A 136,481-nucleotide genomic window follows, 5' to 3' on the forward strand; every position below is an offset into this window, starting at 1 on the left:
CTGCTTTAAGGCCATCTGCTTTTAATTTTTAATGCCGTTAGCAGAGATTTATGAAGGAGAATTGCTGATAGACACCATCAGATAATCTCAGGCTGTTGGAGCTGGGGCCTGCCCAGAGAGGGAAGAACAACATCTCTTACTGGAAAAGTAAAAGAATAAGGCCTGAGGCTTGAGGCATTGCAGTCAGAGTGGAGTGTATGTAGTAAGGATATTGTTAACATAGCTGCAGCTCATACAGAAGTGGGGAAGGGCCCTTCTGGGTCACTGAACCTTGCCAACTGAGGCACCAGACCTTCTGTCATGGTCATAGTGGTATTGATACCTGCACTAGTACCCTGAGGCTCACTAAGATGCATCTCCAAGTGCAGTATTCAGTGCTGGCTGAAGTGCAGTCCATGAGTAGCTCTTGCACCCAGAAACACCCAGGAACATCAGCAGCTGCAGATCTACCCTATCTCAATCTTCTGAGAAATTGCCAGTTTACAAACACAAAGAAGCATTTGTAGCCTTTTAAAAACTTCCTCTAATGTCTTTTATTTTTGCTGATGATGACTTCTGCAACAGCCAGAGCACACCTGAACTCTTCTCCCCATTACTTTGCACGAATGTTAGATTTTGCTCATTTCCTTGAATGATTTTGTAATGCATGCATCCCAAGAAGTTCTACAGCTCTGCAAGATGCTATTCATAATGGAAAAAAAGATCTTGTAGACTGTTTTCCACAAGTATACAATATGTAGGAGACATAGTAAGTGAATTTACTAACCATTTCTGGAAGGTTATTTGCGCTCTTAAACAGTTACATATTGGTGCCTAAGCTCTTGTGGATCTAGACTTCTTCACATGCTTTTAGCTGCACTTTCTATGGGGATATTTGGGCTTGAAACCACTTAAGCCAACCTTTTCAAACTCCAATGCAAAATTAGGCATTCTCTTTCCACTTAATGCAAACGCCAGAAGTCCCTTCTATTCCAACAGCAGAAGAGCAAGGTCTAAAGCTAACAGCTGTCTCAGTAGCTCTGACTCCACAGGTGCCGAAGCAAGCACGTTCCCCTACCTGCCCAGATGACTATCATGTTAATGGCTTACTGCCTGCCTGTGGGCAGCCTTTCTGCATGCACCTGTCAGTGTTTAACCTGTTGGGTCTGTTCGAAGTTGTGGGTCTCTACGTGCTCCTAATAGTGAACTTCAGCCGTGCTCAAATCCACCCTTGTCTCTCCGTCTGGATAACTTGCACGCCTGGTTCCTGAAAGCGGCCTTGAGCTGCCTGTAGCAGCAGGCAGGGCAAGCAGCCTGGGCAGGGCCAAAGTCTCAAGTTGTGCAAGACGAAACCTCAAGCAGTCGCGTGGTTCTGAGCTGCTTGTACTACACCTGCCCCCACCAAAGCTCCTCCCAACCTCAAGTTCACCTCCCACCTTACTCACACGTCCTTCCCCTCCCGCAACTGCAGGGGCAGGCAGAGGCTTCCACAGGCCGTGTATTGCAAGGGACGACCACTCCGTAACCATATGCTCTTGTGCGAGGATTTGGTTTGCATGTACTTCGTCTGCGATGAGTGGTTTTGTTTAAATTTTTGAGGCCCGGACAAAATCCTGTACTAAGATCAGGGACCTGGGTAGTGGCCGTTTCGGGACGAGCCACCAACGCTGTGCTGTGGGCTGCGCTCCCCCTCCTAATGCTTTCTCCATAGCACAAACTGGTCTTCCCTGGGCACCATCGCCGCCTCCCCCTGGTACCGAGGTGCCCCAGCCCGCCGCCGTACACCAGAGCGCACAGACAACGGCGGAGCAAGGCTGCTCTGCCCCGAGCCCCCAAGGAAACGCCACTCGCCGCCAAGGTGAGATGGGAACAGGACCTTCCCCAGCTCCGGGCACAGCTCCCGTTCCGCACCGCCACCCCGCCCCTGCCCGCCCCTTCCGCCGGAGCTCCCGCCCCTGCTCCCGGCAGCCCGAGCCCGGCATGGCGGCGCCCAGCGCGTAGGGCCGCACGTGTGGGACTCGCTGTGGGGCCCCCGCCGCCGCCGCCATGAAGAGCAAGCCCTCGGCCCACAAGTCGGGGAACACGCACCGGGTGAGCGCCCGCCCGGACGCGGCCGCTGGCCGGGGAAAGGGACCTTAGGCTTCCGCTGTTAGTTTTAGTTCAGCGGTCGTGCCCGGCTGCCGAAGCGGCACCGGGGCAGGAGGCGTGAGGGCGGGCGGCGTGGCAGGGTCTCCTCAGCGCTGCCAGGGTTCCGGCCGAGACAGCGGGGCCGGAGTGCGGCTTCTGCCCCGTAGCCGGCAGCTCCATCCGCCGGGTCACCGTCCCTGACCCGCAGCTGGCGCACCACCGCCCTAGTGTACAAAACCGACATGATTAAATGAAAAAGTAATACCCTGTAAGGGTATTTACCAGGGCGTTGTTTCAGGAAGGCTGAGAGCGGGACAGATAGTTGAAATCTGGGTAGATTCCTCTGCATCTCCTTCAGTGTGTTGTGCAGACGTGTGGGCTGCGAGCCTGGGTTTTGCAGGTCAGGGGGGTAGAGGGTCTGTCCCCCTCCTGGGGGTTTTAAGCACGTTTTGCCTTAATCTTCTTGTAGGGCTGTTATTGAGGGGTTTTATCTGGCAGCCCGTCTTTAGAAGTGGGGTGTCTGTTTGCAGTATGTATGCTGTCGAGAGGGATTTAGAAGGGCTGTGCTCAAAACTAAGCAAGAAATGTGTGGTTTTGTTTTTCAGTTTCTTACCTTTTCGGAGCGCCTAAGCAATATTAATATCGATATTATTCATCGGATTGACCGAACTGGGAGCTATGCTGAGGTGAGAGCAGCACTTGTGATTGTTTTCTGAAATCGCATCACAAGTAGATATACTCCATGAAAGAGTCACTTAAGAAATTTATTCAGGAGGAAATTGGAAAGAAGCTCCTGCAAGAACTGCTTTTCTTGGATACTCATTTCATGCTTTGTTCCCTTTTACTTTTTTACCTGGTTTGCAGTATTGCCATAGAGACACTTTGACAGTACCACCATGTTGTTTTCCATGTGGCTGGTGGGCCTGTTTCTGAACATGAAAGATGCTGCTGTGTCACTTAGCAGTCCTAGGACCAGACCTGGACTGGAAAGGCTTGCAGGTGCTGAGTAGTTGCAATAGAATCAGAAGTTTGAAAATCATAAGTTGGAAAATACTTCAAAGATTATTGAGTCCAGCTGTTAACCTAACTCTGCCAAGGTCATCATTAAACCATGTCCCTAAGTGCTACATCTGCACATCTTTTAAATATTTCCAGGGATGATTACTCAACCAGTTCTCTGGGCAGCCTGTTCCAATGCCTGACCACCCTTTCAGTGAAGAAATTTTCCCTAATATCCAGTCTAAACCTCCTCTAGCACAGCTTCAGGCCATTTCCTCTTATCACTTATTACCTGGGAGAAGAGATTGACACCCACATACTGGCAGCATGTGTATAAAGCATGAGCATATGTCTTTATTGATCACAAGGATCATTTATATGGGTCATATAAATCATCGTTATGATTATAGGGATTTGCAGGTTACTGCCACCTGGCCTACTGGATTGTTCTTCTGAACTTCCCACTCAATAGCTATGAGGATGCCAAAAGAAATTCCAAGGCCTTGTGCTGGCTGAGCTATGGCTCAGCATCTTAGATTATCAAGGCCACTCAACACAGGTATAAAAAGCAATTATGTAAACAAGTCCTGTCACCAGAAAATATTTTCAAATGTGTTTTGAATATTGAAAGAAAGACTTATTTTCAAGGAAACTCCATAGTACCTGTTGAAATTAGTCATTGAGGTTTGTTAGAATATTTTTTAAATGCTTAAGGCACTTGATAGTTGTCTGCATTTGAACCTCTCATCTTTATAGGACACATTCATTAGGGTTGGTAGCTACTCTTCATCTTTGTTTTGACAGGAGGTTGAAACCTACTTTTTCGAAGGACTGCGGAAATGGAAGGAACTGAACCTCACTCAGCATTTTGGTATGTCGTTTATATTCACATTTCCTGCTTTCCTTAAACTGATAAAATGCATTTCTTCTTCATCCAGAGCCCAGGGGGAGATTATTGACTGTTTTTTGGACTGGGCTCTGGAGCCCTATTATTCTTGAACACGCTACATGTTTACCAGGGACTGGACTAGTTTTCAGGGCTTCTCTTTTGTTGTTTGAACAGTGGAATTCTACAATGAAGTGGCCAACAAATGCCAGTCCTTCAACCAGCTGGTTTATTACCAGAGTGCTGTTGTGCAGAGCTTGAAGACACATTTGCAAGTCGAAGGCAGTCTTGCTTACCAACCCCTATTAAAGTAAGTGTATGGCCACAAGGGTAGTCAGAGGCCTTGATGATATTTTAAGTAAACATGAGTCCTGTTGTAAGTGTTCTTTATCTTTATTGTACCTGAGGAAAATACAGCAATGAGATGCCCAAAGCAGTCATGTTTCCCTGGTAGAGCTCTATGGTTCTAAGTCTTCAAAAAAATGTAGCTGTGACAAGGCAAACAAATTAGCTGGAGTGCTTACTGAATGTCAGACAGTATATTAAGGTGCTTTGTTTGATGTTAAAGCACTTGTTTTCTTGTTTACTGCTGGCTGCTTGATGGTTTGAAAATCTTAAGATTCTTGCCATCCACAGCTGCCTAATAGGTGACATGTTTTAAAAAGTGAAAAGTAAAAGTGATGCTACCTTTCTTTCCAAAGAGACTGTGCTGGATTATGCAGTGTTTAACTAGGTTTTTATTGGTTTGTTTTTGAAATGCACTAACACTGGTGTGTTTTCTGAAACACAGTCTGGTGGTGCAGCTGGCTCGAGATCTTCAGGCTGACTTCTATCCTCACTTTCATGACTTCTTCCTGGCCATCACCAAATTACTGGATACACAGGACACAGAGCTGCTAGAATGGGCTTTTACCTCTCTTTCCTATCTCTACAAGTATTTGTGGAGATTGATGGTGAAGGACATACACAACATATACAGGTAAAAACCATGTTTAATGTCTGTCTTGATCAGCAGTTAGTAGATGCTGTAGAAGTGTAAATGCCACATGAATACGTGGCTTAGTGCTTCAGTGTACTTGTTAGCATGCTTTCTCAGCTTTTCTCATAGAGAAACTGGCCAAGCTCCAAGGAGTTACCAAATGCAAGGACTTCTGGGCGTGGGGAGTTTCTGAACTGCAGGTGCTTGAAGGCTGACTTTGTATGTGCTTGTTGTGCTTTTAAACCTTTCCCAGGTATCTGCTTTTGGCAGCTGCTGTAGACTGAGCGTGTGGCCTGACCCAGTGTGACCACTTGTTCAGTCTTAAATTGCTGATGCAGCAGGGCTCTTCTTTTTGACATAGACAGTGGTTCCATGTTTCTTCCTCCTAATTTCAGTTTGGAACAGATGGAGCAAAAAACTGGTTACAAACTTCCTCCCCAGCCCAGGCTAAGATGTTGAACATATTGAAAAATGATCTGCTCAATTTTAGAGAATCTGAGGCACCACTCCCTCTGCAATGAGCATGTGATGAGCCACCTGCCACTGTTACTGATACCAGCAAACTGCAAATATTTATCAGCTGTGCAAACTGAATCTTTCAAAACTTTGAAGTGTACAGGAGAGCCTGTTGGCTCAACTAAAATACAAATCTGGCATATACATCAACTTTGGATTCACTTATTGCTACTAAACATGTATCTTAAAAATCTTGATGCTGCAGTTGAATCTAGAGATCCACAGATTTTAAAAGTATTTCTGATTGTGACTTAATTTGTCTGGCACTGTCATTTGACCTTCTTTGCGAAACTCCTGATCTTTATCCAGGGAGAGTGGAAGGGAATCTAGATGAGGAAGGTATTGGCCCCCTCTAGGAGGACAGGTTCTTAGTGCTTATAAAAAGTGGTAATGTAAACTGGAAACAATTTTTTTAACCAGCTGGTGGCAATTCTTGCATTGCCCCTAAGACAATGGATTATTTTGTGTCTTTGTAGCCTGTACAGCACCCTGCTGGCTCACCACAAACTCCACATCAGAAATTTTGCTGCTGAAAGTTTTGTCTTTCTGATGAGAAAGGTAAGTGGGATGTTTGTACTTTGGTGCTATCTTCATTTTGAAGTGGTTTTTGGATTCAATGTGTAGTATTAGGTTTTCTCCAGAGAAGGGTTAACAAGGCCTGAACTGGCATACAGCATGTCCTGAGTTGTAATTTTTAATAAGTATTTTACTAAGAATGTCATGCATTCCATGTCAGTAGTGGCAAGTAGAGGCCTTAGCACTCTCTGTTTATCTAAAATGACTAGAAATAGTAAGGTGATCCTGCAGAAGGGAGGCTTGAATTTGTATATGCACATTTGCCCACTGGCTTTTTCACAAATACTTGAAGGCGTTTGTAGAACTGAAATTCTTGTGACAATGTTTTTGCATTCCTGAAGATCACAGTATGTAACATTCCCAGGCAGATCAACCAAGATCAGAGAGCAATCTTTCATGGAGTGAGGAAAGGGAGTGGTAGTTGTTGGTTTTTCTTTAGTCAAAATATACGAAAGGCAGGACTCCTTAGACTGGCTAGCTCATTTAAGTATCCTCATTTTTGTCCTAAGTTGAGAGACCTTAATAAAGCATGTTCATTTGATTGGTTGTTTTTGGAAATTTCTGAACTTTAAGTCAAATCCTCAGAAACTGAGGTATTTCAAATATTGGGGCAGAAGTCCCTGCAGTATTCTCAAGTGTGGTTCTGGTTTTGGATGACTGGATTCTGTGGTCAGCTGATACACGTCTCTTTCTCATCAGGGCAGTGACTTTTGTGTTGCAGTTGTGACCAGTTTAATAGTGCATTTATGCAGATATTTAAAATCATGAGAAGAATCAAACCCACATATTTCAGCTGCAGTGACCTCAGCAGACCTGGGGCTGTGGGAGCTGTAGTGACTGAATAGCTGGTCATATTTCTTCTTTGAATTTCCTTGTGTGCTCACAGAACTAGTGAGTTTGAGCTGTTGTGGGAGGGCAGGACTAGGAGAATAACATGGTGCTGTGGAGCCATTTGGTTGCCTCAATCCATTTGGCAGCTCTGAATGGAAGATAACATTTTTTTCTCCTTATGTTTTGTAGGTTTCTGATAAAAATGCACTCTTCAATTTAATGCTCTGTGACCTGGGAGAGCACCCCGAAAAGGTGGAAGGTGTAGGACAGCTGCTTTTTGAGATGTGCAAGGGTGTTCGAAACATGTTCCACTCCTGTGCAGAGACGGTAAAGACAAGATTGCTGCTTAAGCTGTTGCTGTAACAGGCCTTAGGCAGTGCTCACTGAAACCATTGAGTGTTTTCTCATCCACCTCAGTGGATCAGTGGCGATAAGCATGGTGTTAATTACTTGGTAGGATCTGAAAGCCTTCTAAGAATATTTTTTGAGATAGGAAGGTTGTTTAAATACTTCTTGTGCATTATTGCTATGTGTTAAAATTGTACTTCTTGCTGATATTTCAGATTTTATTTCAGATAGCCTTTTTTTTTTTTTTTTCCCTGTAGTCATTCGAGAAAGAATTGAGATCACTGGAATATTTTAGCAGTACATTGCAGTAATTAGTTTTCGGATTGCTAGATTTATTTTCTAAGTATAAGAACATGATATGCTCTTTTCCTGTGCAGGCTATGAAGTTAGTTCTGTTGAAGCTGGGACCTATTACTGAAGAAGAAATTGAACTACCATGGGTAGCTGTTGGAGAAGCCTTTGAGCAAATGATCAGATCAGCTGCAGTGCATATCCATAAAGAGCATTTTGACATTGTCTTCAAGTGTCTGGAGGTACACTGATAATTTTTCTTCTTACTGTTGTTTTTTTATTCATGAGTGACTGAGAAAAAATTCTGCACTCACTTAGAAAAGTATTTATGTTTTATTGGACCAGAACTAGGTTTTTTTGGTTTTTTTCTGCTTTGGAAACATAAAATACAGGGTCATATGCATGGGAAAAATTATACCCTTCTTTTCTAAGTTCAGTTACCCTGGTGGCTGTTTTGTGAGTGAGAAAGGAACTACTGTAGGTGAGACTTGGAACTCAGTCCTATGGCTGGGCGAGGATGGTTTGTACGAGCTGCCTTTGCACTCATTGCAGAGCCCTTGCTGGAATGTAGTGCTTGTTTTATGTTGCTGAACTATATATTGGTGGTTCAAAACCACTTTGTGACAGTAAAGGGGAAGCTTTTTGCCTTACAGATCTTTTTAAAGTGAAGACTTGGATTAAACCTGGAAATCCAAGTTGGAGCCTTTCAGCCAAGTACTGAAAATAAAAATGTTTTCAGTCTGGATGTTCCTGTGTTGCTGCTTGGGGGTTACACTCTGGTTTGAAGGAGCGCAACTGAGTGCTGTGGGCTGGGCTGTGTTAGACCAGGGTGATGTGGAATAATCAGCAATCACACAGCCTGGCAGTGTGTTTTACTTACTTGACCAATATTTAAAAGTTGAAAAACATCTGGGAGAGGGATTTGCTAAGGGGGATTGAAACCTCTTGCAACTGACAGCATAGACTGTGTCAGGTGTGCTCCTTGGAGGGATGAAATGGGAAACTGGAGGAAATGGTTCATATGAGCTTTTTTAGGGTAGTCCTTTCAGCATGGGTAAATAATTCCTATGGGTTCCTTCTTGAGACTCCTTCCCTGTGACTAACTATTTTCCTAGAAAATCCCATCCTGTTCCTCTGTCCTCACCCAATATGATAAGCAGTTACTACCTGACTGTCATTAGCTACATATTTGTTTACCACTGAATGGTTTGTATCCCTGAGGTTTCTTTGACTCAGCATCTGCAGTTGTTAGGAAATCTTAGAAATTTGTTACATTCTTCCTTTTATTTTTAATGAGGCTTTTTCTTTTACCCTGGGAACTGGTGGATGCATGGGGATATCTTGCTCAGAGGGAAACATTTGTGTAGTCTGTGATAGCTGTCTAAATTGGGTTCAATTTCTTGGATCAAGGGTAGGAGTTTATACCTTCTGGACAGAAAGAGACACTAATGTAGAATGTACATTAAATGAGTAAGCTCTCAGCATCCACATTAGCATAATGATGGTGTAAAAGTACCTAAATTCTGATAATTCCAGTGAAAGCTGGGTGCTTCTATACCTTTGTGGGTCTGGAGCTCAATATTTCTCTTTCCTATTTCTTATGTCAAGTGTTGGCCTTTCTGGAGACCCTCATTTTAGGAGTTACTGTGTTTCTGTCCAAGGAATCTGGGATGCGTTTTTACCTAAGGGAAATTTCCCAGTGTTTCTGCAAGGTTTAATTTGTGGAACATGTATGAGAGAGCTAAAAATAGTTTGTTAGGCAGCTGAGATGATTGACTGTTTAGAATGTCCTCCAAATAGCAGTAAGTGAAGCCATTTATCTGAAACATTTCATTTCCCTATTTTATTTAAACAGGAGTCACTCTTAGATTTGCAGAGGAAAATAACTAAGGTCAACTGCTCTGTGGCTTCAGAGCAGATGGAAAGGATTCTGCAGGCTTATCTGATCTTAGTGGAACATGCAAATGGATCCAAAATCTCCCTGCCTGGAGATGTCTGTCAGGTAGGTCAGACTGTCACTTGGATGTATCAGAGAAGTATCAGTTGAATATGGAAGAGGTGTGGTGAGCTGAAGCATTCGTACACATTTCTGATGCATCACTGGGCTTAGGATTTGAGATGAGTGAACAAATGCATATATTTTGAGCATTGCTACCTCTCTGATCCTGTGAGATTTTACCTCTGTATTGTAATGCTAGTGCAGCCCAGCTTTAAATGAGCAATGGGGAAAATGGGCTAACTGCTTCTAGAGTCTGTTCCTGCCGCTGTGGAGGAGACCCCACCATATCAGTTGTGTGGACCAGTTCTACCAGATTCACATACATTTGACCCCATTAGGGTAGATTTAGGGCCTTCAAACTTCAGTGGGACTATTAGGATTAGTTTCTGTGGGCTGAAGCTTAGAACTCCATGCCCTCCTGGTGCAGGGGCTGTCCAGACCATTCAGACCAGATAATCATTGTCTTCGTGGACAAATATGAGTTCTCTCTTTCTCATTTCAGGTTTTAATAAAAATGTTACAAACACCCTATCTCTCATCATCTTGCTGCAAGATGCTGCTGAACACCATTTCTGCGTTCCTGTTGGCTGAGAATGTTTTGTTGCCAGATTCTTTGACCAAGGAAGCTATTCAGAAGGTAAGAAGGATTGCTGCTTATGCCAGAAATTCCAGACTTCAAATTCCCTGGAGCAGGGTGATTTCTGGACATTCTATTTCAGGCTGGGAAATACGCCAAAATGTTCCCTTTAGCCTTTTTGCACAGACAGTGAAGAAGCTGCCCAATGCCTTAAGTAAAGTCTGATGAGGTCTTGGGATTACTTGACAGTCTTGCACAGGCTGTCAGTATAGCAATGCCACCATGGCAGACATCATTGCAGTGAAATCCAGACTGAGGCAAACACCTACAGCCTCTCTAGAGAAAGGAAGGATAACAGAGAAGGAATATGTCCTGCCTAAGATCATAAAGCAGATCATTGAGTCAAACTTAATGAAAAAAATACATTTTTAATTAAGTTTCCAAGCATTTAATGAGCATGCTTTAGCCTTGTGAGCAAGGTTCATACAAGTGCAGTTTTGATTTAGAAAGTACAGGAGTAAGCATATTTCGGTACTACCTTTGCTCCTGGAGCATTGACAGGATTAGCTGCATGCATTCCTATCAAATGTAGTGTTGCAAAGATTAATAGGAGATTATACTATGGAGTCTGATCCTTTAGTTTTGCAATTAACAGTGTGGACCATAGTTGTAATGTGTGTGTGTGAAACATATTTGAAATAAAAATGCCATGCAATTTACAATGGGAAAGCAAGACTCGAAATTGTTTAAAAAAGATCAAATTTCATTTGGTCTTCAGTGTTGACTTGTTCTGAAGTAAGATTGGTTCTACCTGTGGCATGAGGCCAGTTTTGCTCAGGAGACTTCTTCAAACATTTGAGGATATTTGTGTGAGCTTCTGTTAAACTGGAGGAGGCTTAAAGCTGTCCTGATGTTCTGAAGGGAAAGAGAGATCTGGGTGTGTATTTTATCTTAGCATTGAGTAGCACTGATCCTGGGTATCTCAAAGGACTCTTCCTATTTTGGGTCCTTCAAAGGCACAGAGATTGGCTCTGCCCGTGAGGTAGTAAACTTTTTGCAACCTGCTACACAGAAAAAATGCCGAGTTGAAATATATTTTGAGCCTCAACTTTTTCCCGACAGTTGGTGTGTCTGTGCTGCAGTCGTAGAACTTTCGACTTACATTTTCCACATCACACTGAAGAGATAGCTCAGTTGTCTGCACAGAGGCAGTAGGATCCAGCAGTGTTTTTGAAAAAAAGCATGTCAGTAGGGTTTCTTAAAAAGGACTGTGCATTTTTGTATCTGAATTGTCACTTGGAAACGCTGCTGCTCTGTGTGCTGGGATTAGCAAGTGAGCCAGGCTGGCTATCTCAGAGTTCAAAGCATGCTTGATTTGTATACCAGAAAAAATGTCCTATGGGTAGTAAAGAGGTGACTGTGAAATGTCTCTTGTTCCTGTCAACTTTTCACTTGCATCTTGCAGGTATTTGCAAGTGGGTTTGAACGGCATTTTCTTTTGGACTTCTCTGAAGCAATGTTCACAATGAAGCAATTTGAGAGGGTAGGTTAAAATGTTTGTGCATTATGTTTATTTTTGTTGCCAAAGGGAACAACTGGAGAATCCACAGTATATTTACGTGCCTTGTATGCTGAAGGATTGTTGTGTATTGACATGATGTTTATTTAAACTTCTGGCATGATCTGATAAGAAGGAAAGTGGTTACTTGAGTTAGTGTTCTGTAAATGTTCTCAGAGTTGGAGAAGGTGATAGGTATCTGTTCACAAAAAGAAGCTTGTCTGTGGGGAATTAAGAGGGTGAGTGTGTTATGGATGGGAGGAATAGAAGGAGTTCTGGAGAAACTAAGTGGAAATGAAGAATAAGCCCTATAACTGGTGATACGTGAGGAATCAAATTAATTAAATGGAGTGGGAGGTGAAAGCCAAGTCAAGGATCTGGAATGTCCTGATAAGACTGGATTTGGTGCAAAATGAGTTTTTGCAGCAAATTACTGTCCCTTCTGGGATAAGAAAATGTCTGTGTGCTGCTGTCTAGGGCCACCAGAATTGATAAGTGCAATGCTTTGCTGGCTTATTTGTGAGCATTTGGATTTCTCTGTGGTTGGTGTCATGGGTTTTTTTGTGGATGTGATGATGATTAAAGAGGCTTGCCAATCTTTGACTTATGTGGGGTTTTTTTGTCTCTTCAGCATTTTCTCCCATGCTTTCTAGAATACACTGAACATTGCTTCTCTGGCACAGATGCCATCACAAAGGACGAAGCTGTGGCAATTCTGGCTAAACTCATTTTGGTGAAAGCAGAGCCTCCTACCATTGGTTCAATGGCATTTGAAAAGTATCCTCTTGTTTTCACTGAAGCATCTGTCAGGTGAGACTTCTCAAGTTTAGCAAATACTAGATGTGTCTGTGTGGCTCTAGGCCTGAAGGCAGGGCAGAGCACATAAAAGTTGACCTCCTGTATTTGTTGGAGTTGTGTAAATGGCAGCAATGTAAACCAAGTGATATAGCAGGATATCATTTTCCTTTCTGAAATTTTATGAGAAGAAATGCTGCTCTGGAAAGGTGATCACTGATATGAGCAGTGTTGTGGTGTGTGTACGATGAGGATCTGTTACACCATCATGCAAACTGCATCCCTTGGCAGTTAATCTTTGTAGTGAGTGCAGCAGTTCAGGTTCTCATCGTTACTGACCTCCTGCCTGTGCCCCAGCTTTTTTCCCTGTATGCATATGTCTTGTCCAGGAGCTTTCTTGGCAGCAGTATTGTAGTCTTGCCATGGAGCACAGCTGGATACCAAAGGACATATAATTAACCCAGAAGCAGCACTGTGCTGGCACAGCTTGACTGCTTTTAGTTGCAAAACTAGCTTGGTTGCAATGGAGTGGTTGCTTTTCCCCGAGCCTCTTTGGAAAAATTAGGGGCAACCACTGAAGCACAGAATGACCATTGCTAATCTAATGATAGTGATTTTTCTAGTAATTCTAACTCAGCTAATTCGAAACTTCTGACTTTGTATTGCCTTTTATGTAAGGTTTTATCTTTTCTTAAAGCAGTCTACTCTGTGTGGGTTTTTCCTATTTTTATTTAATAAGAGTAGAAGCACTGAGGAACAGAAGGTTGAGTCAAAATGATTAAATTTGGTTTTCTTCCCTTATTTCCTTTGTTTCTTGGTCTCTCTGTTTTTTCCATGGTTTGGAGTACATAGCTGCGAGGACCTTGGTCCTAGTTGGACTTTCTTGTGCTCTTGCAATGTCAGTGGTGTAAATTACAGCCAGGAGGCATCTCAAGAGTTGCATACCCCGTCTCCTATCTAGTTACTAAAGAGTCCAGTTTTGGAGATTTTTGAGCTGCCTCTGGCAGTCTCTGCCAGTACTTTGATATCTTTATGGTTAACAGGTGTTTTTTGATTTATTTGGGCTTTTTGGATTTTGGGTTTTTTGTTGGGTTGTTAGGGATTTTTTCCCCAGTCCTCAGTGTATAACTTAAACCTTCTTTACGGCAGTTTAAGTCCCTTGCTGCTTATCTTATCTGCTGGAGACATAAAGAGCAGAATATTTCTTACTCTTTGCATCAAGCTTTTGCAAATAGCAGGCTTTCATCATCAGATATGTCTGAGATCTTCTTTCTCTGCACCAACAATCCTAATTCTTTGAGGTTTATCTCATAATTTTTTTTTTTGAGCCTCTAATGATTCGTACTGTTGGCTTTCTATTATCTTCTGTATTTCTTGAAGGGTGAAGCCCATGCAGTCTTCTGACTGTGATCTTGCAAGCACTGTGTGGAATGGAAGGGTTGCTGCACACAGAGTGTGAAGGACTCCTGTTCATATGTTCCAGTATGGTGTCAGCCCCTTCTGCCTGCAAATAGGCTTGTTGATTTGGGCTCACCTTGTGAGTCCATTTAAGTCCCAAAACTTTTACCTCACTGACTGTTTTCTGTCATCCATCTATGTCAACATTATCATGATTAATAACAGCAGTCATAGAGATGACTCTCCGGTGCTCCTAGACTCTGTATGTCCTAGTTGTAAGGGTGTCCAACTGAGAACTATTGTCTTTTCTTTTAGAAATATTATTTGAACTTGAAATAAAGACCTGACATTTCTCGTGGTCCGTGCTTTGTACTCTTCAGCATGACTAGATGATATTTTGTGCTGTAGAGGACATAGAGAAGGAAAAAATCCCTTGTGTTGTGCAAGTCCTTTTTGCTAGAAGTAGACAACATAATTTTGAATATCATAGGAGCAAAAGGAACAATCTCTGATATGCAGTGGTGGATTACTAAAACGTTTGGGTTTATTTTTAGCTCTAATACAAGGCAACAAACAAGTAAAAGAAGAGGAGAAAAGGCAGAAGTACCAGTGTTGGATCATGTACTGTCTTTAATTCATTTACCAGAGAAGGAAGACATCACTGACCTTTCACAGTCTTGGGTTGCCTTGGTTGTACTGCCACATATTAGGTAAGGGATATTCTAAGGTACTATTGTCATGTATTTCTGTAATACTGTCTACTTTCTTACTGTCTGCTAGTTCTCTTTCTGTAGGAAATCACTTTACTAAGGAAAGGACAATAATTGCTTGTGGCTAGGCTCAGGAATCTGGGGTTAGAAGTCAAAAACAAGTGTTGCATGGAACTACCATGAGTCAACAGTAAAGACAGGAAGAGTTTCTTGATTGCCTACTCACTAAATTTGGCACTTTAGTATATAGAGATGTTCTTGCCTCATTTCAGTTTGTGTGTTTTAAGCACTGTCCTCTCTCAACAGTGTTTTTTCAGTAATTACTGAAGGACTAGTTGGAGACAAGATGCAGAGAATGCTACAACTTAAATTGTGACTCAGAAATAGCAAAAACGTTTCAATGCTGGTTTCAAACTTGGAATGAGCTACCTGTAATTTAATAGAGATAAATGTGATAGAAAGCTTTCATATGTAGGTGTCAGTGTAACAGAAATAAAAGTCTTCCCATTTATTTTGGACAGACCAATGAACAAAGACCACATTCTGCCTCATGTGACAAGTTTTATAGACTCTCTCTTCACAGCCATTGACAAAGGAAGCCTCTGCAAAGGTCAGTTACAGTTACTTCCTGTTTATTTGCTTTTTGTTGATATATAAAAAAATAAAAGCAGTTTTTCTGATTACACAGAGCATGAAAATGAATAGTGGTAGTATTGTATCCAAAATTATTTACCAGCTTGACTAAGAAGAGCAAAGCTTGGGAGGAAACAACCTTGGGAAACAATTCTGCATTTGCTGTTCGTAATAATGATGGGGTGACAGATGTCCTGCATAGTGGAAGACAGGGGTAGTTGGGAAGGAAAAGAAGAAAGTGAGAAAAAAAGAGGAAGGAAATCTATCTAAACCAAATCCAGGCTGAAGATATCAAGTGAAGGAGAGACTATTGACTCACAAGTTCCAATTCAAATCTATAGTGCAAAGTTTAGGATGTTGCCATCTGTCAGTTAATAGCTACACATCGATAACAACTATAAACTCAATCCAGCACGCTCCAGTCACATGTCATTATCTTGAACCCTTTGAGCTCTGTGTTGGGTGCCAAAAAGACTTGTGGTTTAACCCCAGCTGGCAGCTAAGCCCCACGCAGCTGCTCACCTGCTCATACTTGCCCAGTGGGATGGGGCAGAGAATTGGAATAGTAAAAGTGAGAAAGTTTGTGGACTGAGATGAAGGCAGCTTAATAAGTAAAGCAAAAGCCACACATAGAAGCAAAGCAAAACGAGGAATTCATTTACCACTTCCAATGGGTGGCAGGAAATCTCCAGGAGAGTAGGGCTTTGCCGTTTGTAGTGGCTACTTGGGAAGACAAACACCATCACTCTGAACGTTCCCCACTTTATCTGCGGAGCATGACCATATGGTCTGGAATATCCCTTTGGTCAGTTGGGGTCAGCTGTCCTGGATGTGTTCCCTCCCAGCTCCTTGTGCACCCCCAGCCCACTCACTGGTGTGAAAAACAGAGAAGGCCTTGATGCTTTGTGAGTGCTGCATACTGATAAGAAAAACATCCTTCTGTTGTCAACACCATTTTCAGCACAAATCCAAGCCAGAGCCTCATACCAGCTACTATGCAGAAAATCAGCTCTATTCCAGCCAAGACCAGCACATTCTCTGCCTGTTACTCAATACCATTTACGTCATGCTTGGGTACCACACTATCCAATACAATCTCATTATCCACGCCTTCCCCTCCCATCCTTTGATAATCATTCCCTTGGTCTGTGGACCACCCCTGTAAAATGTTCATGAAATATCCACTGAGTTCATTTAATCCATGAATTTGGGCTCCATCTGTTATAGTGGTCACTCAGGACAGGAGAGTTGGTGTCTTGTGTGGAATTGTTTGCCACCAAAGTCAGCTCATGTTGGTTCACTGCTGCACTTGCACTGCTTCTTTTAAAGCTTGTCCTCCACTGGTTTGGATCATTCCTGCTACAGTAATTCCTACAACATGCAACTTAAACCACAAGTTACAGCAATTTAAAGTTATATGCATTGTAGTCTCCACCCCAGTCCCTTTGGGCCAGGCCACAGGGCTTAACATTGCAATAAACTCCTCCCCTTGCTTGGGTTTGGATTTATCCACAGACTGCATCCTCGTTAGGGGAGTAGTTGCTCCAAGTGGAATCTTACCTATGAGTCTCAGTTTCTCCTGGGGTATACCCACTGTGGTGTAGACTTATCCATCACCACAGGTGCTTTGGGGTGCACCTGTTCCAAGACAGCCTTACCCATGAGCCACAATGCCTTCAGAGGTATCCCACTCCAACTGTGGCATTACCATGGCTGCTTTCCCTCAGGAGTGTACTTCCTCTGCCATGGGCTTATCTGTGGCCACACACTTTGAGGTGCTCCAGCATGATCTCATCCCCAGCCGATGAGGCTTGAAGGTGTACCTTCTGCAGCATGGACTTACTCACAGGCACAGATGCTTCAGAAGTACTTTCTCCAGCGTGAACTTACCCTTGGGTCGCAATTCCTTCAGAGGTACACCTGCTGCAGCACAGACATAACTAAAGCCACAGATGCTTTCAGATAGACTTGCTTTGGCATGGACTTAACCATGGCCACAGATGCTTTGGGGTGTCCTTCTGTGTGGATTCGTCCACAGCTCACAGTCCAATTGACTCAAGTTCACACTGGAGTTCCAGCCTGTGTGGTACTGCAGAACAAAACCAGCAGCACTGCCCTGGCCACCTGCCCACCTGCATGCATTGCCATGGCTGTTATCAAAATGTTCCCAGGTACAGCAGAGAAGGGTGATAAGCAGTACAGCACTACAGCTGTGAAAGCAAAGAGCAGTCACTAATGATTAGTGGCTGCTAATATGCAGTAAGACAAGCAAGCCCTATGGCAAGCACAGAAACTTGCCAATTAATAGCTAAACAGCAGTAACTGCTATCAATCAGGGCTCAATCTAGCACATTGCAATCAAATCTGTCATTATCTCTAACCTTGGAAGCCACATGTTGGGTGCCAGAAAGGACTGCTGTATCTTAACCTCAGCCAGCGACTAAGCTCCGCACAGCTGCTTGCTTATTCAGCAGGGATGAGGGGAGAGCATCAGAAGGCTAAAAGTGAGAAAGCTCGTGGGCTGAGATAAAGACAGGTTAACAGGTAAAGCAAAAGCCATGCATGCGAGTGAAGCAAAACAAGGAATTAATTTGCCGCTTCCCAAGGGCAGGCACATGTCCAGCTATCCCCAGGAAAGCAGGGCTCCATCACTCAGTTACTTGGGCAGACAAATGCCATGCCTTCTTCCCCACGTGTTACATGCTGAGCATGGTGCCATATGGCAGGGGATATCTCTTTGGTCAGCTGTCCCAGCTGTGTTCCCCTGGTGTTGGCTAGGGTAGAGTTAGTTTTCATCACAGTGGCTGGTATGGGGCTGTGTTCTGGGTTTGTGCTGAACACAGGGTTGGTAACACAGTGATGTTTTGTTACTGCTGAGCAGCTCACGCAGAGCCAAGGCCTTTTCTGCTTTTCATGCTGCCACACTGGCAAGGAGGCTAAGGGTGCACGGCAGGCTGGGAGAAAGCATAGTCAGGACAGGTGACCCCAACTGACCAAAGGGATATTCCAGATCATATCACACCATGCTCAGTATATAAAGTGTGGGGAAGAAGGGGTAAGGGAGGGGATGTTGAAGTGATGGCATTTATCTTCCCAAGTCACCACTACATGTGATGGGGCCCTGCTTTCCTGGAGATTTATGAACACCTGCCTGCCCATGGGAAGCAGGTCCTGGTTCTGTTTTGCTTGTGTGCATGGCTTTTTTGCTTTCTCTCAACCCACAAGTTTTCTAGCTTTTACCCTTCTGATTCTCTCCCTGATCCTGCTGGTGGGGGAGTGAGCAAGTTGACTGTAGGGGGTTTGGTGGCTGGCTGGGGTTAAATGACAACACCCCTCCCAAGGCCTCGTGTACCCCCAGCCTCCCCACTGGTGGAGTAGGGTGAGAAGCAGGAAAGGAGCAGGAAAGGCCTTGGTGCTGTGTGAGTAACAGTTCAGCAGTAACAGAAGCATCCTTCTGTTATCAACAGTTTTCAGCACAAATCCAAAACAGAGCTCCTTACTAGCTACTATGAAGAAAGTTGCCTCTATCCCAGCCAAAACCAGCACACCATCTCTGACCCAAATGACACCACTGATTCTAAAATGCTGCATCTTTTTTCTCATCTTTTCCTGGTTGTCTTCCCTCTCTGGCCAGTAAAAAAAAAAATTAACTGAGCTTGCACAGAGCAGGGCAGTTGTTACTCAGGGGGGTGGAAAGTGTCTGGACCTGTAACAAACTATAAACAAGTTATGGAATGCCCCAGGTTGAGTGTTCATCGTTCCTTTGTTTTTAAGGGCTGTTTGTCATTTTCCATTTATAATACCTTTGTTAATATTCCTAAATGTATTTGCCAATCAGCTCTGTTGCTTCTTCTTTAGAGAAGCTTTGTCAAGCATAGCCCTTTTTGATTTAGGTCTTTCTTTTATCATATTTGCAGGTTTTGCATGCTGTCATTACTGTTTTATTGGCAATGTACTTAGCCTAAAAAAGGAGTATCTAAAATTTCTTGGGTCTCAGCTGGCAGTAGTAGCAGCTCTGCACAAGCTCTGTGTGCATGCCAGAGGCACATTGCTGTTTCTTCCTTTGTCAATAAGGGAAAAGAAAACAAATGCAGTCTCAGTCCTGTGCTCATGCCTCCTATTGTCCCATCTTTCGCTTACTTGCTTAGTTTTCTTCAACCTTCTCCCAGACTAGGGTTCCTGGATGCTTTTTTTAATCCTCTGGCATTCTTTCCACCACCATGATTTCTGCAATTCCTTCACCTTCTGCTAGGACTCCAGTCTTCTCTCACTGCCTGTGCAAGGCTCCCAGTCCTGTGCTACATTTGACCTGCCTGGCCTCTGAGCCCTGAGGCAAAGTGCAAGTTCCAGAACTGGGTGCTTTTGGTGTTCTGGTTGCTGTGGAGTGCAAAGCACTGGCTTGAAAACTGGGACAGAGCAACAGCAAGTTATTGCTGGCAGCTCTTCAGGGCCAGTATGGAAGTGCTCCCCTTAGTAATCACACAGGTGTGTCTCTAGTGAGGTAGAAGCTGCTATCTTTGTTCAGCATGGGCACACTGCTACCAAAGGGCATGCAGATTGCAATTTGGGAACTGTCCTTACACTTGAGATGCAGAAAGTTTCCTCCTGTCATTACCTGATGTTTCTTCTCTCTTTGAGGAGCTCCTTATAAAGGTTAATGGTTAGCAGGATCTGGCACACACCTGGGGAATTAAGCAACTTAGAATAGAGGAATGTTTTCAGAAGAATAAATAGGAAATGAATGTTCACTTCCCCTTCTTTTCCATTGGCAGCATGTAAGACAGTTATATCTTTTAAAAACTTTCTTTAATTTGCCTGGTTTAGGAACAGTATTTTTTCTGCCTGGGAAGAGATGAAGGAAGGGATTTTTTTTTTTTTTTTTTTTTTTTTTTTTTTTTTTTAAAGCAACCTCTTTGCTGACTTAGCAGTGTGAAAGGAAAGGAATTGCCCTTTCTTGCCTGGCAGGGCTTTGGCTATCCTGTGCTTCTGGAAAACCATCCCTAAAGGAGTCTGAGAGGTTTAGGAAGGAGGCAGCATTCAGCAAACCCACCTGCCATTCACTAATAAATACTCAGTCTTTAAGTATGTGGGACAGCTTTGAAGATCTTACACAGTAGTGCATTGCCGAAGTTCCAGAGTTTATAGGCACCAGTATCAGTATGTATTTTTGCTTTGGTTTTGCTACATTCATACCAATTTGGCATCATTTCTTCCTTTTTAGCAGAGTGCTGTCTGAGACTCCTGCCACAGTGCTTAACTCCAGATCCCTGCTTTCTGCACATGTGGATGTGATGGAAACATGCAAACTGGGAGCTGTCACAGCTTTCAGTGCTGGCTTGCTGGAGGAGGCACTTATTTTGATAGCTAGAGAAGCATTTCTTTTATGTGTTACGATTATGTGGTATGGTTAAAAAGTACACATGCTAGTTCTGGGATCCATATGCTACCTTATTTCTCTGACTCCAGCCTTTTCAGGATGGGCAAGCACCATACAAGCACAAGTCACTGAGAGCTGAGTAAATTTACAAGATGTTCTTGTTCTTTCTCTGCTCCAGGAAGCCTGTTTGTGGCCTGCCAAGCTGTAAGTACTCTACTTAGTTTGGTGGAGTCTGCTGAAGTACTCCATTTGTTACCTGTGGAGCGTGTCAAGAGCTTGGTGACGTAAGTAAACTGTGCCGGTTCTGTGGTGCTTTATGGTTTTCCTTGGTAGAGAAAGAGATGACTTTGCCTTTATGTAGGAGCTGGTTAAATGCTTGTGTGCTGCCCATTCTGTTATGCTGGTGCATTGCTTCAGTATTGTGGTTATGGAATGGAACAAAGTTCTAGACGCTGTGTTAGGAGAACCAGGTAGATGTAGTTCCTGTTCAATGATATTTTCTCTGCAAACTGGTGCTTTCTTAGACAGCTGCAGGGTAGTGTGTCAAATAAGGTGGCTCTAGTTTTGCATTGCAGTGCTACATTGGTTCTAGTTTTACTTTGGAATGCTATGCTTAGTAATTCTGTGTTACATTATGATAAAAGAGACAGGAACAGCACTTTCTGAGCTATGTCAAAAGCCTGAGTTTGCTGGCGGTGTTGGGATTCGACTATGTCCTTACCTGTCCGTGTTTGTGCTTGCTTCACAATGGGAGGAGATTTTGTATACTCCATTTTATTTATTTTGACTCAATTTTACTTATAATTAGCACAGAAAACTGGCTGTCTGGAGGGATTTAAGGAGACCGTTAATCTCTCTCTAGCATCTCCAAGTCTTTGGTGGCTTGAGCTTCAAAATATCCTGTTCATTTAGGAAGTTATGGTGACCGTGTCTGAGGCATGATGGAGATCAAACAGCTTGCCCAGATCAGGCAGGAATTATTGGCAGTGAGCTTTAGCCTAATGCTTTACTGCCTGCTCTGGGCTGGGGATGTGAAACCTGCTCGGAGCAAGAGATGTAAGGTAGCAGAAGGAGGTTTCTCTGTGAACAGGCAGGATTCCTGGGATCTCACCTAAGCTTGGATTATTTCTTTTCTGTTGAAGTTGATCAGTGACAGAACACCTGGGCAGTAGCAGAAGCCCTTGTGTGACCTATGCAGGTTTATTTTCTGCAGCTGTGTGTATGTGGGTCCAGCATGCAAGTCCCAGTTTGACAAGCCTGATTAATCAAAGGAGGAATCTCATGCCTCTTGGGCTGTCATGGGTTTTGCAGCTGCAAGCCATTGTTCTGGTGAAGTCTGACTTCACTGGTCTGCTGGTGCAAGCAGAGTCTGAAATAGTGGAATTTTCCCTTAATGTTGTAGTTATCACTACTGCCTTATTTTCAAATACCAGTCTTGTTGCAGTGCTTTCTGTATGCTAATAAAATAATCCATTGTTTTAGCACTTTCCCTTCAGACCCCTCTGCGTTGCTGTTGGCTGATCTCTATTACACGAGGCTGGCATTGTGTGGCTGCCAGGAACCCCTTTCCCAAGGGAACCTAATGGACTTGTTTGAGAAGTTGCATCCTAATATTTCCACTGGTGTTTCCAAGGTAATCTGCTCTTTTGAGCACCTGCAAAGTAATTTGTATTTTAACAATAAAATGTAAGTAAACATAGATAAATAATAAAGTCTGAAAGGAGAAGCATGAGACTGTGTAAAGCTATTATTTCCATAGTGTCTGCTTAGACCTGTGTCACTGGGGCGTGAGTTAACAGAGATTAACTGTTAGCCCTGTCAGCCTTGCCTCTTCCCTAGAGGTAAATCAGGGCAGGAGCATAATGCATTCACTTCTAATTGCCTTCTAGACTGCGCGAGTTCCTCTGTTTCTCAGCTCTAAGATGAACCTGGTGAAATCAGTCTCCTGTAGCAGACATTAACCTCTCTGTAGGTGTATACATGTCAGTATGTATTGCCTGCATGCTTCTGACATACACTTCTGCTTGGAATAGGTCCGGCTGTTGACTGTTCGAATTCTAAACCATTTTGATAATCCACCTTCTACGCAGATTGAGGTAGGGCCAAAACTTTTCATTTAACGTTTCAAAGCGCTATCTGTGTTCCATGTTCTGTGTGAACTGTTTTTCACTTTGCAGAAACAAAATGTATCTGGTAGAGGTAGTCCTCTGCTTTTGTGCTTTCACATTCCGCTTTTATTTCTTTGTCCTCCTGCCTCCTGGTGTTTTCAGATGTGTGCCTAAATGATGGGAACCAGAGCAAGTCCCTTGACTTTGTTCTTTAGTCCAGAATGGCTGTGAGTCTGTATACTTTTGTTGAAGTACTTTTCAATGAGATAAAGGTACTCTGACAGAATTCATGTCACTTGCTTGTTCAGGGTGAAGGCACAGGGGAATTCCAGCCAGTATTTGCCATATTGCTCCAAGCAGAACTTGTGCCAGCAACAGTGAATGATTACAGAGAGAAACTTCTCCATTTGAGGAAACTAAGATGTGACATAGTGCAGCCTGCAATACCAAGTGGATCTTTGCAGGAGGTAAGGATTTATTGTCAAAAAGCAGTTGTCACATTCCTTTATTCCAAGAGAATGTTCTTATTCCATCACATGGATTGCAGAGTTTTTAATGAGAGTGCATCAAAAAATCAGTTAACCCCCAGATTAGGTTTTAGAAAACTTAATTGTTAGTAGGGATCACAGCTCCCATTGTCCTCAGGAGTACTGCGTTGAGTGGAACAACAGTGGTATCTAGATAAATGGCCCACAGTCAGATTAATTTGGGTTTGATGTCATGGAAAGGATGGCAAATGATTCCAGGGAGAAGCATTCCAGGCAAATTATTCCAGAGTTGTGAGCAAATTTAAAATCATGACCTTGCCATGTCCTCAGTGTGGTTGAACATTGGTAGGACTCCCGCTGGCCATTGGTGACCTCACTTCTGGGTCTTGCTTCAGCACGAAAATCTTTCATGCCTGTGACCTGTTGAATCTCCTCCGTTGCTGAGCTAAAGGGGGCCTCAGCTCCATGAGGAAGGATTGTAGGTCATCCCTTCTCCATGTACCTCAGCAAGGAGCCAGTCCAGAGGACATGCTTTTAGGCCTAGTGCAGTGAATACTTCTGTGGGCAAACTTTCTTCTTTCTGAGGTCCCTAATGCTGCTGTGGCAGCGCTGAAGTTGGAGAGAAAGACAGACAGCCCAAATCATCTGTGCTGAACTGGTTTTTCCATGTTTACATTATTTTGGTATAGTTATGAGATCTCAGTGCAGCTTACAGTAAATGGGTTTCGGATTTCCTCATGAAGCTATGAGACAAGGAATGATGATGTGTGTGACTTCCTTCATCACTTGTAGCACTCTAGAGAACTTCTTTGATCAAAGTTTCCTCTTTGAGAGGAAGAAAGGTTAGAGGAGCTTGGTTGGTCTCTAACTACTGTTGTTTGCATCTCAACAAGATGGTGTTGTATGTCATTCTAGGTGCCTCTTCGGTATTTACTGGGAATGCTTTATGTTAACTTCAGCCCTCTCTGGGATCCTGTAACTGAACTCATAACGTGAGTATATGCAGTTTGATGCTGCAGTCTGTGGTTGTCTCACGGGACATTCCTCTCATTCCTCTGTGCACAAAAGCTGAGGTAAAAAATGTCCAATTTGGAGAGATTTGTGCATGAGAACATGTGTGAAATCTTCTCAAATTAATTTGAACTCTCAAATCTCAACTCTTTAACTTAGTTCCTGATTTTTGTTACTTTCAAGGGAACAAATACAGTCAAATTGCATCAGAGCTTTTAGTCAGAGGTAGCAGGATTTGATTTGTGTTTTACAAATGGTTAAAGGAACAAGAACTTTCTCTCAGTCTTTCCATCTGCCAACTTCTCTGTCCTTACTGAAAAAACCTCTAAATCCTACTAAAGAGTAGGGAAGTCTTACCATGGTGAAAAAATAAGTGACTTCTTTCAGCATGACTTCGTCTTCTTTTTTGTTCCCCTCTGTTGTACGATTAAAAAGGATGGGATTTTCCTCTTCCAAGCAGTGAATTAATTAAAAAAAAATTAAACCAGCTCTTCAAAAGATATGTCCATGGTAATTCTGCCTTTGATTCTGTATGATTTGCTGTACAGAAATCGGTAGAAAGCTTGAGAACATTTTTACTCAATTTGAGTCCATTTGAAGTCTTGGAATACAACCAGATTATTTTAATAACAGTTGACATTTGGGATCTGTGAGAAAAGGCAAGGAAGTGCTACAGCTGTATTGTGCAGATGTCCTGCCTCCGGACAGCCACATGAAAGCAGTGATTAAAGCCTTTGATTGTGTTAGTTGTTAAGTAGCTGAGTGACGCTTGCCTTTTCTTATCTTCCTTTTAATTTCATGCTGTATTATGCTTTGTTAGTTCTCATGCAAAGGAAATGGAGAATAAACAGTTCTGGAAGGTCCTGTATGAACATTTGGAGAGGGCTGCAACCTATGCTGGTAAGTCACCTCTCCTGAGCATGGTTATCATAGTAACTCAGCTAATAGTAAATTATGTGACTGTTTTTCATGTGCCCCAAATTTGTGTGCGATGGGGGAATTCAGAACCAGTACTACTGTCGTGTCCAGGGCAGGCGTGGAGAGGCTTGGGAGGAAGCTGTGTCTCCTGTCCTAAACACCGGATGGAAAAGGCCAGCTGCATTACAGGAGGGAGTTGCAGGTTGTGGGAACCATGCAGCAGCTTCATCTTCGCTTAAGGCTGGCACTGCTCAGACTGGTCAGGAACAGTGACAAAACCTGTATAATGGTGCAAACCATCTTCCTACTCCATGGATTCGGTGGAATTTCTGCAGACAGTCCTTGTTGTGTGTGCTCTTGGGGTTTACCTATGGGCCTAAGGAACCTAATATTTCAAGACAGAGTCAGGAGTGTGCAGCCGTTTGGGAACTTCCCTGTTATTCAAGGGAACTGAGCCCAATTGACATGTGCCAGGGTTGCAAGGCATCCTAGAACGCTTTCTAAGCAATGTGTGTCTTTCAGGTCAGTGTTAAATACAGCTGTGTCTAAACAGGTGCATGTCACCAAATGTATTACTTTTGTAATGGGGGATGGATTCCTTGCTACTGGTAATTATGAAGTAACCTGAAAAGATTTTCTTATCTCTTCTGTAGAAATGGAGCTACAAAATGAACTAGATGAACAGGAGGAGAGCACTGCTGAAACAGAAAGTGAGAAGATACCAGAAGGACAGGTGGGGACTGTCTTTCTGGAGCAGCTGAGGAGTAGAACAAATTGCTGTGAACGGCTGGACCACACAAATTACCGTTTCCTACTGTGGAAAGCACTGGATAAGTTTCCAGACAGAGTGGAGCCTCGGTCAAGGGAACTTTCCCCACTTCTTTTGAGATTCATTCGGTAAGTAAGATTTACTTTTCAGTTGAGAGGACACAGCTTTCAATGTGTTGCTGAGCTTTAAGATTGGCTATCCCATTAGAGACTTTATTTCTTGAATGCATTGGCTGATGACATGTCTGTTTCCAGTTAAAATAACCTTTTAATTGGAATGTGGATTGTGTTAGAAACTAAGCAGGCTGAAATGAAATTTACAGTAGGTCTCTGCTGCTCAGTCTCTTGTTCATTGACTTGCCATTGTCACAGCCTCATTACTCAGTTACGGAGTGATTTCGGTGGAAATAAAGTTCCTCTTTTCCTTAATAAAAATATGTTTTAATTTGGAATCCCAGAATACCAAAGTGTTTTCCCCCAAGGTGGGGAAAATACTGATTTTGGCAGAGGCTGATTCAAATTCCTGCCCCTGAGGGGAGAGCAGTGGTGTGCTCATGTATGTGTGCACATATCAGACAGTATGATGGACATGGGGTAGATGTTATAATAAGAATGGTGAGGTTTTTAGTTGTTGTTGTTGCCCTGGAACCTTGAAAAAGTCTTAATTTTCTTAATTCCTTCCTTCTTTTTTTAAACACAGAAATGAGTACTACCCAGCAGATTCCCTAGTGGCTCCATCTCAGGATCTCAGAAGGAAAACTAGTGGTACCATAGCAGCAAAACAAATGCCTGCTGAAGAGGTGAATGATGTTGCTATGGAGGAAGAGGAGGAGGAGGAGGAAGAAAAGGAAGAAGGGGAACCAATTAGTGTAGGACTACCAAAAAAGAAAACAAGAAGAGCTGCTGCTAAGTAAGTATTTTTAGCTTTCCCTTTTGCTTGTGCTTTCATGGAAAGGCAGATTCAGCAGCTCACTTTGATATATAAGCTGTGTTTTGTATATATTATTTTTTCTTCTTTTGCTTGAGCTTCATCATTTCTCAGTGGATTACAAGTCAGAAGTTCTGCCTGCACAGTACTAAAAATCCAAATACACTGCCCAAGTTTTATCAACATCTCATTACCTGCTGACCAGTCTGTGGTGTGTTTACTTGAAGCAAAAAATGTGTAGTATTGTGGAGCCATTCTGAAGTTTTCAGAGACTCTTGTACCTGAATTCCCTGGCTTCTCTGTGTATGTCTGTTAGTCTTTGAAAACTGTGGGCATTGCCAAACACTTCAAAAAATGAGACTATTTGTTTAGGTATTCTAATATTGGGATTCTGCCATTTCCTGCCCGTTTATAAATCTTATCTTCTTAGGGACCAAGGTTTTTATTTAGTAGATTGAAGCTGCATGTTGCTGTAATGTCATTATTGCAGTACTGAATACATGGAGAAAGCGGCTCTTTGTATGAATTCTCCCCAGTGATGGCCTCTGTCAAATATCCCTTACAAATACATCACAAAGATTTCTATTCTGACACTTTTGCAAAGTATGGCCCTTGTAATGACAGAGAACTTCAAAGTGTCACCTTGTATGTTGGAACAAGACAAGTATTTGATATGTGACCTAAAGTGTCATTTCATCCCAAGTGTCCTACGGCTTTTTCATTTTTTTCCCAGATTCTGGCTTGTATGTGCAAATTATCAGCAATTAAAATACAGTGACAGTCCAAGATATTTTGTATTTTTCCCAACCTCCATCTCAAAACATCCATGCAGTGAAGTGGAAACATTAGCTCCTGGTAGCCGTAACAAAGATATAAAAGATTTACCAGGGGCGTGTTAATGAGTTGTGGAGTGACCTCCCTTCCCTGAGTCAGGCCTGTGCCAGGGAGGACTCCCTCGTGGGGCTGCACCTGTGTCCCAGGAGGCCTGGCTCTGAGGCAGGGAGGACACGCACCTGCCCCGAGCTCCCTGTGGGGTTCTTGGAAGGCGTTGTACTCGTCCCTTGACTGTGCCCAGCCACGGAGGAGGATGGCCCAGCTCAAGAGTTCAGTGTAAATTAGCAGGGGGAACAGCTGAATGAGGACAGCATCTACCAGTTCCACAGCACACATGGTAGAGGAGATCTCTGCCTTCCTTATCCTGGTCTTCTGTGTCCCTTCCCGCGAAGAGCAGATGGGGCAGATGTGACACTACCACTTATACAGCCCTTCACACTGGTAGGAGCAACATGGGCACCATTTATGGACAAGTGAATAAACAGAGAGATAAATACAGAATTTTGGTGTTCCAGGCTGAGCTGGCAGAGAGAAGTAAGCAGCATCCTGACTGTACTCCTTTCTCATGAAAAAAACTGAGCCTACTCAGGGATACTGAAGAAAGGGCGTTCTCTGTGCAGTGAAGTGACAGCTGGAAGGAGCTGTTTAGGAGAGGGAACAGGACACCTCTTGCTGTGTCTGAAATAGTGCTGAAGACTTGCGATCTTCTTGTGTTGTTCTTTGTTTTCTTTCTTGCTAATGAATTTTAATTAAAGTTCCCTGTTTGTTTGTCTCCTGGACATTTTAAAAAATAATTGTTTTGTTTTACAGGCAACTAATAGCCCACTTACAAGTTTTCTCAAAATTCTCAAATCCTCGTGCATTGTATCTGGAGCCTAAGTTGAATGCCTTGTATACCCAGGTAAGGCTATTTGCTTACTTTTAGAATTGCTACTAATAAATAAACTCTTTCATATTTGAATGCAGTGTCTGATACTGCAGAAACCTGTCATTTTCTGAACTCGGCTGTGATAGCTGAGAAAGGAGCTGTCCTTGAGAGGACTTTCTAACAGACTTCACTTGAAATGAGCCCCTTTAGCAAAGACCCGCTTAAGATACCCGGCTTAGTTTGCCAGGAGTGGCACATGCAAACAGATCTGACAGCAGACAAGTAGTAGTCTTTGGCAAGGTGGAGGAGTGGCTGTAGAGGAAATCTGTTCCACTTCGTGCGGGATCTGGAAGAGGATTTAGAACCCAGAGCTTGGGGAAGATCCAAGGAGATTCGTCTTTGTCATGTAGTGTTTTGTGTACTAAGAGTATGGTCAGTATGTACAAGAGATCATCAAGCATCAAAAAAGAAAAAGGAATTTCTTCTTGAAGAATATTCAATTTGCTTGATTCTTTTTTGAGGGATTTCCCTGAAGGAATTGTCAAAAGTATGACTTTGAAGAGGGATTCTAAGTCTTTATCTTACAATCCTTAAAACGGTTTTGTTTTTTAATTTTTTTAATTTTATAGGCTTGTGTTGGTTCCCAGTTGGTGGATTTTTTCAGGTTATTGGAGTTTGCTCTCACTGTTCCCAGTTTGTGTTTTCTGAGGCTGTGGATGTTGAAAGCTCCATTCCTTAGTCCCTGAATTAGAGAATCTCTAGTAGACATCCCCTAATAGACACTCTGTTTCAGTCTATCTCAAAGTATTGCTTAGAAAAAGAGTTGATCCATGTGTTTGCTTCCCCATGTTCTTAGCAAAATATTGGACAGTCATGTAAAGGTCAAATCACTGTGGGAAGAACAGGCTGGCACAAGAAGAAAGATACTTCATCACTTACCATTTGCATTTCTGTGTCTTAGTATGTGCATTGTCACAGCTGGTGTGTCCATCTAGCACAGGGACATCATGGCAAAGTGACCTTAGATGGCACTTGCCTGTGCTGTTTGGTAGGAGACTGAAGAACTGATAAAGATGCTGCTTGGAGAAATGATCTGTATTTCTTAAATTCTCTTCCCTGTCCTAATGAATCTTATGAGAATATGCTGAGTTGGAAGGGACCCATCAGGATCATAGAGTCCAATTCCTGGTCCTGCACAGGACACCCCAAGAATCAAACCATGTGCCTGAGTGCATTATGCAAACACTTCTTTAACTCAGATAGTCTTGGTGCTGTGTGTTGTTTGGTGCCTAGGTTATGAAGAGTCATCTTCAAGAGAGGACAAATCTCAGTGAGACTTTGCATACCAAGTCTTCCGGGTAGTTAGTTTGTCACAGGAAAGAAATACAGCTATCTTGGAATGGCTTGGGTAGCCTGCTTTTTAATCCAGTCTTCTTAGATACACAGCTGGTAACTGGTCTTGATGATAAATACAAACTGATAGTGGTCCAAAAAAAACCTATGAAAAAGCAAATATTATGACTATCCTATGTAGATAGGAAGGAAAAGTATATATGAACTATCAGCAACCATGCCCACTTTTTATGAGTGGCAGTTGTGCATGTACGTCTTGGCTTTACACTGGCAACACATACATTCTGTTTCCATTTGAATAAATTAGTCCAAATCGTGCTTAAGCTTGTAGCCTTTGAGTTGTTTCACTATTTTCAGTAAGCATTTCTGCCTCCTAGATAGGGACTTTCTTTCTTTCTTTTGTTATTTGCAGTTACTGTCTCATCAAGACCAGAATGTTCAGAGAATAGCTCTTGACTGTATAATGACATACAAGCATCCTCATCTACTACCATACAGGTAAAAGCTTTTATACTGTTTTAGCATCGGTGAATGAGCCTGCTGTCATACCAGAAGCTTGCTTCAGGGTCAGTTGTATTTGGGGTCCTGTATTTGTTGAAGACACATATGTAAAGTTTCATTGTAGCCAGCTGTATGTTTCGTAACTAAGGCAGGAAATAAAGTCTTGAGGTTGATCAGTGTCTCTTTTTTGTTTAGAGAAAAATAGCAACACTTCCATTCTGTCCCAGAATAGTGTCAGTAGTGTTAGTAGTTCCATCATTTTCAAAGATGTCTTTTGTACTGATGGTTTATAACCACCCAAAGAAAGTGACAGCACAAAACTGTAGTTTGTGGCAAAGTAATCGATTTGGAATATGCCCAGGACTTACTTGTCTACATAATTAGCTTGAACTTGCTGGTTCTTAAAAAAAATTTTTTTAGGAGGGTGAGAAAATAGTACTTTAATATTTTGTATACAGCAAGGATAGATAGGTAGGTAATTAAATATAGATGCATCTGTGTGTCTATCTGTCTATTTTTATAACCCTACCTGCCCTCAAATAATGTTTATTACTCTCAGGGAGAACCTGCAAAGGCTACTGGAGGACAAGAGCTTTAAAGAAGAGATAGTCCATTTCAGTATTTCTGAGGAGACCGCAGTAGTAAAAGGAGAGCATCGACCAGATCTCATCCCTGTTCTTATGAGGTATGTTCTGAAGTGTGAGTTCAAAAGCTTCACGGCAGAGTACCATGAGCTGAGATGTAATGCTGCTTCTCATTTTAAACAATTGAGATAAACCCATGGTTAATGGTATAGTTTGATGACTTAGTTTGTGATATTCTGTATGGTTTCCTTATTAACACATTTATGTAATGTGTTATGCAAATGGTGTTTTCTTTAAAAACAGCAATTTGGTACATGTTGTTTCTACAACGGATTACAGAGAGCTGTGAGGATGTTTCAGTTCACTGAGTATTGCCAGCTATTTGCAGTGATGTGAATTGTCCTGCAGGTAACCAGTTTTATACCTGAAGTTTCCAGCAGGGCTTCCATTGTAGTAGCAGAGGCTGATCTTTCACTAAGCTGATCTTTCACTAAGTAGTTCAGTGGAGACCCTGAAGGGAGAACTTTCACTAGAGAATATTTTTAAATGGAGTTTCTCCTACAGAATAAGATGCTGGAAAACAGATGGCTTGCTGAAAGCTAATGCAACCTCTTTTTGGTTCTTGAAGAATTCTCTATGGCAGAATGAGAAACAAAACAGGGAGCAAAACACAGGGCAAGTCTTCAGCGAGCACTCGCATGTCAATTGTTCTGCGATTTCTGGCCGGCTCACTGCCAGAAGAGATACGGATGTTCTTGGATCTACTCTTTGAAGCTGTGAAGCAATTCAGTAATGGTAGGTAGGCCATAGAAACTGGGGGTGTGGAATTTCCTGACCTGTAGAGATGTGGGAGGATAAATATGCTTAGTACTGTTACGTGCTTCAGTTTGTCTCTTAACCATACCTTGAAAGGATGAAAGTAAACCCTTGGTAAGGACTAGGTTTCCACTGAGTTTCTCCTTACAAAGCACGATTGCTGTGTTTTATGTGTCCAAGGTCAGAAGAGCTGAACAACTTGCCAGAGCTGTGCAGGTAAGCTGTTGCAGGCCAGGAATGAGCAGTGGCTGGCATCATAGGCTAGCCTGGGTATCATGGCAGTAAACAGAGCTTGTAAAGTGCTCTGATTCTGTAGCAGTGGGAGACATCTGAGTGTCACAGAGATGGAGACACAGAGCTGTTCTTATTTAAAAAGCTGACTGTGAGGATCTGTAATTTAGGGCAAAATTACACTATTTTTCATGTGTCTTCATGGTGCCTCCCTAGATAATTTGCTGTCCCTTTGCCTGTCACAGGGCCTTGCCAGACTGCAGTCCTTCAAAGTATGTCAGACCTGGATTTAGCTAAAGTCCTGCCTCTTGGGCGTCAGCATAGCCTCTTCAATGGTCTTGAAGTTGTGTTGAAAAACATGGGACATTTGATCCAGCAATATCTGCCTGAAATTCTACAGATTCTGCTCTGCATGACTGCTGTGGTATCCTGCATCCTCCAGCAAAGAGAGAAGGTACAGTATATGCAAACAATATACAAACATGTAAATGAAATTTCTTGTCTCCTCCTCCTCTTAGCTCACACATATAAACAGAGCTTTACTGGTAAAAGTAAGTGGAATGTCATTGTGGAGTGAAGCTCAGCAATTAGATGTCTGTCAAAATAGAGGCCAGTGATGCTTGTCTGAAAGTGCTACAGGGCTCAAGCCCTGGTAAAGTTAATGTGTTTAGAAAACTGATTTGGACTGTGTTTTTGTTTAAGTTACTGAAGAGAGAGTTGGAGGTGATCTCTGTGCAGTTCCTGACTCTTTTGTGGAGACGTGGGCATGAGAGAGAGAGATAAATGTTCTGTTGTAAAGATGTAACAAGGTTTTATGGCTGGAAGTTAAAATTTGCCTTAAAGTGGAGTTTCTTGGCTGCAAGGATAAAACATTTGAGCCGGGGAAGGAGAGGTTTAAAGTTCCTTGCCTGAAGACATTAGAGCAAAACTTGTCCATGAGGTGTTTTGTTGCAGTGCTAGACCTTGGGGAGCTCAGCATTGTGGATGATCACAGGGATTGTCTACCCTGAGTGTCTCCTGTCATGGGACACAGGAAGGACATGGATACCAGCTGTGCTTTCAGCACACTAGAAGCATCTTCAGCTCTGTATCAGGAGAAGTCATACTAATCCAGTGTCGCAATTTGGGTCTTAGCCAGAGCACTGCAAATGTTTTTTCCCTTGCTGAGCAATGGCTGTTCATGCAGAAGGGGCCAGGTGAGGAAAACATCCTGTTAAAGATTGGTTGCACCTAAAGGTGGGCCATGGTTGCTTATTGTGGCCCTGTATGCAGGGGAGCAGTGCAGAGATCCCTGAGCTCTATTCCAGCTACTTGGGGTCTCTTGCCAGCTGCTCAGAAACTGTAACACTGAGCCAGGCTTTTCTATCTTCCTGGTGCAGAGCCTGTTCATATATTAGGTGGGAAACAAGCAAACTGCACAGTCATCATTATCATCACTGTTGTTGTGGTGTTGAAAGGAATTATGAGATGATGGACTGAACAAGTGGGAATGAGTGTTTTGTCACCCATGGGCATGTTCTTGCCAAGACCCAGCTGTGAGCATTTGAGGTTAGAACTTGCTTTGAAAAAATCCATCAAACAAAGCAACTGAACAGAACCTTATAACTGTCCTAATTTATGAAGAGGATTAGCAAATTTGAGGACATCAGCATACCACAGTCTGACTTAAGCATGCCTACGTGTTTTCAGTGAGGACAGGAGTTCTAAAAGCTGCTTCATTAACTGCTAGGAAAGCCACATTTTGCCAGAGTTGCTACAGTAATCCTGTCATGATTGTGTAATGTCAGGAGCGACAGTCTGTTGTTTGCCTGAACTTAATTTAACACTTCATTAGCCCAGGGGCTGTTAAGAGCTCAAGGAAGAGTGTGAGAAATCTGTTTATCTTGAGTAATAATTAGAAGACATTCTTGGAGTTTGAGAGTAATTTATTGCCTGGAGAGTTAAACATCAACTCTGACCACTTTAAGACAAGTTATTAATTTACCATTTCCTACTGATTGTGTTCAGTATTGAGTTTCTTTATCCTCTCAAAGGCTTGATCTCAGAGAACTCTTATGATGATTGAACAGTGGGAAACTCAAAATTACTTCACTTGGAAGCCACCATTGGCAATAGTATCCTGGTTTGTGCTTTCTTTGGGCTTTCAAACAGTTCATTTACCACCTGGAAGCTGATTGCACTCCATTAGTACACATGCAGCATAGCTTGGGAGGTCCTGTTGCAAGAGCTTGGTCGGTTCCTTTTCCACCGTCTCCGCTTTGTCTTTTTTACCTGTGATTTTGGATTCTGCGTGGTGGATCATGATATAAACTGGAGACCCAAAGGAGCTTCAGTATCCGACGGTGGCTTTTATTTGCTCTGATGTGGCTTTATTATTTCTGAGGCTGAAGTTCATTACCTCTGCACTGTGGAGCTACTTCATGTGCTTGTGCTGTGAGCTGTATTGCACAGTACGGAAATAATTCAGGTTACTCAGGTCAAGACTCCTCTGAGGGAGACGAGTCAGAATGCAGAAGTGTATGAATTTCCTTACTGGAATGTTTTTCTCAAGAAAGGCTATGGAACATAACCTCTAACTGGGTACAGGAAGCACCTTCCTGTAACCAAACGCTATAGTCCCCACCTCACTCTGCTGGAAGACATGATTCACATTCTTCTCTGTTCCTCCCCCTTTCTCTTCATCTGTTGATTTCTTTTCTTCCCAGAAGATCTCAGTGTGCAAAGTACAACTTCACTTTGGAGAGCTGATTTGGGTCCTTTCAAGTGTAAAACAGAATTGTTTAAGTGTCAAGGCTGGAAATGTAATTTACTGCGGTGTAGCTTTCTGCATTGTGTTCAAAAGGGGCAGATGCTACTGTCTTAAGCCTGTCAGCATGGATTTTTTTATGAACTGAAGGAGTCCTGTGTAACTCACTCAATGCAGGAACAGTGGGCCCCTTTTAGAAAAATTTAGGTCAACTCTGAGATGTAGATTGCTACTGTGAACAAGTTACAAGAGAAAACAGAAGTTTCTGCAAAGGATATATCCATGGTCAATGAAATGCTGCATTTAATTTCAGGGCAAGTAGTTAGTAGTTGTTCTGCAAAGGTCTTACTGGGTTGGGGTTTTTGTTTGGTTTTTTTACAGGTCCAACCTAGGTTGATTAATCCACTGAAGAATTTGAGACGTCTTGGTCTCAAGCTTGTGGCAGAGTTTTTTTCTGATTATGAGACCTACAGCTTTAGTGTGGAAGAGATTGATGCAGTTTTCCATGCTGTGGTATGGCCTCAGGTAAGTATGTTTTGTTTTTCCAAATAACTTATGTGAAACATGCCCCATGCAGAAAACTCCAACTGCACTGGAGTCTGTCATGTCAACTATGTCCATCGCTAGGTTGGATGTGGCCTTAGACAGATTGTGGCATCCCAGTGTGTCTGTGCAAGACCAGTTTCTTGGCTCATGTCTGATTAGTCCTGAAATAATCAAGTCACAGATTAAAGTACAAATTAATTCATCTGAATAAAATGGATGTCATTTCTTTGTTCTTTAACCACAGAAGCAGACTTCTTCCCTAGATGCTTCAGCGAAGCTAAGTAATACAAGTCATTTCTGGGTGCTGCTTTTCTGTGTGACAGTTGTTGGGCCTGTGGTAGGGGACTGCAGTAGCAAATGCTGCTGCAGGAAAGGAAGGACCCAGCAGGGTCTGTCAGTGGGCTGTGTGGTCTTGTGCCTGCCTGCCAAGAGTTCCATGTGAGCACAGTGACAAAGCACAGGCTTGTGGCTTTTATCAGAGAAATTCAGATCATCTCTGAGCTTGGAAAATGCACTGCTGTGAGATGGAGAGAGAACACAGTATTTAAAATTAAATTGTGCTGTCTTTGTCTGTGCAGTGGCTCTGGGGTTGGCAGGGAGTGCCTGTACCAGCTGCTGGGTTGTCTCTGCTCTAAAAGCAGTTATCTCCATGCAAAGGTTAACTGAGTAAGAGGGGCTGACTCCAAGAGTGCTCTTCTACAGAGGGTTTTGAGGTATCCAAGTGTTCAGCTTCCTTGCGGCAGAAAAGCCTGTTAAAGAGCACTGGTATGGTCTGTGAAACCACAGAGCTGCTTCTCTAGACATTGTGTTTGTTTACTCCTACACTGTTTCTCTGCTCTACCAGTAACAATATGTGATGTGTAGTAGGTGTATATGGACAAACAGTAGATAAAATAGTAGCAGGCAGTGCATATAGCTCTGTATTGCTATGGGTTGAGGAACAGGGAGGTGTATGCTCCTGGTTTGTCCATGGAGTCTTCTTACAGCCAGGGTGCTACGTGGGAAAAGCAGTGAACATTTATTGCAGTTCCAGAGCAGTTCAGGCTTTTAGTCAACGAAGCACTTTAAAGCTTTCAGGGAGCACTGTATTTGCAAATGCTGAGTAACTCTGAGCAAGATGTACTGTTGTTACTAAATAGTTAGAAGGCCTCTTGTCCTTACTTACGTCTAGAAGACGGCTGGTTTTGAAGCTTGGATGGTAGTACGATCCAGAAGCTCCCTCTAGAGCCTTTTTTGGTGAACTCCATGAAGGTTTTGGCAAAAGAATCATTTTGCTTTGCGTGTTTTCCTTTCTTAAAACTATAGAACTGAGGTGTGTAAAAACTCGTGGAGAGGACAAATTGTTTTAAGCCTGTTGAACCTGGAATTGGAGTTTGCTGTTCTACATAGCCCAGGATTTTGCTGCAGAGGCTCAATATTGCTAGCCTGCACAGCAGCATTCCTGCAGGATTGGATTAATGGTTTACTCTTCATTGTACATCATTCAGGAAATCTCTGTTTTATGCAGGGCAATAGTATTACCAACCTTTGGGACAGGAGAAGATGATTTCTAAGATGTTGGCTATGATGGTCAGACCTACCTTCTTTTCTGTTATGCTCAGGTCTTGAGCAAACTGAGCTAGTCCAAACCCCACATGCACCATCCTGGCTGCCACCCCTGGATGCACTGGAGTCTGCTCTGCCTGTGTGTTCACTAATGGTGCCTTGCCAACAGTCCAACAGTGGTCAGGGTGGAAACCCAGCTCTGTGACTTGGTTGGAGCCTGTTGGGTTTCGGAATCGCAGAGAGGAGGGTGCACTGGGTCACTTTAGCCTGTGTCCAGTCATGAAAGAGCGGCAGCTCTTGTGTGTGGCTTAGGCTGGGCACCTCTTAGGTGGGGTTGTTTTGGATACAGGACCCTGTTAGGAGATTCCATTCATGGGATGCAGTACAGTGTTCCAGCCTCCCCAGTGAGGCCATGGAGATACAGACCAGGTGCTGCAGTCAGGGCATAGGAAATGTGGGAGAAGTGAGTTCTGGGTGCTGTGCTTGAGATTTCAGAGGTGTGTCCAGGACAGGTTGCTAAGTCTCTGGCAAATGTGAGGCTTCATGGGAATCTAGTTTCAAGGGAGGGCAAAAATGGTAGCTGGAATACTGTATAAATAGGAGTGAGATGATCTGAGTCATTTGACAAATATTGAGGAAGTTGGGAAAACAAGGTTGAAATTACTTCATAAAAAAGATTAACTATAGAATGTGAGGTCTTTGTTAGAGATGAGGTTTTTAAGTTGCTTTACTTACTTGTGTTGCATTGCTATCTGATTTTTCCCTCCTTTAGGTCTGCAGATTGGCTTCAGAGAGTCAGTATTCTCCAACTTTCCTGCTCAAACTCATTCACACCTGGAGTAAGAACCCCAGGTAAGTGTTCTGGCAAACAAGCCTAAGTACTTCTGAATACATTAAATACAAGGAAAAAATAGCACACTAACAGTCTGTGAATAATTGTGTCGAAAACCGTATTTTCTTTTTCCATTAGACTGTTATTCTTTTGATAGCAGTCAAAGCAGCTGGGAAGTTTTCCAGTTTATGCAAGTACTCACTTTTTAATAGGCTGGTTTTCCCATACTGTTTTTCCCATACTAAGCACATATGCAGCCCAAACCCAACTCACAGGTGAGGAGGAGGCCTGACTTCTTAGGATATGTCCATCTTGACCAATGATGACTTAGTCTTGCAAGGTGGGAAGTCAGTTTTACAATATATAATACCATTCATGGTTTTGTGAGTCTCTATTTCTTTCCATTTTATGAAAGAGTATGGGCAAATTCAGCATAGAATCTGTGACTGAGGGTCTGTCACTGAAAGTTGTAAAAGAGTTTTTTTTGATTCAGACACTGTGAGAAGTTCTAGTTCAACTGTCTTGAGAGATTTTTGCTTCTTCCACAGACTCACTGCTTTTCCTTTGCTAAGGTCCCTGGTATTTCTTATAAGACACCTCATTTGCAGGCATGAAGACCTTACGTACAAACTTCTGTTAAAAATGGTATTGGATCACTAGGTTAGGAGCAGACTAAGAGTAGACTCGGGCTGTGGAGAAAGGATTAGGTTTAGATGATGCTATCTTGAAGCAAGAAAAGGGACTTGATAATCTCTCAATTTCCATTCACTGCATTTTTCATTACACTTGTTCTGGGTTTTTTTGCACTTTTTTATTGGTTGAAGTGGAAGACAGTCATTTTTTTTGTGTGACTTCTTGCACAAAAGAATTATATTTAATTCTTTTATATATATATATATATATATATGTAATTATAAAATTTTGAACCTGATTTTCAGTGAACCTTTTTATAATCTTTCTCTCAGATATTTCCCTTTACTGGCCAAGCAGCAGCCAGATCACCCAGAGAGTGATATACTGTCAAATGTATTTGCTGTGCTGTCAGCCAAGAATCTGTCTGAGGCCACATCCAGTCTTGTGATGGACATCGCTGATAGCCTTCTCAACAGCCCAGATTTTGAACCCACGGAGCAGGTTTCCAGTTTGAGTGTGACTGGCTGTGTTGTCGTGGTCACTGGAGAGGTGACAGAAGGTATGCCTGCCTGAGAAGTCTGAGAGACCTGGTGGGTGCTTTGGATGGAGGTGTTAGATTATGGTGAGGTTGTCTACGCTGGCTGAGAATACTGGGGAAGAGGATCTCCCAGCAGAGATGGAAACATCAATGTATAAATTTGTCTTGTTGTGCTCAAGAATGGTAAAGTCCTACTTGTTTCATGATTGATGAGATCTGCATTTGAGTGTCAGGGTTCTGAGCATGGAGAGATTCCTTATGAAGAGGGAAATGTTGACCTGTTCTGTCTGTGAAGTTTTGACTGATACAAGTTCAAGAACTGCATTGCTGACTTGGCTCTGTGCCTAACACCACATTTTATATAAAGGCCTCCTTCGTGTATGCACATGATCATATATCACTTTGATGTTTAGTCTGTGCTCTCTGACAAGGAAGACCTGGCATCTTTGAGAGTTAGGCAGGAACAGTAGTGTGCTGTGTTTGATGCTGTGGAGACATCATTCACTGCAACACTCAAAGCTAGTGGAAAGGAGCATGTGCCCTTGTTATGGCAGCTTTGATTTTACAAAGAGGTCAGTGGTAGAATAAAGAAAACCACATCTACAAATGCTCCAGTCATTTTAGGAGCTGTTACTACTATTGAGGAGTGTCCTTGGTACCTTCTGATAAGCCTACACTTCAGAGGGCTGTTACTGAAATCTGTGAGGAGAGTGGTGTGTGCTTTCTTTGATCCCATCTCAGACACATTAGACTTGGTCTCAGCAAGTGCTGGTGCTTGTTCCCAGCCACCAGCTGCCCTGCACATTCATAGCTCCCATTTATTTATTCTTCCACTGATGAAGCCTCCTTTGTCCTAATTTCCCCTTTGTGTAGGGTTGAATCTCCCTTCTGTTTCTTGCAGCAGTGTTTCTTGGGTGTTGCTAACTGTTGTATCCCTCACAGAGCCCCTCAGTCTAGGTTGCCGGTTGGTCCTGCCTCATGTTCCTGCCATACTTCAGTACTTCAGCAAAACAATGTTAAGTGTGGAAAAGGTGAAAAAGAAGAAGTATAGAGCTCAAGTCAGCAAAGAGCTGAGTATACTTTCCAAGTAAGTGATTCTTAGAGCTCTGTCTTGGGGTGAACAAAAAATTGGAAGGAGGCAGGAAGAAAGCGGCTTATTGTAATAGGTTCCAAATTAAAAAATGCTGTGTCTCAAACTATTTAAATTTACAACAGTTGTAAATACCTGGATCTATCACTGACCTTGCAAGTTGCTGGTGACAAGTGATAAGTTTTCACAAGTTGATTGGAGCAGATTTTGTTGCTGGTACTCAAACCTAATGTCTCTTGAGGGTAGAAAAAGGTGCAGAAATGCCTGCAGTCATGTGGAACTGAATGCTTGGGCTGGTACTGTGAATTTGGTAGGTACACTCCATTAACTTGGATAGGCTGACAAAGCCCTGTGAAATGAACTAGTGCTGACAGAGTTTTTCTTTGCTCTATACTGGTGATTGAAATTATATAAAAGAGTACATTACCTTGTCCAATTGTACAGGATCAGCAAATTTATACAAGAGAAGAGTCAGAATTCAGTGCTTGTGAGCCTTCTCCTCCCTTTCCTTTATCAGAGTAACATGGAGCAGGTAGGTAAAAATTATTTCCCCCCCCAATTAAACATATGTTTTTCTTTTAATAAAGTATATTTGTTTCTTTAAGGTACAGTTAAAAGTTTTACTGATGATATGCCATTTCTCATTATTAGCCTGATGTCAAGTTTTCATGTGTTTGTAGTCTGCTCAGAGTACCATGCCACTGCATGTTGATGGTCACTACTCACCCAGAGATGCCAGTGCCCAGACTGATTCTGTTCCCCCTTTTCATGGGAAAGGTCTACAGAAGTTATAATGCAGTCTTTACCTTCTCCATCACTGTAGTCAATCCACCAAATTGCTTGCAGAGTTTGAAATAATTGCTCTTCTTCGCTGTGGATTTTATGCACCCCAAATCCAAGGCCACAGCATCTGGACAGCAATGTGAATATATATGGTTGAGTATGTAGTACATGTGGTATACTGGGCAGTGCTGCATTAGTCTGCTGCAGGATGAAAGGCAAAGGCAAACTGTGTACAGTACTCTTTTGGGGTTTTAAATCTGTGAACCATTAAGGGACCACATGTGATATCTGTCGAGGGAGATCATACAAGAGCTTCTTTACTGTGTGGTGACTGGGCATGGAACAGATTGCCCAGAGTCTGTGGAGTCTCCCTCATTGGAGATACTCAAGAACTGTCTGGATGCAATCCTGTGCCATGTGCCCTGGGATAACCCTGCTTGAGCAGGGAGCTTGGACCAGATGACCCCCCATGGTCCTTTCCAACCTGACCCATTCTGTGATTCAGTGAAGTATATGGTGCTGTTAATGTTCATCTCACATATTCAAGAAAGACTACTTTTTAAAGCTCTATTAGTTCTCCTGACCTTTGAGTCGTGAGGAAAGACACATAAAAGAAGTCTTTACCGTGCTGACAGTCGTCTCTTGTGTTGTTTCTAATTGAAAGGTTGCAAGTACTTCTGAGAGATTTGATGATTGCATTGTGTCCTTCTAATTCTTTGTTCTCGTTCAGTATCTCTGATCTGAATAAAGTACAGCAATGTTCACTTCATGTCTTGAAATATGTCCCAAGGAAATGAAATAATCTTGTGAGGTTTCAGTATTTGTTATCTGTCTCTTTCAGGGTACACAAATTGACATCCTGGAGACAGTGCAGAACTTGCTGAGGCATTGCTCAAACCCTACAAGCTTTCTCAAACCACTGGCAAAGCTTTTTTCTGTCATCCAGAACAAACTGTCTCGAAATAAGTTGTGCTTGGTATTTCAGGTATTGCATTTCTACGTTTCTGTGCTTTTTTTTTTTAACTTGTTCCAAGAGATCAAGAACAAAATAATAGCAGTATTTATCTTTGTGCATGACTTTAAAAACCTTTTTAATCTACTTCTTGTGTTAAGTGAAAGTAACAGAATTCTATGTGATAGAAATTAATGAGCTGCACAAAGATTTGTAAAAGTTTTGGCTTACAGCCTGGCTGATGTGAACCTCACCAGGGATCTTTAGTGTAAGAGAAGCCAAATAAAGCACTTAAATTGTAACAAATCCTGTATGTTGGTAAAATAAGAATGGATTTCAGTATCCTGAAGATGATTTTTGTTTGTATTCTTCTCTCACAGTTTATAGTAAGCTGTTTTGTATTACTTTGAAGTGACTTACATAACTTCTTCTTAGCAGGAAAACACAGGAAACATTCAGTGTAGATGTTTAGAAACTTAGGAACTTAAAACAGATATCCTCCAACTTACAGAAGAAAGGTTCTTATGAAGGTTCTAACAGGAGAAAGACTAATGCTGTTGCTTTATTTATTTTTTGTCTTAGGTGGTAAAATCTTGAGTTATCCACATTTTTAACAACTATAAGAGTTAACTGGGTTTTTTATGTTTCTTTTTAGACTTTATCTGACTTGGACAGTAAGTTGAAGTATATTACTGATGTTGTTAAGGTATGTACAGTTTCTTTGCTCCCTTTTTATCCCAGTAGTATATGATCATGTTTCTGTCATTTTTCGTTACCCACTTGTTGCTCTGTCTTAGCTGAATGCCTTTGATCAGCGACATCTGGATGATATCGACTTCGATGTGCGTCTGGCAGCATTTCAGTCAATCACAGCCCACATCAAGGAAATGCAAGCAGTGGATACTGACTTCCTCATTGCTGTTATGCACAACTGCTTCTATACCATCCAGGTTGGCTGAATATTCCTTCTCTTGCTTTGTGCACCATGTGTCCGTGATGAATCTTCCAACTTACTTCCACTGGCTGTTTTTTGGCACCATGTAACATTCAGAAAGTATATTTAGGTATTCTTACAAACATCTTTTTGAAGTTTTGTCTGTTTACCTTTTCAACTGTGTGTCCCAAAACAAAAATACAGTGCAGCAAAAATTTCTGTCAGTGAGCCCTGGAACACTTGTGCTGTATAGAAGGCACATTGCAGGATTGAAAGGCTGATTTTCTATTTGTTGCAACATGTTCTGGTTGTGTGGGCCTGCCAGTAAATCTAAAAGGATTTTTCCTGATGGGTAGGGTGAGCATTAATTTGGAAGTGGAACTTCTATAGGAAAGCTCTCAAGAGTTTCTGAGTCTCTACAGGCCTCTTTATGTTTTATCCAGTGGTACTGTTCTGTCCAGGCTTTTGGGGAGATAAAGGTGTCATAGCCAGACTCATGGTGCCATTTCTTCATCCACTCAGCTTGGAGATATGGCTCTTAGTGACAACGCAAGCCTTTGCTTGACCAGTTTCATCCACCGACTGGCAGAAATCAGCCACACAGAAGATGAGTACAAGGAGCTAATCCAGCACACTCTCCTGGAGTCTGTGAGAAGGGGTCTGAAGAGTAAGACTGAGGTAATGTGTCTGATCACTTATCTCCAGCTATCTTCAGGGTAATAAGACATTTTTTGGGTGAGTTCTCAAAGTCCCCTGCTGGGACAAGAAGTGCAGGTACCCACTGTAAACTTACTTGTCATTTGAAACCTTATAAAAATTTTAAAATTACAGAACGTAGCTGTGTTTCTTTGCTGTTCAGCTTTCTTAGCTGTAACTCATTCTTTGGAGGGGAGGCTTTTAATTTATATGCAGTCCATAATAGGTGCATTTTTTGTTACCAAAAATTAGGACATGTTTGACTGAAACACTTGTAAATGATGGCACTGCTGTTCTGTGGAGTGTGTAGCAGCCTCTCCAAGGGGTACTTAAAATTTACTGCTTGCTATTTGTAGAGCATCCAGCAGGACTACACGTCGCTGCTTTCCTGCCTCATTCAGACATTCCCAGCAAATCCCGAATTCCAGGATTTGGTCCAGCTGACCAACCGCCATGATCCTGACATGGACTTCTTTGAGAACATGAAACACATGCAGGTAAAAGACAGCAGGCATTTCTTGGTGCCTCTCTCCCCCTGCCAAGTAAAAGCATCTTACTGTGAGGGTATGTTTTGCAAAGCATCTGTGTGATGACTGCAGAGAAATTGAACCTGTTTTGTTAGATACCGTTACAAAAAAGAGGGGTGTGGACATCATCAGGAGTGATTGAGAATCAAAGTCATGTTTCTATGTAGAAATTTCTTGGTTTTATGATAGCCCACAGTCAGCAATATCCTGAAGATCCCTCTGACGTAGGCAGGGGATGGGTCTCTGTTTTTTCTGGCCTGTTGCCTGCTACTCTCAGTCTGGAGGCTCTGCAGCCCCTTCCCATTCACAAACCTTTGCAATATAAGTGTTACACAAAGCCTGGTCTCCTGGTTTTTCTTGCAGTGTTTCTTCTGCTTTCAGAGATGTAATCTGAGAGAGTCTTTGCTGTATCTGCAGTTATATGCAAAGTCTTAGGTTTTTAACCTGTAATTTGCTCTGGTCTTTGCATCTCATTGCAGCAGCTGCTGTTTGCAATTGCCTCCCTTGTCTAATACCTGAAGATAGCACAGTCTTAAGACTGGGAATTCACAATGCCATTGAGTAGGAATATCTGTTGAGGCAAAAGGCTAGTGAAAGCCTAGAGATTTAAGGAAAAAGGCATGGCTTGGAAACGACCATAATATGTTTATGCCGTTATTTAAAACTGGGACATTTTCAGAACTGCTGGATGTAGGTGCTCTCTCGTGCTAGCTATGACTCAAGCTTCACCTCATTCACTGTCTCCCATGTTTGATGCAGATCCACAGGAGGGCACGAGCTCTGAGGAAACTGGCAAAGGAACTCACTGAAGAAAAGCTTGTGCTGTCTTCTAAATCCCTCCAGAACTATATCATGCCTTATGCTACAACTGCCATTTTTAGTGAAAAAATGCTTAAGGTAGGCTCTTTTAACTGAATGCATCCACTTGAATATTTTCACCTTTCTTAGATACCATTTGCCTTAAAAACCTAACTACTTTAGAAGGCTGATATGTTTGTGGAGTGAGTGTTTCCTTTGCAGACAAAAGTGCTGTGCTGGTTTTGGTGACAGAAAGAGGGTTTGGAAAGTGCAGATGTAGTCTGGACCCAATCCTGTATCTGCTAAACTTGTCCTGCTTCTCAAAGGTTGATCTCTTAACTGTGTGGGTTTAGGTTTTTTGTTTTGTTTTAGTTTTTTACTTGGGATTTTATTTGTCTTCATTTTTTGTAATCAGCTTCTTATTTTTTCCCCTCTGCCTCCAAACTGCTGTCTTCCTGTTTAGTTGTGAGATTAGTTACTCTTTGACAGTAGACTCTGGGAATATAGGCTGTGCCTAGTAATAGAGGTGGGAATAAATACAGTTTTCTCTGGATTTAAAGGGAAACTGCAGGACTTGGCTGAAAACATCTGAGATTAATAGCAGCTTTATTATTAAAATTTGAAGGGTGACATTCTGTTTGTCAATTTCCATACATTTTATTGAAAATATATGCAGTGAAATTACTTGCCGTTGGTGCTTGGCTCCTAACCAGCGTCAAACCGCAACAGTCAGTGTGGATAGACTTTCCACCTGTTGCTTTGAAAAGCAAGGTTTCAGACTTCTGTAGTTCCCTGCACTCCTATCAGGAGGACAGCAGACCTGCTTCTATCAAGCCAAGTAAATGTCTAGTTTGCTTACTGTCAGAAATACTCCTCTGAAGCTGAAACAATTGGAGCTCAGGCAGAGGACCAGTCCCTGCAGCAGTGCAGACTGTGCCCCTCAGTAGAGTGAATGAGTCGCTCTTCAACCAGAGGGCAGTAAAATGAGTTGATTGAAACTTTGGTGAAGAAACAGACACATTTTATTTCACATCTAAATAGGTTTATAGTTGATCAGCATAGCCCAGCAATGTGCCATGTGTCCGTGGTTGCGTGCCTTGACTGGTTCTTAGTTCTTAACAAATGTGAGCCCATAGGTTTAAGTATGTGAGAAAAGTAAAATGTGTGCAGAAATATTTGGAGGAAGTGGGTCTGGAGATCTGCTTGTTGGACTGTGATTTTTCTTTTTCTAACTTGGTGTTCAGGAGCAGATCTAAAAACACTGAATCCCAAGCATCCCCACTAGACAGACGATACTTCTGTCTCTTGTTGCTTTGAGTAAAGGATGCTTTAGGCACATGGCCATTGTGAATGCTAACAGCAACTGAATTTCTCTCTTTTGAGCAGCATGAAAATATGGTAACAGCCTCAGTTGAAGTTGTTGGAGCTGTCTGCAGACATCTTTCATGGTCAGCATATTTGTACCACTTAAAGCATTTCATCCATGTCTTGCAAACAGGACAGATCGGTACGAAGCTGGGAGTCAGGTGGGTACTGTGAGCCATGCTGCTCTGGGTTTCTCCAAAGACTGCTAAGGCAAAATTCAGTATTTTTAGAAGCATCACATGGATTTTAGCCTCTTCCCTGAGATGAGAGATTGCTGACTTTGAGGTGGACTTAGGCAAGTGAAGGTGGGCATGGCTTTGCTGCTTGCAGCTGTGAATTTTTAACAGGTCATTACTTTCTTACACCATGTCTCACTGTGTACATGGCAGCAGTAGCAGCTTCTGCTTCTGTCAGGCTGTCCCTGCTCCTGGGACACCTCCATTGCTCCAGTACCACTCTCCATGAGGTTTCACAGTGCCGGGACACAGAATGCATGTAGCTGAGAAGTAACCAGTTTGTATTTTCTGAGGTTTTTCCAGATAAGCCTCCTTATAGTACAATGTCACTAAATCTGATGTTTTCCAAAAAGTGCTTATAAGATTTTTCTGTTGTGTTTGTATATGCATCCTCTTCCTTTTGTACAGAGGGCTGATCTTTCGTGTTTTCCTTCTGCAGCTTGTTAGAGACAGTGCTGGAAGCCTTTCACTTTGACCATAAAACACTTGAAAAGCAGCTTGTGACCATTGACAACCAAGGTGATCTTTTTTGTGTCTGCTTGCAGAAACACTACCTCAAACTGCTCAAAGCAGCTAATCAAAGTTTTGTCATTTACTCTTGGCATCAGCTACTCCCATCTTTTTAGAATGTGCATACTGGAAGCTAGTGTTGACTTGTCTCCTCAGGAGCAGTGCAGACTTTCCTCCTGTGTGTTGACAAAGTCAGGAGAGGTATAGGGAATCATCTCCACATTACCACTCCATCCCAGGCATCTGTCAGCCAAAACAGCCCAGAATCTGTGTGGTTCTCAAGGTCTGCACCCAGCCTGGTGGCTGCTGACACACCTGGGTTTTTTGTCTTTGGTGCTGGCTGCTCTCACAGTTGTCTGCAGCCTGAGAAGGGTGCTGCATGTCCTCACTTTGCTTCCCTCGCCATTTCACAGGAAGAAGTTGTATCTTCAGCTTCTTCACCATTGTGGTTACCTATGTTGGGACCTTTGGGTGAAGGAGGAGGATATCTCACAGCTGTGCTTGTCAGTACTTCCTGCCATGTGAAATCTCAATTTTAAGTGAATGGCAGTTCTCTACAGTTCAAGCACATTGACCTTTGCTAAGCTGACTACACAGTTCAGACACAGAGGAACCAACCTAGTCTTTGCTTTAAACCTGGCCCTGAGGAGTGGTTATCAGAAACCAGCAAGCCAAAGCTTCTTTACCCAGTAGAAGAAACCTGATGCTTATTGGTGATTTGCTGTCTCTGGTGATAGGTGGGAGCTTTGTCTAGAACCAAGCTGTCACAGAAGTCAAGGGCTCAAGTTTTGTATTCTCCTGTATTTACCTGTACTTTTGGCAATTACTTGATAGAAGCTGCTGCCATGGACCTTGAGCCAGTGGTGGAGGCTGAAGAAGCCATGGAGCTGGAGCAGAGTGAAGGGGAAGAGGAGGAAGTTGAAGAAAAGAATGGGAAGAATCTCTCTGAGAAGCCAGCAGAACCTGAGCAAGCAGCTGAGCCATCTGAAAATGCTGAACAAGTGACCAAACCTGTTTCATTCTTACCCCGAAATAAAGAGGAGCTGGAGTGTCTGATCAAACACATTCAAGAAACAGTTACAGTCAACATCTTGCCTAAATTGCACAGGTGTATTGTTGCAAAGGTGAGGAGTTGACATTTGAAAGGTCTTTTGTGGGCCTGTGCTGCTACTTTAAGGATTGGGATACTACTTCAGAGCCAGTGAAAATGCAACACATTAAAAAAATAATAGATGCAACTGGAGAGAGACCATCTGAAAGCACAAAAAAGGCTTCATGCCCTTTGCTGAGTCATGGAGATTACTGACAGACCCTCTGGTCAGTGTGGGTGTGGTGTCTTTACTTCCCTGCTGAGAACTGTCTCAAACTACACAAGTGAAATGATTCACTTTGTGCAACCTCTTGAAGAGTTTTCAGCTACTTGCTAGCACCAGCCTAGTTTCTGTAACACAGAAAACACAGGGATTTATCTTGCCTGTCCTTTAGCCATCTGGGGTTTCCCTGCAGTCATCAGAGGATAGCAGCCTGGCATACTGGCCTCTTCTAGGGTTTGCTGAGAAAAAGCAGGATTTGTTTCTGTATATTAAAAGTGCATTGTGTCTTGCTCTCTTAAAAAGGTTAAAAGAGACGAGGAGCACAAGCTTGTGAAATCCAATGTTGTGAATGATGATGAGGTGGTTCGTGTTCCATTAGCTTTTGCAATGGTCAGAATGATGCAGTGTCTCCCCCAAGAAGTGATGGAAGCTAACCTACCGAGGTAAATGCCAGTGGAGCTCCTTAAATGCTGTTCACTGTGCTGGGAATGAGTGCAGGCACCTTTCTCAAGCTGTGGTTATGTACAAGGCTAAAGTCAAGAGGAACATCCCAACAGACCTTAAATACTTCTTTTGGTAATTCCTATTCCTAGTGACATGCACCTCTGCACCTCAGCATTTGACTTCTGTAAATCCTTACCTAAGAGCAGAGCTGTGAATCAAGGTGCAGAGGCGGGGATGGTTGTGCTGGGGAAAGAATAATGTACACAAAGAAAGGGCAATCAGTAAAACACCCTGACGGACAGTAGGTGTGTGTGTATGCCTGTAATACCTCTCTGTGAGACTGGCTGTGAGTACAGCTGTGGTTCTGAAACAGGCCTGAAAAGCAGCCTCCTTAGCAGCATAATTATTTCTGCTCTGCTTGGAGATGAACTAAGCTGTCTCTTTGTTTCCAGCATCCTGCTGAAAGTCTGCACGTTTCTGAGAAACAGATTTCAGGAAATACGGGACGTTGCCCGTAACACCCTCATTAAAATCATGGAAGTGTTGGGAGTGCACTACCTTCTGTATATCTTAAAGGAGATGAGGTCTGCGCTCATCCATGGGTACCAGGTAATGCTGAAATTCTTCCTCTTCTGCTTTCTGTAGGCTTTTTTAATGTGTTAGGAGGAGAATTCAAAGGGAAGTTGCTATTGAAATTGTTTTGCACAGATAGAATAGCTTGGTATAATGCAAGTAAATACTGTTGCTAATGCCTACATCAGTCTTTGTTATGCCAAGTGTCAAGGGTCTGTACCCTCAAAGAACTGAGAGTCTAAGCTGTTTTCCTGGTGAAGAGTTGAGGTATGAAGGGGAAGGACAAATTTCTGGTTCCAGTAAGATTAGAGGAAATCTCTCACTGAGGTCATGAGGGCTAAGCAGTATCTGAGGGGAGTTGCCACGGAGACTGCACATACAGTATGTGGTGATGCTTGTTGAAGGCTTCCTAGATCCAGAGCCAAGGCTCTGACTAGTAATTCATCTTTCCTCTTTCCATAGTTTGGGTTAAGAATCATTTTTCATGTGCATTACCACAGTGGAATAGCGTGAGCTTCTAGCTGCTGTAACAGTGAAAGCACCAGTTAGAGCAGCCTAAGTATATCAGTAAGAGCACTGGGGAGAGAGGAGATTCCAGCCCTCTTGCCAGTACATGGTGGGACAGGGATCCTTTTCCTGCTGCCACTACATGGATTCTCATCCTCCCAGTGGCTTTTTTTTTTTCCTATAATGAGAGCTCAAGTGCAGTGTGTGACTTGTGATGTCTCTGCTGTGGGAGTGTCCCCATCCAGTATGATTAAAGAGGTCAGTGCAGAAGTTTGGAAGCATGATGTGTTCTCTTTTTCTCTAGCTCCATGTGCTGACTTTCACTGTGAACCTGTTACTGAAGGGCCTTACTACCAGGCTCAGCGCTGGTGATTTGGACCCCTGCTTAGATATCCTGATTGAGGTAAAAGCTATTTCAGACTGAAAGAAAAAAACATCATGAAGTGCTTGGGACATATTCTAGGAGGGGTTGGTGTAGATTGTCTTTGACCTGGTGGTAAACCAGGCTGTTGTGTGTGCACTGCCAAGGAAGGAGACTGTTTTATACTGAGGCATCTAGAGAGGAATCAAGAGAAGAGAGAAGTCAAGTATCTCTGGGGCTGTATCCTGAGCCCTGCATCTTGAGAGGGGATGGATTCAGGATTAAGACACCTAATAGTGTTTTCCTGTACTCTAAATGGCCGAGCAAGTCAGCAGACATCTGCTCAGTGCAGTCCGCAGAGCCCAGGAACTCAGCTGGCCACACAGATGGGGTATATTGGGATGTACTAATCTGACTGCAGTCCCATTCCTTGTATCACAGCACCACAGAGGGGTGTGAGAACAGTGTTCTCATCTGGTGTGCTTAAACTAGGATGTTCTATGTTGACAAAGGAAAGATAAACATGACTTGTAGGAAACCTGGAGAATCATTTTTTCTGTGAGTGGGGGAAAAAGTGTTGTTCTGTTGCTACTGGAGGAACCTGCTTTTCTTCTCTCATTCACTTCTCTTGCCTGTTTTGCAAAGATTTTCAACCAAGAGTTGTTTGGGAATGTAGCTGAAGAGAAAGAAGTGAAGGGAATTGTCTCCAAAATCATGGAAGCCCGCAAAAACAAGAGTTACGATTCCTATGAAATTCTTGGAAAGTTCATAGGAAGGAGCCAGGTGACAAAACTTATTCTGCCACTGAAAGAGGTAAGAAAAGTCAGCCAGAGTCTGTCTTAACTTGGAGCACTTTTGATTTTGTTCGGTGATTCTAGACCCTCTGGGTGGCTACTTTGAAATCGCCTATGGAATATTGCTTTGGCTTCCCATTTTCCTTTGGGAAAGCAGTGTGCAACCAGCTTGTACAATGAGACTTTAGTGTTGATGTCCAGGGCAGGGAGTGGCACTCTGGGAAGCTTTTAACTGCTGCTAGACTAGAAACATCCCACTTTGAGTTCTCCATGCACTCTCCCTCTGCCCACTCTTATTTCCTCTGGAGCTTTGAAGTCCTGCAAGGCTGCTCTGTGGTTTAATCTCTTGTGCATGAAGGAAACGTCAACAAAATGTATCCAGGGTCTATCCATGTGCAATAATGGCCTTTTCAAAGATGCAGATTTTTTAGCAGAGTGCAAGCTCACACAGGAACAGAGCCCTGGTTTGCTCATTAGCTCTTGTGTCCTGGTGGCGATAGGTGAACTGGCTGGAGGCTGACAAGAGTCTGCAGAGGAAGGCAGGGATGTCGGTGCAGAGCTGAGGCAATGGGATGCTGTTCACATAAAGAGCTGGGGACTATGACAGCATATGATGAGAGAGAAATTGCTCTAGTTTTTCCCATGATTTCTGAATACAGATAACAGATGATTGCCATCATGCTGCCCTCTTAAATTCTCATGGTTGTACCTTTGCAGACTCTTGAGAGCACTACAAGCTTGAAGATAGTCCGGAAGGTGCATGAGGCACTGCGTCACATCATGACAGGGCTGATTTTCAACTCAGACATGAATGCAGAATCCCTCCTCCTCCTCAGTCATGGTCTCATCAGTGAAAATTTGCCTCTGCTCACTGAGAAGGCCAAGTGAGTTCCAGGATGTAGTTCATATGGTCTGTTATTGGTTGGGAGGTTTGCTTGCAGAAATGGCAGTTCTCAAATCCAACTGGTCAAATGCGTGAGAGTTTCCTTGCTTTCATTCCCCTTTTGTTTTCAGTGTAACTGAATTATTTGGGCAATCAGAGAGCAAGGAGAAAGCTTAGTAATGGGAGTTAGCATTTGCTGAACTCATGGGAGTCTACTCTTGCAAGCGCTCAGGACCTTCAGCAAGGGTTTTTCACTGTCTGATGAGTTGATAACGTACATTTGGATGTTAGGATGAAGGGACAAGGAACAGTGTTTAGAAGCAGGCTGCAAACATTTCGATGGGGCCAGGAACAAGAAAAAGTATGGGCTTTCGCTTTATGGCTTTGCTGCTAGGGCACAAGATGAGGAGAACAGTCAGATTTTCTCTCCATCTGGTGGTGTCACTGCTCAGAGCTGGGTTTGGGTGTCCTGCATTTCCCGTTACCTAGGCCAGCTTTCTCTAGGATCTGACAGCTGTTTGCAGACTTCTTGGAGCAGTGTTTGTAAGCCATCAGTAACTGAAGTAACTATCAGTAAATGAAGAGCAGTGGGCAGTGGCAGGAAGTGTATTTGCTTGAAGATCAACTTCCAAAGTTGATCTGTCCACTGAGAAGAAAAAAGTGAGGGTGTTATATAAATGACTTTGTGTTTGTTATCTCTGGAATAGTGGCATTGTTCTCAAGTCTGAGTCCCATCTATCATGCTGCTTTCAAACTGGTTTTATTTCACTGTGGTCCATCTGTGACTTGCTTTTGCTTGCTGTGTGCAAAGCACGCAGCAGAGCACAGTTTAGCTCTTTTTACTTCCAACAGCAAGACTCTGGATTGGTTGATACCTGAATATTTTCCTTTGCCATAAATACACTGCTTTTCAGGAAGAAAGTTACCCCTCCTCCAGATCCTCGGCTGCAACCAGAGAGCTGCCTGCTGCTCCAGCCCACTCCCACAAGAGGAGGGCAGAAAGCACGTGTCAGCAGCAGGACTAACACATATATCCTGGTGGATTCAGGACTTCGGGTAAGGATCTCCTCAGATACAAAACTTTGCATTCAATATTTTATTAAGAGAATGCAAAGGAAAGTATTCTGGGTATATTGTTTTAATAGCACAGCCATTAGCCTTAACTTCATTTTGCATATTGTTACTCCAGTAGTGCTTCTTAAAGAGCTATAAAAAGTGCTCAGCCTGTTGAAATATTTGGGTGGGATTTGGCATAAATTCTACTATAACCTGAAACAGTGGTGGGATCTTACTTGACTCTTTTGATTTCCAGCCTGACTTTGAGATGAATGTTCTGATTTTTCTATGACAGCTACTGCACATGAGCCTGAAGAGGTCCAAAGTAAATTCTTCTGAGGAACATGCTTTGGAAATGTTAGACCCTTTTGTTCAGCTGCTTATAGACTGCCTGAAATCTATGGATGTCAAGGTACAGTTCTGAGCTGTCCGTCTGTTCTGTCTGCCCTACTAAGAAGAGTCCTGCCCACAAATGTCATCTTGCAGTTGACTTGCAAGAGGAGAGAAAGCCACCCGTTTTTCAAACCTGATTTAATAGGTGTGCAGATTAAGTTGTTTGAGGACATGTAATCAGTCCCAAGGGGGAGGAAGGCTTGTGGCTGATGGAGAACTGAACGCTCTGCTCCATGTCGTAGGTTCAACTGTGGGCAAGTTCTCCTAGTGCATGCTCATACAAGGAATTTACAGACTATCTGTGAGGATGTTCATGAGATCCTGTAGCTGCTGGGAGCAGTGTTGTCACAACTGTAGTTTCTTTTGATTCACCTCCAGTGTCTTTATTCCTAGCACTGTAGGCAGCCACTTTTTGGGACATCTTTTGGTTTGAGTGAGCCTAGGGAATCTGTTAAACTTTGAGTTTCCCAGGAGTGGAAGGCATGCCTCATACTCTATCAGATACTTGGAGCAGGGCTTTCTGTGTCTTGAAGGCAGCTCTGCTTCAGAAAGAGTTCTTGCCATGTACAGAAACAGTGCTGTGTTAATGTCTTTACCTAGTAAAATAGAAGTTATAGAATACTGGAGTGGCAGATAGTGCTTTTAGAACTGAGAAACCCTTTGTATTACCTATGAATGGTTTGAAAGAGGTTGGGTTTGCTAGCTAATTGCCTTTTACCACAGTTGTAGATAGCCTGACCATGTCTGTAAAAGAGGGAGAAAAGAGTTCTCTCAATGTCACTGTACTCACATGCTGTCCTTTGGCTCTTTCTTCCAGGTGGTAACTGGCGCTCTGCAGTCCTTGGTATGGATTTTAAAGTTCCCTTTGCCTTCTGTCAGTACGAATATGGAGTCACTGATCAAGCAGCTTTTCCTCTTGCTGAAAGAGTTTGCCAAGACAGGGATAGCCAAAGGCCAGAATTTCCACCTTGTTGTGAGCTGTTTCAAAGTAAGTCAGACCCAGCTCTGCTCGTTTCTGCTTTAGGATTAACTTTCTAGAATGAGACTCTTCCAGCTGCAGATCCCTCCTGCAGCTGTGCCTGGAGAGGTAGTTTGGAGATCACAAGCTAGTGAGGAATACATGGCCTTGCTGATTGTTTCCCAAGTACAAACTTAAAGAAAGTTGCTCCCTAAAAAAGCACAGCTTGCATCTGAAGAAATGTTTCTATAGAAACGTTTGCCTTCTTTCTTCCTTATAGTAGTATTTTGTTCCACCTGAGTAAATCCTGGTAGCTGAAGTGAGACATGGGAAGGGGGCAATTCACTTGTTTAGTTTTTGTCTCAAAATTGCCATCTGAAAGCAAAATGTGATGAGAATAGTGTTGGCCACATGTTCTAGAGCAGCAGTTTGTCTTTTCAAGCTGAAGTGGTATAAATCAAGTCAGACTTTGGTGTGGACTTCTATTTTATGGCACCGTGTGTATATTGACAATGTGCAATTTGATTTTGCAGTGTGTTACAATACTTGTGAAGAATGCAAAGAGTCAGATAACAAGCAAACAGCTCCAAGTGTTGCTTGGCTTTGCTGAAGAAGACATTTATGATTCATCACGCCAAGCCACTGCCTTTGGCCTTCTCAAGGTATTTCTGTGCAGCAGTCGTGGGGGTTCTGTGAGCCCCTAGAATCTGTGATTCTGCTTCCTGGTGAAGAGCTGTACATTCTCACATCAGGAGCAGGCTACAGAACGCTGTTAAGGCTCTCTGTTATAAGAGGGGGGAAAATCAGCAAAGCTTTACTGTTTGACTTGTAGTCACTGTTTAAAATTGTTTGGGAGGCTGTTTTATACATGTGCATATAAAGATGTATTTAGATCTGAGTATGTTTTTGCTAAAGAATCAACATCTCTGATCATTAGACCAGGTATTTTGTGTTGCCCAAAAGAAATGGATCTTGATGTGTAAGCCATCCTTTCTTTTTTCCTTTGAATTGCTGTGTTTGTGTGTGTGAAAAAGTCAGCATTAAGGTACCACCTGAGGCCAGTGTAGTCCAGGTTATGTGTAAGCAAATGATGTGACTCCAGCTGTGCTTTTACGTTTTCAGGCTATTTTATCCAGGAAGCTGATTGTCCCTGAAATTGATGATGTGCTGCAGAAGGTTGCCCAGCTGGCCATCACGGGTCAGAGTGAGCCAGTGCGAGTCCAGTGCAGGCAGGTTGGTAGAGTGAAGAGTCTCTCACTTTAATTACAGCTGTGTAACAGGCTAGAGGGCTTAGTGTGGCCATCCCCACTCTCACAGACATGTGCCTTGGCCCTTCTGAACCCTGAACTCCATTTCCCCTTCTTTACTGGTCTTTATTCCCCTTGTTATCTGGCTTTAGTTCTTGTGATTGGTGCATAGCAGAATGACAGACTCCTTGCCTATAGTGAGACTGTGGTCTGCCTTCATAGAACTGTAAAATTGTTTAGGTTGGAAGGTTCCCTTAAGGTCATCAAGTCTAACCCTTAAACCAGCACTGCCCTGTCCACCACGAAGCCATGTCCCCAAGTGGCACATCTATACTTCTTTTAAATACTTCCAGCCAGTTTTAAATAGTCCACCACTTCCCAGGGCAGCCAGTTCCAGTGCTTGACCACCCTTTCAGTGCAGAATTTTTTCCTAATATCCAGCCTAAACTTTCCCTGGCACAACTTGAGGCCATTTCCTCTTGTCCTGTCACTTGTCACGTGGGAGAAGAGACCAACCCCCACCTGGTTACAGCCTCCTTTCAGGTAGTTTTAGGGAGTGATAAGGTCTCCCCTGAGCCTCCTCTTCTCCAGGCCAAAGAACCCCAGCTCCCTCAGCCACTCGTCATGAGACTTGTGCTCCAGCCCCTTCTCCAGCTTCTTCTCAGTGTCTTTTTTTCTTGTGATAAGCCCAAAACTGAACACAGTACTTGAGGTGCAGCCTCACCAGTGCCAAGTACGGGTGGAGAGCTGCTCAGCAGCAGTGACATGGTCCCTCCTCTGGAGGCTTTTAGGCCTGTGTAACTAAGCCTTGCTCTTTTTTGGACCCCAGGATAAGAGAATTTCCCACAAATCTACGATTGCTTCCTTCTACTGCCTCATTCTTCCCCAGGCAAAACCAACCAAAAGACAGAATTGGTTACTTTATCTCAAGCATTGGGATACAGGTGCAGTAGGAGCTGCACAAAATGCAGCTTTCATAGTTACAGGATGGATTTTGAAGGATGCAGAATCTCTTCACAGATGCCTGTGCAAATCACAGTAGTACTTTGAAAACTGATCCTGTTCCAGGCATAAAGCTTGGGAGCAGTTGTTGACCCTTTGTGTAATAGAAACAGGATGAAAGGGATGATTCTTATAAACTTGCTGCTCCATCACTAAATTTTCTTCATAACCTTTTTACAAGCTTACCTGAGTGCTTATTTTAACTCCTCTCTATTGTTTTTTCTTTCCAGATTTACTTAAAATACATTCTGGACTACCCCCTTGGTGACAAACTGAAACCCAATTTGGATTTCATGCTTGCACAGCTGGAGTGAGTTTGTATTCCTGACATCTCTGTGAGAACAGAACCTTGTTCTTAAATATGACTCTAGTGTGCCAAAAGGCTCTTTGTGATGAGCAGTAGGCATGGCTGAAGTCTTCATTTTCCTACATCTAAAACACTTCCCTTTTCCCAAGACAGGTTGTTTGATGAGGCAGGTGCTTTTTTCTTATCCCTGTTTCACAGCTGATTTTGGTTTGTATCTGTTTGTAAACAAAGGTTCTGTTGTTTGCTTAGTAGTTAGCCACCTCCACTGGTTGTGGACCAGGTGAACTGAAAAATCTGGGACGAATAAGGGAAGGTGCATTTATATGAGACTGCTATCCCATGGCAGTGTCTCAAGTACAGTTGCAGGCACAGTTGAGACAACTGTACCAATTCAGCAGGGTGTTGTGTCTCCAACTTCTTCCTGAGCTTCACCCCTCCCTTGCTCAAGGTGACAGCAGTTTATCAGGTTCCCCAGCACAGCGTAGCTGTCTGACTCAAGTGGGCTGGAACCCTTTGTGGCCTGTTTGTGTCCCTGTGCTTCATTCTCTGACAGACAGAGCTGATGGGCCTGCTGCTTCTCTTGTCCTAAGGATCAGGCCAGGTCTGGTAGCTGTTGTAGAAAGATCCCTATCAGCACATGTTTCTGGAATTGGTTGTTCTTGTAAATTGTTCACAACTTCATAGGAGGATTAACTCACCCCTGTTGGTTATTCCTTTATTTCTTCACAGGTATGAGTATGAAACTGGTAGGGAATCGGCACTGGAGATGATTGCATACCTCCTCGACATGTTCCCACAGGTAACCAGCACCCCCTGGTGTTCCAAGCATCAAGCAGTTACTGTGGTTTGCAGTAACAGCATTTTCCGAGCAGTTCATTCTGGAAGCACTTGCTAGTTCCTATTATCTCTTATCATGAGTAGAACATTCACTTATCTCCAAAGAACCTGGCTTTGCTCCAAAAGAGAAATGACATGCTGGAAAGTCTGCAGTACTTCTTTGCCTAATGTGCTCAGTTTGCAAGTAAAACAAAGCTGTGTCAGCTAGAGTTTGGATAAACTCAATCCTTATTTATGCCAGGAAGAAACACAACCAGTTAAGGAAATGGGGTAGGAATAATAGAAAGTGAAGTCTAGAGTTTTCTCACTGTAAAGGTTTTTCAATATTCATGAAAGATTAGTGACTGAACTGGTGTGTGATGTATCATATCTGGTTGGTTGGCCTGACGGGAGAGGAAGGGCTTCTCAGTGAGGTGGATCAAAATGAAAGCTAAAAAATAACTATGCATCTATACAGGATCACATATGCAAAATCCTAGGCTGCCTTGAAGCTCTGCAGCTGGAGCTTAATGGTGCATTCAGGGCACTGGGAGAAGTGCAATCAAGCAAGAATTTGGAAGGAAGAGAAATTCTGCACAGTAAGCTGAGCTTCAGCACTGCCCGATGATTCAGTATTTCAGATTGGCTCCTGGGAACTCTTTAAAGTGGCAAAGAGCTGCAGTCTCTGAGAGAAGGATATTTGGGTGATTGCTGCACTGCTGAGGGACTTAAGCCTGTTTCAGTGGGAGTTGGGCATGAAATTACCCTATAAGGTTTCACATTCACTTTGCTGACCCAGGGATATGGTAGCAAGTCAGAGCAGGGCTGGGCCTGCTGTACATTCCCTGTGTGCTGCAACAACAGGATGATCCCATTTTAGCAGTTCAGCTGCTTTGACATGGAGCCCACTCAGGGCTAACACTGCTCCTGAATATAGTGCAGCAAATACCCCTTTTTTTCTCTTTAAATGCCAGAAGTTACTTGGGTATCTGTGGTTGATAATGGTTGTTTCTTTCTAGGATCTCCTGCACAAATACTGTGGGCTGTTTTTCCTCTCTCTTTGTATGATGATGATAAATGATGACTCAGCCAAATGCAAAAAGATGGCAGCTTTGACATGTAAATCTCTTCTCAGTAAGATCAGCAATGAAAAACAAGATCTGATGTTTTCGCTGGTCACAGAGTGGTTTCACAGCAAAAAGGTACTCTTTGGTCTTTTCACTGACCAGGTCTGAACTCTGTTGGAGGGCTGACTGAGATTAGTAAGGCAAGTGAGAGACTGCTAGTACCAGATCTGGTGGGTTGGTGGATTAGTCGTTCCTGACTCTAGCAAGAAATGGTACAACTTCATAAAGCTGCACAAATACAGGGATGTGCTGATGCTGTAGGTCAGCCTACAGACTTCCCAGCTGCATTTTGCTGCTTTCTAACAGTTCCACTTTTGGGTCAGGTATTTCACAGTGTAGTCTTCTCTCGGGTTAGAGATTTGACCAAATTCCTTAAAGTTCCCAGCATTTTGTGCTGACTTTATCTCAGACATGCTTCATTCTGTTGCCAGCAACTGGAAGCAGCAAACCTGGTCTTCCAGATCTGCTGTTTTGATCTGGGTGCTTGGGTGATAAGCTGTCCTCTAGCTGAACCCAGGTTCTGTCCCTGTACACTGATAGAATTAGCATTCTGCAACATCTTGGTTTCCATCTTAATATGTTCAGTTTTGGTTTGTAGCTGTAAGCTGCCTGTTGCATTGTGAAGAGTTGCGAAGTAGCTCCCAGATCTCTGCAGTTGGGAACTGGGATGGAAAAGGTCTTCCGGCATTCAGGTTTAGGGTGCATTCCCAGGAATAACTTGTGCTGCCAGGTGCTTTTATGCCTAGCTGGCAGCATCTCTTTTTTCAATGTACTCTGAAAACCAAGTTCTCTTAAGGTGTTATTGGTACCAGCAGAAGGTAAGGGTTGCTGCCAGCTCCTGCACTTGGGAGCTGCAGGGTTTGATTATAAAGAGTTAACAAGGGGTGTTATTTTTTGTGTGTCAGAGCTCACACAGGAGGTTGGCTGCCCAGGCATGTGGTTTGTTTGTTGAAGTGAACGGAGTAATGTTTGAGCGGCGGCTTGAAGCAGTCCTCACTTTGATTGAACAAGAAATCAACCCAAGTAAATTTGAAAATGTAAGTAACTTTTCTCCATGCATGAAGCTCAAGGAAAGAGAATTAAGAAAACGGAAAAAGGGAAGAAGTGTAGGAGAGATTTAACAGCTGGACTTATTTTTGTGTCTTTACTCAGGACTGAGGAAAGACACAGAACACACATTTGTTCTGAAAGGGACCTCACTGACCTAGAACCATATTTTTTTGCCTGTAAGCCCAAATTTGATGTCATATGTCACAGCACAAGGGGAAAAGGAACTTTGTAAAGCTGCCTGGCCTGAGCCTGCAGCCATAAAGTGTAACCAGCAAATAGATATATTGCTCCTTGCAATGTGGGAAACGTGTCTGCTAGCTGCAGAGATTTGTGTAAGCATTGCAGGTCAGGAGTGCATGGCTTGTGACTGTCTGCTTTGTCCAGCGTTACCTACAGCTTTAACTTTCAAAGGGGTTCCCTTCCTGTACTTCGGACCATGGTTTTGTTGTATGGAAAATCTTTTTAGTGCACATGATTAACTCAGAATAACAAGGCTGCCTCAGGTTCTGCTTGGCATGTGATAATCCCAAAAGGATCCCAGTCACTGTGCCTGGAGAGTGGCCATGAATTTTACTAATGTTCAGCATGCCACCCTTACACAAGAGAGAAGAGAACCTCAGGATCTGTAAATTGGCAAGAGATGAAAATAAAATACCTGCAGTGATGAGAAATTTGGTGTAATCTCATGCTGTGCTGTGACATGTACTGACAACTTATATCAAGCCAGCAGGGTGAGGACCACAGGCAGCACACACAGTGTTGTCATAACAACTCAGGGCTTCCCAGGTGATACAGGCAAATCTGCACTCAGCTGGGCTCTAATGACGAGAATCAAATCCAGACAAATACATGCACAGACATAATGTGTGTAATTACTTGCATTTAGAAACCCAGCAGTTTGTTATAGTAATGTCTGTATGAAAAACAAGAAGAATGATTCTAATACAGTCTCCTGCAGAGATTCTCTCCAGAGGAAATGCTTCAGTGGAGGTGTTTCTGTTCTGTTTATATTGGGAATTGGGTACGAGTCAGTCTTCTGGTTTTTTGAATGCTTGATCTGAAATTTATCTAGTGAGGATTAATCAGCGCTTCCTCAGGTTCTCATAAGTATCTTTCTTGACTTGTTGATTTTATTAGATAACTGAAGAGGAAGAGGAGAAGGCTGCAGATAGGCTGCTATTCAGCTTTCTTGTGCTGGTAAAAAAGCTAATCACAGAGTGCAACTTGATTCAATTAACCAAGAACAGTGATGTTGTGAGCAGTATCTGGGGTAAGTATCATTACGGAATTATTACAGCTGCATTACAAGAAAGATTTCTTTGTGTGCCTTGTGGTTTTTCACACACTAATATAAATGACTGAACTTTGTTATACAAAGTTTCCATTCTGCAAAATGCTAACACACAGCAGTTACTGCGCAATGAAAAAGAAGCTGTAATAGAAAGGTTACATGGTTGATGAAAACAAGACACCCTCTGTCTCAGTTGCTGGGACGTACTTTCTATTACCCCCAGAGCAAATAGTTGGAACTATTGCATGTTTCACTATAATTACATTCTCGATGAAAAGATTGAGCTCTCCTGAGAAGATGAGATTTCCTTGATCATACATACCAGCCAGAAAGTGATGACACATGGTAATAGTGCTCTGAATACTGTGTGTCTGTCAGGATGTGAAGACCTGAAAGTTACTTGGTTCAAGCAATTTCTCCATGTGTGAGAGTATACAGTATCAGGCTGGTTTATTGGCATTTTGTTGCCCTGATTTTAATTGCTTCATTTGCTGCAATCAGAAGACCTGGTATGGCTGGTTATTGACTTTGAACAGTCCAGCCTGCCAGGTGCCTTTAGTGAGAGAGCAGATAACCATTATTATTATCTTGGATTTTGGTGATGGGCAGCTTGGACAGAGGTGACACAGGAGGGCAGCTCCATTTCTTCTCTGGAGCATCTTCAGCCTCTCTCCAGGAGTTTGATATGACCATCAGCAGCAGGGCCAGCTGACACGAGTCTCACAGCAGCCAGTTCCCAGCCATCATGGGCAGATGAGCTGTGGCACTGAGTCCCTGAGGGGACCATAGTTATTGCAGAAACATGATTTGCCAGTCAGGATTGGAGCAAATGTCTTTTTGTGTTGTGCCCACTTTTCCTGCCTAGTTGGCATTGCCTTTCAGCGGTGACCACATCTCTGGATGTTCCAAAGTGCTGTGAGTGCATTCAGGAATGCCTGATCACTGTGGGGACATTTGTCTACCTGTAGGTTTTTGCTGCTTTCTGCTTTGGCTGGATTCAGTTGCTAGAAAGTCTTTTATTATGTTCTGAGCCGATGAGCACAGTTCATTTCATTCACCTTGTTATTGCAGCATATGCTGTGGTAATTCTTGGGAGTGAGCTGGTTCTATTTTTGCTCTCAATGGGCCATCTCCTGTGCTCAAAGAGGTTTTCTTCTCCCCAGATCATGTCCAGTCTCACCTGTGGTATCCTCATAGCTGGGTCTGGCTGACAGCCACTGAGATCTTTGGCTTGTTGTTTGCATCTTATAAGCCAGAAGATCTTGTCAACAAATGGAAGGAAAGAAAGTCAGGGAAGAGAAAAAAGACACCAGCACAGCTGTCTGCATCCATAGTCTTCCTGACTGCTGAACTGGACAAAAAGGTAATGATGTCTGTACTACTCCTTCTCTCTGCTCATGCCTATTCCCTGAGTGGGACATAAAAATAGTTCATAGTTTTGCATGCACATTTCTCTTTTAGTTGCTTGTCTGCTGCCTAATCCGCATCGCTTAAAGGATTTGAGGAGGTGTCTCTGCTGCAGGGAGGGGGCTTCTCTGGAGTCTTATTCTCAGCAGCACAAAAATACTCTTCTAGATTGTAAGATGCAGGCAGGAGTTGTGTTGAGCTGATCCTTTGGTCTCCCCAGCGAATGCCTTTGGTGACCGCAGCATACTGTTTTGAGTCTCTGCTACCAGCTCCCTTCAATGGAGTCATTCCTTTCTCCTTTTTCATTTCCCTAGATGAAGGAACTCGTGTTTGCATTCTGCCATCAGCTGCAGTCCAAGTTCCTGGACATGTCTCTGAGTGAGCAGGTAAGGGCAGGAGCCTGTCTGGGACTGCAGGAAGGCACAGAGCAGGCCCTGGCATGTGAGGGACATTGTGTCCTAGTCAGGACAGCACTGCTGCTGTCTGCTGGTCGTGGCTCAGGGCAAATACACAGTTCAGGGCCAGCTGCTGTCTGCTGAGGGCATCTGAGCAGCCGTGGGCCTCTTGAGGACCCAGAAAGTCCCTGTTGTGGTGTGGTGGCCTACTGCGGGGTGGTAGGGACAGAAAGGGGGAGCACTATGCAGGTCAGGACTGGGCTCTGCCATTGCAGACTCCTGGGTTGGCAAGTTCCTCTTTCAGATCAAGTCTTGGCTCTTACATGCCCTGGTGCTTACAGAGGGAACCCACAGTGACTGACTCCTGTGTTTCCACACTTCAGGTTATAAAGAATTTACTTTTTGTGGCTAAAGTTGTTTACTTGCTAGCCCCTGCCTCAGAAGAAGGTAAAGAGGCAGGTGGAGAACTCAGCTGTGAAGTGGAAGAGCAGGAGGTCTCAGAGGATGAGAAAGATACTTCTGCTCAAGGAGAGGAAGAAAGAGAGGACACGCAAGAGAAAGGCCAGCCAGCCACACTGCTGTGGTTAATGAAGAAGCTCTCTGTCATGGCAAAGAGAGAAGCAGCATATTCCCCTAAGGTCCCTTTAAAGGTAAGAACAGGGTTAGTCCCACTGCTTTTGATGGGGTGGGCACTTCTACAGGATAGTGCTGCTCTTTGCTTTTAGGGGACAAGGTGCAGAGGGTGCTGTGAGCTGGCACTGAAGCAAGGATTAGTAGGTGCTGAGGAAACAAGCCTTTCAGTTTGGGGTTCTCGGGAAAGGATTGTGCCAGTCTGGTTCTTGCTGATGTTTCCAGCCTCCTGCAGGGTGGTGGAAGAGTGGTAAACCCCAAGGCACCAAGCTGAAGGGGACAGAGCAGTGCCTTTGAATGCCCAAGAGCACTAGGCTTATGCAGGCAGGGGAATGGCAGTGTGGAGTGTAACTTGCTAGGAGAAGGGGAGGGGATGTGTGGGAGAGCATCAGGAAAAGCACTGTGGTTCCCCATGGTGCAGAGTTAAGTAGAGCTTTCATGTCTTCAGCTGCCTCAGTTGAGGACAGTGAGAACAAGCCTGTTGTTCAAAGTGTCAACAGCTGCCAGCCCAGTCCCAGCTCACACAACAGGCTTACTTGGATGCAGTAAGACCTTGTAACAGCAGTGAGTTTGTGACTCAGGTGTCTAAAACAACAAACACCTGCTGTGTTGAACAGTTATGCTTGGCCCTCTTGTAGCACTTCAGTCAGGAAGTTTCCTTCCAGCCTTCCTTACTCCATGTCCCACACACTTATTTTCAGAGAAGCTGCATCTTTAAGTTCCTGGGAGCAATCTCGGTGGATCTGGGGCAAGACAGGATCAAGCCCTACCTTCCAACAATTCTCACCCCTCTGTACAGGGAGCTGAACAGCAACTATGCAGAGCAAGGTAAGGGATTTCCCTCACAGAGAGGAATGTGCATCACAGCTGTGCTTCAGTACAAACACCACCTGCCATTCCTTTTGTCTTGAGGTGTTGATACTGTAATCAGTAATTTCATCTACTTGCTGTCTAACCAAAACACCAGGGAGGACAGTGTATGTCAGCTGAAATAGAAATCTGCATGTTCAGAGACTGGAATGAAGTTAGGCACGCTTCTGTGTGCAAGTGGGTAAAGCCTGAGCATGTGGTGTAGTGGGAAAAGTGTAGTACTCGAGGGTGGGCTCATGGTGGCAGGACTCACGGAGTCCTTGCTGAGGAGAGGAACTTGGAAGAACTGTTTGAAAGACTGAGGGAAATATTTGCCTTGCTCTCAGTTTTCCCTTAGCACTTCTTTGTAGCCTTTTTTCACCCCCAATATAAATTTTTTTCACAGTGATTGTAGTTAATACATTGCCACTAATTAGTGATTCCAACAATTAGCCAGCCCTTGTTTTGCTTACCAAAATGCTGACTGACAAGGCTGGAATCATCTTTTATTTCCAACAAAGCCTATTCCACTAGAACCCTAGGTAGCTATATATAGAAAGTCACTTGTACTTCACCTTTGGGATGCTTTTGTCCTTCAAAAAAGTTTCTGCTTCTCAGAAGCATTATTTTTTGTTTGCTGGTTGAAAAGCCACTCGGTTCTCTGGGAAAGCTGGTGAAGAACCAAGCGCTGGTTTGGGCAAGGTCAATCACTGCAGCCATCCTTTATTAAAGAAAGAGGAATCCATACTATGCTCTTGGCTTTCATTCCATATGCTGAAAAGATTAAGTAAGCCAGTTGTGTTTTAATAGATCCAACACTGAAGAACCTTTCCCAAGAAATCATAGAACTTCTCAAGAAGTTAGTGGGACTGGAGGCCTTTTCACTGGCCTTTTCTTCTGTGCAGAAACAGGCCAACCAGAAAAGAGCAATGAGGAAAAAGCAGAGGGCTTTGCAGGTAAGATGCCACTTTCTCTTCTGAGTAAAAGAAATAGGGCTTCTCTAGAGGCTTGAGAGCTGCCCGGGGAGTTTGAGGAAGAACTTCATCTTGAATTAGGACAGTTTCATCAGTTCATTTATGAAACTTCAAAGAAACTCTATAATCAGCCTCTTGGGCAGGTTCTGGCTGACAGCGATGCTTTCCTGCTTACCTGAAGGGCAGAGCAGCCTGAATACCCTCGGTTTTGAGGAACCTAAGAACATCCATGCATTGTCTTAGCAGCTACCAGCTTCTCAGGAAGTTCCTGATGTTCACAGGGCCTGTTGTTGGTTGTAAATAAACAATGTACTATTTCTCCCTAGACTGTAGCAAATCCTGACATTGCTGCAAGGAGGAAGCTGAAGAGACACAAGAATAAAGCAGAAACCAGGAAGAGAAAAATAGAATCCCTGCGCCCTATGTACAAGGCCAAGCGACATCGCAGTCATGCACTGAAAGATTTGGCAATGGTGGAATGAAAGCGCTTTTCATTCCTGAAGGATTCATTTATGAAAAGTAATATCAAGCTAAAGAACTAAAGTACTGTTTTAAAAAGTACTTGCATATTTTAACTGTATTTATTAGTATTTTTTATGTCCTCTTTTTCATCGAGGATCTTAAATAAACGCTGTTCAATTTTTTTCCAAACCTGTATATTTACCAGAGCATGTACAGTTGAATGGGCAACAACTACGGTATTTTATATTAAATTTTACTTCATTTGTAAGAAATGGGTTCTGTGATGACTGCATTCCTGCCTGTGAACACACTGGTCCCAGAGAGAAAAGTCTGCCTCCTGACTTTGATTTGGCCTTCAGTTTCTGCAGCTACACTGAGCTACTTACCTGGCACTTCTGGCTGAGATGAGAATACAGGAACAACAGCTCATGAAGGTGGAAGTTAAATTGAAGTTATGGCCCTGGAACATCAGGGCAGTAGGGGTCTACTGAAGACACTGATTTTCCTTTCAGACACCCACTGAATGCCATGTTGGCAGCCAGAGGTGCACTACTTGTGCTTCGTTGCTGTACTTCACTGTAACAGGGTGTCTGCACTGAAGGGTTACGAAGTAGAACAATACCAGCCTAAGGAAACCTCTGCAGGTGTTCAGCTACGTGGCTGCTGAACTGGCAGCACTTGGACTTCTGTAAAGCAAGCGGCAAGCAAGCAGCCTCTAGCAAGCAACACGCCCCTGGGTATAGCTGACAGTTCCAGATTTTATTAGTGTTCTATCCACACCAATATGCTGGCCACCAAAACCACCAAAGGAAGAAGGGATGACAAAAAAACCCCTATTTTCCCAGCAAGTAAGACTTTCATACAAATTAACATAAGTACATTCTTTAAACAAAAAGAAAGAAATGGAGTATGATAATGTACACAGACATTCACTTATTTCAGTTTTACAGTTCAAGAGAGGCATCCACATTACAGAAGTCAAATTCAAATCTGTCCTATTTACAAGTAGCTGTGGCCTGAAAATACTTAACTGCAGAAAGGATGATGCTGGCTATAGCTGAGACTTCCTTGCACTTGGTCAGTTTTGTATCACTGTCTGCTCTTCAAGGCCTCCACCAACCTAGGAACAAGGTTAAGTCAGTTTACTGGAAAGTCATTTCAATTCTGCTGAAATACTTCCAGGAGAAAACCAGTCATTCTTCTACTGTGGACTCCTTTATGTCAGACCATCCACAAATCCAGTCTTACAAAAACCCCTACCAAATCTGTAAAATTAAGCCTAGGAATGAAGCATAACTAGACTGGTACTCACCATTCCATTGCTTCATCAAGCCCCGTGCCTTTAGTTGCAGAGGTTTTGAATATCTGCCATTTTCGGTCCTTCAAAGCTGGTAAGCCAAGGGCATTTGCCATTTCTGTGGGAGTCATGGCCTGTTCCATGTCCTGTTTATTTGCAAACACCACCAAAATGGCTTTCTTCAGCTCTTCTTCCTAAAAGAAAGGGAAATCGTGGAAGTTGTTGCAGAGACTTCTACAGAATTTATTTAAGGAGAGAAAACCTGTATAATAAAAAGGAATTTCAGCAGCTCTCAATGATTTTGTTTGCTGATTTCTGTTCTGTAGAAAATTCTTCAGTGAAAGAATGGTGTTTATTTTGAATTCCAGTATGATACCCCCATAGGGGCAGTTTCAAAACATGGCCAGTGCAAATTATGAAACAAGCTGGTAGTTGGATTTAACAAGGCACATTAAATGAGCTTGCAGGTATTTTGAGGGGCAGGGGAAGAGAGAGAAAGGAAGTGTTGCTCAACTCATCTTACTTATAGTACCCTGTTCTACATGTGTTCTTCAGCTTCAAAACATAGTAGGATACTAATTACTGTCAATCCTTCAGGGCCTGATTTTGCCACCACTGCAGTACTGAGCAGCTGTCCTGGCAGGCAGGTGAATTTTCATAGGACCACAAGGCACCATGAAATTAACTGCCCAGATAAAGCTGCACAAACCCATGAAATACCTGCAGAGTATTCAGTGCTTTTTTCAGTCCAAAGTGTTGCATGGGCTGTGCTGAGGGCTGAAGCTTCACAAGTGAAGCTGAGCTTCACTTGATTCACTGAATCAAATTTCACATTCACTCCAAAGAAAAAGTTTTAATTTCTCAATTTTTTACTGATAACAACTGTCATCCTTGTTTTCTTACCTCTAACATAGCAACAAGCTCTGATTTTGAAGTGCCAATTCTGTCTCGATCGCAGCTGTCCACTACATAAATGACAGCGTCTGTGTTCGAATAGTAACACCGCCAGTAGGGCCTGCAGAGGAGAGAGAAGTTCCAGTCATGGCATTTGCATGTAAGCAATTCTTTTTAGCCAGATAATTAAACACAGATCACCCAGAGGAAGTAAAAACTGTCTCTGGGGTGAAAGACCCCAGGAGGCAAGTAGGAGACTTCAAAAATGAACAGACAATACAAATACTCTCCAAGGCAGGAAAAAGAAAAAAGTCCAACACAAAGCAAATAAAAAGCAGCTTGAAAACAGGAAAAGAACAGAAATGCTGGGGACAGATTTATTTGGGAATCAGACTGCAGGACATTAGGTCCATAACTGAGGGACAGAAAAGCATAGAAAGTTTAAAGACACAAGCATCTTCATTACAGTCACCAAAGAAGGATAACCAGAGAAATCTTAAATGACTAATTAATACAGGCAAGTAACTAACAAGGATCAAAACAAACCACCTTTTGCAGAATTACTGTACTGAAACTAAGGGAAGGAACCTTTATCTCACTGACTGCACCTTCCTTCCTAACTAACTACGCTACACCTTGCTATTGAGCACTGAAGAAGGAATCACTAAAGGATTGTACAGGGTAATGTACTGAATGTACAGGGATTGTACTGATAATGACTCATTACAAAACTTATGAAGCTTGCTAAAAATTACTGTCTATACCTAAATCCAACTTCAATATTCTTAAGAGTGCAAAGCTAGGAAGTATCCTTTTGGGTTTTTATCACCCCCTCCACTCTTTCTCAGAATGCTACTCAATTGCCTCCTACACTAATGAATTTGTTTTTCAAAGCAAAACTGAATACAAATGAAAAAACACTTGCTTGGTTTTTTCCAATCTGTAGTGCATCACAAGTTTTACAAACTGAATTCCATCAGATGAAAATGCTTTCCTGAGAATGGGCTGTTTTTAAAACCAATTTGCAGAAGTCCCTGCTAAGAGTATTCCAAGAACCTGGCACTCTTTAGAGAAAGTTAATTGACTTTAAGAAATCTCTTACCTTATGCTTGTCTGTCCTCCTAAGTCCCAGACTTGAAATTTCAGATTCTTGTAGGTCACCGTCTCAACATTGAAGCCAATGGCTGAAACAAAGTTAAACAATTTCACTGTTGGTGATTTTCCTGTTTTTCTGAAGAATACCACGACACTTAGTTTAAGATTTTCAGACCTGAAAAGTCTCAGTAGCTGCACAATGAAGTTCATGCCTTTTGCGAAGTTACCCCAACAAACATGATTCAAAATAATGCAGAAATTTTTCTTCTTTGAACAATAAAACCACATCGTAAACATATTTTAGAGATTTGTAACGAATGCTAAGGTTGGCAAAAATCCACAGCAGTGTGCCTAAAATCACCAAAAGAAACAGAGCAAGGGCTGAAGAACTGGCCTGCTGTGATAACCACGTACACAACTGACAGCAAGAGAGCACTAAGGAATGTGTGCTTCCTGTCCACACAAGGTCTGCACGCTCATAAGAACCACAGCAGAACCAAAGCAGAACCAACTTCTCAGCAGAGGACTCGATACTGATGTCTGGAAGATGGCAACTAGGCTGCAGTATCACATATGTCATTCCTTTTCCTGCCAGCCCAGGGAAACACAGCACAGGAAAGTGAACAGTGGGCATAGGGTGCTTAAAATTTATAGAGGGTGAAATAAGCAAAACCCTTGGGCAAAAAGAGTATAGCCCAGCAAGCGCGGCTTCTAGAAGGTAACAGAGGCCTGAACAAAGTCAGATTCAGGAGGAACACAACAGACATGACAAGGACAGAAAAGTCAAGCATCCCTTGTCCTTCATGTTACACAGAGCAATCATGGCCAGAACACTTGGCCCAGTGTGTGTGGCTGCATGAATGCCAAGACAAGTGGTGAAATCAGCTACATTTTTTTAAATAAGCATCATCTTCTTCCATGAAACCTCACATTGAGTCTTGTTACATTTTCTACAGAACGTAAGGTTAAATCATCTGATTTCTTCTTCTCCATGTTAAACAAGTGTTTATATAACCCTTGTCAAAAAAAAAGGTATGATTTACTGACACCATCCTATGTACAGCAACAGTGACCTCTGGAATTCACATAATAGCTGTGTTTGGAAACGAAGGAATTATGCAGTCCACTGTTACCTATCATGGTCAGCCTGCCAAATCATGCTAACAATCTTGAGGTCAAATGCTTTTTGCATTTTGCAGGGCAGCATAAAGTATTCTTTTGTAATACTTTTATCCAAGAAAAATTCTTGGATACAGCAGTGCAAGGCTCCCACAACACAAGGTCCTTTTGTTTATGAAGGAAGAGTACAGTAAGTTCAGCTGGCAAAGTTTATGTGTTAGAGCTACAGGCAAATATACTCCCTATGGGCAGATCACTTACTCGGAATGGTGGTCACAACTTCTCCAACTTGTAACCTGTAGAGAATGGTTGTTTTTCCTGCTCCATCCAGCCCCAGGATGAGAATCCTCATCTCTCGAGTTCCAAACAAACTGGAAAAGATGGTGGAGAAAAAGCCCCCTACAAAAAGCAGAAGAGAAAGACATTTCAACGTCAGCCAGCTCTGTGGAGGATATGCAAAGGCAGACAGACCGACCTCATTTCTTACTGACTACAAGATGCTTCTTTTCTCCACTGAAAAAAGACAAGTTCAGGTTGTTGCCCAGATGGCTGTGTGCTCAACTACATTATGTCCTCCTGGTTTATGTTGCCATTTTATGGTTCTATGGTAGCTCACTCCAGCAAATTATGTTGCAGCAGCAGCATCAAGCTTTCTCACTGCAGTTACACTTCTATTTTTTCCTTTTCTCTCATTTGCCAAAATCTGAGTCATCTTCTTTTCTTCTTGCATCAGACTCTTATCTTTTCAGTGCCAGAGACTATACAAGGACCAAAAGAAGCCTGAAAAAATTCAGCATCAGAAGATGTTTATGGTCTTCCATAGAACCATCCACTTCTTTTTTTCTTAAAATTAGGTATAAATCAGTAAGTACATGTTAAATCAGTTCATTACAAACAGCAAAGCTGCACTAAATCAAGTACATTAATGCTATAGAGAAGTCTAGGAGCTGATTTTAAATGTCCTTCTCATTCTTTTTTCCAAAACTGGCTTGCCCCAGCATCTCATTTATTCTCTAAATGCATGCAAGAGTACTTGTGGCCAGGCTAGTATCTGATTTATGCCTACTAGATTTTTAATCCTAGAAACAATACTAGTGTTCTAAGCCAGTAACAATTACATTTTTTGCAATGATTTTTATAACAAACATATGTTAAATCATAATTTTGTAAATACAGGTAAAGCCTGCAAAAGATAATGAAACATCCAACAAGCCAGAATCACTGATGACACTGATAAATATATCAGAGACAAATTAATGAAGATGTGCAACCAAAATCTTACTGAAAGATGTTTTAATAAAAATTATTTCCTGTGTTTGCCTGTCTAGGCATCTGTGAAGCCTTTCCATGGAAAGGAGGGAGCAACGAGCTTAGGAGCAAGCATGCTTAAATTTCAGAAGGAATTCAGACTGATAACAAGTTGCTTTATTTCTTCTAAGCCCATCCCACCAGAGAAGCCATACACACTACAGACCTGGAAAAGAGAAGGTATAAGGGACCATCAGTTGCCAGTCTGCATAGCGCTGCTCATGGCACCTCTTATTGCCAGACAGGCAAATAACCTTAAGAGAACTCAGCTGGGAAAGGTATTTCAACAGAAACATCACAAGTAGAAAGCTACCACTGGCTGCATGGAGGCCTAAGATTCGAAAATTCAGTCCGTAACTTTGCTTGCAGCCAGACATCTCTCACTTCCTCTTTTTATATGCAATTGTGTATGCTTTTCCCACACTAAACCACTGCTCAAATACCATCTGCAATAAGATAGGTTCACGTCAATCACTTAACCCTCAGATTCAGGGCCTCTCTTAAATTTACTAGTCTGCAAGACCTTCTCTCCTCATTCACTCCTTATTAGCAGCCCTTCAGAGACTTGATGCAGAGTTTAATTTTCCCAGGTGTCAGGAGCACAGAAGCATCAGGATATGCCCGAACACACCCTCCTGCCGCTGCACGGACGATTCGCCATCGCAAGGCAGCTCCACCGCGGCCTCCGGGCGCTCCAGCGGCGGCTGTCCGGGAACCGGCCCGCGGGCAGGGCCTGGCCCGAGCGCATGTGGGCACCGCCCGAGCGCGGCCCTCAGCCTCGGCCTCCCGCCGCCGGCGGGCAGGAGCCCGTCCCTCCCCGCGGGAGGGCTCAGCACCGACCCGTCCGCCCTCCCCGCCGCCCCCGCCTCTACGGCCGCCGGGAAGGGGAGTGAGGGACGGGACCCCTCGGGCGGCCGCGTCGCGCCCGCTCCTCACCCATGTCGAGCCGCTCCGCCGCCGCTCCGGCCCGCCCCGCTCCGTTGCCCTCGCCGCGCTGGCCCTGCCGCCGCCGCCCGGCTCCACGTCGAACGCCGGCGAGTAAACAAAGCGCTCCGCGCCCGCTCCCGCCGCCGTTTCGACACACGGAGCCCGGAAGCGCCCCCGGCCAGCAGGGAACGGTCTGAGAGCGGGACCTTCCCCGCGCCCTCCCTGGACACGCCCGGGCGGGAAGGGGAGCGGGGAGAAAGGTTTAGGGAATAAAACCGGCAGCGCCGGGGCCAGCGCCTGACGAATCTGCGGCGGCGGGAGCGCGAGGGGCGGGGCGCAGCCCGGCGGCGTCACCGGCCCGGGGCCTCCCCGCTGCCACCGCAGCCCGGCAGCACCGAGAGCCTCCTGCCACAGCGGGAGCCTGGATTCCTCGGAGCCAGCACAATGCCCAGATTAGGGTATTGGATTTGGGCTTGGTTTTCTCCGAGAGTGGTGGACACACAAGGAAGACGCTGGTGAAACTCAACAGCCAAAGTGCAGCTGGGTAAAACATTAATACCAAGCTGCTCCTGTGGAACAGCTAACAAGCCACACCTGACAGCAGCGCTGGCATCATCCCTCCGTAAAAATGATGTCATCCATGTGATTAGGCTGTGCAGATAAGTAAACATAAAAGCATAAAAAATGTTAACGATTATGTAACGAAAATTTAGAGGAAACAGTGTACAAGGCACATGTAAACTAGGCCATAAGTCTGACTGAGTTAAGGGAGAGGTGCAACAGAGCTCTTGTCAATAATCAATGATTATGCTTTCTTTAATAGCTTTTTTCCAGAAGATACAAGGAATGTTTCATAGGAGAACAATCTAACTACAGAACCAACCTACCATTCAAGATTGCTGACTTCCGCCCCATGCGCTTTATTCTGTCTTTATACTTGTGTTGCAGCAAGAAAAGCACAGAAACCTTTACTCCTCCAGCCATAAGAACCCAAACCTATAGCCATCACCTTCCATGACTTTTATCACTTTTCTCATTTTAAACTTTTTCAAAGAGAAGCAGCTTGGACTTCTTTCAGCTGAAAAAACAGCAGGAGGAGGGGGAGCAGAAATTAGCAGTTCACAGTGCAAAATGAATATAAAATCCACACCACAGTAATCAGTCTGCAAGTGATGAAACATGAACCCTATGGTTTCATTAAATCTGTGTGTGAAACAGGAACAACACAGACAAAGATGTTTTAGTTTTCTCTGAAAGCATCAACAAATGTAGTATCATCACAGCTGCAGCACTTCCTGTTTCCTTGATATCCTCCATTAGAATTCTTTCTTGCTTGAAATTTTACATTATTCATAACTCAGTCAAAAACAATCCTTTATTTTTTATGTCAAGTTGCGAGCAGTAGGAAAGAATACACAAAACTCATCCACAGGGATAAAAAAAAAGTAACAAAATAATTTTGACAGTATTTAGAAAATGCTTGATCTATAAAATGCGATGATCCAGAAGGCCTGCCCCAGTACACTGCTTCACTGGGCAAGCAGCATGTATCAAGAGTCTTTTAGGTCCTTGATATCCTTAGGAGACCACGGATACGTCTAACGAGAGCTTGGATAAAGGTGTATCGTGAGCGAACCTTGGAATATAAACCTTCGATGTCCAGAAGCTTCTTCTGCAGAGATTCACCAAAGCTGTTCGTGGCTTCCAGCTGGAGCTGAGAAACAGAGATTTGATGCAGTCATCAATACAAAATCTTCTCTTCCTGAAGTGCCAGCTTATAATCCACTGCCTGTCAACCCCTTCACTATGATTTATTCTCTGAACTGCTTTCCAAAGAATGGGGTTTTCTAACTTCTCTAGTAAGTACTGCTTATTCTGTTTTAGGAATTATTAGTTATAATTCAGCTTCTTCACTTACAGTCATACAAACACGTCTTCCAATTAAAATTTTCCTAGTCCTTTAAGGGCTCTTTAGAGAGCCCTTAAAGGTGTTGTTGTGCACCAACAACATCTTTTCATTTATGCATATGTAAGAGGTCACTGAATTAACTACATTCTAAGTATTTTACCAAGATGATATTGTACAGTTTGCTTTTGAACAAATTAAATAAATGACAGATACCTCATCACAAAACACACAGCAATTTTTCTTACAATTCTAGATCATAGAAAGGTACTTGAGACTGCAGTTTTGACAAGCAAGGGGTTTTTTTTCCTGCACAGCCATAGAAATGTCAGTGGGATTTATTAATAAATATCTTTTTTTCCTGCCACCTCTGCATCAAATTTACACAAACTATTAAATTGCTGTGTGAGTGGAAATTACTTCTGTTCTAGCATTCACATTTTATAGTCTCCTCAACTCCTGTTACGCTTTTGATCTCATTTCTCTATAGCCTAGCTAAAGCTGACCTGTAGTGAGCAGTTGGAGGACCACAGAAAATTGGGAAATTTGCCCTCATGTTGCAGGTCTTTCAAGGACAACTGGTGTTTTCAGAAAGCCATTATTAAAAACCCACCACTTGACTGGTTGGTAAGAGAAAAAGAATGATTACTCTATTTTGTAAGTATAGTTCATTTTTTACTTAACACTCTGTATTAAGATTTGAAGATACATGCACAGCAGCACAAGTGCCACCTATTTCACAATATCTTCCAAAACAATTTTGTAATGCCTCACTAATCCTAAATGAAGTTATGTGCTGTTGGTGTTCCTGCAGGTTGTTCAGAAGTGGGACAGCAACAGTCAGACTGCTCCCAATAGCTGCATGGTAGCCAGGAGCATTCTGTACCCTGCAGCCGACTGTCACATCTCACCTGGTCTATATCATGCTGGCTCACTCGATTCAGTCCACTACTGAAATCCAAGCTTGGCTCTGAACCAAAAGAATCTGGCAATAGAAAATGAGATGTTAAAATTATGTGGGCTGCTCCACACTATCTCTGTATCAAGTCATATAACAAATTTAAAACAGTGTTCCAGTTTCGTCCAAAAGTAAGCTTATGCATTAGAAATTACACTAATCTTTTGACTTAAATGATTTAGAGAAAATACATAAAGAGTGAGTCATAAATAATTTTGATCATACAACATGGCACTTTAAGCAAAAGACTCTTCCCCAAATCCCCTCTCTCTGATTTCCTTCCATTTTTCTTTTTTAAAAAAAAAAACATTCAAGGAATTTAAAATCTTCTGGTGAATCAATGATGGCTCTAATTCTAAAAATACTTCTAAAAGCACCAGTATTAACTTTATTTCTTAATTTCATCTTAGATTATTATATTGAAATATTTTCCTATAAACTATTTTGGATCACTGATCTGATTATATTAGCTGAACTTCACTTTGTTTTGCAGTTTCAAGAGCAGAAATAAAAAAAATAGTTACTTTTACTTTCCTTAAGAGGTTGTTTGTAATATACAAACCCCAAAAGTCTGTGAGTAAACATTATCAGTATTGCCATTTCTACAGTGGAATATCCAAAGGTGTGCCAAATCCAAATAAAATCTCTTCTATTAAATATAAAAGGCAAGACATTACAAGTAGCAGATCAGTTTTAAAGCTAACCATGAGAAGTTATTCAAAGGCACTCTGATGTTTGAGAAATTTTACCTTGCAGCCTTCCTTTCTTAAATGACATCCTAGAGGACAGCAGTGGGTCTTGGGAGTCAGTGGGTGTGCAGTGCAGTAGGTAGTGTTCCAGATGGCGCCAAAGAATGAAGAGACATATTTCTATAATATCTGCAGACACATCTCAGTGAAGGACTCCAATTTGATTGTCTTTGGGTTGTATATTTACTGTATGAGCATATTTACACACTTGGAAGCAGCTGAAGATGTCAGCTCAACCACCTGTCACCTCCTCCACGGTCACGGCCCAGTGATGGATCACTCATGTGGTTTGTAAAGGTACCTCAGCTGCAGCCAGTGAATTAAAGCCAAGGTTATAAAGCTGGGATGGCAGTAACATCTTTGCTGATAACAGCCCAGTGTGCAAGAGCACATCTTTCCCAAGGGAGGTTACAGAGGAAAATTCTGATCTGTTGAAGACAATTCTTTTGTCCGTGACTGGTTATTTCCATAGAATTACTGATGTGTATGAGATTCAGGTTTATGCCAGGTTGACTATAAGGCTAGAAACTCCTATTTTGATAGGCACATCAAAATTATTTTTCTGAGTATTTCTTCCACCACACTTGGACACGTGTGAATGTTTAGGGGGTCTGAATACTAAATTGAAGAGCTGGGCTGTAACAATTCCTTTATTATCATGCTGCAGAAAGTCCTAGCAGGGTCTCAAAATGGGAATTACCAACTTGAAAACATTTGCATTCTAGTAATAGCAGAGCAATAGTCTCCTAAGTTAATTGTCAGTATTTCAAATTTAGTTTTTGTAAAAAAATTTTGCTCAAAGTGGTCAGAAATCCAGGTAAAAAAACCCTGTGTCTATCTCTCTGCTTTTCTGGAGCATCACCTTGAGAGTCATTTCAATTTTAGAAGGATACAGGAACAGAGGGAGAGCAGCTTGGCTCGGTTATTTATTAGCTTTACCAGGCGCCGCCTTGCCAAGACGTACTTTTGGGAAGTGGAAATCTTGTCAACCCCAGCTGGCATAACTGACTGACACAACTGTGACAGGAAGAGAAAAAACAGAAAGACTGTAGCAAATCACAAAACATCAAGAAAAATAAGCAAATAAGATTACTTATTAGTATCTAGAGCTTTCTTGTTAGCTACTATTTCTTTAAAAACTTGCTCTCTATTTTGAATTTGCATAATCTTGCTGACCAAAAAATGGAAAAGTGAAACATATCCCCAAGCAACTATAATGAAAATCACAACTTTTACAAAGTTAAGCCAAATATTTTCCCCTTAAGTTTTAGATCACTCATTCTATTGACCCCCTTCACCAACAGTAGAAAAGAATATGCACAAGAATGGAACTACTTGCTTATCTAAGATGCTTTGGAGCCTTTGTTACAGCTATGTCCAAGTTACCACAATACAGAAACTATGGAGTCAGAAGAACAATTACCTCTTTTATTTCATCTGGTGGCAGTTGCTCCACATTTTGCAGTTTGTTAACACTCTGACGATGGCTGTCATAGTAACTGAAGAAATCACTAGTGCTCTGTTTCAGCAGGTAGACGATAATGCCCAGGCCAGGCAAGTGCCAATAAGGGACCACTGGTACTTGTGTATCTAGACAAGATGTTGAAGATAAAAAACAAAACTAAAAAACCCCAAGAAATCAATAAGGTATGCTCTCTGCCAATAACCTAGTGAAACACATGAAAGCACTGGCAAGAATATTTTGCACTTAGTTCACAAGTAACATAAATGGAAGTCCAGGCAAAAAGTTCTGTAGCTGCAGTACTAAAAGGCAGTCAGCCTAGTGCAGTACTGAGTATAACATGTAAAATATAACTCATTTAGAAGACTTACTATTTACATATTTTAGCCATTCAACTGTATAATGACACAGTGTAAACTCTTGCCATGTGTTATAATAGAGTTCCAGTCAGCATCAAAACACATCTTACATGTTTAAAATAATATAATCCAGCACAGGAGCTGAAAAAACAAGAAATCTTGACCTTCCCCTGTCTTGTGCTATTTATTTACATACACACATATCTTTTCTGACATATATATTTCTGATGCTGTGAATGAAGTGAATAAAAAAATAATTTTTTAACTAATTTTAACTAACAATTTAATTGTTTTAACTAGGATTAGTTTCCTGATTTGGCTTAGTGCAAGGCTGAAAAAGCATGGATTCCAGAATGAGAGAGTGAGCAGCTACAGTGTTGGCATAAAGTGACTTCAAGAGTATGTGAAACTACAGTCTCTGGTTCATTATTTTGTAGTAGCCCAAATGTCACAGCGTTCAGTCTCATAGAACAGCAAGTCAAAAATCTCACCCTGCCGAGGCCCATCTCGGTTGGTTGACTCAGACAGGCTGGGAGTAAACAGACAAACAGTGTGCTGAAAACTGGGGGCGCTTTGCAACATCAGTGACTCACAGTATTCCATCACGTTTGCACAGATCTGCCAACAAAGGAAAAAAAACTCCAGCATGTCAATTTTTGAACATTAAATTTTACATGGAAAAATATCAGTGAACAACATGCTTTGCTCCTCTCCTCACCAGAATGTGACAATTCTATTTTCTCATCAGTAACAGACTCTCTTCTACTTCAAGTCTAAGACTTGCAACTTTGCCTCCTTCCCAAATTTGCTAGCTAAAATTTCTGGATAATTTTAAGTCCCCTTTGGCTCTAACTTAGTGTTGGCCATTGCCCTCTATATCCAGCTTTCATTTTGAAAATTTCTGATCAATTTAAGCCTTCAAAATTCACAGAGTTTGTACCCAAACAATAAAGGTTTCTAATGCAAATGTAAGTAAACACATTTTCAAGGGTTACTTTAAATAAAATGTGGAATCCTATACCTCACTAAAATCAGTGTAGAGCACTACCACTATCATATGAAATTATGGTAATTAAACAAATCTGCACAGCAGGTAAAATGTTGAGACTGAAGGCTCCAGCAGCTTGTGTCCTTACCTGTTGCATGGCCAACTCAATTTCATCCCTCTTGTTCACTCTGTCTCCCGCTGCGTTATCATCTTGCAACTTGAACTGGCGAAGTCTGTCTGATCCTCCAAAGCGACTCAGAAGTCCTAAGCACTGGCGCTGCCGTAAGGAATGAACATTTAAATTAGCATCACAACAAATGACGTGCATTATTCCTTTCACTTAAGTGATACATGTCCCTTACAACACAGTATGAAGAAAGCAATGCACATAAAACTTTTAGCACTTTGTAAACAAAATTTATATTTTTAGTGTTTTAACTTACTTTGATTTAATTTAGAAATTAATGGCCCCCTAAAACACTGCCAATGAGAAATGAATGCAATTCACAAGTGCACAACTTTGTTTGATGTCTCTTGCAGACTATTATACAGACTACTATCAATGACAGTTGAGGTTTACCATTCCCACACCTAAAATACCTTTACCTATATAGACAAACAAAATCTGGTAAGTCCCTTAAAAGCAGAGTACAAAAACTAATTCAGTAGGAAAGAAATAAACCAGTAGTGTGTCTGATACACCAAATTGGTGAGCTAGAGACATGCTTATGGCCAAAGTGGTAACAGAGTATTTCTGCATTGCTTCACATACTTTGGTGTTGACTTCAAATTTTTCTCTTCACATAAGATGAGTTCTACGCCAGGAAGGGAAACAAAGTCCCTGATGCAACCCTGATGTTGCCAAATGTTGTATTTTCTACCGGACGGGGAAGTGTGGGAAGACAACAAAAAACAGACCACCAAAACCCCATCCCACTGCCACACAAACCATCCCCACTCCCACAAAAAACCCCAAACTGCTACACATTTTTCTTGATGCTGGAAAACATCCCTTTCCTAACTGCTACTACTCAGAGTAAAGAAAACAGGAAGAAACACATCTAGATAGCCAATTCTAAAAGGACAAGGGTTAAATAGATGACTTTATTACCTGAAATCGCCCTATGTGTCCTTGTAGCTCCATCTGCGTCCCTTCATTAACATCCATGTCCAGCTCATTTAACACTCCTGATAAAAGATACAGCCATTAAAAAACCATTTGTTTGGTTTTACGCAGTATATACCTTTAAATACAAGCATTGATCAGAAATACTTCAGCCAAACATACAACTTGTATTTTGCATATTTTTTGAGCAAAACATTCAGATATGAATGAATGCAGCTACCAGGAGATGCACGAGAGCGTGTAGCGTACTGTTCCGGTAAGTAATCAAATGGGGGTAAGGGGGAGGAGAGGCTGGCATGGAAATTGCAGCTGTTGTGCAAAGCTCTGTATACTGTAAGCAAAGAAGCACTTGGGCTTAACCTACAGCTCTGCACTCCTTTCTGTTGTGGTCAGACATCTCTCCTGAACAAAGAAAGCCATTAAATCAAAATAGAGAAGTTATTTTGAACTAGTAAGCATGCAGAAGAAATCACAATATCCATCACAATAATTATTAGCCCTTATTATATGTAATAATAATATTATATTATAATAAAAATAATTATAAATAACAATTATATTTTATATTGATTATATATATAATACATATATAATTAGTAGTAGTAGTAGTAGTAAGTCACCCAAGAGAAATGTCAGTATGCTGATCGGCAGTGCTTACCCCCTGGAAGCTTTATTTTTTGAAGAAATAAAACCAGAGAAGAAATTTTTAAAAATATGGGTATGCAAAGAATTTTCCATCTTAATTTCCTCAGTTACAAAACTTACTGAATAAAAATTCTTTTTTGAAGATACCACAGAAACTTTGAACACTTCTATTTGCAAGTCACCTCCAAGACAAAAAGTACTTAGTGTAAGGTAGAATGATGAAAAAAAAATGGAAAGTCAAATACATATGGATAAGAGCACTATGTCTACTACAAATCCACCATATTTACTTCAAGAACAATAATGTAACATTTCCCTATTTTTCTCAGGGCTCTACATGTCAAAAAAGATCTGTATTGTCATAGATATTCTCTTCTGTCTTACTGTTTCTTTACAGAAAACAAAGCCTGAGATTCATGCAGATGGGGCTGAGACTTTAAAAATGCAGTTCCTACCAGGCAAAGCTGCCTTGCTGATTATTCCTGTCAGGGAGGCCAGCTCCTGGAGAGATCCAACACTTACATCTTGACACCTCAGGATTGCCTGGATAGTATCTGAATGGGAAATTAGAAACTGCAAAACCTGCACCACAAGAAAAAAAAGAGCAAATACGAATTGAAATATGAAATTTAACAGTGAGCAGAGAGGAAGCAATGCTTTTGAACAATTTCAAAAGACCTCCTGTACCAGTGAGGATGGGATTTAAAAAAAAAAAAAACCAACAAAACTTACTATCAGAGCAAAGGCACCTATAATTTCTTTGAATGAGCAATAGCAGTGATATTCTAGCATGTTTTGGAACTTACCTGTCCTGCTGCTTGCAAGTGTTGTGCCATGCTGGATGTGAGAATCACTTGGCACAGTTGAAGAGCTGGAAGAAGAATCTGGCGATAACGTTCCACTGGAGCAGGAATGAAGACTGGGGGATCTCTCATTGCATACATTCTTAGGAGGTTTAAAAAGAAGGGAGAAAAAAAAAAAAGATAAAGAGTGCAAGAAGAGTGAAATCTACTAGTGAGGTAGAGCCTCAGCCTACAATCACTCTTAAGAACCTAAAAACATACTTCAGTAAGAGGTCTGGACTTGAACTGAGTTTATATTGGAAAAGCAGCACATTTATGATACACAGCTGCTGCCAGACATTTTCTTTAAGCTGGGAAAATTACTTCTTTGTATTATACTACACTAAACCAGATTACTTTGTTGCAGAAATACGATACCTGCTTACTGATACACAAAACTAAGTATTCTCAAATATTTTAGGAAGAGCTGTGCTTAATTCTAGAGCAACTGCTAAATACAGTCCTCTACAAATGTCCTGTAGGTTTTATACAATCCTGTAAGTCTAACTGGAACTTTCAAATAGTATACCTTGTCTAAGTCTTAAATTTTTCCCAAGTGTTTGAACTCCCAGTGTGTCACTAAGAACTGTACGTTTAAAACGGGGACCACGGCTTGAAATCAACCCAGGTAATTTCCCCTAAATATGGAATCTCCTTCTCTGAGATCTTCTCAATCACCTCACAATGACTAATGTGGCAACACATCAATAGACCTGCCAAGCAATATATAACTGTGAATATATATATATATTTTTTAAACACATCATAAAATATTTCTGAAATAGCATTTAATTCACTGCTCTCTCAATGTTTTATGGGTGAGGACAAACTGCACTTCACCAGCTGCAGAGCCCCCAAAATAAGTTTACAGTGTAAGCTGTTCCTCAAACATTACAGTATAGATTATTTCATAATAAAACATTAATCATTTCCATCCAAGCTATCAAGTAAGTTTTTATGTAGTCTAAGTAATTAGCATGCAAGTACAACCTAACACCCAGTTATCTGAAATTTTTCTCTCAATAAAATGTAGCTTTAAACTGAACTGATAGGTTTAAGAAAGACACACACACACAAAGAATAAACCCACAAATCATTACTCAAAAATCATGAGGCTGTAAAAAGATGTGATGTGCTTCCAAGAAGACTGCATTATGGTTTCATCATCAGCCAGAGACCCAACACTTACCCCTGATGGTCTGTTTCAGGTCGCATGTCATACACTTGGCACTGTGCCAGCCGCACAATCACTCCAGACCGCAGCAGCTCTAATGCACCTTGCTGACTTTTAGCTATGCGAGTGAGGAATGCCTACACAAGAGCAGAGAAGGGTAAGCTCTGGAGATGCAGAATGAGGCTTACAATGTCTACTTTCTTGCTTGATTTTAGAGTCATTTCAAATATATCATTTTAGTAAAATACCATTAAGGAATACCTTCAGTGCAGGTAGCTCAGTGTGCAGCTCCAGACTGAGCTCTGGCTGGCAGAAGCCCCAGGCAAGAGCCTGTGAACTGCCCACCCTTTGCAAAACAAAGGGCAGGAGGGACGTGAGGCACCTCAGAGACACTGCAGAAGATGAGGACTCAGCTGGAAGATCGCAGACTCACACAGATTGTGAGGGTATAAAAGCCCAGGGGTTCCTTTGTTAAGGTTTCCTCCTCAGAGGCACCAGCTCGAGCTCTTATTCTGTTGTTGCACCATGATTAAATCGTTTTAAGAATCCGTATGTCTGAGACTGCCCTGGGAAACCTGGAGTCAAACCAGTAAGGAAACCTGGTCTGACTGTGAGTGTGGTGAGGGCAGGGAGTCAAGGAGGGCACCCTTTGGTCACTGGAGCCACTCTCTGTGAAGGAGCTTTGGTCCCAGCAGTTAAAATCTCTGGTGGTTCAAGTGTGACTGCCAGCGTGCTCCTGAATGGTCAGACAGGAAAGTTTCCTTAACAATATCTCTGAGTACAATCAATGCAAAGTATAGACAAACAACTTCTACTAAAAAAAAATTAAAAAATAAACATAAAACCATTTCTGAAGTACTATTACCATTTTGGACTCATAGGTGTACAGTGCCTTAAGCAAAGGGGGCTGAGGTGTGAGCAAGCTCTGAAGAGCCAGATCATCATCTGCTAGGCTATCCACAAGCACCTTCAGGTAGCCACTATTGGAGAGATACAAGAGCCACTGCTGCTGCTTGTCTACTGAAACAATGTGATCAAGTAAAGCCAATGCCAGCATCTGTGATGAGGAAAGAAAAAAAAATAAATAAAAACAAACACATCAAAACAGAATTAAATCTATGAAATCAATGAGATTTTTAATAAATACCTAGAAAGACAAAATGCTAAGCAGTTTCTTCTAATAGCTTCTTATAAGCAGAATGCATTTCTACAATTGCAATCATTTATGTGAAAAAGATTTTACGATTTCCTGACACTAGTATAGTATGAGCCAATTACCTTTCTCAACTATTCTTTTAAAAAACATTACAGATATTGTTGACCAATAACTAAGCCAAAATATTTTAATGAAATATTGCCTCAAGCACAATTACTATTTAAAACTAGTTTGCCTTCTGACTAGATTCTCTACTGGCTACTATCAGAAATTATTTTCTCATGAAGTCATCTTCCCAATGCGAGTAAATAAACTGGGAAGTCCATGACTTAAAAATGCTAACAAGTAACTGTCACAGAGGTCCCTGCCTGCATCTTTTGCAGCAGAGCTTTCTACCCTTATTTTTAAACAATAGGACACATAGCCTTGCTGAGAAAAAAATTCATATGCATGTATGGCTCTACTTTCAACAGCTTGAAGAATGAGTGGGAGGACAGAAACATGAAACAGATCAAGTATCTACAAAAATGTTCTCGTTCTACCTCTTGAAACTTCCCATCTCTGCACAGGTTAAGATGTTCTTTAAAACAATCAGAACAGTAGTTTTAAAAGAATAGATTCATTTACCCGGCCTATCTCATGGCCATCACAAGCATCCCGACAGACCACCTCCATCAGAGCTGCCCCATAACTCTCAATTGTTGCCATATTTTCCCGTTGCAATTTACTAAACACATCTTCAGGAGCTGTCAAGTGCTCCCACATAGTTTTCTTGGCTGTAAAAAGCAAATAAAACAAAAAATGAAAAAATTCAAAGACAGGCATCTTAGCATTAGCTTAGCTACAGCTGATGCTACATTCTTCAAGGCATTCTCTCTACCTTGCAACAGAATGCCTCAAACAACAGTCAAGAGTTTTTAAATGAACTACAAATGTTTTACAAATCCATCCTTCCTTGAATATCACACAGACCAGCCAGAGCAAAAAGTGCGTGCCTGTATACATACACCACCCTAGTAAACAGTCTGCTTAAAATAATTCAAATGTTCAGTACTTGTTACATAGAAGAACTAACGGGCCTAAAACTGGAAGTGTTCAAGGCCAGGTTGGATAAGGTTTTGAGCAACCTGGTCTGGTGTCCCTGCCCATGGCAGGGGGTTAGAATGAGATCATTTTAAAGGTCCCTTCCAATACAAACCATCCTGTGATTCTATGAACTTTCAAGTGGGACCAAAGCATTCAGCTTGAGCTAAGTAAACAAGGTGACTTGAATGGGAGAGAATGAAACCAAAGTCAGTAATAAACTACAAAGGGGTCATAACAAATTCATAGGTTGTTTTTTTTCCTTTTACTACTGTAGCTCGAAACACAGACCAAGTAAGAGTCTGCATGCACGTACTAGCCCCAAGATTTTTTTTTCAACCCTTGTCTGAGCTCTAAGATTAAATAATTATTAGAAACACTAACAATGCAAGTATTTAGGCCATTCACAGAGAGAATGTGGTATTTACCATAAGCACTCTCAGACAAACAGCAACTCTGGTTGGCTTATTTTTTGCTTATTTTTTGGGGAGGGGGTGGTGGTGGGGTGTGTGTTAGGCTTTTTTGAGGGGGATCTTCAGACAAAGGAAGAGAAAGGGTATGAAATAATCCTTGGGGTTTGTTTTGAGGTTTTTTGTGTGGTTGGTGTTTTGGTTCTTTTTTGCTTTAGAATTTTTCTGTTTTGTTTTATTGTTTTGGGGTTTTTTAAATAGGATCACTGTGGTATGAGTGTGCATAAAGATGCGAATGCAATATATTTCTACTGCTGGACCTGCTTGAGAGCAGTTAGTTACAAGTCATCTCCAGTCCTTTGACAGTCTTATAGCTATGATGTATAGCTGTAAATGGACACAAATTAAGTATCCTCTTTAGTGCTAGAGATCAGAAATTTAATATTCTCATCCAGAGCAACAGATTTTGAATGCATATGCAGCTAGACAGGTCAGAATATAAGATAAGCATTGTTTAGCATAAGCAATTAATTTTAGAGGCTCTTGGAGCACGATGTTTTCCATCTATTTCCAAAAGACAACTCAGCATGCAGAAACTGTACCATCCAGGGTTTAATAAGCTTATTTTTTGCTCTTGTCCAAATACAGTTGGACCATACCTGCTTCTAAAGTGTCTGGTTCATCTGGTCTCTGGGCAATCTGCAAATAATAAAGCAGTGATCCATAAAGGTGCGTCCTCACTCTCTGGAAGCCACCACCTGTTAACAAGAAACATTCACAATTAAAACCAAACAAATGTAAATTCCATAACACAATCTTCCACTAGCACTTAATTTAACTTTCCTGTGGCAGTGCTGGCAGAAATAAATAAAACAACTAGACTCCTTAAGGTAAAGTTCTACTGTTTGCATAAAAGTGTATTTATGAGTAAATTCAGCAAGTTTATGCTGTTCCAAAAGAATGACAATATGAAATTCTCTTTAGTCATTTACATCTCTCTCTTCTGTCATTCAGATTTTTTTTAAAAAGTGTGTTATTTTTTTTGTTAGTAACATCACTTACATCTATACTAATCATGTAAGATCCATCTAATTGACTGTAACAAAAATCTTCACTGCACTATCTGAAAGCAGCTCAGCCCATCTTTTACTCTTGGCAGTTGGAATTCACGCACACACCCTGCCAAAGTCAACACACCTGTTTTCAAAATGAAATCCAGCAGCTTTTTTAAGATGATGTGGAGGGAAGAGTCACCAATGGAAGCAAAACCCATGGATATGCTCTCAGAGCCAGGTGATGAGGTGAAAGAACCATCCAGCATCAAGACGTACTGGGACTGTCCTGCCACAGGGAGCGCAAGTGGCTGTTTCTGCTCCGTTTTCACAGACTGGCTCAGGTGGGCAGTCAGGGTGAACACAGCCCCTGCCACCACTGGCATCAACTCCTGAGCTGCGTCATCATCAAGGATCTTAACACAGAAGAAGGAAGAAGGAAAAAAAAAAGGCAAAAGAAAAAAAAAATGTTTAAAAGTGCCTGATTTCATGAGTTATTAAAGCAATTAAATTAGCCTCTCACAACTATTTAGTATGCATAAGGATTTCATTAACATGACAGTATTTAAAACACATCAAAATCAGTAATGTCAGAAACTTGTTCAGAAACCTGAGTTGAAAGCGTTTTAATTGAGAAGACATTAGCCTTCTGGTTTTCATTTGCATAAATCACAGGCAGGCTGATAATCAAATCTGGATGGCAGAAAGAGAAGGAATGTGTTGACATTTGATGAGCTTTATTAGTAAAATACCTAAACCTAAGCTAGGGAAGGAACAACTGGCTTTACAGCTATTTTATTACCATTTAAAATGTGAAGGTACAACTTAAAAAATCCAATGGGTTGAGTATCCAAGAAGCATTAAGACAACATGGAAAAACACTAACAAGAAATTTGCATGTGCTATTTTTTTCACCCTTACTTAAAAGGTAAATCTGGTATCTTTATCACTAATACTGAAGGAGCCTTCCTTTTAAGCAATATAATCATTTTGAACAGTAGTTCAATTATTTTCAATAGACAGTAACAATTTCTTTTCTCAAATTCACAAAAGTCTTCACCAAAGTGTTACAGAAAATTAAGTCTGTAATTTCCTCTCCGTAAAGATTTTGGGAAAGAAATTTCTTCTGCTAGTGAAAGCCTCCCTTGTTTCCTGGTTTTTTAAATTTTGTTCACATAAGAAACAAAACCAGCACTCCACTAAAAAATACATAATTTTTAGGTAACTCCTACAGGAAAAAATAATGGAAGTAACAAAAACAAAACCCAAAAAGATTACTTCTTCCCTTGTAAAGATAAAAAAATTTCATACATATTTCTCAAAACAAAACTCTATTAATCAGAACTACAATCCACGTAACTCTCGCAATAAAGCAAAAAAATAATCATGCCCCAGCAGCCTGAAAAATACAATGATCCTTCATTAAATATTGCCTTTTAGAATGGCTGTCAGTCCTAACTGTCTAGTCTGTCTCAAAAATTATTACTGTAACTCAGCAGTAAAACATCTAGACTTTTAAGGCAAACCCTCACACTTCCAAAAGCCCTTCTAATTGTAAAATCGTTAGTTTTTCTACTATGAAGCTTCATTCAACTCTTTGATTTTTCAAAAGAAGCAGCAGTAGGATTTCCAGTGAGTCATCTCAATGCAGGAAATCAGCAAATACAGTAGTTTGCCTTCAGCCTTCAGTAAGTTCTTCTTTGTTTCTCATCAAAGCAGGCTGTTTCTTTTTCACACACCTTTTCCAGACTACCATCATACTGGATTATACTAAAATATCTTTGAAATCTGTCGATATATGGTTCACAGTTCAGGAGTAGCTATGCCAGAATATAGAGCATCCCCCTGTCCAGAGTGCATTCAGCTTCAGCATAGCAGCAATTGGAAAACTAAACAGAATACTAAAGGCAGACAAAAATCTTTTTGGATTACAATCAAAATTTCAGCACTTTCACATAAAAAGCTGCAGCAACAAAGTTCAAGGAGAGGGTTGATTTCCAGCAGAGCACTACCTTGTCATGCACATCCTGCAACAGATCCCGGATAATCAGCTGTCTGTCCTCAGCCTGTATGAGATCCTGGGGGCAGGCTGTGAGTATGATTTCCACCAGCTGTCTCCACGACTCCAGAGCATGCCTCTTGGCATGGAGGCACTGCAGCAGCTTGTTCCGCTCCACTACGTACTGCAGGATAGTGTTGATCTCCTGAACGCCCGCCACAAAGAAACCCAGTTACAATGTGCTAAAAGAAATTCATGGCAAAGACAGACTTCAAGATGACCATTTTATCTATTAGTAATAGTCTTCAGAAAAAAATGTTAAGACTTCAGCTTATTAGAAACAAGCTGCTATTACTACTTTAACAAGGTAGCCCATTCAATTTCTGAGCTGCTTTTCATGGGGCCTTTTATCATGAATGTCTTAATCTCATAGGGAAAAAAATTGACCAGGAAAGCTCTTTTCTGGCACTTTAAAATCTAAACAAAAACAACTATGAAAAAATCTATTTGTGCCTTTTCTTCCATTTAGTCTGCATAATTTCTCTTTTATCTTTTGCATCTATTTAACCAATTTCAACTGAATTTAAAAGATGGGAGAAAACTCAGGAAATAACTAAGCTCCAAGTTCACTGAAACTACATCTGTGTAGAAGAAAAGAGAAATAAATTGGCATCCCCTGTGAGAGAAAGGCAACACTAACTTGGCCATAAGATGAACACATTGTACTTGTCAACAACCAATCTTGACATCAGTATGTAACTGCTTTCTGTACAGTGGGGTGGGAGCTGCAATTGTTATCACTAATGGGAAGGGAAGAGGTTAAAGAAAAAAAGAAAACAGACTCCAGGCCTGCTGTTTAGAGAACAATATGGTAAGAAGTAGCTTATCTTATTTATTTTGGGGATTTTTTCTTCAGGAATTACTAAGTTAGGACGCAAATCCACAGTCTTTTATAGTAAAGCTTACTGCTTGACAAGGTAGGAAATCCACCAAGGACAACAACAACCATTAGTTAACTTTTTCTGTACTCACCTCCATAAGTAAAGGTCTCTGTCCTATTGCTGCCATTCCTTGAAGGGCATTGACTTCTGCAACCAGAACTCTGTGAAGGTACTGAAATTAAAAGTGAAACTTCAGTGATGACATGGTTTAACCTGGCAGGTAGATAAACACTAAGGAGCCATTCGCTCCCTGCCCCAGTGGAGTAGCAGAGAGAACTGGGGAAAAATACAATAAAATTTGTGGGTTGAGATAAAGACAGCTTAATAGGATGGAAAAGTAGTATTTAGAGTAATACAAACAAGTGATGCACAAATGCAATTGCTCACTACCTGCTAACCTCTGGCCAGCCAGTTCCTGAGCAGCAGCCCACAGCCAGCTTTCCCCTTAGTTTATATACTGAGCATGATATCATATGGTATGGAATATCTCTTTGGCAAGTTTTGGGTCAGCTCTCCTGGCTGTGCCTCCTCCCAGCTTCCTGTGCCCACAGCCTATTCACTGGTGGGTGGTATGAGAAGCTGAAAACTCCTTCACTAAGTAAATACTGCTTAGGAACAACTAAAGGATCAAAGTGTTGGGAACATTATTTTCATCCTAAATGCAAAACACAACACTATACTAGCTACTATGAAGAAAATTAACAGTATTTGAGCCAAAACTAGCACAAGTGACAAAGGTGATGTATTCATACCTCCTAAAAGTATCTAGGAGATGGCTACATAGTGACAGATGCAACAGATGGGCTGGAGTTTAAACAAGTTTTACTCATTTCTTAGGGTCACAAATTTTTCAGGACTATTTATCATACACTTGTCAAGTACTTATCACAGTGTGACACAATCTTAAGTAAAGCCTCCAAGAGTTACTGCAGTACACAAAGATGTTGTACATGTGATTGTTACACATATGTAGTGCTAGGTAGTTGTGTATTGGCAACCAAAGAAATACATGAAGTAGATGTAGTATCACCATGTGGGCGTTTCAAGATGGGAAAAACATTAAGATAGAAGATATTTCCTGAAAGTGTCTTAAACTGATGCAGCTGTGTACTGCAAGTGAGAAAGCAGTGTGTGCAATGTAAAAGAAATAAACTAACCTCAATAGCTTGCATAAATTATGCACATATCTGAAACACACCTTTTATGTGAAAGCAAGTTTCAAAGTATTATTAACACACAGACCAGTGCTAACCTTGACATTGCAGACCACTTGTCCACGTGCATTCTTGTGCTCACAATTAGCAATGACTTGCTCAATCTGAGCCCGGTCAAAAAAATCCAGTTGTAAAGGCTCTGGAATGTCCTGACTGAAGTCAATTGAATCCAGGATATTTAAGATCTTTCTGCGTACTGGAAATGCAAATAAATTCAAATTGTATTCAGAAGTATCAAGGGGAAAACAAAAAATTGACAAAAGAGCCTAATTTACCTTTGTAAATCTAAATCTTAATGTGTAAAGTTTCAAAAGAAAGCATTAAATCTTCAGAAAGTGCTATCAATCTATATAGCAGGTTTAAAAACATTTTCTAAAGCCTTAAGTTCTTAATATGTCTTGTATTGTATTGTTCTCCTGTTACATAGGCATGTAATCCAGTATTTACAAATACAAGATATTAATTTTTTCTCCTAAATGAAACCAGGCTGGTTTACAGTGACAACCATTGCAGTCTTCTGCTGCATAAGGAATCTGAATTTATTTATTTATGTGGGACTTACAGTCTTTGCCATGTAAATACAAATATGTTCAGCCTTTGCAACAGTCTCAGTGTTTCTACTGTTAGCAATAAATTTTATAGACTGCCACTCTCCCATTTTATCCCTGCACAGATACTTAAACACACTTTGAACTGCCTTTCCAGTTCATTATTTTTCACTCATTCCAGCCATCTACATCAAGGTTCTTTAATTTATTTTTTTCCCCACACTAAATAAAATTGTTCCATGTACTGCTGCTGTTTAGAACACCTACTGCTTTCTTTTCCAAAGTGTCCTTTCTGGAGATGGCCTTCCTGCCTGTTCAGGACCAGATACACTTTACTGATAAATAATCAACAGTCATAATGGTTACCTTTGGAAGCAGTGTCAAAGTGGAGAAATCCACTGACTGATCGACTTTCATCTTCCATCCCTCCTTCACCATCAGCTGAAGGTAATAAAGCATAATAAATAACATAAATAAATAACAAATAAATTACAAAAAACAAATCTAAGTGAAAAATATTACCTACTTTATTAATAGTGAAAGAGAAAGAGCACAGTGATAAGCCGATAAACCTTTCTCTTGAAAGTCTTCTAATACAATACGGCCTTGAATTGTTAATGAGAACGATACTTATCTCACAAAAGCTATCCCATCATCATATACAGATGAGAAAGTACTAAAAATGCCTAAAAAGACACCCCACCCACCAGTATAAATGCAGCTTGATGGACACTGTAAAATGAGTAGGGTACCTGAACACAGTTTCCCATACTCAGATCCCCACAAGGATGAAGATAATGTTCAGGCTGATAAAAGTATGGGAAAATACCATACTGCAGTAGAATGTTAAAATATCTTCCATTTATTCTACTTTCTTTACGTGAAGAGAGTTTTATTGCCATCTGGTTTTATTTTTCTTGATTTACTTCTACCCTATTCTAAAACTCTGAAATCTGGCCTTTTTATTTACACTGCATTCTACACCACATTGGGATGAAATATCACTTTTGTGTTGTTATAATGTTAAAAGCAAAACTGTCCTGTAGCTACTATCTTCTGTGAGAGAGGGTTGAGAGCTTGTGACAGACATTAAGACTGAGAAACTCCTTACCATGGAAGACCCTCCACCTTCTCTACATTGTAACGATTCTAAACGGCAATTCAAAATAAATTACTCTACAATTTTAATGATTTTTTTTAATATTTCCCTCTCCTACCTCAAACTATTTTTAATTTTTCTATCTGCAATGAACAAAATGATGCCCTGATTTCTTTCGCTTTGGTGTCTACAACCACCACCATCTTTCTTCCCATCTCTCCAGTAGCAATTCTGCACATGGTATCACAAACGAACTGTCACAAGCTTAAGAAGAAAAGAATTCAAATGAAGTCTCTCATAGTCCATTTATTCCAGCCTATTTACCCTCACCATAAGTTCCTCTTACCCAAGTATGGTTTCACAGGCATGTCATCAAGCAGCAGATGCAGCAGTCTCTGTGTGTGGGAGCGCTGGCGGTTCAGCGATGTCACTCGCATTTCTATAGCTGCAGTCTTCATTAGCCAAGACATTTGGTTGAGTGTTGAAATCTCATGTTCTGGATGGGGATAAGGCAACAATTATAAAATTGAGCATAAATAATATTACTTACTCCAAGGAAAGCATTTTTCATTTGAGAAAGCTTTTAGAGGATGCCATTATTTATTATTTGCTTAGCAATTGTTTATGAGACAAAAAGTCACAGATCTGACAAAAGCCAATAAATGAACATGTGGCTATTTTGAAAACAAATGATACACATACACACACTTAAGCCCATACACAACGAAACTGGATAGAAACCTCTCAGAACAGTCATTGTGGAGAATGCAGTGCTTCATGAGCAAATACGGTCAGTTAGAATTTCAGTGAAAATAACCAGGCATTTACCCAAGTGAACTATAGCTTTAATTAAAACTGGTGAGACTGGAACACAGGTCTCCTAGAATCTTCCTATTCTACATTTATCTAGTTTAGATTCCTAAGTTATATAAGAATCACCTACAGCACTTTATACATGTTGGATACATGTACTTGAATGCTAAATTTACTGTCATTGAAAGAAAGACTGATGGTCAAGCATCTGATAAAGTACATTTATTCAGTTTAAGACATCTGAGAAATATTGATTTGAAATATAAAACATACCTATAAGCTTAAAAGTACTTTATTCAAAGAAAGGGACGATACAGGTGGTTACAACCATCAGCCTTCTATTCCCTTGGTTCTTTAACATTCTTGTCAATATTTTTTTTATGTAGCATAATCTAACAAAACTACAATGATAATCGCAATACAGATTAGGATGTGGTTCTGGACACTTGGTGCACTCCAAAGCTAATATTCTTTTCCAAAAGTTTAGCATCAATAATCTGAACTTCTTAAGTAGGGATAGTTCAATCTTTAAAGAATTAAAAGATTAGCAGAGCCTGCAATTCGTTCAGTTTAATAATGCTACCTGTGTTTCTTCTTTCATTCCTAGGGAGTCAAAGAATGCATTGAATTTTAAGCACGCACAATCTTAGCAAAAAAATTACCTTTGATAGAAAATGGTAAGTACTGAAGCTGAGTGAATAAGAAATCCTGACTGGTCCTCAGATATCTCATAGTTGGACCTGAAGTGTCAGAGCATGCACACAACTGATAGATAACCTGACAATCAAAAACAGCAGAGATCCATGTATGGAATTTATTTTAAAAACAAACCAACCACCAAATCAAAAGAAGCATAATACTGTTTTACTGCTCAAACAACGTTACCAGTATTTAAAGTAAGTTTTCCATCAGCTTTCTTCAAAGTTGAACCTATTATTTGTAACAGATGGTGAATTATGATATTAAAGGATTATCAGCATATGTGTACACAATGGCTATACAACATGACACTAGATAAGCCTGTTTGTTTAGCTCACTTAAAAATGAGTGTCTTTGTATGTCTGCACATCCACCAAGACAGGAAACGTAATAAATTTTCCCCACTTCTACAGAATTGCCTTTTGCTTTTAATAATGTTTAAAATCCTTTCTAGAGTCCATGGATTTTTAACATGTTACAAGTGTGTAATCATATGATTCTATGATTTACGTGCAAGCATCAGCTACCTTGCACATCCATCTAACTCGGCTGTCTCCCCCACCTCACCCCCTCAGCCATACATACGTCCGTTCTCTCACGGCTACAGAATAAAGCAGAGAATTTCACTGGCTTACTTGGAGTTATATGTTACTTGCTGTCAAACTACACTTCCAAAATTAAAAAAAAAAAATTAAAGATTGGCATATTATCACAATGGATCAAAAATATTTAGGTTTAGTTTTGTAAGTATGCCCTAATTCCAAGTTTCTGACGTGAGTGCAGTTTCTTTGATTTCTGTGATGCTACAAGATAACATTTTTGCAAACAGAAGGTAAAACAGAAAGAGTTCAATGTATATAAAAACCTAACATATTCATTTTAAAAATGAAACTATTATAAGAGTCATCAACCATCTGTGTTCATCAACCAAGAAGTAGCTAATTTCATTTAGAGCCTACTTTCAGTATATGCCAAGAGAAAATATGCTAAATACCTGGTAACAGAGTTCTGCAAGATGGGGAGATTCCCGAACTGCTGTCGGCCCATTCCTTGTTTCAGTACCCTTCTCCAGTATGTTCAAAATGGCATGTAGGCAAGTCCGTGGGCAACCCAAGACACCTGAAAAGAGAAAAATAACTTGACATTCTTGATCTTACTTTCCTCCATAGCAAATATAGGTTAGTACACAGAAATACAGAACCTAAATTGTTCTGATACCTTGTGCTGCACTGTACTGCTCCACGGAGCTGCAGCAAAAACATCTGGCAAAGTTTTATCACCACTACTTAAAATCAAAGAAGGAACCATGTTTCAGCAAATATCTAACAAAAATATTTATAGTTAGTCTGTAGGCTTTTGAGATGCTGGTGAATCAATTTCAATTCTTGCTTTTACACTTTTAAATTTCTTTGAAATTTGACAATTTCAAAGAATAGCTTTAAATAATTCCTACTTTATTTTACAAATACAGCCACTACATGACTAATGCTCCTAAAGGCACCTGACACTGCAACCAAGGGCAATAGGGAGAAGATTTTAATGCTGAAGTCAAAATCCTGTGTTTTTGCATTCTTCCTTTAGCCAATTATTTCTTTAATCGACCCAGAAGGAGGTCCTGAAGCAGTAAAGGCATCAATAACCAGAGTTCTTATAGGGGAAATAATCTTGTGTTTGAACATGTATAATTTATGCTTTAGCAGGAAATTATTATCTTGAGGTAAATGTCTTACGGTCTTTATTTCTTCACATTATTAACAAGATAATTGAAAGATGTGGGCAAGTTTCTCTCATGCCCTTGAGACACATTTCCTCATCACTGAGTTAACATATGATATCCTGTAAAATTGTGTGGGTGCAGACCAGTTACGTGTACTGTGTAACTACTGAATTCCAAAATATCAGAAGAAATAAAATTCAGGTCCTAGCTACTCTTCCATTTAGAACTATGAAGAACTAAAAACTGCTGGGCCATAGAGTCCAATACAAACCTAAAGATAATGAGGAATATTCTTCTCTAAATAACTAAAATCAAATTATTCATGTTTGCTCACTTGTTTATATAAAACATCCCTTAAAACAGTTGAGAAATAATCTTGTATTTCTGACTGGAAGAGACACCCAACTACTAAACACCAAACATGTCAACACCAAACTATTGCTAGGTTATGGTATCAGACCACTGTTCATGGCTTTAGACAATTGGGTCTTGAAAACTTCCAAACATGAAGACTGCACGACCTCTATAGCCAACCTGCTTCACTGACTTCTGCTCAAAACGTTTCTCCCACATTGAATTTGAACCTCTCTTGTTTCAATTTATGCCCACTGCCTCTCCTCTTCCTGCCACACTCCTCTGAAGAGCCTGGTTTTATCCTCTTATTAATGCCTTTGCAGGTATTCAAAGACTTCTATTAGGTCCCCTCAAAGCATTTCTCTTTTCCAGAGTTCCTTCAGCTTCTCCTCATAGGCTGAGAAATCCAGCTCCTTGATCATCTCTGCTGGACTTGCTCAGTCTGTTTTGTAAAATACAAGTTAGAAATGGAGGAGGAGAAAAAAATATAGTAACCCACTGTTATTCCCACCAATTCAACTTTAAAGCAACAGGAGTGGTATTTCTAAAGTTTGCATTGTCATATATATATGTAATTAATTAATATATTTGTATATTCCCGGCACTAGAATGAAACCCCACATGTTCTAAAACATTTTCTTCTACAATGCCAAAAAACCAAAACTGGTTACTGGTTTTCTTTCCTATAAATAATTTTAAACAGGAGTTTGAGGAGGGACAGGACAGTACCCAAGTAGTAGAACTAGTCCAAAGTGACAGTCTGTTTTGTAGATTCAGATGTTAGCATATGTGGGTACTACTTGGATCATCAAATCAGTTTCTTTGTATTGGGGACACAACTATGCTGTATTAAATAGTAAATAAATTAATGTTTCACTTCTGAAGTATCATTTTCTCTCATAATTCTAATTTCAAGTCTGTTCCAAAATCCAACTTAAACAAAGAATCAAATCCTGAAGTTGTTTAAAGGCTGCATTTGAGTACTAATATTAATGCAGCTTTCAAGGACTCAAACAAGGCCTGTTGTCATAAATTGAAGAGGAACTGCTTTTCCCCATGAATTTTCCAGTAAATACTCTCAGTGTTGGTAACCGAACTGATTAAATGGCAGATCAACCTCTCCTCCTCATACCTGGATCTTGCAAATTTGTGGTGCTGACAGGTTTCTTTAGTTCGAATCCCAAGAGATACAGAGCAAGGCTGGGAGGACTGCACTCAAGAGAGGTGATAAGGAGATTCAGAATATGGATCCTTGTTTCATGATGGATTTGTGCCCGCTTCTTTTCAGGCTCCAGCTCTTGATTAGAAAAAGAAAAGAAAAAGAAAAAGCAGATGTGGTGAACAACGAAGTAAAAAACCCATCTAATAGAATAATCCTCAGTGTCTTCAAGTTAAATACAAGAATGTTGAGGGATCAATTTATATTACTGCAAAGGGATACAAGAACAAAATTCAAAATTACTGTTAACACAGCTCTAAATAATATATCCAAAGCAATGTTAAATACTTGTCTTCTGAAAACAGACTCAGTTTGTAGTTGGCTCGTTGTAGTGTGGACATTATTTAACAAAACATAGGTGCTTTTCATTCTGTTAAAGGTCCAATTCCACAGAAAACAGAGGAAGATTGTTTCCTGGCTTAAAAGCACTTTTTACATCTCTTTCATTAATTTCATTCCATGCAAACGACAACTGTTTAAGCCATTTTAAGAAGCCTTTTACATACCCTCATCTGGATTAATTAATTCTTCTGCATCTTCATTGTCTAAACATTCCACGAATCCAGCCATCAGCTTCTGGCTAACACTCTGTATTTAACAATAGAAGGATGGAAATGAAGAGAATTTTAAGAGTATTAAACCAAATACTTTTCATAATTCCCTTCATGTAAGTTGACAGAACCTCTAGACAAAAAGTATATAACCTACTTAATAAGCAAGAGTGGAGAGTCATAGCTCTTCTAAGAACAGGTTAACAATTAGCCAGTGAACAGGAAAAAAAAATCTACTGTTGTTACATATGCTAAATTATTCTCACAGATTGAAGACTATAAAGTCACAAAAAGATCTCCATATCTCAAAGAATATTGCCCTTTTTCTTCTTGAAAACATTCATGATTTTGGTTTTTTTCAATTAATGAAGTAATTGTTTTTCCAATGCCATGGTGAAAGACATTTGAGAGGTGGGTAGATATAAAACAAAATATGTATTTTAATGTAGTTAACCTAGAAACCTATCCTTTAAAGAAACATTATGAAGTCCCAGTATTTCTCCATCAGTTTCTCTTTCCAGATTCAAAGAAACAGCTACTCACCTGATCATGTGTGAAATCACCAACTAGTTTTATCTGGATGTTGGAATTATCAGAAATACAGCACAAAATCTTGGCACTTTCAAAAGCCAGTTCAGGATTGCTGTTTCCATGGTAAAGATACCTTCAAAGACACAAGATTATGGTAATGAAATTGTTGAGAATTTTACTTTTTTAAGATGGTAATGCACAGATGAGAAATTAAACGAGATTTAGAACTAAAACATTTACAAATCAAATTACATGAGATAACATTCAAGCTTCAAATAAAATTTCACTCTATATGAAACACTGAGTGCTTCTCCATCAGGAGAGATGAGTAGGCTGAGTAGGGATAATAACCTTTCCTGGAATTTTTACCATTCTTTTTATCCAAAATCTACATTAAACACAGCAGCATAAGTTAAAACAACTGCTTGCAGGCATTTAATACAGTAAGTAATGGACAATACTGTAAAACATGGTCAATAGCAACTAAATGTGTTTAACTTTCCCACTCTGTGACGAGTCTGGGGCAAAATGGAATTATAAGCAAGGGAATCATTGCACATAAGGTAGACAGGAAGAAATCATGAGAGGGGGAAAATTCAGAAAGAAGAACCATAAATACAGATTCCCATCTTGCACTAGGACAATCACAGATCATACCACCTGTGAAGACATCTCCCCCCACCAAAAAAAAAATTCACAAGAAGCTCTGTGTAAAGAGAAGCATTGGCTAGTAAAGCTAATGAAAGGATCCAGGATCCAAACACTTCTGTGCATCCAAAACTCCTCCCTTCTCAGTACTTTGCACATACCTGGCAATATTCACCACGTGATCTGCCTTTTTAGTGCGAGGATTGATTCCTTGAAGCAGCTGCTCCAGTGGTGTGACAATAAGGGAAAGGTGGCTCTCCCGCAAAAGATCCATAAAAAAATTCTCCTTCTGTAGGGTTAAATTTAGAAGTGCAAGGCAATACTGTACAGCTTTCTCTAAATGCTTCTTCCCTGCAGTGCATGAAGAACATAAGAAATATAAAGAAGCAGCTGAATAAACTACCTTCATAAATGTCATTCATCAAGCCTTGCACCGAGAAAAAAAACCCTGTCAGTGGTTTACCAGTAGGAAAACTTCCCCCATAACACGATTCTTTTATATGCAAGAGATAGAAGCATCAAGTTACAGATATGCAATGTTAGCTTTAAATCCTACTCACTATACATTTTAACTTCACATGAAAAATGAATTCTAGGCACATACCAGGAAATGGAGCATAAGTATCAAGCTGCTTAACCCCTTCTTCTAGCAAACTAAGGCAAAGTTCCAGCATTGGGGACTCATTCAATAGATGATACATCAAATTGAATCCAGGTGGTTTATATGCTATTATTTCTTCTCCTAAAGACAGAAGGAGTAAAAAACAATATAACCTCTAATAAAAAACCCCTTCTATTACTTAAGCTAGTATAAGATATAAAATGTAACAGCCCCCATGGCTCTAAGCAACAACCTTGGTAAAAAGTCTTCAGAGATTTTCTTCATATAGAAGCCATTGAGGTAATATTAAAAGTTTGGGAAGAGATGTAATGGCAATTACCCTTACTTTTCAGTATTTAATAGCACATTTCAAATTTAACCCCAAGTAGATCTGACCAAAAAGAAACCAGAAGAAGTTTATATCCCACCCCCCCAACCTGCATGAAGACCCTGGATGAGGGAAAAAGCATTTCCAGAAGTCAAAGAGAACGTCCACTCAACTCCTAATCCTCAGAGGGTAGGGATAAACTCCCACGACTGCTGTAACAATGTATACAAAAATAAAACTACTAGCCTAAAATTCAAAGACCTTCATGACATGAAATAAAAGGAAAAGACTAATGCTTCTAATTCATCTAGGCTCTTCATAAACTGTGGTAGATAAAAGCAGAAAAGCAGTAAGAACCTTTTTTAACATGCAAGTGAGAACAAGGGTAGTTTCTTTTGGCACCATCTTTATAAGTGCCTTTCTTCCATTCATTCCATGTGTGCCACTCCATCACACACCAACAGACAAGCCATGCCAATGTGGAGCCACATACTGAATCCATTTGAAAAATTCATCTACTCAAAACTACATTAACCCATTTCTCCAACATATCACGTAACCCACAAATAATCATAACAAGTTGAAGGACTAGCTGAGGACAGGAACGAGCTAATGAATTCTCTGAGCCAGTTATGCTGCCAAGTACTATTTGTCAAAAAGTATGAGGCACAGAGGCCTTCTAACACTAAAGTTGTTTTCAATTAAGAACTGGTTCTCACAGCACTGCTACAAGAAAATCCACAGGCATCACGATGGAATTCATGCTAAGAAACTTTGTCTTAAGAAAAAAAAATTTAAAGCCCAAATAAGCCTTAGATTTCCTATAATGAGGCAACTGTCATCTATTTTAGCCTTTTAAAGAATAGTTGTTCAGAATTAAATTACTTCAGGTCACAATTCTACTGCTACTGTCTGCTTTGAATAATTAATATATCAATAGTATTAACAGTAAAGGATATCTCCAACACAATGACACCTTTGAATTGATCCTATGAATAGTAGTGATTTAGATATAGATCAAAGAAGCCCAGAAGAAGAAGCCAAAACTGAGGTGTTGTTTAAGTGTCAAATGTTGCTCTTCAACCGAATTGGATATGAAAGAAACAGAAGTTATCCTCCTAGTAGAGACAGGGAAGTAGAAAACAGTGTACATGAAACCCTATTGAGTCAGCAATGCAGATCTCAATACTACGTGGAAATTTTTTTAACATCTTCCTATCTCAAAGTCTTGGTCTAGCTTTCCACCAGCTTATTTGCAATATTAAACAAGATCCCAAGACAGAGCAAAACAAGTCACAATTCTGTCTGTCAGTGAACAAATAAACATTTGTAACCTTGTAACTCCACATATTGGTCCACAAAGTCTTCGAGTTGAGGTTCGTAGTCCCGCAATAATTTGTAAAACACTTCCAGGACTACCTCAGCTACTTCCCACTGCAGAAAATTACAAAACAAAGAAAAAATCATACACAGATTAAGACTGACCCCGCAACAACATGACCAAGATGACAAAGAACACAACACAGTGCAGTGAAGTACAGGACAGAAGGATGACTAGTATTTCAAAATTAGAAAGTCATGCAAATTACATTATAATTCATTATGTCAAAGAATATGAAAGGCCAAGCTTCCTTTCTGAAGTGAAATGGAATACTGAAACAGATTTCTTACCTATTTTAGGCACTATTATACAATACACGTATTAGAATATTGAAACTATAAGCAATAAGGAGTTCTTATTAGGTATACAGCTAAGAATAGATCAAGAATAGCCAGCTTCCAGCATACAGTTAAGCATGTGCTTTCATCCAGAAGTATTGTAAAACAAAGCCAAATCACTTGGTTCAGCAAGTCAGAAATATTTTCTGAGGTAACACTGAGAAAAGGACAAATCTGACTTGTATATTTGGGCATGTAATGTTCAGAAGTCATTAGCCATGTAGTAGACTTGCAGAATCCTGTAGAGCAAATTGAAATTTAGGAATATAAGCTTCTTTTTTAAAAAATACTTTATACAAGCTCCTTTGAAATATATCCTGACCCATGAGTTGAAATATCACCTGTTTACAGAATCAAAACACTATTAAGTGCTCTAGGTTACTTTTGCTGCATCAAACTTGCACAGCTTTCTCAAACAGATCTAAGCCACATCAACAGCTACATGCTCAGGAAAAGAAAAATATTTTCAAATAAAAATTACTTTTTCAGCAGCTCTCCGGTATGCCCTGGTGCGGAATCGGAGAAACACAGAATCCCTGAGGAACTGGAGATAGGGATCAAAGCCTGGCGGGCGGAGACCTGCTCCCAAGTTAGCTGGGAATGAACTCTCCACTAGTGTGCTGATGAGTCGACAGAAGGCGCGAGTTAAAGGATACTCCTCACATCGGGACTCAATCTCATTCAGTTCAACCTTCCCAGGAGGACAGCAAAAACAGGAGGAGACAAATCACAGATTTTGGGGAAGGAAGAAACATGTGAGAACAAATAATGTAATAGCATCATCTGTGAATTACTTTACAGTGAATCAATTCAGCAGCTTTTCTGCCTACAGTACAACACAAACAGAGCAAAAGCAGCAAAGCATCAGTACTGTTATTTCAGTTCAGCAATATGCATTCACTCCTCTCTGAGCTACTAGAAGATACACCTCAATATTTACCTACTTGCTTTTATTTACCACTGTTCTTAGAAGCAAAGTGAGCTGTACCAAGACATAACAAAAGTGAGTGCAATTTAGGAAAATCTTAGTAAGAAGTGCTCATGAGGAATTTGAGAGTTTAGATGCTGTTCTGTTACTAGTATGAAGCTGAACTAGGTGCAAAATGGATAAAAGTTTCCAGAAATTACAAGCAGGCTTGCAAGTAAGTTACAAAGCAGTGAAACAACAATGTCTATTAGGAAAGTTTCCCACGGGCACAGCAGTAGATGCAGCTTCTGCAAGTGCCTCCCAAATGCATATGCAGATGATCAGAGAGGCTGCCTAGGTACAGAGAATCTCTTACCTCAATACCAATTGCTTGTCTCTGGCCTGGACTTCTAACAGTTTGTAATATCTTCAAAACAGAAAGAGAAATGAAAACAAACAACACATTTCACACAATCGAAGTGCATCTCCATCATTTCTATCAGGAGTAAAAAAAAGATACTCATCACATTTTAGATCTAAGAAGAGGTTTTCTAAATCCTTTTAAAAGATAAAAAGTCAAGATTTTTCTCTCTGAGAGGCTGGATTATGTTTGACACATGTATTCTCCCAGCTTTACATTCTCCAAGATCTGCATCACATTTTCACATTAATGATTTTTATCTCATATTGGATAGGGGAAAGACATTTCTCTCATTATCTCTTACAATAGTGTATTTTAAGAAATATCATAAATTAGGACGCAAATATGGTGAGATGTCGTTATTGTCAGGGTCTCTTATTAGCAAGTAAAAATAAGGCAGCAGCTGCAGTTCAAAGAGGACAGTCTTGGTATTTCTGTATAAACCTGTATTTATGTAAAATAAGCACAGCCAATGAGATCTCTGAGATGATTCTGTAATTTTCAAAATTGTTCCAAAGTATTAACTACATTAAAAAAAATCATATTCAACAACAGCAAAAAGAAAATTTAGGAGGAAATGCAATACGATTTTGAATACACTACTGGCAATTTCAACAAACTACAATGCTACAGCTCTAAGCACTGAAAATCCTAAAATACCTGTGTATATTCCAGGGATTGCCAGAGTGAAGCAGCTATTTCAGGAGATCTTCCAAAAGCAGTAAGGGTTTCTAATAGCTCTGCTTTCAAAATAGGAGGAATGCTGCATTGTAGAAGTCCCAGGATGACCACTACTGGTGTCCACTGAGGGTGCTCACAAAGAGCCAAGCGAGCATTCTCACTCTACAGAGTTCAACAGAAAACAAAACTGCAGATTATTACTTTGAAGGTTTCTCATGTCTTACAGTCTCTAATTCACAGCTCAGTTCAGACTCCGCTTTGTACTTGAAGGTATGCAAAATGTCAAAAGAAAAGCAGACAATTCCAAAGCCAACCATTTTAGTTAAACAAAAAGCCGAGTATAAAGACTTACAAGCACTAAATTGTGCCTATCCACACAGAAAGATTATTTGGATAATACAAGCATCTTATAACAACCCACTTTTTTTTAGTGGACACACATTCATGGAATTAGTCTAAGTACTTTAGCAACTTTTTCAAGCATGGGTAGAGGGACTTTTATTAGTATTTCTATTACATACTTTCTATATATTCCTATATCCATATATTTCTATGAACTGACACTGCATTGGACATTCCCTAGGAACTTGTAGCAATTTTAGTCTAAGAACAGGCTCATCGCTCATGTAAGCTCACTAGAGACTCTGAGAAGAACCACTGGACAGGAACAAGCATTTAGCCTCATCAAATGGTAATTCCCTGCATCCTTAGAACAAATTTATCTTCATCCCAAATTATGATTTGATGATGTCAGGAAATACTAGTTTTAAGAGTTCCCTTTTCTCCATGTATGTCCAATGCTGATATTACAGCTCACACAGGATCACCCCATTATCTTTACCACCAAAGATGATTTTCAAAATATTTAGTTTTACTGATCTGATTCGTGTTTGTGTCAGCAAAACCAAGGCTATCTCACTATGTCATAGAACTTTTATGCTGCAAAGTCTGGTGGGTATTTAAGAGCAGAATTCCACACTACTCAGAATTACACAGAAAACTCACAATACAAAATTATGCATTGCAGTCTTATTCTCCTGGAATCCTCTTCCAGTCAATTCATTCAAAACATTTTACACCCTTGGTTTGGGGACATTTTAAATCATAACCCTGGAGGCAAGTTTCACAGCTGATCAGCTTCCTTATCAAAATTCTACCACTTCCTTTTGAATACAACTATTACTTTTGTTATTTCAACCTCATAAATAAAGGCAAAAAACTTTCCTACTTCTTAGTGATTTATTGCGGACATACCTCACTTCTGAAAGACATCTCCATTACCACCACCAGAGTCAAGAAAGCAAGAAAATCAGCAATACTAGCAACACAGGAAAGGGCATCATCTCTTTCTGCTTCACCTACACCTTCAATGTTTGGTCATTACAGTTACTCCTGATGCTTCCCATACTTTTGGAATTCACTAATAAAATGACAACTGCTAGGTAAATTTTCCTTACATACTTTTTCAGTCAAGGAGAATTTCGCAGCTGAATGATGATGATTCACAAGGAAAAAAAGTATTAACAAAGAAAACTAAATAAAAGGTTACTTACCCAATTGACTATAACAGTGGTCAGCTGTAAAAATGCAATCAATCCATCCTGTTCTTTCTGTGTGATGCCTCGGAGAGGCAGGTGACGGTACTGGACACTGTCTGCACTTGGCAAGTCTTTCCTTAAGTGCTCATGATAAAGCATCAAAGAGTGGAAGAAATGCTCCCAGGAGACAGGACTGCCACCTGCTCCTTGGATGTTTTCCGCTAGAAAAATGACAAACAGGTGACAAGATTTTCTTTTGACTCTTTCACAGGGTGAAAAGCAGGGTAGCTAAATTTAGAAGGAGAACTTTCTTATCTAAAGGAAAAAGTAAAGTTCAAAGAAAAGTTACTGTTTCCAAAATTAATCATTTTGGTTTGGGCATTTTTGCTTGTTTATGGGGTTTTTTTTGAGACAGAAAGGTGCTAATATGAAAAACTAGTACAAATAAGTTTTCTGGTTTATGAATTGGAATCTTTGCAGCATTATTTGTGTCTTCAAAGTAGGGAGTTTTTTTATAATTTGACCAATGCAAAATGAAGGCAAAACACAGGACTGACCAGCATCTCTTACTTTGAGAAAGTGGTGTTGTATTACATGTATCAAAAAATTCTAACTGAACAAAGTGCTTCTGAACAAAGTCAGCTCAGGAAAGTTACATTGTATATTTTGTAAATATAGCTAACTTTAAGACATGACTCATTTTTTGTTTTACAATAAGCAACACTGACATTCTGCATTTCTTATGGTGTAAGACATGGTTGTTTTTTAAAAAAAAAGCATTATTTCACTAGGTAAATTGCTTGCTAAGGTGCTCAGCCATCTAATTACCTTATCTGCTAGGTTTTTTTAACCAGACTACACTTTCAAGTAAAGCCTTCCAATTTCATCTTTGTACTAATAATAAAATCTTAAAAGTATGAGGCCACAATTCATCTCAAGTAAGTCTTTGCACGTCTCGAAAGAAAAGGAGTTGAGAAAGAGCTGAAGGGTCACTTCTCTTACCATGACTACTGCCATTGACTTTTAGCAAACTAAAGCAGTAATGAGCACACTGAGGCCCACTAGCCAGTCCCCGCAGCATTTTCAAGTATGGGATGTAAATTGTGGAAGGAAGTAGATCTCCCATTTGCCTAACAAACTTTGACAAGACAACCTAGAACAAATAAAGATCAGTGTTTAAAAAAAAAAGGTAAATCTGAGTATTTTAGGAAAACATTAGGCAGCAAAAGTCAGAGAACAGATTCTAATGTAATCAGGGCAGGGTAGACAGGAATGACAACTCCAATTTTAAAAAAGTTCCTTTGCAGACTGGCCTATTCAGTTAGACATGTTTGAAAGAGGAACTAAACAAAATAACTCGTGACTGCAAAGTATACTAACTCTCAAATTCTGTATTTCTAGTGATAAAATTTACTTCAGCTCCCAAAAGTTCCACAGGAGTATTATTAGCACATCTCACAATGCAAGGTAAGTGAGACCAGGAAAGAATCCAGTGTGCTTGTCAGTAACTCACACACAGTGGTTCCTTTCAGGGTCACACTAGGCTGCTTCAGATTGCACCTGGCCGTAATTCAAGTTGCCAGCATTCTGTGTGGGTGTTGGGATGTGTCTGATTTGTCTCGTACTAGGTTTTGCCTAGCACTGCACAGTCCTTCAAGAAGCATTGAGGGCTGACAGCACCCCAGGTATCCAAAGAGTTTTGGAATGTCTGCTTTGTCTGCTTAGATTGTTTCATCACTCTAATTTTAAGTTCTGTCTCTTATGGACTATAATTTTTGAACTTTGAATAATTAAAATATTCTTAGGATTTTTACCCCTAAAATACTATCAACTGCAGTTAATAAAGTTTTTTTTACAGCTGAGGAATTTAATTTCTCAGTTACATGAAAAAGGCACGTAGAAGTCATCAGACAAAAAACACAAGAGAACTATCAGAATCCATTTAGCAACTGTAATAGATCAAACCTAAATAACATTTTCACAGAGGTTTGTTAGTACTCTTTCTTTCTAAGTTTATTGACAGCCACGAATGGCTGGCAGTAGCTAATTTTATGGCAAGCAACAACACCCACGCCATACAGAGCAGGAGACATGCAGATAAGCCACTGAAAAAGGCTAAGGTCTTCTTAGAGGCTATCTGTAACAAGGATACCAAAAATTTTGTTGCTTGAGGGTTTTTGTTACTTTAGTTTCAAGTTACTAGTAGTTAGTCAAGAAAATCTAGATAACCTGGCGCTGAGGGGGCCGCTGGTGAGCTACCCCAAGGTAGGAGCCCATGATGGTGGACGTCTGCAGGGGCTCCGATGGACACCAGTACTCATGAGCAAGCTCCAGATTAAAGGGGTCTTTCCTATACAACTCAGCGATCTGTCAGGAAAAGGAAGGTGTTAGAAAAGTATCCTCTCCAGGAAGAAAAAACCAATTACTTCCAACAGTAAGCACTGCTTCTAGATTAGCTAAACACATCTGAGAGGCAAAACATCCCAGGGCTGGTGTTCTAGTTCTTAAAACCTTCTGAAAATGACAGCTTCTAAATAACAGTATCAGAACTAGTGACAGCCAGCAAAATTCAAAATGCACATATCAGTGAAAACATAATAACTTTCTATTTAATTATTATGGATTAAATCATTGCTAAGAAAGCAGTGTCATTTCTCCTTAAATAACCATATGCCTACCTTTATATATTAATTTTACAAGTTAGCCAGTGAACATACAAATTTCTCCAAGTAAATTTTTATTTCTAGTTCTTTATTTAAGTTCACTATATCTCTCTGAGCTGCTTAAGAAAGCATTTCACTACAGATTTTCCTGCTAATAACCTAAGGGAGCATCTTTGGAAAAGACTAATAATACAAGTTTTTAAGTTATCAGAAAATACAAAACACCACAGTTCAATATGCAAATCTGTTTGCCAATATGGATTTTTTGTAAAGTGCAGTTAAGTAACCTTAATAGCTAATATTTAAACAAATAGAATTACTTTTATTTCCGTTCTATTTTGGTTTTATTTTATTAAAAATATGAAAAAAAAAAATTTTTCTTTTAAATGTACATTTATGGTCAAAACTCTACTGCAATCAGGGAATTTGTAATTCCACTAGCCTTCATGGAGTCACCTTACCGAGCCTACTCTACAGCAAATACAAAACAGTCTTCTAAAATTCTCATTACAAATATATCAACACATGAAAATTATTTAAACATTTCAATTATTTATCAGAGTAATTGTCAACAGTGGAGTAAAACCTCTAAGACATAAGGAACAATGCACTATTTACTTACTAAAAAATAATTACGTGACATTATCATCAGAAACCAAGACAGTAAATTAATTCCTTCTTATGAAAAATTATAGAGAAGTGTCTATACTTAAGGAAAAAAAATTAATCCCAAAAGGGAAAGATCCAACACCATATGGTATCATTGAGACATGGGCTTTCAGATAACAAATGAAAGTCACAATCATTATTTTTGACAGTAATTTAGAAGAAAATAAGGCTTACTAGAAGCATTAAATGCTCCAGATCTCTCCGAAGGGAAATAGGTGGGTCGTTACCCATCTGAATACTCATGTGGATCATGCGAGCATCTTCATCAGCACGATTTCTCAGCTGTTTCACCTACAGGATTTATGAAGTGGAAAAGGAAACAGTGGTCTATATTTAGCTAAGAATGAAACAGAAAGAAATAATGGAATTGTCTATATGGCCAATTAAAACTAAGAAAGCAAATGTACTTGCACAAACATGACAAGAACACTCCATTTTCTATTTTTTCAATCCTCACTCCTCCCCAAAAGCTTGCACTCAAAGTTATAGTCAATCACTTGCTTACTGCCAAAGCCCTCAGCACATAGCAAAAGCCCTGAACTTGTATCACAGAAGTTTTTCCTAACTGACTTCACCAGATACTTTGGTTTGGCCCCAAAAGGTAGATCCTTTTCCTCCTTTTAATTTAAAAGCTAGACAGTTTAGGTTCAAAGAATGCTGGATCATTATTCACAAGGAGTGAAAAGAAACATGAAACAACGCAAAATATTGATTCCTGTATACAGATCTGCGGATAGCACCTTTCTTCACCATTAAAGACTAATTTACTTGCAGCTACTTTATGACTTGAAAAGTTCTGCACTGATCCCACTTTGGAGTTAATCTGTCTCAACTAGAAGCACTATCACATGTCAATAAACACCACAGGAAAAACAAGAGAGAAGAGCAAGAAGAACAGCAGCAATTTTTTTTAAAAGTAGCCATTTAATCAGCATCCTAAACTTCTTTGTGCTGAAAAAGCTAATTACTAAACAAAAACCAGCTGACATTTAATTTTAAATTCAAAAAGCTTTTGACATGAGACCCCAACAGAGGCTTATAGAAAGCAAACAGATGAGATTAAAAGTTAAGTTTAGTTAAATATTAAGGAGACACTGAAGAACAAGAAACAGAAGCAAGCAACCAATTCAACACATAAAAAATAGAACATGGTGACAGTCAACAGAGACTAGTTCATGGTCTATAATATATCTCAATGTGTGAAACTGAATGAGCAGCAAAATAATTGTGTCTCATCAGGAAAAAACAGTTAAAAAGTAATAATAATAAAGATTAAAAACTAGAAGTAACAGTGGAAAGGGTCAAAGCAAACTACCTAAATCAGTACACTAACTGAACAAGGACAAAACTGAATGTTGATAAGTTAAATGATTAATTATTTGAGGTACTAAAGCTAATTATCAAGTTCTGAATGAATGCAATGCAGTCAACAAGAAGATTTACCCAAATCATCACTGTCAAGCAGCTTAAATGCTAAAATTACGCACAAGAATTAATTAAAATGCTGACTTCGAGATTTAAATAAAACCGAACAAAAGTTACACAGATACGCAAAGCAAAATAAAGATTGCACAAAACAGACACTTCTTTTTACCTAAAATTTGAGATTCAGTAGAAATAGCTGAGGACATAAGCCAACCACTACCTAACAGCAGTTAAGACAAAAAGTTGCCTCGTAGGGCTATATCCCAATTGCCTACTAACAAAGTCTTTCCTGTGAAACAACTAGTACTGGCCTCTAGCAAACTAGAATACAAGTCAATGGTCTCATTTTGGCTTATATCCTGTATTAAAAAATCCTACTTGTAATAAACATCTCTCTTCATCTTCAGGCGTTAGCTACAACCAACTGTATATCTGAGGGGAAAAAAAACTCAAGCGGAAAAGAAATATTCTTCCCAAAGATAAAGTATCCGAGTCCATAATGAAATGAAGATAAGATATACCAACAAATCAAGCTACTGCCTTGGGATTTTCAGGCAGTTCTGCAGCTACAGGAGACAGGGTCACATATGCTCTAAATTTAATATGGCAGAAACTTCAGTCAGGGTCATTCTGCAGCCACCCATGTAATTATAGAGAGACACTTCTTTTGTAAAGCAATACCATTCAATGAATTGTCTCAAAAAAAGGTCCTCAGTTCCACACTTGTTTGCACCCAATTGTTTAAGGGTATTCCATAAATATTCCTCACATATTCCCCATATATTCAAAATATTCCCAAGGCCTACTGTGTCTGCATTACAAAAATCACCATTGTGTGCATCTTTCAAAGGATGTCCAAAGCCTCTTAAAAAATGGTAAGTGTTGGGTGCAGGCAGCTGTTGCAGCATAAATATAGCAGTAATTTATCAATATGAACCTGGTGGAACTGACATTACATTTGTTCTATGGATGTGCTTTAAAAAAAGCTTGAGAAAACAACATGCAACACCAACAAATTATAAATAAACTAGGATTAGACCTCAAAGCTGTCTATGTGTTTATATATGCCCTTAAAGGCTCACGAGGCTCAAATATTGCTTTTCCTGCCAATATTGTTCACATTCTGTAAGGTTATAATGAAAAAAATACTTTTTAAAATCCTTTTTGCACACTGAAAAAGGTAATTATTTGGCAACTCCAAATACAGCTCAACACAATGAAGGTCATAAAATAAAGCCTCCATTAATTAAATAGAAGTGTTTCCATGGAATTTTGATTTTCTGTGTCTAATTACAAGATCTTGCACAAATGAAACTTGTAATTCTTTAAAAATCCTTTTGCAGCATTTCTCTTAGACTGAAAACAGTTGCTTATTTTCACAACAATTGATACTACCAAAAAAGCAGAATCCCTCCCCTAAAATGTGGAAAAGACCATTAGTAAAAGAATAAACTAAAAATGAGGGACAAAAACCATAACTCAATTTAGGTTACACTACTGTCTGTATCAAACGATAAAAATATATTAAAAAAATCAATACATACATGCATAGCCATCAATTTCAGCATTCATTTAAATTTTAATCATGTAAAACAAACACCACTACGACCATAAAAGCTTGTTTTGCAAATCTCACCACACTGAAGTGTTTTAAAAAACACATTCTACTTCAGCGTGGAAAACAAACCCCGAACATTATGGCTTCTACAAAGTGAAGAAGTTTTCTGAAGCTGAGGCTTATGTCTGAATCTCTCTATGCTACCTTGACCAAATATTAGAAATAATATTTCTCAATAAGTGCTATTCACACAACCAACTTACTTTCATTGGCATGAGTGCAAGGAAGTCTGTGACAAGGTTATGAATTTTGCGAATGTAAAATTCCTCATGGTAGAAATTTTCAGATGCCACAACAGATTCAGTCAGGAAGAGGAAAACGTAATCAGCGATCGCTAGCTCTGCCATTGCCTCATCTGCCTCAGTGAATTCTGCAAGAGCTGGGCAACAAAATTCACAAGAGCAGATAAAGTAAATAACGATCTTTTACCAAACAAATATATTTCAGGATACATAGCTGACATGAAAATTTACATGCTTCTATCAACTCTTGTCTTTTTTCAGTCTATTGTTCTCCTGTACAGTAGAAAAAACAATTAATGGCAGATGATGACCTCAACTTTCTGCTTTAAAAAATGTTACAGTGCATATCCATTTACCCAAAAATAGCTAAGGTAGTGAACCAAGAATCACAAACCAACCTTAATTAAACATTAAATATAATGTTTGCATTTTCTTTAACAGATATTTTGAAGTAGACTCAATTTTGACCTAGAAGAAAGCTGGAAAGCTTGTGAAGCTCAGAGAGGAAAAAAGAAAACTATAAATAGATTTGTCCTCTCAAGATACTGAGGCCTGACGTCTACAGATGTAAAAAAACACAATCAGGAACTTACTCTGAATTTAAGCATTCAAATTATACTAAAGCTGAAAATGAAATCCTTGAGTTTTCCAGTACATTAAAATCTCTTTCACTTCAATGAGACACTACTACTGTCTAGTAAATAATTACTGCTATATCTGTGTACGTTTCAGAGCAATTCAATTCTCAACAACCAAAACCAAATACAGAGAAAGCTTTACATAAGTGTTAACAGTGATTTTATCATAAAGGTAAATAATAACACTTCAGAAAGGTAATAGATCCTTTGACTTACAGCACTTGCAAGCTCTGAATACCAATATGCAGCAACTGAACTTTAGAGTAATTTACCTGTCACATCAGAGAATTGGGATATTCCCCGCAACGTCAGTGCCCAGGCTAATCTAACAGTAGCTTGCAGGCCTGGCAATTTCCAGGGCTGAGACTCCTGAAGCCGAGTGTGGATCGTTGCTATGTACTGTCGTTCTGCTAGCAGAGGGAGTCGGTGCATCAAGTCTTCAACAACAAAAACACAAAACCAATACCCAGTAAACAAATGTAGGATTTTGCATGGGTTTTTTCACCAATTTGTTACTGATCAATAATAAAATTGCTTAAACAACAATTTATCCATTTGTACAACGTAACCTCTGGGAATGCTGCCAGCGTTACCTTCACGATCCTCTGCACCTTGTTCCAGAAAGCTGACATCAAAGCAGTAAAGGAGAGCCATAAGAAGAGACAAGTTCACGCCATCCAACGAGCCGTCCGCTTCCACTGTTACCTTCTCCAGGTAACTTATGAGGATTAGAGTGTCGTCCTTGCTCAGAGGTGACTGACAGGTCCAGACAAAGAGACTTTCAGCCAAGGACTGTCGGCACTCTTTAATGAGATCAGAAACCTTTAAAAGACAAAACAAAAAAAATCCAGTGAATATACCTATTCTGGTAACAGGTTCAATTTGTCCTTCTCAGTCAATCATGATGACTAGCTTAAACTAAAAATCACCCTAAAGACAGCAGCTACAGAAAATGTTGTGTTTATGTGCTAAACAACAAAAGGACACTTCTGCTTGTCAATTGCATTTATATTCCCACATATTTCATGAGAGGTGTGAGTAGATACCTGGGACTATGACTACACACAAACCAGCATCCCTGTCAAGGGCAGGAGACATCAATCTACACAGAATTTACATAGCTATAAATGTATCACACAGAAGTCACATTTCCTGTCTCTAATTACACAACTGCACTGGCAGTTACCCCAGATACAGTCAGCCTTCCCCTTGCCCCAAAAAATGAATCTTAAGGTGAAACTAAGGTAAATTAAGGTAATTTAAGACAAATGAGAAGGATATTCTTTCCATAGTTTCTAGGTTCATAGCAAAAGTGTCAGACTAGTTCTTTATTCAGTGGAAAATAAATTGATTTATTATTACACAACGATTTTTAGGCAGATCGCCCATTAGAAAGGAGTTCAAAATTTAAAACAATAATGTTTAAAATCTTCCTGCTAGAAAAAAATATGCTGCAGTTAGTCACAGTGTCAATTAAGTTCAAGAATTACAAAGATGACAATGTATTTTCAAGCAATTTTATTTGACTATTAGAAATGCTTCTGTTCATATTAACACAATGGGATTATTAAGAGAATTATTCACCTGACTCAACTTGGTTTCAATCTGTGTTAATAATTTGTGAATTAGTTCACTTTTCTTATGCCAATAGTGTGGATAATGGTGGTGCTGATAACTTAAAATACAGACTTCAGAATTTAAAAAAAAAAGAAATTTACACATAGTGTAAATACTAGGCTTAGATTTTTACTGTTACAGTTCTTCACTAAAAATAAGGCATGCCCTAGCATCTGGGAGCAACAGTAAAATAGAAATCCAGGAAGCAAAGTGAATCCCACACTGATATTGCACAAGCTGTGGAGCAGTACCTGTGACCTCAGACAGCAGCAGACTGTGTGCAAAGGTAAAGAATTCTCTGTAGTCTATTCTAATGTGCTCAGTAACACAGAAGAATATCCATGCTTGGTGAATTTTACCTCTTTACGATGCTTCTCACTGCCCAATCCTCGCTCTCTCTGGAGTTTATCAAATTCATTGTTCAAATCAATGTGAGACACAAGTGTAAGGATCTTCTGAGTCAAACCCTGCTCCATTAGGTCATCTGTAAAGCGTGTTGTCATGGAAATTAACTCTTGACTATAATGGAAAGAATATAAATTTAACAATTAATCATAGCTTTGCAGTCACAAAGGACGTTTAAAATAATGAATCCCATCAAACATATTTGATGACAAAAAAATGTACAAATAATTTACATACAGAGAGCAACTAAACGTGCATTGCTAATCAGTAAGCAGTGCAGTCCCAAACCATTATGCTGAATGGGTACAAAGTCTTTAGGTAGCTGTAGGTTCAAGAACATGGAATATGAGAATACAACAGGGATCAGGTACTTAAGATTTCTATTAAAAGGAAAAAGTACTACATATAAGATGCACACAGATCACAAACTCACAGGCTCTTTCTTACTAGTAAATGCAATTGTCCAGACACTGCCCTCAGAACACATCTTTTCATCTTTCTCTAGCCAACCAATCATTGTGCACTGGAAGCAAGCAGTGTGCACTGCTTTCTTTTTCAAGGCAAAAAATACTAGCATACAATGTTCACCAGCAGATGCTACATTCCTTCTAAGTAAAGGTAGGAGAACAATTCTCTTTTGTGGTACACAGAAAGTCAGAAAACAGCAGGGTTCTCAAATACTGAGCAATCACCACTAGTTAGAGCAACAATGACTGGGAGAATGTCTGAAGCAAAATATTGTCAAAAGGTGAAGTAGCATGAAAGAAATGGAAGTAAAATAGATATCCTTATAATCCAATAAAAATATGTGCAAAAAATGATTCTGTTTAAAAAACAAACATGAAAGCAGCTGCATCAGGTTATGAGAAACAAGCAAATTTGAGACTATACATATTCCCTCTAGTCTAATTAGTCCTAAAAGCACTCAAAACAAATAACTTTGATCAGCTCATTGCCCTGATACAGACCTGAGTTCCAATGTCCACGTCTTGCCTTGGCGTGACTGGATGAGGGTTCGTAGTGAATTGGCAATGCATCTTTTTCCATCCCAGTACAAAAGAACTGCCACTAGACCTCTTGTAAGGCCAGGAAAATGAGGCTGCTGGTGTTCTCCTAGTGAGTGAAAATCCACAGAATAGTCAAAGAAAGCTGAACATACAAGCCTTGATAACAGCTCTAAACCTTTGTATTTCTAATTGAAATACAAATACCGTATTCAAAGTAAGTGTGGTTATTCACTATCACTTTGATTTGTTTCAGACACTTAAAAGAAATCCCAGATATTTTGGGTGCTATTGATAAAATTAATATTTAACTTTTAAAACATACAAAAATTGTTTTAAAGTGCAAGTCCATAAATATCCTAGTCCAAATGGTATTTGCCACTGATATGTACCCATCTTAATAATCAATTCAAGCTGATTATCATAGAAGTATCTTTTATTCAAAATTAAGTTTTCTATCTGAAATTACATTGAAAATTTAAGTTCAAAAGAGAAAGTGAGGCTGACTTGAAGATGGCTTTCCAAAGGCAACAAATTTGCAAGCTACTTCTTTAAAGAACTTTTCAAGTTAACAACAGTAGCTAGTAATAACGACTAACAATTATAATTTAATAACTCTGAAATCAATCTTCTACTTGCAAAGAATGTGTCACTCTCCAGAATATTTCTCTTACTAATCAGTTATTAGACTACAGAGTCACACAGCAATGCATAGCTAATACATAATTTGAAGAATCAGTATCTATCACACTGCTTTGTGGAAAACTTCTCAGTCATGTTTTATTTATGTTTAAATTCAATGATATAGAAAGTAAATAGTAAGACTTCCTCAGAATATTCCCCTTTTGCAATAGCTGAGTGTACAAACATTAGGGATCATAACACTGCTATCATATGACATTACAGTGAGAACAGATTTCTTTTTAAGAACATTGTGTTAGGAAGCTAAGGCCTTCACTGCATCATGCATTTACATTAAACATACACTTAAATAAGAAGGCCCAATTTAAGCTGCATTTCTCCAGCTCTTAAATATTTTCCCTTCTCACCAGCTAGAAGGAGCTCAACAGCTGCCAACTCTCCAATATCAAAGAGGTCACTGAGGATAAAGGCTTCTCTGATGAGCTGCTCCGGCAAAAGCCTAGTTCCCTGCTGACCCTGGATAGCAACTCCTTCTGTGCTTGCTTTCTGAATTTTCTCATGCTGCTGAACATTTTTTGGCTGCAAGAGAAACAAGCAAGTTTCAATCTTTCAAACAATCAGAAGTTATTCAGAATGGCAAGATCAAATACTGAATACAGCTTTACATGTTAATCCTTCCTCACAAATACACTTCTGTCAGGATAGGTCATCATCATAAAAACAAAGGCAGTATTTTTAAACAAAGAGAGTAAAGGCATCCTAAATATGCTTCATGCTTGGAGAGCAGAGTCCCTTTAGGAACGTACGAAAAATAATCTTATACAATCGGTGCTGACATTTAGTTTACTCAAAATAATAGAAGTTGAAAGTATACTTTGATGCAATTCTCAACAGGAATTGGTATCAACTCAGTGAAAGACATCTGGGTTGTTGCTCAGAACTGTTGTGTTACTCCCAACTATTTTCTACATCATTCTTTTTCCATTAAACTGAGATGCTAAAATATACTGATGAAACTCTATAGCTATCAGTTAAAAAAAGCCATCCACTACTGAAGAAATAACACCCCTGAAAGAAGATGTATTTCTAGTTACTCCTTTATGATCCACCAGCCAGGGAACAGGGAGTCTTTTCACATTATCTGGCATTCCAAACAAGACACATTCTGTATTTTTTAAGTTCACCTGTTTTGTGTGTTTGTTAATCTGACTGGAACATGAGCAAAACAAGACAAAATAGCTTTGTGCTTTATTTCAGATACACAAGAGTAACAAAAAAAGTTAATATCTGACTGATGGATCATTAGATACTTTTACTACTGCTTTCAAAACAGCACTCAAACAATGAGAGAAAAAAATACATCACAGATAAAACTCTCTGTAGAAGATACAAAATAATATGTATGTATTATTTTCTCCCACTTAATACTATTTGTATTCTTACAGCAGAACAAGACTGATATAACACATCTATATTATGTACTGTAAAAATGTCACATGAAAAGAATGGTCAGGGTCTAAAATGGCATGTAAGACAACAATATAAGACAGAGCAAATCATCAACTCTCCAACTCATTCCAGAAGCGAGCATTAGTCCAGTACCGGATTTCTGAAGAGAGAAATGAAGTCAGATTTGTGCTTCTTTAAAACTTGATCGAGACGATGCACAGCTTCAGGCTGCCTTTTCCAAATGGCATTCATTACAGTCTGCCATATGTCCTTATATGGACCCCACAAGCTTGCAGCTAAAAGAAGAAATAAAACAATGTATTTGAAATAGAGAAAGGAAGAAAACAAATTATTTATACACTGTTTTCAATAAGTAGACTCTTTTTCAGTTTACTGTTACACCCATCAAGAAAAGTATATTTTCCTTTCTTAAGGCACAAAAAAACCCCAACAACAACGATGGTCTGATATAAAATTTAATTGCATTTAAAGAATCAAAAAAAGAATCAAAAAAGATGATGTATGCACCTAAATTCTGGTGCTCAAAGTCATCTTGTAAGGATACTTACAATACAGGTATTCGGTCAGAAAAGACCTTCAAGAACACAGAGTTTAAGCATTAATCTGGCACTGCCGAGTCCACCACTAAACCATGTCCCCAAGTGCCACATCAACATGTCTGCTAAATCCCTCCAGGACTGTGACTCTACCACTTCTACAGAATACTCCAGAAAAGGACTACCTTCACTATTAGCTAAACAACCCATCAAATCAAAACAAATACTCTCGCATGAGAGCAGATGGCTAAAGAAAAATGGTTTCAACCATTTCCAAAGATTACTACTTGAGTGAGCAAGTTGGGAAAACCATAAAGCAGTTCAAGCAAAAGCAAGCTATTTAAATCACCCTTATTGCTCCTACTTTGTCAGAGATGAACCAGTGTGTACTGAGCTAAGTCATCTGGAAGGGGTGTAAAATCCTGCCTCACTAATCAGAGAAAAACATTGGCTGTCAAGAGAGAACAAACTCCTTTGATTACTCAAACTAAAATTGATATCCCTCCCAACAATCAAAATGCAAATCTCCCAGGCTTCAAAGTAGCTCTAGAATGCCAGATCAAAGACTGTCATACTTAAATGGTGAAATCTACACACTTAACTGGTGAAGCCATTCATGCTGAGTAGCTACAGAGAATTTACAAATGACTGAGACAGCACATTTAGCAGTGCCAGTATGGCTGTGTTGGGTCAGCCTGTAAAAAAGGGACAAATTCGTCTTTTCTGAGCATCAGTGTTTTAACGCATACAATGTTACCCCCACCTAGAAACAGCTACTACTGGATGCATAATTTCACACTCAGCTATAACTGACTCTCCCACATAACTTCAGAGTTCAGAGACTTATTTCCACTTGAAATTGTCTTTTCACTCTTATTACATTACCAAGTCCAATAAACACCAGCAGCAAACCACAGCGTCTGCCAAAAACTGTTCAACTACTTCCCTGGCCCATTTGCTTGCTCTTGTCCCTACCACATAATTGCTTTGCACCAGCCCAAACACATGTACTGCAAGGCATTAGAACAAATTAAGGATCTAACTTCTCTAACCAAAACCTAATCCAAAAAAAAGTTTATTTTCAGCAGGATCACATCTACAACCCAGTTTGCTCTGCGATGGCACAAAGATGGATTATTGCAGAGAAAGGAATCCCACCCGGGATGGGAAGAGGTTGGACTTTAGCGACCACGCTGACTTTTTCCCACTTAAGCCATTCTATTATTATTAGTTTTAGAGGCTGACCATCCCATTAGGGACAGCAAGGAAGGAAAGGATGCATTGCTTCTTTTGGCAACAACAGCAGTTGACACTTACACCTGAACTTTTTGCCAAGTTATAGACTCAACCATGATATGTCTGCTCCCACAAACAATATACTATAACCTAAGGCAAATTCTTCCTTAGTTCTAGTGCCACATCCCCTTTTAATTTTTCCCATATTTCCCATTAAAAAACTCCCTCTTCCCCTAGTTTTTTTAATTATAAGGCTGTAGACTCTCTTGCTGTGTAATTTATTAAATAGTCTCATTAGAACTACTCCAATCCTCACTTCAACAAAGTCATAGTTTTTTATGAAAAGTCTTTGCTTTATTACTGCCTTTCTGTGAGGCTACAGGGATGCAATCCATTCTGTGAGATCAAAATATATTCTCTGTAAAATTTGTTCCTTGCTTGCCATGGGAATGGAGGTTTTAATTCTATTAACTAGAATTAATAGTGACTATTAACTGTCACTACTGACATACAAAACCTTATTTACAGACCTTTTGGCCTATACTCCAGTGACAACTGTTTTTCCACAGGGTCTCCATTCTCCTTCTATTAACCTAATGAAGCTCAACAATAATAAATGCAACATTTTGCCCCCAACACAGAATCACTGCACAGGCTGGGGACCAAGGAAGCTGCTGGAGAATAGCTTTACAGAAAAACACCCAAGTGTCCTGGCAGGCAGGAAGCTGAACACCAGTCAGCAGCACACGCTCATGGCAAAGGCTGCCTGCAGGCTTCAGGCTGTATTAACAGCTGTAGCCAGCAGATGCAAGTGATTATTTAGGCACTTCAGAGTCCTTCACTCCCACACTGTGTCTACTTTTGGGCTCCTCAGAGAAAAATACAGAAATAATGAGCCAGAGAACGGGATGAGTGAGAAGCTGAAAGAACTGACCTGGTTCAGTCTTACAAAAAGAACGCTAAAGAGGGATGGGGGCTTTGTTTTCTCTAACTACTGAATGACACTATACTTAGAAAGCAGAGACAGAGGTACCCCAGGACAAAACGAGCAGCAACTGACACAAGCTGTGATAACAAAACTTCCAATTGGGACGGTGAGGGTTTCCAGGTCCTTAGCAATACTCAGTGGATGAGAAACCAGCTGCACATTTCCAGACTCCATGTGCACCACTGAGCAAAATTCTGGATATATTTCTCTTTTGCCTCCTACACCACACAGCATTAAGAGATGAGCGTAATACCGAAGTGACGCGTAACCACGTGTACACCGAGTTACCACGGTCCTCTCTAACCAAGGAGGCCTTCGCAGCCTGGTATGACTCCCCGCCAGGACCAGCCAGGCGCGGCGGCAGCTCTGACCGCGGAGCTCCATCGCCGGGCAGCTCTGCGCGGCCCGAGCCCGGGCACGGCCGCACGGGAGGCCGCTCTCCCACCGCCTGCCCGCACACCGCGCCGCGCACCGGGCGCCCGCAGCCCTTCCCCGCCGCCCGCTCGGGCCTTCCCTAGCCGCCTCGGCACACCCGGCCTTCCCAGGGCGGCCGCCCCCGGTTTCGCGGGCTCGGAGAAGAGGCGCAGGGCCGGGGAGTGGGACGGCCGCGGGGAGAGGCAGAGGAGAAGCCGCAGCCCCACGCTCAGATTGTTCTTACCCGAATTTACCGCCAACGGAGCCGCCATCTTGACGAGAGGGAGGCGCGACCGCGGCGCCGGCGCCCGAGGAAGGCCCAGCCAACCCCCGCCCGCCGGGCTGCGGGGCCGGGCCGGGCGTGCCGCGGCTCCCGCCCTTGCTGGCTGCGGCACAGCACAGCTGGTGCCGATCACGAGGCGGCTCCGGCAGCGGCTCCGGCAGCGGCTCCGGCAGCGGCTCCGGCAGCGGCTCCGGCAGCGGCTCCGGCAGCGGCTCCGGCAGCGGCTCCGGCAGCGGCAGGGACAGCCCCGCGCCCGGGCTGACGGGAGCTGTAGTTGCACGTTGATGGTTCATTGTGCCTCGAGGCGGCTGCGGGAAAGGGAGAGCGCCGGGCTTCTGCATTCCCGCCTTCGCTCCTCTGATGTAAATAACACATCGATTCCGTGCCGTTCCTTTTTTCTTTCCCTTTCCACGCCACGTTCAAGGGAGTCTTTCCTTCCAAGCCAAGCCCTGCCCCATAAGCCGTTTTCACTGAATACGGCTAAATACCCGAATTCAGACACTGCACTAGGAGATACATTTATTAGAATATTTTAGTTTATTTTTTTAACCGAAAAAAACATATTACCAGGATGGCTTCAGCTTCTCTGGTTTCTGGTTGAAGTCTTAAAAAAATAGAGTCAATAAATAATTTTGAATGTGAACTAGGGTTTACAATCTTGTATAGGGGAGAAAAAATAAACAAAAAAAACCACAAACACCAGCTCTGGTAGGAGTTATCCTATCAAGAAAGCTGCATTTAAACTCCAAGTATGTGCAAGAAAGAAAAAAAAAGTACCAGGCATGAAGAAAAGAAAACAAAACATTTTTATACATTTACATATCTGGAACTGAGGAACAAATACCAGTACCTTAGAAGTAGTCTGTGTCTGACATCAATTTACCATTCTCTGTCCCAGTAGTAATCAACTTTCTTACAGAAATTCCTTCCTGTATCACCTTTAGGATAAAAGATTCCACCAAAAGTGGAGTTCATTTTTAGTTCTAATAGTTTACCCTTTTGAACTTTTTTAAAACAGTATTTCATGGTTGCAAAACCATGTCCAATGAACTAGACCTATGGGAAATTGGCAAAATAACTATCTTTCCTTCTCTAGATCCCCCATATAATGGGATGGCAGAAGGGGTAATGGTCCCGGGGTGAGTGAATTGGCAAGGCAGCTATAAAAAAAAAGAGACAGAAAGTAGAGAAACTGTGTCACAAGCATTAATCAGAAGAGGAGAGAGAAATGGAGATTTTAGAAAAGAAAAAAAAAAGTCTGTCCTGTCAAGAACAGCTTCTCTCAGTTCAACAGATGAATCTGTTCTCATTAATTTGGCCTAATTTGTTGATTTAGTCAAAGGCCCCATATTTCTTTGAGATTTACCCTTTCCTGGTCTTAACCATGAACAGACTAGACCTATAATGATGAGAATGATAGTGAATTGTTCATTTTAGTCTGGGAAATGAAGAATGCCAGGCAAAAGGTAAAATAAGCGAGGGTATTCCACAAGCAGCTAAACTAAAGCAGCCTTGGTACCTGGGCAGAGCATTCCTGTATCCTCTCCCGTGCACCCTTCCCTGCGAAGCCATAGTTCTGCTCCTATGCTGCCCACGTGCCACCTCAAGACCCATAACTATGAAAGGCAGGTATCATGACAGACTTGGAGATGCATGTGCTGATCATCTGGCCACAGCAAATGTAATGAGGTTTTGCTTCAGTCTTTCCTTCCACAGTGATTCTAATTTTGATCTTTTTCCTTTATACATTCCCCAAGTTTCACAAAGTTTATGAGCCCTTTAGCCTTCGATCAGATTAGGTTGGAATTGACTCAGAAATTGCAACAGGTTCAAAAGTTACTGAAAAAGTTTGGCATACAGTGTGATTTCATAAGCTGTGTTTCCTTAAGAAACATGAACTTTTAAAGAAGAGAGAGAAATAAATAATTGAATTTTTTTAAAAAAAAAAAAAGCCTTTCCCAGGCATTAAGAGCTGTCATATTTCTTTTGGCATTCAGATACAGCCAGATTGCACCCACTGTTTTTTGAACTCTGTTGAAGGAAAAAATCCTTTCTAACCACTGCACATTTAGTATTTTAAGTTTCCAGATAATTCTTTCCTCTCCTTGCCAATTGACCTAGGGTCACATAGCAACAAGAAAAAAAAAAAGACAGCCTGAAATAGTGGATGGCAAGGGGTAGGTCACTGGGCAGCTTCACTGGGAAGCTTCTGAACTTCAGAAGAAAAAATACCACATTTAGCTCCAGCTGCACAGCATTTATTATATTCTTTCTCTGTCAGCAATGTGGTATTTTAATGCAAAATAGTTGTGACAGTTCAGCTCCTAGTACAGATGAAGTAAGAGAGGCATCTAGATACACCATACCATACATTCTGCGCATGTTTTTATTGGCATAACTGCATCCATCCATCCATCCATGCTTTAATGAGTAGGGAAGTCCATGAATAGTAATTCTTGCTTATTCTTGCTTTATTTGCTGTCCTTTAATTTAGGTTCCCATTGTTTACCCAGGATCACTGGCTGGTTTGGTAGTCTATTTTTGACAGGTCACTATAGGGAAAGAATACCTCATTCCTCTCCCTAAAAATAGCTCTCAGCAAGTTCTCCAATACAGATGGGTTCAGGAAGGGACACCAATGTCTTTCATCCTTAATTACTAGACAGAAATCTGTGAAGTATCAAAGGTAGGCTGACACTAAATACCTGGGGTGGATATTAATTCCCCTTGATTCCAGGGAGAGGAGGTTCCGAATTGCCCGTAGGGTAGCAAATTCTGCTTGTGAGGTGAGAGACCTACATTCATTTCTATGGGTGGAAATAACTCTCAGTAATAATTAAATTGAGCTGCACAGTGGCAACCTACTCTTTGACTGTAACTTGTAGGTGGTTTGTGATGTACTACAGGTGTAACATTCTTAATTTTGATAGTATTATATTTAGTGGTTCATAGTCAAATCATACGTCAAGATACAAAGATAACGATGATGATGATATAATTTACTCTCTTTACATGTTATTATTACCAGGAAGAATAACTATTAGCCAAAAAAAGAGTATTGTTCAAATGCCTGAGAGGCCCTGCTTAATTTCCTACCTTTAATCTTCAGTGTCATTATGATCACATCCTTCACATCTCCATCACATGATGGAGAAAAATGAAAAAAGGCTTTTCTGCATTGCAGCTGAAACTGAGAAAGTTGCCTTGTAAAAGTGCATCTACATAAATAGACCAGTCCTTGCATTGTGGAATATGCCTCTTTCCCAAAAAGCCAAAAACATTTCTGGCTACTGATTAGACCATAAAACTTCCTGGAGCTCTTGTTTTGACTAACTCTGTGCATCTCAGCTTACTGTTTTGTAAAAATGTGTATAACATCTCACAGCAGGCCTGGAATGACAATTGAATGGATCTGCAGCCTGGCTCCATCATGTGAACAGGAAAAATAATGTATTTTTGCATCATGTTAATTGACAGAGTAAAAAGTCCTGAATTCTCTTACTATGCCAGCTAATTTTCCTAGAAACTTCTTAGCTGGCTATAATCCTGTCTTTGCTGCAAAAAAGTGTGCTTTATACATTGAGATAGTTAGCTTGGCATCACATCTTAGAAAAAAGTCTGAGACCTTTCCCTGCAGCATTTCTCAAGGAAATAACTTTGTAATTTCTGTCTTTCATCCTAGATATTTCTAGTGTCACCATGGTATCTAAGCTCATCAAAGAAACTGTGTGAGGTTGTCGCTAGCTCGTGTAAGTGGTTTATCTAGTCAAAAGCAACAATGAGCTAAACATTCTTAAAGTTATGTGAACACCTTTCTTGGGGGTCAGGGAGCAGGGGGAGATGAGCTGAACAACAGCAAGCACTGCCCTTCCTGTGTAGGTGAGGGCAATTACTGACTATAGGCATCTGACCAGAAATAAATGCCTGAATAAACAGTATCCTGCTTATCAATTGGGTCTTGATCCTTGTTCAGGCTTCAGAGGTAAAATGAAAATGCTGTTCTTGGCTCTGTGATGTATTTTGAGTCATTTTTTCCCTAATTCCCACTTTGGGGCCCTTAAAGCTATCTGTCTTGTTTCTCTTTCTTCTCCATCCCAGAATGAAGAATAGCCTTTCTTTTTTTGTAATAATTTCTCCATTCAGTTTCTGAGGGCAATGAGGCAGTTATTAGCCCAGAAGGTAATCTGATTACTGAAAGGATGTAGCTGCTAGTGATTGACAACAAGAGGTGCAGTAACCTACAACCAATGAAATGCTGGAAAAACAAAGCATAAGCAAAGTGGAGAGATTTGATATAGTACATAGAAGCCTTGGCACATCAACTGCCTTATTGATATTCATTCTGTTCAGGGATTTACATATCAGATTTCAGGACAGTTGATGTTTTTCCAAGTTGCCAGTTTCACAAATTCAGGCTTTATCCTGTAATTCACTCTGAGCACTTTCTAGAGCATGTTGAATATATTCTACAGTGACTTAGACACTTCTTTCATCCTTTTGGGCTCCCATCAGAGAATGGGTGGGTTGGAAGAGGTGCAAAGCTACAAAAGTGTAATGAGTTCACTTGGGCAACACTGAAGATGTGTAAAGTTGCACAAAACTCTCTGTGCTAATAATGTAAAGCAGAGGGTTTCTGTAACTAGATATAATGCAAAAAATGGGAGAGGAAGCATCTTGGCAGTCAATTAAGCTAAACTGAAATAAATCATTACTTTATACTTACAAACTGAGTGAAATGGATATAAGAACCATTGAGACTGAGGAAAAGGGTATCTTGCAATGCCATCTCTACTGCAATGTAAAATTCCTTCACAAATTATGCTGCCATTTTGTTCATTATCTTCCCAGCACTGTCCACTTCTTTGGAGTTCTCTGGGCACAAGACAAGAAGCATCCTGTAGACAAAAGATGTATGCAAAATATAGCTTGTGCACTTCTGACAATTTCTTACTGAAATAATTTCCCTGTCCTGATGCTCTGAGGTAACTTATTTGGAAAAAAAAAACCAACCTGTTTAAATAGGTAGCATAGGAAAGAATTTGCTTTCTGCTCCAGTCCATTTTTTTTGTTTCATTTAATTTTTCTGAGAATCAGGAAGAATTTTGTTCAGGAGCAAGAATGCAAAGGATATGGACTGAACAAATTCAATTTCTGGAACAAGCAACTGTATTAATTGGTTCTGATGTCAAAATATTTCAGTGGAAGTCATATGTCTGTTAAAGTCTCCTCCTGCCTTATTTGCTTATGACTATTGCTGCAGAAGGATGATGAGAAGCAATATTAGCTCTTCACAGTAAATGGGGCAATTGTTGAGACCACATGTTCAATAACTCCTACCAAGGTGACACCTTAGACACTGGAGCACTAAACTATACTATGTGCTTGAATAGTCAAGGCTGGAGTTTATGGTTTATGCTCATTCAGTTGTTTGAGTGCTTAAGAGTCAAATAGCAAAAAAACTGTGTCATATGAGCAGGTTTCTGAGCTGCTTGGCACATACAACTCTCCTACCTTTCTTATAGATGGTGCTAGACAATCAAAATTAATTTCTCTCATCATTCAAGAACATTCCTATTCTAAATCAGACAAAGCTAAATCTGTCTTTGAAATGTCTCTGAAAAACACCTGGTCAGCTAATCTGGAATCTCAGATAAAATGAGACCTAACCAATGAAGAAAACAAAATTCTCAGAAATAATTGTGTGTGTCTGTAGATGCCCAGCATGGCAGAATAATAATCCTTTTAAGTCTTTCTGCAAGGTAGGACAACTACTATTGCAGATTAAGTTTGATGGAGTTATAATGAAGCTTACTTGGTAGAATAGTTCACTCCGAAGTAAATAACCTATTGAAAGTGTGCATACAAGAAATACTGATTTGAAGAACAAAAATTCAAAGGTCAAGACGGACATTCAGCATTATGGCTGATATCCGCAAAAGGGGCCTCTTTAAGTAGATAGCAGTAAATTATGATTAAAATCTCAGGTTAGCTTTCCATCTTGTGCTATCTCCTTACAAACAACGATCAATACTTGCTTGAAAATAACACTCAGAGTGCATCACTCAGTTGCATTCCTAGGCATCTGCCTGTTAACAATATAATTTTGTTTTTCTTATGCATCACTCTGAGTCCTCTTTAATGAGCAGTCTGTCTGCAGAAACAAGTAGTTATGGTGAGGTCCAGCCCAAGAGAAGCTTGAGGTACTGACTCATTCTGAAACGCTAAGGGAAAGGTTTGCTTGCAGGTATATTTAGACTATAACTACACAAGGACACTAAGCTACGAGAAACCCCTAAAAATTAGGTGGCCATAGTTTTAATGAGGATTTGATTATGCCTTTTGGGTGTCTTAGTTTGACATTGTTTTATATTGAAAGATGGTAAATGCGTTTCAAAGTGTGTTTCCCCAGAACTTCTCAGAAAGTCTAGTGTCAGTTTTGAGGTGAGATCTGAAGAGCATTACAGGGAAGATTGATGCCTCCCTTTCACTGGAGGAGTTCAGATTACTTGTTCAGGTTGTGAGAGGCTCGCTGAATTCTTCCCTCCCAGCTTAATATGCAACTGCTACCTCCCATACAGGTTGGAGGGGTCTTTGGCATTCTGTGCTCTCAGTCTCTTGTTAGGGACGCTTAATTTTGTGAAAATAATTAAACTTCCACCAGATATGCAACTGGAACCTGCCAGGGAATGGGGCAGAGAAAATCCTGCCATTCAAAAGGCTAATCTGACCACGAGGTGAAGAATATTTCTCTTGTGATCTGTCTCAGCGATTAAGTCGTTTTGACAAACACATCAGCATGTGTTTGACTCAAATACAAATTCACTTTCTTTTCACAAAAAAATATAACCTATGTGTTAACTACTTTGGAGAGTTCTTGAAAGCTTAAGCTGTATGTGAAAGCAAACTACCAGCTCTGTCAACCTGACCAGCTATAACCTTTTTCCTTTACAGATATTCCAAACCTAGGCAATCTGAATTCATAGAGTGGATGTTTTTTCTGATCTCAACAAGAACAAAATCATGTTTTTATTGTCAGTGATCACAGCTATTCTTTCAATACTTTCTGGTTTGTTTGCCTACTCATATAAATCAGTGAGTCATATAGCCCCAGTGCTCTCAATAAACTGATTTCTTGTCTGAAAGTTGTGTCTTTTCTCTCGGTTCATGGCTCCATGAAACAATGATCCAACTCCAAGTCTTGCCTCACACAAACTTAATGCATAACATGTGAAAAGAACTTTTTGAGGAGCTAGTATCCTTCTAGAGTTAACAGCCTACTTCATTTCTAGGAATCCCTGTCTGTAAGCAACTTATCTCCTCTTTAAATACTGTGCAAGCACAAACTTGGACAACGCTAAGGGGATAGTTATTAATTGCTGGTATTTAAAATCAAGGGGAAGAATACAATGCAGTACAGTAAGTACACACTCAACTATAGTATCACCCAGGGCAGTGTATGTTTTTCTCATTATGCTTCTCCACCCACATCCCACATTTTCTCATCCAAATCATGACTGGGGCCAGCCATAGATAGCTTAGTAAGAAGTTCTTCAATTTTAGCATGGCTGCCTGTGCTAGAACCAGTTGACACAAGGACTGCTGTGGTAGGACAGGAGTAATCACCTCTTTAGTAACCTTTTGTCACATGCTGTGACATGACCAAACTGCTGAAGCTCAGCCTTTTCCCAGTAGGGCACACCTTGCAGGTAATTGTGCTGTCAGTCTGCTCCATGGCAGTTGTCAGTGCTCTGCAGACTGAGACATGCAGACCTCCTGTAAGGAGGACATACCATGCTCTAAACTTTAAAACTCTATATAGGATGAAGATGAGCCATGAAAAACTAATTTGACTCTATTTATCATCTTAATTCCAAAGTTATCTGAGAGGAAAGGTACCAATTAAAGGTGAATGCTGCTCCAGAGCTAAGTTTTCTTAAGGAAGTACACTGGTCAGAATATTAGATAAGCACCTTTTACAGCTTTGATGGTTCAGTCATGTCAACATTTAGAAAGCAATGCCTAATAAAACTCCATTAGGCCACCTGGTCCTGTTTTTTATAGGAGTACAACAGAACCACGGTTATTCTTCCAGCAGTTTGAATGTTTTGAGACCTGAGCTTTTTTTTTTTTTTTTTGGTGCATGAAAGTAGATGTACCTTGAAAAACAGGTACTGTACCTTTTAAACTATTTTTAAATAAAATCCATAGTGGCATTTTCATTTAAATTACTAAATTTAAAAAAACCTTGAATTTTAATGAGATCTTGAAGATGAAAAATTAACTCCCTTGTCTTTACTAAGATCTCAGCTGAGACAACTCACTGTTTACCTGTCCTGAGGCGAGAATGTATGACTTCACTCTAGTACGAAAGGTCTGAGAGTGTTCCCTCTGACTTCTGTGCCTTTGAAGTAGGCCTGAGATGAGTCAAGGTATATACACTCAGAAGAATGAGGAAAGCTATACATTATACAGAAGGAAGTCAGTCCAATGTCTAAGTTCCTATCTGCAAAGAGCAGGAGTGAAGAAGCAAGCAACCAGCAACTCACTTCTCTCTTGTCCCTGATTTTGGCCAAGTCTTTTACAGGAATGGGAAGTAGCTGGCTACCCACCTAATCTTAGTGCTCTTACTCTGCTGCTTCTGTGCTGGAGAGTGAAGAAAGTGATGACTCACCACACCAGTAAAATGAATGTGTTGCTTCTGAAGGACAATGAGATGTCCACATGTATATGGCAGACCCTACTGTTAGGCATCACCTTGTGCATCTGTCTCCATGGTACATTCCCTACCCTATTCTCTCAAGGAATTTTTCATTACCTTCTACTTTGTTTAGGCATAGCTTTACCCTTAAGTCTTTTCCAAATTTCCGACAGAATACACCTGAGAGATTAAGCATGGAAGCATCTGGGCACATTTGGTAGAAACTGGTGTGTGTCCCCCTGGTTTTTTTGTATCATAATATTGTACATAGTGTTTTCCACAGTGTAGGACTAATATTCAACATAGAAGTCCTGTGTGGAAACATGCAGAATGAAACTGTCTTTCAGAGAAGATGAGTTTTCATTGACCTCAGGAGAAGTTGCAAATGCTCAATTGTTTTGGAAATCATGCTACTTTCATGGGATCCCAAGCAAATATAAACACCTAAAAGTTTCAAATTTTGTGGCTTTTAGACATTACACTGGTTTGTGTACTAGTCAGGAGAAATAGTGCTAGGAATGGACTAACACTGAGCATATCCTACCTTCTTCTGCTGTCAATCTGACAACTGCACAGTACATTTTAAGGCCCAGCATACAACAAGTTTGCATACGACAAATTATAAGCACTTCAGGCAAGCATGACACCATACGCTATTGGTGGAAATGTTTGGGGCACATCCATTCTGAAGCTTTCCATGCAAAAATTAATTTTGGTTTCCCAAGTATGATACCAACACAAAGAAAGTAAGGAGGAGAAAACAAAATGAAAGTAGGTTAAAATAAAAGTCAGCACCTGATTTATATGCTTTATCAAAATATGGCACCTACCAGAGGCTGACTGGCTACAGTTTAAAATAACCTATTTAAGATGAGGCAATTTATCATTCCTGAAAGCCCCACAAATGCTGGATTATTAGGAGTAAAACATACTGGGTCTACCCAGGGCTTTAAGTCCACGACTGGCCTGCTAGCAGGAAATTCTCATATTCATACACTGATGTACCAATTATTTTAACATGTTGCTGAGGAAAGCATAGTACAATTTTAAAATTCATATGGAAGAATAAGAAAATGTATATTAAAATAGAAAAGTATCTACCGTTCTTTAGGTGTCTTGGTTAATCCATAAAATATGGTCAGGATACCAGCTTGGTCTCTGCTCCCCCTGGATATGTTCCCAACCTGTAGTGGCTCTTGGCCTGGTCCCATCATGGTGCAGAGTGCTGGAGGAAAGATGGAGCAGAAGGGGAAAGGGGGCAGAGCAGCACAAGGCACACAGCACAACCTTCCCTCTGTTGGCATGTCAAGCACAGGCTAAGAAGCAGAAATGTTCTCTATCAGAATATAAGAGCCAAATTTCTCTGTACAACAAGCAAATCTGCGTCACACAGAGTCTCAGTTACAGTGCTGCCTATATGCAAAACTGATCTTATTATTCTGGGATCTCTAATTTGTCATCATTACAGCTGGTTTCCTGTGGCTCCTTAAGGAACATATTCATATTTCTGATTAATAAATGCTTTGACTTTCCTACATAATCTATTATTTTGTCTATCTAACCTATCTAATTTCAGGCTTGTCTCTCTATCAGCATTATTTATATAGCATAAAATTAGCTGCAGTAGCTCACATTCCTTTTGGCAAAAGGAAATATATCCGTCTGGAAAATTGCAAGGTTGCAGCTGGAGCTTGGCTGGTGCAATATATTTACAAGTGTCAAAGTTCATGCCAACTCTTTAATGCAACGTCATACTTTCTTGACAGGTGAGCTCCTGTCACACCTGGCTCATGTGGAACATGAGTTCCAACACAACAAAAAGTCAGTGGAAGTTCTTGTAACAGACAGTTCCTGTTTATACAGCAGCCATGGAATCAATATGCAGGATAAAGTATTGCATTTTCTCAAGTCATTCACTTTTTATTTCATCTCAGCAAATCCCATACGGCTGAGGCATTTTTATAAGAATGTGAGCAATTTTGAGCTCTGTGGAAAATGCTGAGTGCTGTTGGATGAAGGAAGAGAAGGGCAGAAGAGGAAAAATACATTCCTTTGAATGCACTAATATAGAAAGCAATTAAGGAATATGACAATAATGAGCAATCATTCTGTCTCGTAATGTATGTTTTGCTTTAAAGAGCAGGTGATGGCTCCTTGAAAACAATAATAAGTAACATAATGAAGCCCTGTCTACACAGGCATGTTACTTCAAGTATTTCAGATGAGTTGTCTTGAGCATATTCGTAATGATTGTTTTAAAGTGGCTGGGCATTCTTTTTTTTCATGAATGAAACCCAGGCTCACCAGTCCTCAGCTATGAGCTGCATCCAGTTTATGGGAGGATTCTGCCCATTTTTGAATGATTTTCCCTCATTGTATAATGTGATAAGGTTTATTTGCTGTCTGGCCCCTGAGTGCCCTCTTCTGTTCCAAGATTATCTGGATCAAGTATGTTACCACTCTTGCTGAATGCTGATGGCTTCCTTTGCAATTCCCGTATGTGTGTGTTCCTCCAGATGCACACATTTTTGTTGAGCACCACCTCTTTCCCTCCCCTGATACTGTCTCATGGGTTGTGTGTATCAGCACATTCAGCCCCAATTTATAGCACGGCCTCAAATATTATTATTTGTGACTGCTGGTCAAACTGAATGCAAGAGAAGGACATTCCTGAGAAATGGACCACTGCTGCCATAAAGCAAAGTAACACTGGCATTTCTACAAGACCTGAAGGGATGTGAACAGGACCTCCAGGACTTCTAACTGGCCAGAATAGGATATAAGATATGAAAGACTGATCCATGGAAAGTCACTGCTGAACCCCACTATTGTAATGGACCCAGGTGACTTACCACAGCTGTCAAATGATGTCACTTCAAATATGGAGTTGTAAAGCTAATATTTTTTTCAAACCACCGAGCTGAAATGCAAAGACTGAGGTTATGAGAAAGCTGTTTGAAATCCAGATAGGTGGTTAGTCTAAATGCTGCTGAGAGAAGTATTTCTATCATGTCCTATTATGTCATAGCTCTGCATCTCTAAGCCAGGTGGTATCTGGATGCCATCACTGGCAAGGGAAAACGAACTGTATGAACCATAAGCCTGTTTCCACCTGTTTGGTGCCACCTTCTCGACTGTGGTCATCGTGGTGCTCCACAAACAAGAACTCAAACTTGTGTCCCCACCTTGCACTACTTGTTATGCCTCTGGGCTCGCTGCTGCTCTTCCTGCCACTCAAATAACATGGCAGCATCCCCTGAGTTAAAAGGAATACAGATTGTGGGGCAGGCATAGTTATTGCAACAGCAAATGCAGGGGAAAAAAAAAGGCAGTAGCAGATATACTTTGGCTTATAATTTGTTCAGCATTCTTTAGCTTCCTTTCACATTTTATGAGAGGAATTACTAAAATGAGACATTTCAAAATGCTGAGATTATAAAACACTTGTAATCAAACCTTTAGCAATATAAAATTCTTGAATTCAGGCCAATTGCTCTACAGTCTGTTCCCTTCTAGTGCACATGATGCTGATCTGTGTCTGTTACAGGAGATCTTAGGGCAAAGATTGTGCTCCATTTTTACTATGCACAGAGCAAAGCAATCCAGCCCTCTGGGTTTCTTATCTGTATGGTCTCTCTCACTTCTGCAGCTGAATTTACTTCAGTACCTTTCTATGCAATGCTGCACATCTTTCAGATTTATCCATTGCCTTTTGCAGTAAGACTTTTTCTCGGCTCTTGGAAACATACTTCAAGGTAACATTGCTACAGAGGTGAACATAAAACTACAAACTCGAGTCCTGTTACTGTTCAGTAGCAGGATACTATCTCTCTCATTAGCCCAGCAGCTTCTTCCGTTCTTCCCATTCCGAGACCAGCACGTGATTTCTACAGAAAGGAGATGTAGAGAGAGAGGCTTCTAATTTTTTACATACTACAGGGTTCCCCAAGAACAACCACTTCCTAGGGAAGCCCAAACTGGAAAAACAGATGGGAATGACATTCCAAAATTGATTAAAAAAGTATGAAGCCTATGATCATCGGCACTGAGTTCAGTGCAGAAATAACAAATAATTGCAATTTATCTCTGACTACAAAGGCCCCATTATGATGAAGAACTTTAGCCTAACAAGTTGTTTAATGCATAAAAAATATTTCAAAAAGGAAAAGGAGGATAGGAAAGAGAAGTTCAAGGATTCTGTGAATGGATTTCAGCACAGGAGCCAGAAGGCAAAAAAAGAGCTGGAAGGATGCTTATAACAACTTGTATTTATAACAACTTGTGTTAACTTGGACATGAGTGTCTAGATTCAGAGGAGTTTGGGACAAGGGAAAAAAAAACATGCAGGAAGATTTGCTGTAAATTGTGAAAAAACCCCAGTCCTCTGAAGAATATTAAGATGTTATATCACCACTTCAAGTGCACTCTGAGGTTAACAAATAGTGGGAGCTTCCTGGAGGTTCCCACTACAGCCTTTACAGGAAAGAGGAGTGATTTCTGCTTTCATTTGCAAAGATAGGTGCACTTACCAGATAAAGGGTGCTGTGCCAGAGTTATGCTGAATAAGCAAAAGTTGTAATGAAAAAAATTGGCTGAAGCATCCCACTGAAGTTCTCATTTACCTCTAATAATTCAAAAACATAACAGAGATACATCTCTCTCATATCTTCAGCTATAATACATTCATTTTTTCATCACTCTATTCTCTCATTTAAGAAAGAGCAGGGCAATTTGCTCATCCTGTTTCCCTGAGCAGCATGGAGATCTCCTTCTCATCTCATGTATTTCCAACAAGACATAGTGAACATCTGCCACTTGCAGCAGATATCGATCAGAGTGTTTGTAAGGCTCCTCCACCTGCCCTTAATTTCCCAACAAAGCCCTTTGTTTATTATTCTACAGTTAGTCAGAACAGTCATGCAGTTCCTTTCTCCAGTGCATTTGCCAAGTAAAAGGCATCATTAGTCAGAGAAGCAGAAAGATGTTTGGACCTCCTAGAATGACAAAAGGAGTGGACACATCAATAACATCCGTTGCAGTCGGCAGAGACATTCCTATTTCTGTTTCAGTAACTAAGGCTGAATTTCTAAAAAGCCTGTTATCAACCATTGTATATCATTCTATAATAATATCTGTGAACTTTCTGTAGCGATCCATGAGGCTTTGTCGAAGCTTGAGAGAAATATTTTTTTTCTATTTATGAAACTCAATTTTCAGTCTGAAATATAGGCACCTACATTCAGCCAATGCTGCCAGCAGAGCTTGGGGTCATGAACTTTACAAATCTGGAAGTATTTTCTCAGTACCAGCACAGTGAAATATGCACGTGATAAATATTTCCAGCACATATTGGTAGACCATTATCAATCACAGTGAGCAGCAAGTCCACATGTAGAGGTGCTGCTGTATTGGTTTTTTGTTGCTAAATATTCAGACTGCAGTCTATACAGATGCTTTGCAACATTTACCATCCTGAAGTCCCAGCATAATTACTCTTTCTCCCAACCAAGCATGGAATCACTCGATCTCCACCTCCTCCTTTTCTGCCAGTATCAGTACACCACCGTCATGTCTCTTTCTAGTCCGTTCACAGGACCCTCCATTGTTTCCTCCAAACGGGTTGGCAGCCATTTGAAATGGTGGCGGCTTAACACTGGAGGACTCCTGAAAGTAGCTTAGTTTCACACCAAACTGCAGAATCCTAGTAGATTCCTGTATTTGTTCCACAGGACAGTGACTGTGGATCATTGCCCGGGAGAACAACTTCCCAGTACATGGTGTGAATCAATGCACAACAGTGCATGCAACAAATCTCAGGGAACTGGGGGTTGAATCACAATACGTAAATCATGCGGATAGACATTTTTACTCTAGCTAGTACACACTGGTTATTTCCAAGAAAATGTATTCCAATAGCTTTTCTTTATAAACATCAAAATGATTTCTTAGAAACAATCCTGCTGAGTTATCAGACCCATTCAAAACAAATGAAACCCAAACGTTTCCAAAAGTAAATAAGGTGTCAAAATGCAGTTAAGTAACCTTATGAAAGCCATTACAATTACTTAAAAGTAATAAAATAATTAATGCAAGGGCATCTTAAAACTTTAAAATGGCCACATGATGGCCTAGTGAATTATTCTTACCAGATTAAAGAAGAGGTGGAAGCAGGGCTATGGACAACCGTTGGTAACATCAGCCAGAGTATCTTCAGCCATGTAGATTTTTTCCTGCATTATTATTGGATGCTGCTGCTATCTGTGTTCATACAGGTCTCAGCAAAGTGATTTGAACAGGCTTTTACTAAGGGAAAGACTCCTTAATTCTGAATTAAAAGAAATCACAGAATTCACTTTATAGTAGCAACCTCAATTCTGACTCAAAAGTGCAGCTTTTAGTTATATTATTTTTAACCTTTCTTTCCAAGTCAGAGTACTTGCTTTTATTCAACAGGAAATGTTGCTGGGTATTAGGTGTGTCAACAATTACATTACTTATGTAAGTTACTTACATAATGGGTATTTCTGGAATCTAATAGTTTATATATCAGTTGATTGGAGAATATGAAAATAATAAAGTTTTTGAGAAATACACTGTTATATACATACAATCACCTGAATTTGATTAATATATACTAATTACATTGATACATTAAGCATATGTTACAGTGTAAAATATATGCAGAGAAACACAGAATTTCTCACATATATAGCTGTTTACATTCCATTTTATGTTTTGTTTTCAGAATAACATTGCATTTGAGTTCACATGTCAAGACTACTACTGAGAATAGCGTATCTTTTTATACAGACCTGGGTCTTGCCTACAGCAAGAAGTAGTAAAAGTTAATTTATAGAGCTTTACTGTGGGGGAGATACATATATCAGTCTAAAATTTAATACGCACAAGGTAACATTAATTTGTTTTAGGAAGGAGATAAGCTACGTCAACACAAGTTCCACTGCTAGTAAAACAGGCATATTGTACAAAGCTGTACTAGTGTAACACTTCAAACTAAGAAACAAAAGTAAAGAAGAAAAGATCCATGCCACTAAATGTAATAGTTGTGCCAGTGCACTCGGTGATGAACACCTCCCTTTGCTATCAATTGCTGAAGTAAGTAAAATTTTCAGGTGAATATTGTCATGGCCAAAGTAGTAATAGTTTGTGCACTAGAGATAACTGATAATTAAACACCCAGGATGAGGCTGTCTGGAGAGCTAAGGATGCCAGGGCAGGAAAGCCACAAGAGAGCTATAAAGGCGACGCATAAAAGCCCTGTTGCCTGTTAGCTGAGG

General features: G+C 40.7%; 3 protein-coding genes across 3 annotated transcripts; 1 reads left to right on the plus strand and 2 right to left on the minus strand.

Annotated features, from left to right (window-relative positions):
- Positions 1-1,940: 1,940 nt before the first annotated feature.
- UTP20 (UTP20 small subunit processome component) lies at positions 1,941-65,825 on the plus strand. The gene is made up of 62 exons (XM_010410745.4): positions 1,941-2,070; positions 2,712-2,792; positions 3,910-3,976; positions 4,169-4,301; positions 4,782-4,970; positions 5,963-6,044; positions 7,083-7,220; positions 7,619-7,774; positions 9,388-9,534; positions 10,034-10,168; positions 11,574-11,651; positions 12,298-12,476; positions 14,414-14,569; positions 15,091-15,179; positions 20,758-20,863; positions 22,062-22,212; positions 22,613-22,675; positions 22,996-23,154; positions 24,091-24,167; positions 25,007-25,086; positions 25,758-26,001; positions 26,573-26,782; positions 28,445-28,535; positions 30,268-30,353; positions 30,916-31,041; positions 31,569-31,735; positions 32,233-32,441; positions 35,115-35,258; positions 37,597-37,676; positions 38,622-38,848; positions 39,770-39,914; positions 40,362-40,449; positions 41,542-41,685; positions 42,308-42,358; positions 42,450-42,602; positions 43,109-43,264; positions 43,639-43,779; positions 44,569-44,706; positions 45,994-46,133; positions 46,648-46,727; positions 47,553-47,842; positions 48,335-48,474; positions 48,928-49,084; positions 49,860-49,958; positions 50,562-50,729; positions 51,428-51,594; positions 52,508-52,649; positions 52,945-53,061; positions 53,860-54,030; positions 54,534-54,662; positions 55,123-55,233; positions 56,480-56,559; positions 57,286-57,355; positions 58,392-58,574; positions 59,405-59,536; positions 60,687-60,819; positions 62,004-62,203; positions 62,562-62,633; positions 63,026-63,292; positions 63,974-64,100; positions 64,932-65,077; positions 65,422-65,825. Exons 1-62 carry the CDS (start codon positions 2,026-2,028, stop codon positions 65,575-65,577), a joined length of 8,388 nt encoding a protein of 2,795 aa, XP_010409047.3. The 5' UTR covers positions 1,941-2,025; the 3' UTR covers positions 65,578-65,825.
- Positions 65,826-66,295: 470 nt separating this feature from the next.
- ARL1 (ADP ribosylation factor like GTPase 1) lies at positions 66,296-72,480 on the minus strand. Its single transcript, XM_039571674.1, has 6 exons — positions 72,207-72,480; positions 70,224-70,361; positions 68,851-68,932; positions 67,758-67,869; positions 66,870-67,048; positions 66,296-66,677 (listed from the first exon to the last, which is right to left on the minus strand). The coding sequence occupies exons 1-6, from the start codon at positions 72,208-72,210 to the stop codon at positions 66,647-66,649; spliced, it is 546 nt and encodes a 181-aa protein (XP_039427608.1). The 5' UTR covers positions 72,211-72,480; the 3' UTR covers positions 66,296-66,646.
- Positions 72,481-72,995: 515 nt separating this feature from the next.
- Positions 72,996-120,519, minus strand: NUP205 (nucleoporin 205). The gene is made up of 43 exons (XM_039571673.1): positions 120,447-120,519; positions 117,161-117,303; positions 115,966-116,137; positions 114,881-115,025; positions 113,867-114,026; positions 112,484-112,712; positions 112,163-112,327; positions 111,214-111,389; positions 108,142-108,258; positions 106,865-107,002; positions 105,638-105,788; positions 104,651-104,856; positions 103,077-103,259; positions 102,372-102,422; positions 101,570-101,779; positions 100,704-100,803; positions 99,045-99,182; positions 98,602-98,791; positions 97,805-97,925; positions 97,217-97,298; positions 96,624-96,788; positions 94,415-94,539; positions 93,384-93,498; positions 92,255-92,404; positions 91,176-91,250; positions 90,300-90,457; positions 89,139-89,219; positions 88,120-88,311; positions 86,253-86,523; positions 85,715-85,813; positions 84,190-84,338; positions 83,272-83,463; positions 82,422-82,543; positions 81,197-81,335; positions 80,846-80,972; positions 79,731-79,807; positions 78,768-78,896; positions 78,123-78,249; positions 77,234-77,400; positions 76,704-76,827; positions 75,811-75,939; positions 75,015-75,088; positions 72,996-73,911 (listed from the first exon to the last, which is right to left on the minus strand). The coding sequence occupies exons 1-43, from the start codon at positions 120,472-120,474 to the stop codon at positions 73,759-73,761; spliced, it is 6,045 nt and encodes a 2,014-aa protein (XP_039427607.1). The 5' UTR covers positions 120,475-120,519; the 3' UTR covers positions 72,996-73,758.
- Positions 120,520-136,481: the final 15,962 nt, after the last annotated feature.

Source organism: Corvus cornix, chromosome 1A (genome assembly GCF_000738735.6).
Source record: "Corvus cornix cornix isolate S_Up_H32 chromosome 1A, ASM73873v5, whole genome shotgun sequence".
NCBI lineage: Eukaryota > Metazoa > Chordata > Aves > Passeriformes > Corvidae > Corvus > Corvus cornix.

Bases quoted from the DNA above. Each gene is read 5' to 3' on its own strand.
- UTP20 (XM_010410745.4), top strand. From the start codon at position 2,026: ATGAAGAGCAAGCCCTCGGCCCACAAGTCGGGGAACACGCACCGG. The intron at 11,652-12,297 runs GTAGGTTAAAAT...TTGTCTCTTCAG, and splicing joins CAATGAAGCAATTTGAGAGG to CATTTTCTCCCATGCTTTCT. The intron at 15,180-20,757 runs GTCAGTTACAGT...TCTCTGCTCCAG, and splicing joins CAAAGGAAGCCTCTGCAAAG to GAAGCCTGTTTGTGGCCTGC.
- ARL1 (XM_039571674.1), bottom strand. The intron at 67,870-68,850 runs GTAAGAGATTTC...TCTCCTCTGCAG, and splicing joins GGAGGACAGACAAGCATAAG to GCCCTACTGGCGGTGTTACT. The intron at 66,678-66,869 runs GTGAGTACCAGT...CCTTGTTCCTAG, and splicing joins CTTGATGAAGCAATGGAATG to GTTGGTGGAGGCCTTGAAGA.
- NUP205 (XM_039571673.1), bottom strand. From the start codon at position 120,474: ATGGCGGCTCCGTTGGCGGTAAATTCGG. The intron at 83,464-84,189 runs GTAAATGAATCT...TCCTCATCACAG, and splicing joins ATGGCCATGAGATAGGCCGG to ATGCTGGCATTGGCTTTACT. The intron at 80,973-81,196 runs GTAAGTTCCAAA...CTTGTGGTGCAG, and splicing joins ACTTGCAAGCAGCAGGACAG to GTTTTGCAGTTTCTAATTTC.